The 144,179-nt window shown below is 40.7% G+C and overlaps 1 protein-coding gene and 1 long non-coding RNA gene across 7 annotated transcripts; one reads left to right on the forward strand and one right to left on the reverse strand.

Moving 5' to 3' along the window:
• The first annotated feature begins 21,463 nt into the window (after nt 1-21,463).
• Nucleotides 21,464-73,700, forward strand: LOC133418533 (uncharacterized). Of its 3 annotated transcripts, none has more exons than XR_009770460.1 (3): nt 21,464-21,565; nt 29,060-29,154; nt 73,574-73,700. It is a non-coding gene; the product is annotated as an uncharacterized LOC133418533 (long non-coding RNA). The 3 variants fall into 3 exon arrangements; XR_009770458.1 differs by lacking the exon at nt 21,464-21,565 and adding an exon at nt 22,088-22,224; XR_009770459.1 differs by lacking the exon at nt 21,464-21,565 and adding an exon at nt 28,808-28,879.
• Nucleotides 68,091-84,452, reverse strand: vegfab (vascular endothelial growth factor Ab). Of its 4 annotated transcripts, XM_061707265.1 has the most exons (8): nt 83,832-84,452; nt 81,827-81,869; nt 80,680-80,876; nt 79,756-79,832; nt 76,858-76,890; nt 73,527-73,601; nt 71,814-71,945; nt 68,091-70,148 (listed from the first exon to the last, which is right to left on the reverse strand). In XM_061707265.1, the coding sequence occupies exons 1-8, from the start codon at nt 83,883-83,885 to the stop codon at nt 70,127-70,129; spliced, it is 633 nt and encodes a 210-aa protein (XP_061563249.1). In that variant the 5' UTR covers nt 83,886-84,452; the 3' UTR covers nt 68,091-70,126. The 4 variants fall into 4 exon arrangements, with proteins under 4 accessions (XP_061563249.1, XP_061563251.1, XP_061563252.1 ...); XM_061707267.1 differs by lacking the exon at nt 73,527-73,601; XM_061707268.1 differs by lacking the exons at nt 71,814-71,945; nt 73,527-73,601.
• Nucleotides 84,453-144,179: the final 59,727 nt, after the last annotated feature.

Below are 144,179 nucleotides of genomic sequence, written 5' to 3' on the forward strand. Positions count from 1 at the left end.
TCACATCATGGTTCAGGTAAGTAGTGGGTTTATTGGCCGGTGCTGCATTCCAGGGCAAGTATTGTTGGTCAGATGGATTATTGGATGGTGGTGGTTGTTCTTGTCGAGGTGGTTGTTGCGTTTGTATGCAGGCTTGCTGCTGCAATGGTTCTATTTGAGTTGGAGTAGGTGTTTGGATAGATGGTTGTACATACTCTCTGGCTAGGGGGTTGAATGAGACTGAAGGTTCTTTTGGTCTGGCTCCTTTCCTATAGTATGAGTCCATTCCATCAGAGTGTGTCCGTGAAGGGGTTGGACTAGGAGATTGTAGAACTGCTATTTTGGCATTTGCAGCTGCCAGTTGTGCATCCATTTCCATTTTCTCCTTTTTCTTTCTTAACATTTCTCTTTCCCTCGATGGCATGCTTTTCTTGCAGTGCTGTAGCACGTATGGCTAGGGCAGCTCTCTCTGCCTCTGCCTGCCTGCGAGCTGATGAGGTGCTGGACCTGCTGGACCTGCTGGACCTGCTTGTTGCAGACCTGGTGTGACTTTGATGAGTGGATTTTGTGCTTTCAACATTTGAAATGCTGTCATTGGGACGGATTTCATCCTCATCACTTTGCTGCAGAGTTTCGCTGCTTTTGGTCCATTCATTCACCTCCTCAATGAATTCATTGACATTGATCATTTTGGCTTGGAACCATATATCATGTTTTCTCTGTTCTTCTGGAGGGATTAGTGGCAACAGAGCATTCTGTGCATCTCTAGCATCCTTGCACAGGTTAAGATATTTCCTGAATTCCTCTTGAACTTCTTGTTTGCATCCTCTTCCTCTTTGCATTAACTCTCCAATTGTTTTCTGCAAGTGGGATGCTTTGGTGAACTTAGATTTTCTATCCTTTTGCAGTGAGTCAATTTTCTCCATTAAGGCCTTGGGGGTTAATTTTATCTTTCGTTTTGTGACAACCTGTGATCCAGTCTGTGATTCATGTTCACTGTGAGCACTGCGACCTGCTGTGGTCACATCGGACTGTTTTTCAGCCTCTGAAGGTTCAACCATTATTTGCATTGCATCACCATTAGAGCGCATAACGTGCGCGTCAGCCACGGAGGGCTCTCCATACACGTTTGGCTCAGTTTGAACCAGAACACCATTATCTGACTCATTTGGACCCAGAACACCATTATCCGAGTACATCTTGCAATACAAAAAACCAACCAACAGTGTAAAAAGTAAAACAGTACCTTTGCTATTTCAGTAAAACCCACAGTTGTTCATCACAGTTAAACCCAGTTTATTAATTCCAAGTCCTTGAAACCATAAAACCACCAATGCATTGGATTTATACCAGAGCGCTCGTTTTTGAACCTCTTTTTTTTTTTTCTTTTTTTTTTTTTTTTCAAAGTACCCTTTGTGTGCACACAGTGTTTTACTATATGGCCATCTAACCAGCTGGTAGCGCGCTACATACCTTGATGTGTATGCATTTCTTCAGACCGGTCCACTTTGAGCTGGTAGAGGCTGCCAATGCCACGATCAAGCACCAGGATGCTGAGGTGATCCTCCAACTCCTGCGAACAGCGTGTAATCCCCCCGCTTGCCGCCGCGTAGAGGCGGTGATCCAGCCAGGCTCTGCTCCAGGCTCTGCTCCGAGCAGCGCGTAATCCAACCACGACGCCGCCGGGTAGAGGTGGTGATCCAGGCTCCGCTCCGAGCAGCGCGTAATCCAACCGCGATGCCGCTGGTAGAGGCGGTATCCAGGCCAGGCTCTGCTCCAGGCTCTGCTCCGCGCAGCGTGTAGACCCTCCGCGGTGCCGCCGGCAGCCCGGGTGGTGCGCTGCGCTGCGCTGTGGTCCTCCGAACGCCGCGTCTCAGCAGCGGCTGTGGCGTTGTCCTGCACACCGTGATCCACTTCCAATGCAGGTTTTAAACTTTCAACTATAGTCCGTTCCAAACGAAGACTAAAGTTTCTTTGACAATAGTCCGTTCCAAACGAAGAGTATAGTTTTTGACAATGTAGAGCCTGTACCAATAGGCTATACTCAGGGCAACAGGGTTGGTTTTGTTTGGACGCGTGCTTCAATTTATTCAAACGCTCAGACTTAGAATCCAGGTCGGATATGCCAATCCATTTATTTCGTAATCAGCAGTAGTCAAAGCAAAAGTAATTTCAATATTTAAACTAAACATAAACTTATGACAGAACGCCACTCTCTGTCTTACACGTCTTGCACGGTTGCACGGTCAAAAACTGTTTGTCTTCCCCCTGTCGCACCTGCGTGCAATCACCACCCAGGTGGCTTATAATGGTTACCAGGACAACCACCCACCTGGCTGAATGACAGGCTAATCATGACGTAACAAAAAGGGGGTATGACAACTCATATTCAGCTAAATAAATAAAACAATAAATCAAAGTATTTTGGCTCCAACAGAATGAATTGATTTGATTTCCAGAAACGTATTAAAAGGTCACATTCCCAAGATACTTATATCTTAAAGTCTGCATTAGGCTTATAATTAGGTTTGACATAATGACTGGTAAATCCATGGTGCTAGAACCTCATGTGAAGGTTCTGACCGTGTTGCTGCTGCTGTGGTTGTGTGTCAGAGGGGCTGATCTGTGGCATTTTTAGCGATTATGTTTTAACGGGGATGTTTAGGCCACAAGGGCCCATCTAGAATGCTTCGCCCCCCCCTAGGCTGGGACCCCTGCTCCGCCCCTGCTCTTTCCAGTACCAAAGACTGTCTCATCCATTTACCTCTGATGGCTATTTAGTTATTGCTATAATGTCACACATCAAAAAATTCTGTTTACTGGTTTACTGGCCCTCTTGCGTAACCAAGCAAACACTTTTCAGGACTAAGTGGATTGCTTATGATCAGGGTTGGAGTTGAAGATGCACCTGGTTCAATGCACCTACTGTCATCTAGATAAAGCAGGTAGCCCTGTAGTTATCAGCCTCTGGTATCAGCGTTAACGTTCTGTGCTTTTGTGTAATGTTTGTTTGAATGTGACCTAAATTGTTTCAGTTCACCTTGGGTCAAATGATGTTTGGTTGTTTTTGCACTTTTTGCTTTCACTTCTTTATTCTTTGTTGAAGTAAATAACCGACATTGACCTTTCTTAAGACAAATCGAATTTCACTTCTGCTTTTACTAGTGTATTTTTGATTTGTTTTATAATGTGATCAAAATACTTATTATTTAGTATGTTATTTTATTTTTTTAGCTTTCGTGTACTGACAGCCTTTTCTCTGTACATTCATTTCTTAAAAAAGTCACACACTGACCTGCTGCTGATCAGACTGATCTGCATCCATAGATCTGGACTATGGTTTTCATGTGTCTTTACAAATGGTAAGCTATAAAGTTGTTTTCTTAAGCATTTAAAATTGAGGGAAAAATCAGTTTTTCCCAAAATATAAACACATGGAGACTTCAACTGGTGCTCGAATATGAACTTTCAGTAACGTGACTGTGGATATTTTTTGTTTAAATTATATAATTTGTGCTTGGGAGATAACTGATTTTATATATACATATATAAAATCAGTATATATACTGTATATATATATATATATATATATATATATATATATATATATATATATATATATATATATATATATATATATATATATATATATGTGTATATGTATGTAAGATAAGAGATAAGATAAGATAAGATAATCCTTTAATAGTCCCACAGAGGGGAAATTTGTATATGTATATACTGGACAACAGAAGATTGGAAAAATGTTGCCTGGTCTGATGAGTCGACATTCGGACGGTAGGGTCAGAATTTGGCGTCAACAACAATAAAGCATGACCGTTGTATCAACGGTTCAGGCTGGTGGTGGTGGTGTCATGCTGTGGGGTATATATTCTTGGCACACTTTGGGCCCATGAGTATCAATTGAGTATCGTGTCAACGTCACAGCCTACCTAGGTTTTGTTGCTGACCATGTCCTTCCCTTTATGACCACAGTACCATCTTCTGATGGCTACTTCCAGCAGGATAACACGCCATGTCATAAAGCGCGAATCATCCCAGACTGGTTTCTTGAACATGACAATGAGTTCACTACTATGACAATGAGGATACACCGGACTCCCTGGTGGACCTGGGTGGATTCTCTTGCATACGGGTGGACAGAGAGGCTTCCTCAGGAAAGTCCAGAGGTGGGGGCATATGTGTTTACATACACGATAAATGGTGAAAACAATATACGATCAGGGACAAGTTGTGTGATCCTGATGTTGAACTTCTCTGTCTCTCTGTAAGGCCGTTTTATCTACCCAGAGAGTTCGGAAATATAATAATATGTGCTGCATACGTACCCCCAAGTGGAAATGCTTCTAGAGCTGCAAAACAAAGCTGACTGCATTCATACTCAGAGTCAGCGCACGACGGGCGCTCCTGTGTTATTGCTGGGTGATTTTAATCATTGTAAGCCTGAACTTGTCTTGCCAGGATTCTATCAATATGTGAATTGCAGCACTAGGAAGGATAACATCCTGGACAAATGTTTTGGTAACATAAACAGTGCTTACAAAGCAAAGGCCCTTCCCCCTCTTTCTAACTCCGACCACTCTACTGTCTTCCTGATGCCTACCTACAAAACCTTGCTTAAAGCTAACAAGCCTCAGGAAAAGACTGTGCTGTTGTGGTCTGAGGACAGCATCGAAACACTGAGCGGCTGTTTCCTCAGTACAGACCAGGGTCGCCACCCGTCCCTTAAAATACGGAATTGTTCCGTAATTGGGAATTAAAAGTTGCGTTCCGTATTAAACCAACACAGACACATATTATGCTCTTATTTATTGATTGTCATAATATACAGGTGAAGGTCTGAAAAATTGAATATATTGCAAAACTTCATTCGTAGTAAATTCAACTTAAGGTGAAACAAATATATTATTTCCCACTACATGCAAAGTGAGATATTTCAAGCCTTTATTTGTTATAATTTTGGTGATTATGGCTCACAGTTTATGAAAAACCCAAATAAAAAATCTCAAACAATTAGAATATATTATGAAATCAATAAACAATTAAATCATCAGAATTATAACAAATAAAGGCTTAACATATCTTGCTTTGCCTGTAATGAGACTATGTAATATACATGTATTAGTTTCACATTTTAAGTTGAATTATTGAATTAAACTAACTTTTTCACCATATTCTTCACCTGTAGCTTTATTCTACATCTTTGCTGATGTGGACATACAGTATCATAAGAGGCTATTTCAGTTGCTAGTATGGTTGGCTGTCTGGACAGTCATGCAAGTTCAATGCTATTAAAGCACTTTAAATCAAAGTGTTTCGTTTTTTCATATAAAATAAATACATTTCTATGCATTTTAGAAGTTTTGGGGATGTCCCTTTTTTTGGTGCCTGCGCTGCTGAAATCGGGGCGTCCCTTATTTCTATTTCTGAAAGGTGGCAACCCTAGTACAGACTGGAGCGTATTTCATGACCAGGAGCTAAATGAGGCTGCTGTCAGCCTGACTTACTACAGTCAGACATGCGGTTGAGAAAAAAGTCATCCTTCATTATCCCAATAATAAATCATATATTACAAAGGAGGTTAAAACTGTCATTAACAAGGAAAAACTGGCTTTTAAAAATGGAGTTGGGTTGGGTTGGCAGCAGCTCAAAGAGAACTTAATAGGATGCTGAAGAAGGCAAAAGAGAAACATCGGGCTGGTTTGGAGGAAAGTGTCAACTCCATGGACAGTAAGAGACTCTGGGACTTTATGAAAAATATTACAAATATGAACTCCAACAGGAAGCAGTTTTTCACTCTGAATGATGCTGAGAAGGCAAATGACCTAAATTACTTTTTTCTAAGATTCAATGTTGATTCAGACCAGCGTGTGAGCGAGGGATTTGACTTTGACAATATCATATGTGACTCATCAAACCGTCTTACTATTGACCCAGCACAGGTTCAACTAATATTCAGTAGAGTTAGTACAAAGAAATCTAGAGGCCCGGACGGTCTTCCAGCTGTCATTTAAAAAAAATGCTCAGCAGATCTGGCTGATGCTCTGTGTCCCCTTTTTCAGAGATCGATTGACTGTCACATTGTCCCAGACCCATGGAAGAAGTCTATGATAATCCCCATTCCTAAAGTCCCATGTCCAACTTCTAATAAGGACTTTAGACCAATTGCTCTCACTAGTATTGTGATAAAATGCTTTGAGAGAGTTATTGTAAACTTTCTGAAAGAACAGGTGGCACCGCACTTGGACCCCTGTCAGTACCCTTGTAGGGCAGGGCGCAGCACTGAAGATGCCATTGTAAGTCTTACACATCTTAAGAGTCCTGCAGTTATGCTCGGGTCCCTTTTGCTGACTTTAGTTCGGCATTCGACACTCTTAGTCCTCACCTGCTTACTCAGAAGTTGCTAAATCTACATGTCAACCCTTACATGATCAAATGGTTCCACTCACTTTTAACTAAGAGGCCAAAACAGGTTATGGTAAATGGCTCCTTTTCATGCACTAAGTTTAGTAGTATGGGGGTGCCCCAAGGGGGTGTGTGTTCCCCCCTCCTCTTCACAGCGTACACTAATGACTGCAGAAGCAGTCATTCTAAAAACAGGCTCATAAAATTCTCAGATGATACATTAATGTAGCAGGGCGAGTGCTACGGGGGCCCGACCGACAGGATAGAGGAGGACACGGAGCTTCAGTGCAGAACCCTTTTTATTATAATCACCACCAGAGACACCAACACACGTGCTCCTGCACCTTCTCCCACAGCATCAGCCTCAGTCTGACTCCTCAGTCCTCTTTATAAGGCTGGCAGGGTGATGAGGTTGACGGGCCACACCTGTGCCCCGTCAGCCTGAGTGGCTGCAGCTCCTCCACTCTGCCACACACCCCCAACGCCAAACTCGCACCGGGGTCCGTCCGGCCGAGCCTACTCCCCCCCCCGCGGAGCGGGAGAGGAAGCCCGTCACCGCCGTCTGCGCCCCGGGCCTTCCTGGTTCAGACGGCCGCCGAGCACCGTCGGGAGGTCGCCCTCGGCGACGGGCCGACCAGCAGGAACGGTCGGGCGGCCGTCCTCGGCGACGGGCCGACCGCCGATAACGCCGCTCTCGGTACCGGGCCCATGGTGGCCTCGGGTCAGACGGTGCATCCAGGACCACCCCCTCCTCCGTGACGCAGACCCGCGCGGGCTGCTGGTCCGCCTCCAGGACCGCCTCCTCCACGGCGCAGCCCTGGTCTGGAGCTGGCGTGTCCAGGACCGCCTCCTCCGTCACGCCGCCCTGCTGGTCAGCCTCCACCTCTGCAGCCGACTCCGCCATCGCATCCGACTCTGCCTCCGACTCTGCCTCCGACTCCATCCCAGGAGCCGTCGCCTGGCGGCCTGCAGCGACTGCCTCACGGCCGGTCGGCTGCAGCGCCGCCAGGGCAAACCTCAGGCGTGGAGCCGGGATGGGTCGCTCCGTCGGCCCCGCCGTCTCGGGAGCCGTCGCTTGGCGGCCCGCAGCTTCTGCCTCCCGGCCTCTCAGCTGCGGCGCCGCCAGCCCCTCCCGCGCTGCTGCGGTGAACCTCAAGCGGGGCGCAGGGGTGGGTCGATCCGCGGGCATCAGCGCCGCTAGCACAGCGAGCTGATGCTCGCCCTGGTCCCGGAGCAGGGCGGTCAGGTCCGCCATGGCCTGGGTGAGCGCGTCCAGGGCCCGCTCCGTGCCTCCCTTGTCCATCCCGTCGGGCCCCACGTCGGGTGCCAGTGTAGCAGGGCGAGTGCTACGGGGGCCCGACCGACAGGATAGAGGAGGACACGGAGCTTCAGTGCAGAACCCTTTTTATTATAATCACCACCAGAGACACCAACACACGTGCTCCTGCACCTTCTCCCACAGCATCAGCCTCAGTCTGACTCCTCAGTCCTCTTTATAAGGCTGGCAGGGTGATGAGGTTGACGGGCCACACCTGTGCCCCGTCAGCCTGAGTGGCTGCAGCTCCTCCACTCTGCCACAATTAATCCTGAGTCTGTTGTATGCCGATGACAGCCCTTCGGTGTATCTCCAGAGATCACATCTTTTGTGGACTGGTGTGAGAGTAACCACCTGATCTTAAATACTCTTAAGACTAAGGAAATGGTCTTTGACCCCAAAAAAGTCACTGACCACGTACCTGTAGCTATTGGGGGGTGTACCATCGAGCAGGTAAACTCTTATAAGTACTTGGGAGTCAAAATAGATAACTTGCTGAAATGGAACATACATGTTGATTACTTATGCAGCAAACTAGCACAGAGACTGCACTTTCTTTGCAGGCTGAAACTGTTTAGAGGAAGCTCCACAATCATGATGACATTCTATAATGCTGTACTTGGCAGTCTAATTAGGTACAGTATGGCAGCATGGTATGGCACACTTCCTGTTCAGCTCAAGAACAAAATCAACAGCTTAATCAAAGTGGCAATGAAGATAACTGGGCACAGTAGCTATCCACATCTTCAGACTATCTATGAGGAGAGGGTAGTAGTTCTGGCCAGTAGCATCCTTCCAGACCCCTCCCATATCTTACATTCTGAGTACGAGCTCCTGCCTTCCAGGTTCAGAGCCAGTAAATGGAAGCAATTGTTACAAGCTCTCTTTTCTCCCCACATCCCTGTCCTTATTAAATAAACTACCTGTCCTTCCTGTAGAGGGCAGTGTCCCCACCGGGACAGGTAGGGAACAGGAGCAGATTTGATCTGCTGTAACTAAGCTGCTGACTGATCCAGTAGTAGTCAGTCCTTGTTTTTATATCTTTACTACCATGCTGCTAATGAGGAAATAGTTTGTTTTTATTCTTTGTTCTTGCTTTTTTCATACTGTACCAATAAGGAAATGAGGTTCCGGGATAGATGCAATTTTTGCTTAGGGTATGTGCAAAGTCGTTCACTGCTGCTTGGTTTCTCACTAATTTTATTGTGGTATTGGGTCTGATATCTGTTGCTGTCTGTATGTGTTTATTGTATGTGTTTTTATACGCTATGCATGTATTTGATGCCTAAAACAAATTTCCCTAGTGGACATTAAAGTATAACTCAACTCAACTCAACTACTCAAATGGCCTCCACAATCACCAGATGTCAGTCCAATAGAGAACCTTTGGGATGTGGTGAAACGAGAGATTCGCATCATGGATGTGCAGCCAACAAATCTGCAGCAACTGCGTGATGCTATCATGTCAATATCTAGTCACAACTCTCTGAAGAATGCCACGAAGGATTAAAGCAGTTATGAAGGCAAAAGAGGGGTCCAACCCAGTACTACCAAGGTGTACCTAGTAAAGTGGCCGATGTATGTATGTATGTATGTATGTATGTATGTATGTATGTATGTATGTATGTATGTATGTATGTATGTATGTATGTATGTATGTATGTATGTATGTATGTATGTATGTATGTATGTATGTATGTATGTATGTATGTATGTATGTATGTATGTATGTATATTTGTATATATTTGTATATATATATATATATATATATGTATATATATATATATATATATATATATATATATATATATACATATATACATATTATGGCATGCCGTTCAGGAAATTAATATTTGAATATATTGAATGAACCTTGAATATATTGAATGAAACCCTGAATATATTGAATGAACCTTGAATATATTGAATGAAACCCCGAATATATTGAATGAACCTTGAATATATTGAATGAAACCCTGAATATATTGAATGAACCTTGAATATATTGAATGAACCTTGAATATATTGAATGAACCTTGAATATATTGAATGAAACCCCGAATATATTGAATGAAACTCCGAATATATTGAACGAACCTTGAATATATGGAATGAACGAACCTTGAATATATGGAATGAACGAACCTTGAATATATTGAATGAACTTTGAATATATATATACCTTGACTGACGTCATCATTAACGCCATCTTGAACATCATATTTGCTGCTGCTGCAAATATGAGCCAGTCAGCTCCAATCTAGCCACAGAAACCAGAGAAAAAAATATCAGTATCATGTTATAACATGAAACGTTTATTGTTAGAACAATAAACGTTTCACGTTTATGTACTATTCATCACGTGATAGTTTGTTGTTGTGGCTGGAGTCGGGCCGGGCTGAGTCTCATGTGTTCCGGTTGTGAACTGGCATCACCACGACCCAAAACATGGATAAGGTTACTCCACTGTTGAGCTTTCTACGAAATCGCGGTGTACCAGAAGAGTTCCTCTCACGCATGGAACAAGAACATGTAAGTGTATAAAACTTCTTGTGAAAACTTTATTTCACTGCTGTCAAGGCTCAGTCATGCAGCTAGTATAACCTAACTTAGTCAGCCAGCCAGGGTTACCGGGTAACACCGGTACTATGCACAGTTTTGCATCCCTGCCCCGAATTACCATGTGATTTCTATCAAACTTTGATTTTAAAGTGTCATTACTGAGTGTTAAGGGGTTGAGTTGCCGCGCGGTGACGCAATTCTAGCAGGGATGCAAAACTCAGCATAACACCGGTGCAGTTACAACAATTACCAGGAGAAAGAGATGCTGCTGCTTCAGGTCCTCTGTATTAACCGAACTGAACCTACATTCAACCAGAATGACCGAATTTATACAAGAAACCACATTTAACGTTACGTCAAAACAATCAACAGTTATTGGGCTACTTATAAACTGTGTATCCCATACATACAGCCCATCTGCCAAGTAATGTCAACTATTTAGCACTTTTAAAACAGTATTACAAGTGCTCTTCCTCTCCTCCTCCTCTCCTCCTCTCCCCATCACTCCTTCTCTTCCTCCCCTCCTCCTCCTCCTCCTCCTCTCCCCATCACTCCTTCTCTTCCTCCCCTCCTCCTCCTCCTCCTCCTCTCCCCATCACTCCTTCTCTTCCTCTCCTCCTCCTCCTCCTCTCCCCCTCACTCCTTCTCTTCTTCTCTTCCTCTCCTCCTCCTCCTCCTCCTGGAGTAAGAGCCTCATTATTGCGCCCTATGATCTATATATTGTTCTGCTTATTTTAAACTACTATTAAAGTCATGGAAATGGCATCAAATATTATGGAAAAGTTTAGCAAATTAATTGATACAACTGTGGGAACTGTGGTGGGAGGATGTTGTCTTGTCTTTGAGTTGTAATAATTCTGTCTGTTTTGACAGATTGATGCCACAGTCATTGACTGTATGGATGATGACTATCTGGCTGGAACATCCCAACATATGGAGATCAGATATCAGCAAGACGCTTCTGTATGGAAAATCAAGGTGCAAGTGCAAGAGAACCAAAATAACATTCACTGCTTGAAAAACTAAAGAAAAAGATGGGCATTGATGGGAAGAATGATAAGAAATCTGACCAGGAGGAGACTTCTTCTCCAAAGCAGAAAATACGTTATCGAAAAAACAACAGATCGGCTGAAAAGAAAGACCAGAAAAGTTGAGTTAGGGTGGATTCATGAAGGTAAACAAGTGAGGAAATGTAAAAGAGCCGGAACAAGGGCCATTGATGTACCCAAAGAATCAATAAAAGCTGACATGTTACAGTATGCTAAAGACCTTTTTTCCCCACACGGAAAAAAGAAATTTGGAAAATTTGAGACATTTAATCATGACATATTAAACTATCAGGAGGAAGCTGTATTTGATGAAAATATCACAGTTGGGGAACTGTGCACAGTATTAAGAATGGCGGAATGAATCAATATGGTTAAGTCCATGGTTTTAGACACGTCATTTTGTGATATTATATATGATATAAGATGCATGTTGCTACAATGCTTAAATGAAAATAAATGAATAGTTTCAGCTTTCAAAGTGAATGTTCACTGTCATTTTTGGTCTTTCATAAAATTTCATTTTTTCCTCTTATGTGTATTCATAGAAACCATATCAAATATTAAGACCTCTCTTGTTCTATATGAATGAAAATAATGACAAGAGCATGACAAATGTACTTGATCTATAACATGTTTTATTTATTCTTAAATGATTTTGACATTTTTCATATTTTGGCATTTGACAGAAATCTGTCAGTAAGTGAGTGTTAGTAGTTTCACTGATTATTTTCATCCAAATAAGATTTAAAACAAATCCACATTGGAAACATGAAGGTTGACAAAGGTTTTTGGTATCAACAGTGAAAAAATGTATGTTTATTATCATGAAAACAAAAATAAAGGGATACAAACAACACAACAGTCTCAGAGTTTGGGCAGGAAGAACCTCTTCTCATGATGAGTAGGACACAGCACTGGATGAACTCTACTGCCACGTGGGACTCAGGAGCCTGGCCCCTTTTTGATAGTTTTAAGTGAGCACATGTGCAGTGCAGGCAAAATATTTTGTTAAACCCATTTAGATATTCACTTTTTCTGCACAGATTAAGACGTGCAAACTGGTCTTATACATTTTCCATCTGCCAAACTGTTTATCAGCAAGTTGTTGCATATGACAGCAAATGTGTTGTCACGCAATTATTATTTTTTCCTACTTAATGCAAATATTTGTAAACAAACAAATGTCCATGGTTATTTAAGGTTGATAATTTCTTTGAATTTAACTGGAATTTATGTCTTTTTTTATTACCAGTGGTGTTTATTGCACTGTGATTGACGGTGCAGAAACAGATGTCTTTAAAAAATGAATATAGGATATATAGAATATAGGGCTGTGGGAACATAGACACACTCCCGCACAACCAGTACACTTCATTTCAGTCAGCAGGTCAGAATGCTTGTCTGTGATTTCCAGACAAATTTATAAGGCTTTAAGTATGTATGTTCTCAGGAAGGGTGTAAGAATTTCTCTGCCATTATAAGGCAACACAAGCTGAATATAGTTTCATCACAAGGATAAGGTCCTCTTTGTTGGCATTCTTGTTTACAAGCCCACTGCTTCCTGAGAGACCTCTTTCAGGTGATCTTGTCCTCCAAATAGACGAGGGATGGTGTACATAAGAATTGGACGTCCACTTGGAGCTACTGCATTTCTGCTGTTGCGGATAATGTGGGTATTCCACAAATGCGCACCTTGCTGCAGCTCTTCCTGTAGAAGAAAATACCAGTAAGAACAAAGATGAATGTAATGCTTCCTGTTATGAGTCAATATGATACATGCAGACATATGCTCTCTTATGGACACACACACACACACACACACACACACACACACACACACACACACACACACACACACACACACACACACACACACACACACACACACACACACAGCTACCTTTACAGATGTAGATGTAATACAGATTACTTGGCAGATGGGCTGTATGTATGGGATACACAGTTTATAAGTAGCCCAATAACTGTTGATTGTTTTGACGTAACGTTAAATGTGGTTTCTTGTATAAATTCGGTCATTCTGGTTGAATGTAGGTTCAGTTCGGTTAATACAGAGGACCTGAAGCAGCAGCATCTCTTTCTCCTGGTAATTGTTGTAACTGCACCGGTGTTATGCTGAGTTTTGCATCCCTGCTAGAATTGCGTCACCGCGCGGCAACTCAACCCCTTAACACTCAGTAATGACACTTTAAAATCAAAGTTTGATAGAAATCACATGGTAATTCGGGGCAGGGATGCAAAACTGTGCATAGTACCGGTGTTACCCGGTAACCCTGGCTGGCTGACTAAGTTAGGTTATACTAGCTGCATGACAGAGCCTTGACAGCAGTGAAATAAAGTTTTCACAAGAGGTTTTATACACTTACATGTTCTTGTTCCATGCGTGAGAGGAACTCTTCTGGTACACCGCGATTTCGTAGAAAGCTCAACAGTGGAGTAACCTTATCCATGTTTTGGGTCGTGGTGATGCCAGTTCACAACCGGAACACATGAGACTCAGCCCGGCCCGACTCCAGCCACAACACACTATCACGTGATGAATAGTACATAAACGTGAAACGTTTATTGTTCTAACAATAAACGTTTCATGTTATAACATGATACTGATATTTTTTTCTCTGGTTTCTGTGGCTAGATTGGAGCTGACTGGCTCATATTTGCAGCAGCAGCAAATATGATGTTCAAGATGGCGTTAATGATGACGTCAGTCAAGGTATATATATATTCAAAGTTCATTCAATATATTCAAGGTTCGTTCATTCCATATATTCAAGGTTCATTCATTCCATATATTCAAGGTTCATTCAATATATTCAGAGTTTCATTCAATATATTCAGGGTTTCATTCAATATATTCAAGGTTCATTCAATATATTCAGGGTTTCATTCAATATATTCAAGGTTCATTCAATATATTCGGGGTTTCATTCAATATATTCAAGGTTCATTCAATATATTCAGGGTTTCATTCAATATATTCAAGGTTCATTCAATATATTCAGGGTTTCATTCAATATATTCAAGGTTCATTCAATATATTCAAGGTTCATTCAATATATTCGGGGTTTCATTCAATATATTCAAGGTTCATTCAATATATTCAAATATTAATTTCCTGAACGGCATGCCATAACATATATACACACATATATATATATATATATATTCAGTATATATACACACACATATATACATAGCACATTGATTGGTGGCGGTGGCCCTCCGTGACGTCGGTTCTAGCCGTATATACAATATATCTCACGATAAGAAAGTGCTGTGAGGTGGAGGACAGATCATAGATACGTCACATTTGACTAACAATTCCCAGAAAAGTCATTAATAACAGTAAATATTTTGTATCTGCAGTTTCTCAATAGAGTTTTGTGGAAACACTTGACATGATTAGAGTAAAAAATTAATTTCAGAAGCAGCGAAGAGCTATTAGGTGTTTTCCTGTCCAAGCTCTTTCTTTTTCTTTTTAAATTACATAAACTGTTTGAACAAGGTGGTAGAATTCATATATGCCTTGCACCCAAAAAATTAAAGGCTTGAAGGCTCATTTTGATGGATAATTTAATGAATGTGTTGGGACACCTTTATTTCTAATGTGCGGAGGTTTGTGTCCTCAGACGATTATATATTTCTGTCCAACAGTTACAGTAAACAACTTGAATTGCTCCTTGTATCCTTATTACATATTTACCCCAGTAGAGGTCAGCACCAGTCTTTAGTCTGAACAGATGACAACATGGGCTTTCCAGTCCCAACCATTGCCAACAAATGCACCTGCTCAATAGCACAAGGACAATCAGCCCATTCAGTTTGGTCCTTCATGTATCTCTTATGATTTACTCTCCTCCGACACCCCCCTCTCCCATTTCTACACACATATTACAATGTATAACTCTTTTTCAAAAATGTAGTTTGCCCTTGATTTCTATCGTCATCTCAACTTTTCATTGCATTAATTCTGTCTCCTCATCTTCTCTCCTCCCACTTTTCACATTCTGCTCAATGCCGTGCGTATCACCTCTGACCTTGGCCTTCCAGCCCAGTGTTTGCCTACACGGCTAAGACACTGGAGTAGTCACGTGAGAGTACTGCATGCGCTGGCATGCATGCTAATGCAACTGTGTAACAACGAATTAACTTGGTTTTAGTGAGGTTGCACGCGCCTACATGTCCCTTCTAGGTCATGTCAGGCCAGAATGGCTCGTGGGAAACAAGATCCTTGCCTTCTTTTTATTCTCCATTCAGTCGACTCGGATATCCCCTGGCTGGCCGAATACAACACATCTCTGCTTGCCCAGGTCTCTGGCGTTTGGCAACATGATGTGGGAGAGAAATGAGGGAGTTATGACCGAGATAATGAGAGAACAGTGCAAGAAGGATTTTTTGCAAAAAGGGGAGGAGGGGTGCTCAAAAAGTCTGTTTGAGGGTGCAAATGAGCAGAGAGAGGGAAGGGAGGGGACTGGGATAACTGAGTGAAAGCGAGGCAGCGGGTAAGGGAGGGGTGGTGAGATGAGGAGAGCGTTCCTGCCGATGCTCACGTAGGCCCACAGCTGCAGAGAGGCACAGTTGCTACTCTCGTCTTTGTGCTGCACTAACACCCCTACCTCAGTTTTGTCGGCCACCCCCTCCCCGCCTCTTCCTCAGCCATCCTTTTCGGTTTTGTCACGCTGCTAGTCACACTCCCTGCCTCGCGCCTCTGAAGACCAACAAAGATAAAGGGGGACTGACAACTAGCGGCTGGACTGGGGTGAATAGGATGCAGACAGGACTTCCCATTTAGATCAGAATGTATGCACAGTTTCAAAAGAAGTCACATGCTCAAACCCTTGACATACAGCTGCAGCAAAAAATAAATCTGAGTGGCCCCAACCATTGACGTCTAACAAAATCGTTAACGCTTGTGCATTGTTACAAAAATGGCTGGTTTGTAGATCTAAATCTGATTTCTAGGCCATCTGTGGCGAATTTCTGGCATGCAGGGAGAGGCAGACACTGTCTCCGTGCACCTCAGCTCATCCTGGTGACATCATCATCCTGTGATGCACCAGTCTGCTTGGGTGGTTTCTGACTCTGCTCCATTATGGGATTCGTTGCTGGAAAAGTATTATATACTGTGACCTCATTCCTGTGTATTCATTATGCTATCAAGATCCGGTTTGACTCAGACCCTTTAATGCATACACATACAATACAACATCATGCTCATAAGAAATACACCAGAAATAGTTATAACTGGGACGCTTTGATGTTAAATATTGGCATATTACTGTTACTGTCCTTTACAAAAATGTAGATTCTCCATGTACATGTGGAAAAATGGGCACATGGAAAATCAACATAAGTATATTTTTCACTTATGTGCAGCTTCCTTGCTCATATGGAGCTAAGTATACCCCTGCTTCCACAGGAATAAAGAGATAAAGTTGCACTTAGTTGCTGCTAATCAAATGTATTTGATGAATCCATCATTAGCAAGACTGAACCCCTCTATGAAAGCAGAGGTTACTGCAGTTTGCTGGTCTTAATCTTCCGGGTTGTAACATAATGCTAAGAAGGAAAAATATCAGTAACGATCATAGAGAAGCAATTTTTGCTATCCGTCAATCCGTGGGAAGAGTTATGCCACCTTTTCCAAACTGTGAAGAGTTTGCCATTCTAGAGTGAGAAAGTGGAAAATGTTCAAGACAGCTGCCGTTTTTCCCAGGATTGGATGTCCCAGAAAGTTTACTGTAATGGCTGTGCAATGGCTACATCAGAAGGAATAATGATGGTAGAAATGTATAATTTGGGTTCATTTTGCAGCCACAGGTTCTGGGCACCGTACCAGAACATGAAGTCCTCTGTAAAACAGAATGTTCTGGAATCATATGTAAGGCCATCTAAAGCTTGGACAAAAATCAGGTCAAGCAACAGGATAAAGATCCCAAGCATTCTAGCAAATCTACAAAAGAATGTTTAGAAAACAAATAACATATAGTCATCTCTTATTTATGTTGACACGAACAACATATATTCATGATAACTGTGCCATATTTATCTAGAATGCTGTGTGATAAATAAATAATTAGGCTAAGTCATTATTCATTCAGCAAAATTAAGCTTAAAAGTGGTCTTAAAATGTGAGCACACCCTTACTGCTTCTGCAGGAATTAAGAGGGTAAGAAACAGCCAGGTGCTGCTAAAGCCTGCTGTTGAAATCGGGTCATGCATCGAGACAATGGTCCCAAACATGCAAATAAATCCACGACAAAAGAAAAGAATCAAGATGTTGCAATGACCCAGTCTGAACTCCAGACTTCAACTTGATTGAAATGTTATGGTGGGACCTTAAAAGAGCTGTGTATGCACAAATATCCACAAACCTCAATGAACTGTTACTACAACTGAAAAGAGGAGTTTTGCCAAATTCCACAACGTTGTGAGACACTGGTAAAGGTGGTTATAGAAGCTATTAAATCATTATTCAATTCAATTTAATTCAATTTTATTTATATAGCGTCTATTACAACAGAAGTTGTCTCTAGGCACTTTGCAGAGACCCAGAACATGTCTCTGGAAAGTGCCTAGAGACAACTTATTATGTGTCATACTTATCTGATTTTAAGACCTAGTAAGGACCAATATACCTTAAAAGGGAAGGAAGGTGTTCACTAAATAGCACTTAATCAATAATACAGATATAGCTGTAAGCAGGAGTTATTGAGGACCAAGCAGATTGCAAGCATTTGTTGACCTCAATGAGCATGTGAAAACATATGACATGCATAAATTTCTCCACTGTTGGCAAGCAGAACTTGGCCAGCTGGGAATATTAAACCAGATCTTTGTGCCCCAAAGACAATGACCTACTGACTGCACCTCTGGAGAGTTGAAGCTCTGGCACCACATGTGTAAAACAGTCTCAGAGTGTTCATAAAATATGAAATGAGACATATTATTTCCTTTTTTTAAAAGTTTGCAAATTTTATTGAGGTTTTAATGAAATTTCCGTAGCATGTTTCGGTCTGAATGTCACAGACACGAAAGCAACCTTTTCATCCACATCATTACAGCGCTACTGATGGCAATTGGTTTTCAGAGAGGTGGAGTCAGACACTGCCCTTTTATTCTTTATTAATTAATTATTCTAAAAGCCATTAACCATTTCAGAGTTAAAATAATCCCGGGTTTATTATAACATGGTAAGGTGTTTAACCCTTTGTTAGACAAAAATAATGTTAATCAAAATAGTTTTGAGATACGGTGTTACCTGCATTTGCAGCTAAATGGCAATGTAAATGCTACCACTAGAGGCAAAAGATTTGGCATCTAAATAAATTATTTTAAGGCTCTGACAAGAGTCAAAAATGTAATTCTACTTAAGTTATATGTGATATGTTCACAAAAAGTGTTTAAAAAGGGCTGATTGCGCAGGCAGCATCTGGTCACCTTCCTCTTATAAGTCTATACTAGTCACCACCAATGTTGTGTAATGCTGCGTAGCGACCCTATCCACACTATCATTTAAGTGGAATAACATTATTGAGTCTTATCAGAGGGTTAAAATAACAATTTATTTTGACGTAGGCTAATTACGTCAAATGCTTACACTAGTGGCCATTTTACTGCAAACTGATATTAAATTCTCCCTCAAAACTGCTTTGACTCACATCGGTTTGGCCCCCAGTTTACAATATTTACCATCTACTAACAGACGTAGGATTGTTTTAAATAAGTCAAGCCAAGTAAGGCAAGTTTATTTGTATAGCACAAATAAGGTATGTTTCTGCAAGATCAACAGAGCCCGTAACATTTTAAATACATTTTACAGCTGTTTCTTGTCAGATGCTGAAAAACAGGGAGACAAAAAAGTTCAAAGTACAAATATATTTACATCGGACATCACTGCTGACTCATCAGATCCCCATTCAAAGACTACCAACAGACATATGGCAGACAGCCAAAGAATGTGTATACCAAAGTATATTTTTATGTGTACTAATTTATTTTAAGGTTATTTTACTCTGTTGGTTGATGGGAATAGTTCTAGTAGGTACAACGCAGAGACATTGGGTCAATTATAGTGTAAAAATAAATTATCACTGCATTTGTTCAGCCATTGGTCTACGTTTTGGTCTCCTCATTGTAGGACGGCTCTGGAATAGGGGCGCTCCATCTTCCTAGTCGTGTGCAGGGGCGCTGCATCATGGGATTAATGCAGGTGAGACAAGGGTTTACCGTAAACTACGGTTATCTTCAGAGGGCAACAGTGTCAAAGACTAAATTCTGAACCCTGTCTCATTATACCTATTTATCTTATCAACACTTTAGTTGATGTAGAGAAAAATGTTCAGCTTTTTTGATCATTTTTCTTTTAGTAGATTTTTTTCTTAAGTTTGAAAAGTCGAATGTGTTTCAGTTTTTGTGCAATAAGCTCGTCCTCCCACAAAATGTTCAACCCAAATTTTGTTCTGACCAAAGTTTGTATAACCGAATTTAGTATTAATTCATGCAGCCAGCATCTACAAAACCCGTTCAGAGCTTAGTGTCACATGTTGGCATTAATCTCGGAATTTAGCCACTGCAACAGCATCATTCACCTTTGCTTATCACGTTATTCCTCATTTCATCATCCAGTACTGCACATTAGGAACATCATAATTCAATATGGTTTAAAAAAAAAAAAAAGTGGCCAAAGTGGATCTCTGCTCAGCACATTTCTAGTCTCAGCAAAGCACAAGCACTATTTCAAGGGTATTGACGTTACCACTTTAACAGCTGCTCCGTTGATGTACGTGAGCCCAGGCGCGCAGGCCGTCATGCTTTCTTCTCTTACACATTACCGTTTTACAGTGGAAGTTAGGTAATTTTTGCCACAAACGAGTCATTGATTTCCTGTCTGTGAGGAATCCTTCCAGATTTAATGAGACACTTTCATTTTAAGCAAACGTAGAAGGTATTACTTCACAGGAACGTCTCTCTTGCTGCCTCATTCCCGCGTCTCCCACTGTGGCTTTGACGTATTTTCCCTCCTTCTTTTACTTGCTCATGCGTCTGGAGATGACCAGACACCACCACCTCCGGCCACATCAGTCAAATTACACACTCCTCTCTCCTTCTGGACTGTATGACCCATGAAGAGCAGGACAGTGTGCAAGCTGCAGAGTCACTGTTTGATCTAGCCCCTACTTTAATCCAAAATAACTGAGGCATTTAATTGATACTGGTTTGCCCGGCAGAGGTTGTTCTGTCCTGTTCTGTATTAATAGCTGCTACGGCAGGGGATGTCCTGCTGGGTGTTAGCAGGAGGTGTTATTTCAGCTGAAGTGCATATATCTGCTAGTGTATTTGTAAAAGATATACAGCCAAGGAAGCTGAGTTGGGGGAAGAGGCACTGCCTATATGCATAATCGGTTAGTTGTGCCGTCAGTAAGGTTACGCAGTTGCTGATTCATCCATATCTCATTGGAATTTTCCCACTTCCAGATTTCCCTCCTGTTTCTATATCTCGATGTGCAACATGTCTATGGACATCATTTTTATGAATGAATGTCTGGATTTGACCACCAGTGGCTGCTGTTGACTCAGTAGAAAACAGTCGCGCCTGGTAACTGTTTCCATGACGCTGCTGTGTACGAGGCAGAGAGCACGTTGCGGAGGCGTTGAGTTCGCATGGCGACCGGCCAATATGTCAGCTGCCTTTCTACTGGCAGCCTGTGTGGGTCAAAGTCAGAGACACCGGCCAATGCTGCTCTCTCTTACACACTCACACACTTACACTGTGTCATGATCTCATTCTTTCCCTCTTTATTTTTCTCTTTTGTTTTGCTTTTTATTTTGCAAAAAGTCGCACGCTGACGTTTTCCTATTCTATCCTCTTTTATTCATTTCATCTCACTTCCTCTGCTGTATAGACAAATCATCCGTATCCCGGACCACACAGGGAACTCTGCATACATTCTCTCTCCTGCAGATATGGTTTAACATCTGCAAGAGCGAGTGTGTGTGTGGCCATTCCAATCCCTAACCATATTCCCTGTCTGAGGTTTCCTCCTCAGCTCCTGATGCCTTTCTAGGCAGCGGAACAAAACCCCATCTTTAGTTTCTCAGGCTGCAGCAGAGCACAGCCAACACAGCAGCAGGATTTGGCTCAAGCCTGCTGCTAGGAGAATGGTTGGAGGGAACTGGAAAGAGCAGGTGGAGCTCTCTGGCAAATGTGTTTCGAGGGTATGTGTGTGTGTGTGTGTTTGCATGCGGTGAGGGTTAGGTTATAATAGGCTTGTCAGATCTCCAGCAGATACTTGATAAGAATTTGCACAGCAGCAATTTGTTAGGTAACATGAAGCTTGTTGAGCTGCCTCTGATAAAGAGTCTATTTTGGGGGCAAAGCCCTATAAGAAAAACGGCATGATGATGTAGAACCTTTGCCAAGATTAGTTAGCAAAATGGAGACCTCTGAAGCGAGGCCAATAAAAATAGAGGCATGATCGGTCAACAATGCATGTCATAACCTTTCGTCTGGCCTGTGTGTATCCCTGTGTATGGTTTTCTGTCCTATTTATGTTTGCGTCTATCGGCATTTGGACTTTCTCTTTTTTCTCTAAGGGGATTCTTTGGCTCATTGGCCTTCATGATTGTCATTCCTTCTCATCCAGCGTGTCATGGGGTCTGTTACCAAGTCTGCCCCGGCCTGTTGCACTGCCCATGTGTCAGTTGTTTGTACTGTAGTACTGTGTGGCACTGTGATTATCTGTGCCTGCCAGTGTGAAGGTAGAACGTATTTGCAAGGACAGTTTGATTTAAGACAATTAAATGTTCAGAACTTGATAGCTGGACCTTTCAGCAGTGTAAAGGTTGATTTATGCTTCTGGGACACTATTACGCAGGTAGGAAATAAAATACACACTACGCCAAAGTTGTTGTTTGCCCTTTAATTACACAGCCAAGCACTAGGTGGCAGTGCTGATTCTTTTGTGCGGAGCTGTAGCTTGCAAGAGGATTTCGCTTTGGAGAAAGTGGAACCCCAATCTAAAATGGAAACATCTCGAGTGCTTAGGGTAACACGTCAGTCGTCAGGCAAGGTCCTCCATAGAGTGGAGGTCACATGTTTCTGGTCTAGCGTGGAGCTTCATCTCCCCACAGCCCGACATTTCTTGTAGCTTGTGCCGAGCATCCTTTTGTTCATGTCCTTCATGTACCTCAGACATGGCACCCAGACTGGATCTGATCTTGAGCTGATAAATGCAGACACAACATCTACTTTTACTGTAGTCCGTCTATCGGGTTTGAAAGGGAAGATGGGGTAGCTGGAAATACGTAACGAGAAATATAATTCAAGCATGTGGACCAATCACAGTTGTTGCCTTCTATGTCGAAGCAATGAAGAGTTATATGTCTGGTGAGGTGTAGGGTCCCCAGCTACATTATATCTACACAGTTCGACATAGAAGCATTAATCAAGCTAAAGACAATATACTGTACCACAGTGGGAATACGTTTTCAAATATCAATGTGTGACATGTTACATTGTCTCGCTATTTTTTTAACAATAATGAACTAACTCATCGTAAGCAAGTGTATTAAAAGCCGATGTTTTGTCAGTTTTCTGGTGGAGGGGATTTGGGTATGTGTTAACCCAATGCCACTAAAGAAAGAAACTAGTTGTAGTCTCATACAAGCAATTGTAACTTCCCATCAGCCTTAGATGGTTTGTTTCAATAACTTGGTGTTGATCAGTGAAAAGGATCATTCACAAATGGTAAACATTCAAGCCAGTTGCAAATTTTCCCAGGAGGGAATGGCCCAGAAAGTTCACCACAAGGTCAGAATGTCCAGAGATACAAAAAAAAAAAAAAAAAACAAAAAAAAAAGAAACAACCAAGCACCACACATCAGACTCTATATGCTCCAGTCAATATTTTAAAAGATAAAGTTCATGACAGTACAATTAGATAAAAATATTAAAACGACTCTGCGAGTATAGTTTGTTTGGAAATGAAAAACATTTCTCTCTTAGGAGAACATGGCAGCACAATTCTTGGAATAATGGAGTAATGGTTGACCAAGGGAATACTGCCCTTTGGTCTGATAAGACCAACGTGGAGATGTTTGGCCATGATGCCCAGCTCCACGTTTGGTAAAAAAAACAAACACCAAACGTAGCACATCAGCACCTCATACATAGTGGCAAATGGATAATGATTTGGGCTTTGTTGTACAGCCACAAGAGCCAGTTCTCCTTGAGTTGACCATAAACTATTGAGATAATGGCTGACAACTGGATAATGATCACAACCACATCAACAAATATAAAGTGTATCACAGTAGCTGAAAAATAACAATAACCCAACCAAAGTCCAGACCTCAACCCAAGTGAATGCTTTGGCAGGACCTTAAGAGAGCTATCCAGAGATGGATAAACACAAATCTAAACAAACTGAAGCATTGATCTATAAAATGTTAAAATGTTTTACACTTTAACATTAAAGACTGATGTTATACACCAAATAATTTCCTTGGTTATTGCTGCTTAAAGTATTTACAGGATAGAAGCTACTGAATAAGGGGCGTACTTAGTTTTCACCCACTGTAGAGGCATTTTTGTTTAGTTTTTGTCCAATGAATAACACAATGTAACATATCACGTCTTTCTGTTCTTCTGAAGTTACTTTCCTGTCATTTTAAGAGCTGTTGAATTTTCTTCAACCTTATAATTGAAAGAAGGCATACTTTTTATTTCACGTGACTGTACTGTTCGACCACATCAAGAGTTCAATGTTTAATAAGTCACCCAAAATATTTCCCATTAAAATGGCTTATTCACCATGACTTATTATTAACGAAACATCACAGGGATCATGGTGATCATCAACCCAGCCATGAGCTCACAAAGCCAGACTAACTGTTGCTCGATGTCCGGTGGAAACACTGATGTTCTGCGCAAGCTTTTAATGCCTTTATGCATTCCTCTGGTGATGGTCATGATGCCCTTAGTGCTAAAGAGCTTGTTCCTCTTTTAATTCTACATGCGCGAACATCTTAGTCTTCATTGCTCCCTCAAGGAGCAAGCGCTCCAAGCCACCCTCTGTACTGTGGATGAATGACTCTGTCCGTGCTCTCAGACGCTCGTGTAGGCGTGCTGAGAGAAGATGGAAGAAGGACAAGTTGCATGTTTCTTTGGGGATCCTGAAGGACTGTTTATTGGAGTATGAGAGAGCTATTAAAGCTGCTAAAACTAGTTACATTCGCAACCTTGTCTCCAACAATATCGATAAGCCCAAAGTTCTGTTTAGAGCTCTCAATTCTCTTGTAAACCCTCGCTGCCTTTGATACTGTCGATCATAGGACCTTGTTGTCACGCTCAAAGGTGCGGCTCTCATGCTGCTTCAGTCATACTTGACTGACAGGTCTTTTTCTGTCCACTTGGGTGATTTCTCCTCCAGTGTGGCCCCTCTTACTTGTGGGGTGCCCCAAGGCTCCATTTTGGGTCCATTATTGTTTTCTTTATACTGTATATGCTCCCTCTGGGTTCTGTTCTCCAAAAGCATGATGTTTCTTTTCATTGTTTTGCAGATGATGTCCAAATCTACCTTCCTTTAAAATTAAAGTGTAAGGACTCTCTGCAGCCTCTACTAGCTTGCTTTAAAGACATTAAGGCTTGGATGGAACAAAATTTCTTGAATTTAAATGAAAACAAAACAGAGGTTATTGTGTTTGGACATCCGGCTGTTTTAAAGGACTCTGTTGGTGCTCTGGGCCCCCTTGGTTCCAAAATGAATTCTTTTATTAAACGCCTTGGTGTCACTTTTGATAGTGATTTTTAGAGTTGTCCCGATCCGATCACGTGATCGGAAATCGGGGCCGATCACGTGATTGCAGACTCGATCCGGACTCGGACGTTATGAGCCGATCAGGAATCGGATATATATATATATCAGGGTTTCCGTTGTCCGGTAATTGCCGGACTTTGTCCGGTAAAATATGCCGAAGTCCGGTATTTTAATCTCTCCGGTCAAAATGTCCGGTGAAAATACTCACTGGCGCCGACATCCACGTGTGCGTTGATTTATGGTTCCGCGTCGCACCGACGCAGAGTGTACAGCGTAGGGTTCGCTGCGACGCGCACCCTACGCCCGACCCTACGGCGTAGGCTCTGCGTTGGTGTGACGCAGAACCATAATTCCGGCTTAAAAGTAAACAACATGCGCCCAAGTACCCGTGCATGACAGGCACACACACGGGGAGAAGAGACAATTTCTTTAATTTTTATTTTTTTTAAAAACTTTATCCTTATGAACGCAATTGTTATATACGGTAGTCCAACTTTCCTTATTTTAATCAGAACACTTTTTTTTTTCCTCTTCGGCGTGGAGTAGTGGGCTTGGAGCGGCAGCCATCGGTTAGTTTTTTCTTTTTAGATCCGAGGCTTTGCGTAGATGGTGGCTTCCGCAACTTTCAGGCGCTTTTTCTGCGCAAGCAAGCTTTATAGATGAGGCCCCAGGACTGAAGCATAATACATCCATGGACTGAAGCGGAGCTGCGGCGCCGACATTATGGTTCCGCGTCGCGGAAGGCTCTGCGTTGGTGTGACGCGGGACCATAAATCAACGCACACGTGGAGTAGTGGGCTCGGAGCGGCACACCGCATGCGCGCAGAGCACGCCTGTTTGTTTAGAAGCTGAAGCAGCCCTATGCTTAAAAAAAAAAAAAAAAAAAGAAAAAGAAAATAACATTTTTTTATACTGACTTAAGAATGTTCAAGCTGCCTACCTCCTATGTGCTCAGTTTACAGTACACATGTTAAAATATAATAAAAGGGTCATGCTGCATAATTTTCTTTTCTCTTCTTCATTTTTTATTGTTTTATAAAAGTATCGGATCGGGACTCTGTATCGGCAAGTCCTCAAAATCAAAGGACTCGGACTCGGACTCGGGGGCAAAAAAACCTGATCGGGACATCCCTAGTGATTTTAAATTCGATAGACAGATTGGGTCTGTAGTCAAAGGTGTTTTTTTTCAGCTAAGGCTCCTGGCCAAAGTAAAGCCCTACCTATCTCCTAAAGATTTGGAGAGGGTCATTCACGCCTTCATTACGTCATGGCTAGACTACTGCAACTCTCTGTACGTGTGCTTAGACCAGTTTGTGCGACGCCTGCAGGTGGTGCAAAATGCTGCTGCTCGAATGTTGACTGGAACTAGAAAGCGTGACCACTTTACCCCGGTTCTGGCCTCCCTGCACTGGCTTCCTGTTCACTACAGGGTTGATTTTAAGATTCTGCTGTTAGTTTTTAAATCACTAAATGGCTTGGCTCCCCAATACCTTATAGAACTTCTCCACTCTCACACACCAGCCAGAGTACTGAGGTCGTCAAGTCAGTTGCTTTTGGACGTCCCTAAATCCAGGCTTAAAACTAAAGGTGACCGAGCTTTTGCGGTGGCCGGCCCTAAGCTGTGGAATAGTTTGCCACTGAATATTAGATCTGCTCAGACCCTAGTGGTTTTTAAGTCTTCTTTGAAAACTTATTTATTTTCGTTGGCTTTTGGTGTACGATAAATAGTTGCCTACATTTTGTGAGAAGTTATTGTGCACTTTATATGTCTGTTCTTTGCCGCCTATTTTCTACTTTCTATCTTTTATTACTATTTTATTGATCATTCTAGCCTGTTAGTGATTTTATTGTTTCTACATTTTGTACTGTATTTTCTTGTGGTATTGTTTAATGTTATTGTATACTGTACAGCACTTTGGTCGACCTCGGTTGTTTTTTAAATGTGCTTTATAAATAAAATTGACATTGACATTGACATTGACAAGAAATGTTATTACTCATCGTCGATAACGTGCAATTATAAATTAGCCTTTGTAAAGTTCTGAAAACAGATTTTTGAACCCGACCCAGTTGCTGGTAGTTCCTCTTCCAGGGTACAAAATTTGTGGAGATTATTATTTATTTAAATGGCAATATGAGGAATTTACTGCAGTCTTTGTACTTTTCAAGGAGGAAGCATCAGTGTTGTGAAACACCCCTGAGAGTAGAAAGTATGTGAAGAAGAGATTACTGTTTTATGTATATGGGATGAATGGAGACCTTATCTGGACATATTTATTGCCGAGCCACATGATTCTTAATCAACCGGTGGAAACCTAAAACCTAAGCCTCTAACAAGAAGGAGTCATGCAACACCTGCTGCACCCACTGCACTCACTGAACTTAATCTTTTGTCCTTCATTCTATTTATTTTTACTTTGTTTTAATGGATGTGCCTTAATGTCTGCCAGCCACAGTTTCGCCAGTGTTGTCCCTGGGTGCAGAGGAATATATCATTACACAGCGGCAGGCATTCAATGACGCACGGCAGGTTCATATTCACATGCCTTTATTTTGAAATAATAACAGTTTACAGATATCTCAGTATTTAGCAGTATACACTTGCGATAAGTGTCAGGTACAGTAAGTTCTGTATTTGGACCATGACAGCCTACAGAGAGTGTTTTATTGCCTCTTTACACCACCATGGTTGATTTGAAATCCAATAATCAAGATATGATCAAAGTGTGGACTCTCAGGTTTCATTTGAGAGGTTTAGATATGGCATTGATTTTTAGAAGTTATAGTCACTTTTTAACAAAGTACTTCTATTTTCAGGGGCTTAAACGTATTTGGAGCAACACGTGCAGATATACATGCAACCATGCTTGCATGAAAATCCTTTTGCAGTCAAAGACTGACTGAAGTCTTGATCCCGTGGACATCACTGAGTTTCCTCCCTGAAGATACTTTTAGCTGCATCAACTTTCATGTTTATGTGTCTTTCTGTCTTCAGTAACTGAAAAACATGCACTATTTGGTTGAGATCAGGTCAATTACTTTATAATTGAAAAAAAAATAAATAATTTTCTTGTCTTCAAAAAGTGCCGTCCTGTCAGTTTGTTTCTTGTTAGTTTCTCTTTATCATCAGTTTCTACAAATTAGTCTGGGACAGGTTTCACGTTGCATATACTTCCCAACCTGGCGACCTCCAAGTTGGATGGATTTCAACTCTACCGCCCCTAGAGAGTAAGCCGATCATGCCCATATCATAACACTTCCTCCAAAATGTTTGACAGGTGATGCGATATGCTTTGGAGCATGACCTACGCTTGGTTTGTTTAAGGTGACATCTGTAAACTGCTACTAACATGGGATCTGCACATCATCCTGAGCTTTCATTGGGCCTTGTATACCCGAAAACAGGAAATTATATGTTTTTTTGCTGAGGATAATGCAGCGTTTTGAGGGTGGAGGGTGCCGGCACCACATTATATGTACGGTTGATTGTTGTGTTGCTATCGATTCATCAACAATTGAGTGAAGAACAACAAGTAGAAAGAAATAGAGAGCAAACATTACTACCACACTCACATGTGTGAATTCTCCAGATAAATACCTGCTTTATCACTCAGGATTTAATTACTCGGACTTTAAGCTGGGGAGCTGTCATGGAAAACTGACCTCAAAGACCAGACTCCATGGTTCATGTTCTGATATATACCGGCTCCAGGTATTAAACTGAATTGAATTGAATGCCTTTCATTGTCATTATACATTGTATAATCTTAATAAGTCTTTAAAAATGTATCCTAACTGTACATCTTGTATCTTGTATTTGTTCAGGATGTTGATGGCTTTTGGAAAGAAACCTTTTCTCAGTCTGTTTCTTCTTGCTTTTAACTTTCTGTAGTGCCTGCCAGACGGCAGCAACTCAAATGGATGAGAACGAGGATGTCAGCTGTCCTTGGTGATGTCGCGAGCTCTGCCGAGGCCCCGGTAATGTCGGTAGGTAATGTCGTATGAAGCATTTTTGTTTTAATTAATTTTCTGTAGGGAATTGGTTTCATCTTGAAAATAAATAAATTACAATGAAATTAAACATTTAGTTGGTACACACATTATTAAGCAATTTAAAATGCGCCAAATATTTAGCAAAGCCAAAAAACTAACAAAAAAAACAACCCATGTTTATATTTAAATAGGTACATTTTTATTTTAAAGATTAGATAACACACATTTTTAAATGTTATAACTATATATATTAAAAACAATATATGACAATATAGGTTATAATATAGTTAAAACAAACCTAGATTTATTATTAGATGGTAAACCTTTGTTTGGGACCAAAGTGTATAAATGGAACAGTTTTGAGTGAGAAGGAAATATGTTTATAGTTTATAGTTTTATTTGGATCCCCATTAGCTACAGCAAATGCAGCTATTCTTCCTGGAGTCCGAGTTTGTTGTTGTGTTTTCCACAAACTGTCTACTAATGTTAGCCCATAAAACAATCTACCTACATCTGAGTAAAAGGGATATTTTAATGCTCTGACGAGTCTCAAACATGTAATTTAACTTAAATAATACTGTGGCTAAGGACCCTACAGACAAACCAAGATAAGTTTAACTTTTGTATGTGTACAGAAAATAAAAAAAGGGATCTTTTACAGGAATCTTAATACATGTTTGCTACCATGTTGTCATATTTATGCACAATTCGAATAGCGAGTTGGATAAATTACTTTTAAAAGATACGAAAGGAGAAGAGTTAATGGCCTCTACTTCCATAGAACTGGATTGGTACTAATGTACAGCATTAATGATAAAATGGAGAAGACTTTTTCAAGCGGAGGCCATTAACTCTCTATGAAGGTCCTGCCACAGCACTTCAGTTGGGCTAAGGTTTGGACTTTGACTGGGCCATTCTGCAACCTTGGTTATTTTCTTTTTCAGCCATTCTGATATAGATTTGTTGGTGTGTTTTGGATCATTGGTTCAGCCATTTGCTTCTTGAATACTTCCGCTTGCTTGACAGTGATTATGAGGAGTTTCTGCCAAAATGCGTGTGATACTGTATTTGTTAAATATGAAACTGGGCGTTAAAGTCAAACAACTCTACTTTGGATGAGACAGAACTCTCATGATTTGTTCAGATGCCGTTTTTCAAACCAGAATCGTGCTTCAGAAGACAGAAGAGGCTTTCTTCTGGCTACCCTTCCAAATAAACTGTATTGGTACAGAACCTTAACATTTAACATGCTCAATGAGGCTTGTAGGGCCAGGGATGTAGCAGTTGGGTTTTCGTAGGATTAGTAGCACCTGGCTGCACCTGGCTGCAAAAGCTTACAAGATGTGCAGAGCAAGCAGCTGACCCGTGGGTCTAGCACCTTGGGAGGGGATCTGTCAGTCAGCACTGTTGACTCTTGCAGGTGGCTGCAGCAACAATCAGAGTCTCTGTTGATTCAGAGGGAGGATAGCATTGGAGAGAGCTTAAGATAGTTTCATATAGGGTGTTAGTTGCAAGTCCTGCACTGCTTGTGACAAACTTTGATATGGAATTGGGAAAGTGAGAAACAGGTGACAAGAACGGCCAGTCGGCAGAGAATGGATAAGGAGGGCAGCACGGTGGCTTAGTGGTTAGCACTGTTGCCTCACAGCAAGAAGGTCCCCGTTTCGACTCCCAGGCCCAGCAGGACCTTTCTGTGTGGAGTTTGCATGTTCTCCCCATGCTTGCGTGGGTTTCCTCCGGGTACTCCGGAGGAAGTCCAAAAACTCCAAAAACTCCACAGTCCAAAAACATGCGTAGTAGGTTAATTGGTGATTCTAAATTGCCCGTAGGTGTGGGTGTGAGTGTGTCTGGTTGTTTGTGGGGACTGCGGGTGGAAACTGCTTAATGTAGTGTTGTAGTAATATGCATTGTCCCGTCTAAAAAATAAACTTTGGAGCTAGAGGTTCTGAGGTATTCCTGATGAACTAAGTCTTAATATTTGTTAGGGTATATAATATTCAAAGGTCTGTCTGATTGGTAGCACGAGGGCATATTTAGTATTGGCCTAATGATTTCTTTCCCCCCTTTTACTCAATTTTTGTTAAATAAACAATGACGCTGTAAAGTTATATATTATACTAAGACCCACTAAAGGTGTCAGTATGCTTCTGCGTCACACACACGCAGAGCACACGGCGCAGCCGTGACGCCGTCACGAACCGTTCAGACTTCTCCGTCTCTCCATTTGGTCGCGGTGCAGTACCCCCCGCGACCACTAGTTAGCGATCTTTTTCTGAATGGTTTATCCAACTTTTTCCGGTCACAGTGAATCAAAGAGACAAGGACAACTATTGTGCAAAAAACCAAAACAAAAAAAATCACATATAAACGAAGAAAAGAGCCCTGGAAGTTACCGGAAATGCTTCGCTTTCAAACGAACCAATCACAGCCCTCTCCGTCTGCGTGTGGTCGGCGCCTCCTCGACGCGTAGTTACAATTTTCAGGAGGTGCACGTCAGTGACGGCGCATTTGACGGCGTGTCCTCTGCGTGTACAAAAACCACACGCCGTAGGCACGGCGTCGTTTTGACGCAGAACCATAACTCAGCCTTACGACCCACAAACATATGCACAGGAGAAAGAGGGGGTACAAAATGTTGCCCGGGACTGTGTTCTTATTCTTTAATGGACTTTGTAACATCAATACAATGTAAAAACGGCACCTCTGTAGATATTTTGGTGGGGTTCAGCTGAAGGAGCTAACTTTGATTGACATGCGGTGGGTGTGTTCCCATCGACTTACCGAGTAACATCGCTGCGCCCCGTACGAAGAAAAACGGGCTTCAAAACAAGTCTTCAGAAACCAACAGGTCACATGACCTAATGCTTTGTCCATTGTTATATACAGTCTAGGGTCTTGGGTTCTTGATTCGAGTTCGAGTTCCCTTGTTCCCATCTACCCTAATTGTTTGCACCTGTGTCTCATCAACCCTGTGAGTATATCTTGTCTTGTCTTTCCCTTCCTCCCTGCTGGTCCGTTCGTCCTTCTCTCCCGTCTGTTTGCCCATTTGAGTTGTTCTAGGTGATCTTTTGGTTTTCCTGTTTTCTGTTAGATGTTTTTTGTATTCATTTTTAAAATTTGTGCCTGAGCAGCCCTTTTTGTTTAATACAGGACTTTTTTTTTTGTGTAACTTCTGCCTCCTTGATATCTCTAGCATCCTCACCACAACCTCACCGCAAAAAACATAGCGTTCACAGACCTCTCAGTTTGGTGAATCAGAGACAAATTCAGATGGGGAGCTAGGCAAAACAATTCTGAGGGGACAATTTTCATTGTATAAAACAAATTTCATAGCAGTTTGAGGAAACACTGCTTTGTGGATTTTTAATGCCACTTCTGCACAGAGCGACACACGCTGTTTTCTAGGTTTGCATTCTCGTCTGTTCTTGTGTAGTTGTGAAACGTCATCAGCTTCATTTAGACAAGTACAGTCAAAATCTTCGTATGAGTTCTTTGACTTGCCAATTTTATCGAGGATGCATTCAGTGCTCCAGAATGCATTTTGCATCAAGAGCAGAAGTAATAGCTGAAGAGGGAAGAGAGAAAGGTATAACTTTGTTTTTGTGTAAAAGAATATGGTTTTAAGATGTTTTCACGTGAGAATACAATTCTTACAACTTCATATACTGTATGTGTTTAAGTTATCAAGACAGAAACTTTTGCTTCCATTAAACTGGTTAAACTAGTACATTAAACTGGTACAAAAGCTTAAAACCCATTTGAAACATATCATACGAAGTTACAATTATAAACACTTCAGTGAGAAGACACTGGTCCATTCTGATTTGTATCAATGTTCAAAGACTTTATTTAATACTCGATTGAATTGCATATATTTTTGAATACATGTTAGCCTGCTAGTTGAGCTAAGATGCCATGAAGTACACTGTTGTACTTTCTTCAGAGTAGTAGTACATGCAAAATATAAACTTCTACCTACGCAAGTTCAAACCTGGCATAATTGGAAATGAGAAACAACTAGTCGAACGTCACAAACGCCTCGTCTTCATACAGTTATTCGTTGATGTTCGTTGATGTACACCGCGGTCCCCTTCAGCATCTTGGCCTGGCGTAGCAGCTCTATTTTATGTTTCCTATTTGCAAAGCGTACGATTATAGCCGGTTTGGCTTTGCTGTCCTTCCTGGGGAGTGTATGGCAGGCCGCAATGCTATCCGAATTATGGCTTTTTTACTTTGTGTGGCAGCAGCTCAAATAAAAACTTTAATACATCCCCACCCACACCGGCTATCTATTTCAGCCTCGCTCCGTTTTTGATTCAGTCAGATGTCCACCCTGTGCCATTTAGATGGATGTTGACTTGAAGAGATCACGTACAGAACATTTAAAAAGATCACATGTGGGCCATTAGCCGGCTGTTAAGAGTGTGTAGCCCTGAAGAGCCACGCACCCCACCCACCAGTTTTCAAACCCATGTCATTTGGCTGAGTGTTGACTTGAAAAGATCACACAGGACACACAGGGCCGACCTTCAGCCCGGCGCCCCCGCCTGCTGCGTGTATCTCAGCAGGCATAATGCGTCTAAACATTAACTCTGGAGACTCAGCTCAGTTTAGTCTAATGGAGCTGACATGAATCTGTGTGCAGTGTGTACTTTTGCCTCTATTGGAGTATTCACCTGTTGTGCAAGACTTTATGAAGCAAAGTCATAGAAAGGATGCCAAATATTTGAGTTTTGGACGCCAGCAGATGAAAGTGAAGAGTTATCTCCAGATGTTATCAGTTAAAATCCTAAATAGTGGAGATAGTGCTGTAGAAAGATGATGCTGTCTTAACCTCTGTAAGAGTCAACAAGAGTCAACTCCTCTCAGCGCTACTGAGTTTTAAGGTGGATGCTCTCCTGGTGCAGGCGTCCACCTGTGCGACCCCTCCCGTGCTGTGGTCCCTACATCCTCACTGGGCTCTCGATGCCACCTACAGCTACAACTTTTTCAGCAGTCAGCGTGTCTCATAGCCTTAAAGCGGACGTGCTAGCAGCGATTCTTTCACTCCATTGTGAGCACAGTCGCAGCTTTGTGCATAGTGAATAAAGGAACTACTTGTCAAAGCGGTGACGCAGAAGTCCCCCTCTCTGTGTCACAGTGTCAGGGAAATTTTAGGTCAATTCACAGCGATGTGTGAAAGTTGTCACGTACGGCACTGTAAATGACTTACATCGGCGCTGTATCAACCAGGTACACAATCAAATTTGCTTTATCTTCAGCTGCTCATTCTTCTTCAACCGCTTCTTGCTTGAAGAAGCAAACGTATGCTGATAAATACTTGGCAAGATTGTAATATGTTATCTTTTCCCTTGCCCTGTGGTATGTTCAGTCATTTCCACACCTTCCCAGGTACCTCCTTTCAGATAAAACATTTTATTTTAAATTTCAACGATTATTAAACCGCCAAGGGGGATCTATATTGCTGCAGCCAGTTGTAAATAATGGATTACAATGAAATAACGGAAAAATTGAAATAACTCATAAAATAGAAAATTAAAATAAGGGAAGCAATAAGAAGACCTTAAATGTCGAATACGAAGATACATATTTCTCCTTTATACTTCTGTTGACGTCTATCGATTTATAACCCTGTCAATGGAGGGGGGGGGGGGGGGTCACCCCAGATGTCACATGGTGAAAGTTGAGGTCCATTGCAGAGCATACCTACTTCAGTCAACTTGGCCAGTGCATAAAAGCTACCTCCGAGGTCATATGAATTTGCCCCATGGCCACTGGAGGGCGGTAGGGTATCAACAGAGCAAATGTGGGGGCCATAACGTCAAGTAACTCAGGTAGGTTCCCCCCAGAACTCACAGACTCACATGTCCTCCGACTGTATGAGCCAAACCTTCATGAATGACTGGCATTTGGAGTGACATCAGTTATAGCTGTGACCTTGTCTCCAATGCCCTGGCTGCACTTTTGAATCCAAAAGCAAACCCTATCCTGTCTATTCAAGCACTGTGCTGTTTTAAGATCATCATTTCTCCTTGTTTTCTTTACGCTTAGCCAAAAAAACATTGGTGATTAGGCTCCTAATGCAAGGAGGTAGATTGAATGTTTCCTGGAAAGTCAGAGCTCTCCTGTAATTTGGCCCTTCTGGTCAGAGGGTACTTTAGGTCAAATACACGAAAACAAAAAGGGAAGAGTTGCAGAAGTCCGACATAAAAGGCTGTGATTTAGAGAACCAGAAGATAACTTGTGCAGAACGTTCTATTCACTCGAAGAGTCCATAAATCACCTGTGGTTTACCCTCGGACCATGTTGCAACACGTGGAAAACCTTTCCACGTCCAATGGCTAGAGCACCAGCAGTGGCAGGGGGAAAGCTTTTTTTGTCCTTTTCTGAATGGAAATCTCTGATAAGCCTTAATCTCTCACCTTGACATTTAATGCCACCCAACACGGCACTTTTAAGTCCTGAGCAGCAATTATTGTTTGTTTTAGAGTAGGAAAAAAAAGAAATCAAAAAAGTATCCTGATCTCCTACCATTCGGTGAATAAAATGGAAGTTCAGGACATGGGAAATGGAGTTTGAGAATGCAATAAAAGGAAATAAAAGCTTTTGAAGAAGTGTAACTTTGATGACTGTAATTTGCTGGGGCAAGAATGGAAATACTTTTTTGGGAGGAATTATTGTGGTTGTGTGTTGGAATACTAACGACAGGGTGCTGACAGGAAAAAGAGGGGAAATATATGATCAAATTTTGTTTTTATCTGACACTGAACACTTTGTTTGCATGCACATACACGCACTTACGTATATTTTCGTCTGCACATCTAGCTTCGAACCATTTACCCTCAGAGAATCCTTGTTTTCGACACCTATGGAAAATATGACCCCGTAAAGTCACAAGACTAGCTTTGCAATTAGACTGTGTCAAATATTTGACTTTGCTATTACAACCACCTGTCTCTGACGACTCCTAACACACTCAGATGCACACACACACAAAAACACACATCCTTGTTTTCCTGTCTCTTTGAGGACTAGACAAAGCCATTATGCATTCCCTGGTCTTAACTACAACCGAAGACCTAATGTTATCCCAGTTCTTACCCTAAAATTATTATTTTCTTTCCTTCAAACTGCCCTTTTTCTTTGAACTGCCACCCACCATACAAGTATAGTTGGCTCCTGTTTTGAGACCATACAAATATAGCAACATCCTCTAACCATTTCCACGAATGCCCTGTAGACATTACACGTTTGGTTTTGATTTATTTCAGTAAATTCATAAAAATACATCACCAGATTTCCTCAAAACTACAATAAGGAGATCAATTTTACAAACAACCTGGCTTTGTCAAAGATAAAAAGAAGTATTTGATCAAACAGTGAAACACCTATACATAAAAGATAACTATGAAGCAGTACTGGGATGCAAATAATAATCCACATCTCGCAGATGAAAAGAATTAATAAAATTATATGTCTAGCCTTTTTCCTCCAGACAGAAAGAGTTCTCTTTTTTTATTAAAGCAGCACAAAAGAAATTTGGAAATTTTCAGCTGAGCCAGTATTTATATGTGGGGCCCATTTGAGTTACAAAAAGGGCTGAAAAACTGGGGCCTCATATGGGATTGTCATCTGGCTCTATATTGGCTCCACGTGACCCGCCCACTTGGGTTTGCTCATGTGGTCGTTCTCAGGGGGACCCAGATAAGACACCTGTTTTGGTCCAGTGTCCATTCATCACCCATGCAGCTGAACATTTTGCTGAACCAATTCCCAGCAATTCCCAGGACACTTTTATGTTGCTTTAAAATCGGAGTAAAGCAAAAAAAAAAAAAATGCGTTCTGAATTTATCACATCAGGAAAAAAAATGTATTGTCTGGCATTAACAGTCACTGAGTCATAATAAAGAATGCGTAGTGGTTTTCATCTGAGTCAAGGTGAAACAAACATAGCAGATATTAAATAATTAGGTCACCTTCCAGCTCTAGACAAAGTTAACAACATTGTTAAAATTGTGCAAGTTACGCTCAGCTCAGGCATGTCCTGATGCGATGCAGCCTCGTTTTTGGCGTGACTTGAGGATTTCAGTGGAGCATGGAGAGAGTAAATCAGGGTGTGATAAAGGGTTGAGGCAGCGCATTCGGTTTTCCCAGCTATCTTTAAGAGTTTGTAAAACTACTAGGTGGAAAATGATTCAGATGTTGGTACTTGTCAACAGTTTTCCGTCACTGTGGCTCTGCACAAAATCAATCATGTGATTGTTTACTGTAACATGGGCTCCCTGCAGCTTTCTAAACACTGTATTGGCTTTTCAAGAATGTCTGACTCTTCAATCCACCTCACATACATCTGAGCCTCATTTATTCTTCTTTTCAATATTTCTCAGCAATTTAAGTGGGTTAATCCTAAGTGACTCTAAATATTAGGTACATCCTCATTTGAAGAACAACATATGACATATTTCACAATGCCACTATTTATGTAATGAAAAATAAGCCAAAATGCAGAAGCAGTGAGTGAAAAATTGCTTTGGCAGCAAAAATGTGAAGTCATTGTTTGTGGAATTAAGTTTCTTTCAATGTTGTGGAGGAATTCAGGCCCGGGCTTCTCATAGAGTATTGCTTCAGTTCATTAGAGTTGCTTCAGTTCATTTATGTTTACGGGTTTGTACAGAGCTCCTTAAAACCCTGCCAGAGCATTTCAATCAGCCTCAGGTCTGGACTTTTGACTGGACCATTGCGACAAGTTGATTCCTTTCTCTTGTTGTAGATTTGCTTGCACACCTAGGATCATTGTCTTGTTGCATAACTCAATTTCAGTACCTGGCTGTTGCAGCACCTGACTGCTACTTATATTCAGTCCCACAGCCGAAGCTCCACCTCCAACTTTGCTGTGGGTTTTTTTTTTTTTTCCGAGACATTTCAGAGGTGGAGTGTTTCTCAGTGCTGCATGATATATTACAAGTGTACGAAAACATTTTGAAATCTGAGAATTATATGGTCATTCGCTTATTTAAATACATGTTTCCCACCATGTCTTGTCTTTTCTGCTATTATACATATAAAAAGGACAAGTTGTGTTTAAATAAAATGTGCTTTTGGTTGAAATTTCTTTTGGGAACTGCAATTTTGTTTTTATCATCAGCTGCCGTGGTTTACCATCATTTTGATCTCGATGTTGGAGCCTGCTAGCTGTGTTTTACTTGGAAACCTGATCATATTCTCTTTCAACTGGAATGAAAATGGTTATTTTAACGTAAAAGCTTTAATTAAAGACTTAACCAGAACATATCCACAGCTGAGGAATCTGTTTCTTGAATGCCAAATTTTCTAAAATCCATCCATCCATCTTGCGGTAAACAGTAGCCTAAACATGGAAACCCAGACTTCTCTCTCCACGGCAACTTCGTGCAGCTCACCTGGGGATATCCTAAGGTGTTCTCAGGCTAGCCGAGAGACATAGCATGTATCCACAATTCAGATCCTCAGATTGCTTTTATTTGCCATTTGTGTAGAACACATAGGAAATTGTCACGTTGGTAACAGTGTGCGCACTCTGAATATTATTTTCATGTATAAATAAATAAATCACAGACACAACACCACAGTGAAGGAATAAACAAAAATAAAGTGCAGGCATATACAATAAATTGTAGTCCAGTTTTTGATTATTTTTGCCACTAAGGAGCGGGAGGGGGGAGGGAACCTGAGTCTTTAGCCCCTTTCACACAGCCAGTTCGAGGCGGGAACGTTGCGCCTTTAAGCCGCCTCGCTGTTCTGTGTGAAAGTCACGGAGGCGGAATGGGGGGGCCAAGTGGCCCCACCAATAAGCCGGCAGCGGAGGTAGTCACAGAGCCGAAACGGGGTCTGTGTGAATGACACAGCCGGCATGCCGGCATGCCACTAGACGCTGACGCTGTCGTCACGCCTCTGATTGCGGAACGCCGGCATGCTGTGTGAATTTACAGACGGGAGCGGCGTTATGCCGGCGTTGTATGGTTCTGTGTGAACCAACAAAGGCGGCGTATTGGCAGGACTTCTTTACACCAATATTGCGGAATCTCTGTGTGAAAGGGGCTATTGATGAGCCTGGCGGCTGAGGGGAAGAAGCTGAGTCTGTGTGCGGGCTTTCACAGCTTTGGGTCCTTCTGCCTAGCCTAGCCTCCTACCAGAGGGGAGGACGGTGAAGAGGCCATGGCCAGGGTGAGAGGGGTCGGCCATGATCTTCCTAGCCCTCCTCAATGCCCTGGTGTCGTACAGGGACTTCAGGGAGGGCAAGGGGCAGCCAATCACTCTCTCCGCAGAGCGTATCACACGCTGCAGCTTGTGGAGGTCCCTTGCAGCTGTAGCGGGGAACCAGGTGATGAGGGAGTGGGCGAGCATTGAGAAAGATTCGATGATGGCAGTGTAAAACTGGGCCATCATGGTCCTTGGCAGCCTGAATTTCCTCAGCTGTCGGAGGAAGAACAGTCTTTTCTGGGCTTTTTTCAGAAGGGCTGTGGAATTCAGTTCCCACTTCAAGTCCCTGGTTATGTTGATTCCCAGAAAGCGGAAAGAGTCCAAAGAGTCCACCTGTGTGTCTCCCAGCACGATGGGAAAGGGAGGGGCTGCGTTCCTCCGGAAGTCCACCACCATCTCCACTGTCTTGCGGGTGTTAAGCTCCAAGTTGTTTTGGCAGCACCAACTCAGCAACCGCTCGATCTCCCTCCTGTAGGCCGACTCGTCACACCTGGAGATGAGGCCCACCAGGGTGGTGTCGTCAGCGAACTTCAGGAGCTTGACCGAGGGGTGGAGGGAAACGCAGCTGTTGGTGTACAGGGAGAATAGGAGAGGGGACAGAACGCAGCCCTGCGGGGAGCCGGTACTGGTGGACCTGGGGCTGGAGATGCACTTCCCCAGGTTCACCCGCTGGGACCTGTTGGTGAGGAAGTCCGTGATCCACCTCCTAGTGGGGACTGGGACCTGCAGTCACCACCCACAGGTCGTGACTACAGGTGAGAGTAGGAATGTAGATCAACAGACCGATGCTGAGTCTGCATGACTGCGGACACCGGACCGATCTGGCTATCGATCTTTCGCTCCATTCTTCCCTCACTCCTCACTTGTGAACAAGATCCCAAGATACTTGAACTTTTCCACTTGCTGCAGTAACGGACCCTCAGCCCAGAGAGGGAACTCTATCCTTTTCAGACCGAGAACCATAGTTTTCAGATTTAGAGGTTCTGATTCTCATCCAATCTGCTTCACATTCGTTTGCAAACCTCTCCAGTGAGAGTTGCCGGTCTTGCCGTGATGAAGCCAACAGAACCACGTCATCTGCAAAAAGCAAAGACCTAATTCTGAGCACACCAAACTGGACCCCCTCCACTCCTCTGCTGAACCTAGAAATTCTGTTCATAAAAGTAATGAGCAGGATTGGTGACAAAGGGCAGCCCTGCCGAAGTCCAACCGTTTCAGGAAACAAATCCGACTAACTAGGGACTGAACTGCCCGTATAAGGGATTCCGGCACCCCTATACTCCCGGAGAACCCCCCCACAGGGGCACGAAGGGGCACCGTCAAATGCCTTCTCCAAGTCCACATAGCAATTTTCTAAAATTCAAGGATTAAATATACAAAATAATCTGTATCTTGTTTGATAAGGGTCTATAAAGAGTTTTATTAAACGGACACAAAACCTAAAGACACAAAATGTTGTCAAATCAAAACCTTAGCGCACAAGACATGCAGTGTACGCAAAACTGAAAAGTTGATGGGGAAAAAAATACTAAGTCAGTAACTCATGTTGTGTAACAATTAACCTACATAACATAATAACAATAAAAGTCTCGTAAGAGTTTCGTTACTTTTCCTTCTTCCCAGAAATCCTAGATATGTCATCCTTGGCGTTAGCTTTTTTTTTTTTGAAAATAAATCACTCTATACTGTGCCAAATACCATCTTTCAAGTGTTTCAAGTTTCTTAAATGGAATAATTTTGTCTTTCTGGATTAGTCATTTATTCATAAAGGGGAAGACGACCCCCTCCATTATGCCTGAGCCATTCTTCCCCTGGAGCAGTAATGCCAGCAATGAGGATGACCGCTGAAACTTTACAGCCCAAGCCAACTCCATTACCGAGAACCTGGTGGGTATTTTCGACAGCAGCTCTCACCACTGCAGAATGTAGATAAACACATGCCATTTAAGTTCCCTGTCACAATCTTTAAGTCAACAAACCTTCCCTGGTAACACTGCACTGCCGGTTTACAATGCTAAGTCACAATTATGTACCTCTAATTGCTGGGTTACCTCCATGTACGTATATGCGTCAGCGTGTGTGTGTGTGTGTGAGAGAGAGAGAGAGAGAGAGAGTTAGCATATCTGTGTTTCTGCCTGGCTGGGGCAGTGTGTGTGCAAGAGAGTTTTGGGATGCGGTTGGAGGGTTGAAGGAATCCCTGAAATGCATTACTGCATGGTTTTCCTAAAGCTTTAAGATGTATTTTAACCATCTGTGTCTAAAACAGCACATGCGCGGCTGCATGTTTTAAAAAAGAAATGGAGACACAGCGTTTGAGTGGGAGTCAAAAGTGAATACAAAGTGAGAAAACACGAGTTATAAAAGACATGAAGAAGATTTAAAGATTTTGCAGCGTCACTGCAGCCGCCTCGTTAAGAAACAGCCCACTTCATTGTCACTGGCACAGCTTAAGAGTTATATTTGGACTGTGTTGCTCTGCTGGGTCTTTCTTCTGCTGTCTTTCACCATCCCTTGCTTCACCGAGGGATGGGGAAAGATGTGAGAGTCTTGTGCGATTTTTTTTGTTTCAAAAGTCTCCACACATTCTCCATTGGGGGCATGTTAGGACTGCTGGCAGAGCAGCCCAGTACCATCATCATTTGCAGCCAGTGCTCCTGTAATCTGTATGTGGTTTTGCATTGTCTGTCGGAAAATGAATGCACTCGTCTCATCTCTAAGCTCTAAAATATCAATTTCATACTTTGCAATAATAACTAATAAACAGTCAAGTACATGTAAGACTTAACGTGCAATCTGAAGATACAATGGAGCAATGGTTTCATTACCCACATCACTCTCACTCTTTGTGTGTTGTAATCTGAGATTTTTTTGGGTTTCATTTTTTTGGCATTTTTTCAAGCTGCACGTACAGTATGAAGCTGCAGGCAACTTATCAGACTGTCACCCTGACATTTGGGGAAAAAAAACTGCAATCTAATTAGGTTAAAGGTTTTATTTGAGCTCAAACCACAATCACCCTAACAAATGATGAACCTAAATAGCAAGTAAATAAATAAAAAACACAAAAGGTTTTTAGTCTTAAAACTAACTGAAAACAAAGGTAAGTCTAAAAATAATACACCAGGAATCAATTATATATGTAAGAACTGGTCCAGGGTAAATGGGGTTAGGGAGCGTGGACTGATTGGCTTAGAGAGTGCTGGCAAAAAGATTACTACACCAGATTTTGATAACTAAACTGAGAATGAGTTTCAAAATGAGGTCGATTACAAATGACAGGAGGGACAGAATATACACCCAGGAACAATAACAGACTTGAGGGAACACATCTCCATCATTTAACTTATACAAAAGCTTTATTATCACAAATAATAATATCATACAGTGACTGAATATTAAACAAAGCAGCCCAACAAGAAACAAGTCTAGGGTAAAGGGTAATTCATTTCTATTTAATTCAATGCATTTTATTTGGATAGCACCGGCTCACACTTTATTCATGTCCAGGGACTTAGCGTAATCCTGCACAGGGTCACAGGGGTCTGCTGGAGCCTATCCCAGCTCATTAAAGGTGGAAGGCAGGGGTTCACCCTGGACAGGTTATTAGTCTGTCACATGGCCACATAAATAGACAAACAACAATATACACGCACGCTACGGAGCATGTAGAATCAACTGGGAGGAAACCGGAGTAGCCGAAGAAAACCCATGCAAGTTTTAGGAGCGCATGCAACCTCCACACAGAAAGTCTCCTGGTGGGTCGGGAGCCGACCCAGCACCTTTGTGCTGTGAGGCAACAGTGCTAGCCCCTAAGCCACTGTGCTGCCCAAAGTAAATTTAATTCAGTCCAATTAAGGACAGTCCCATTCAGTCCGGTTTTATTCCAATTCAATCCATTTCATTGTAAATTAGTAAATCCAATTCATTCCAATGTAATATAGATTCAGAATTCATATAATGCAATGGTGAAACGCTCTTTCACTAAAAAACCCAACCGATGGCACTGGATCTTTACTTCCCTGCAATTTCCTGTCCTGATCAAGCATAAAGAGATGGGGGAGAGGGAAAAAAATCAAATAAATGGGGCTGAAAAAGCCTCCAGCAGAGCCAGACTGAGAGAGAGGACGACCATCTGCCTTGACCTGTTGGGGGTCTGAGATCTCAGGAAAGCAAGACCAGCAAACTCAGATTAATATGGTGATATTTGCCTATGAGACACAAAAGAGGGCAATAATACTAGCAGCAATAATGAGATATACATACAACCGTGGGAGGTCTCTCACCAGTCTAAGCCCACAGAAACGTCATATTAAAGGTAGAGAATGTGTCTGCATCCTGGACACATAGTTGGAGCTGGTTTCACAATAGGGAGGCCTGGTAACTGAAGGATCTGCCTCACATTCTACTTTTAGAAACTCTAGGCACTACAATTAAGCCTGCAGCTTGAGCGCAAAGTACTTTTTCAGGATAATATAGAACTATGAGTTCTAATCCCAAGCTTTCTTACGCTAAGAAGGGCTACAAATAATCCCCCAAACATCATGATACCTGAGGGGACGTGAGTGAAAGTCTTGCATTTGATTTATGCCAACACTGGTTCCAACAACGCAATGTCGCTCTTTTTCTATGTTAAAAGACAAAAGATTCTGGACAGTTGAAGGATGTGGATGCAAGGCAACCGAAAAGAGCAAATAAAGCAAATAAAAAGATCACGCTTTTACACAAAATCGTAGAGACAGGACTGTCTGGAAACAAATTTCATCAAGTAAATGTTGAGATGTTTTACATCACAATTAATGATTTCACCATTAAAGATGAGGAAATGGCAAGCAGAAATCAGGAGAGAGAACATAGAGGGAAAGAATTATGACAGAGAGCAGGGGAAGGATTGATAAACTGGGTTACTGCTCAATACACGGCACAAAAGTCAGTGGCGACAGAAGAAAAGAACAATCAAGGAAGCAGCTGCAATGATGAGACCTTAGAGAAAGGAAGCGTGATTGATATAAAAAGTGGCTGTGAATCAGCATAAAAGTATTTTTAGGTTGTCATTGTGATAAAAATGGAGTAAAAAGGCAAGAAAAGCAGAACTGTTTTGGAATGACAAATGATTTTTCGTGTTGCTGCTCTTGTATCCGTATATCATGACATTCCTGTCAGGCTCAAATATATACTGTCACTCACATATATGAAACCATGACTAAATTTAAAAAGAAATTCTGAGTGCAAATGGAAACATGCATCTTTAATTGTGCTTATTACATAACAAAAATGCATACAACTCAAGCAAAGTGGGTACACGGAAACATTTAAATTATAGACATCCACAAAGCTGCAACCATGTATGTGGAGCATAGAGACGCTGCTGGTTTGAAGTCTGAGCCTCTGCCAAGAAACGTCTGGCTCTCTATGTGCCATTTTCTTCTGAAACCTGAGATGTAACATTGATGTTATCTGAGCTGTAGCCCTGGAACCGAGCAATTGGATGGTTCCCCCCCCAAAAAAATGCAGCGGCAACTACAAACGTTCAACACCGCAGATGAGTAAGTTGTAGTGTTAGTTGTAAGTTCCCGCAGGAGCTGCTCAAAAGTGCCGTGCTGTGCATCCAAGTTTCCTGTGCGATGCGATTTATAACCTTCAGGTCCGCGACCCGCGTCTCGGCCCACCGTGGCCCTCCAGAGAGCGCCTGGTTTGTAGTTGTGTGGTCGCTGTGTGTTAAGCTGGCAGTTGGGAACACATGCCATTCCTCAGAACGCTGCGGGACCAGAGGATCTGGTGACAGTGGCTCTTGGCTTACAGAAAGTCAATGCTAAATGAGGTACACTTACTGGGGGGGTGAAGAAGGAATGGGAGGTCTGAGAGGGACGGGAGAAGGACAGATAGTAGGGTTGTGGAAAGAGGGGAGTGTAATGTCGGGGGCGGTGATGAACTCAATGAGCTCAAATTTATCGCTCATTACCTCCTTCCTCCCACTGGTTATCTCCTTTCTAGCATCCCCAGGGAGTTCAGATTAACCCACTGGCCTTCATGTTGACCCCAATGAACATTTTTTATGTGGCATTTGTAGGGGCAAAATGAAATCCTGCTAAAATTTTACAGGCTGCAAATGAATTGGATGCATTAACAGCACCTGATGTGCATATTTAACCCTGCAGTCCCGGATGTATCATATTTGATACATTCATTTATGAGACACACAATCAAACTCTTTTTTTTGATAAAAAAGAGAAAAAAAATAACAAGCAAATAAAAAGAAATACATAAAATTAAACAATGTGTTCAGAATTTGTTAAAATAGAAGTAGGGGTGTTTTTGATTTCAATATACAGTACATTATAATAAACACTTAAAAATAGTGTTTTTTGAGTGTATTATTACATATACCAGATATTATAGGATAATAAGGATTAAGCTTTTTTGTGAATCAGATGGCATGAATAGTCTTTCCGATATTGTGTCTATCTTCTTGAGTTTAAATGAAGAGCACTTGACTTATAATATAGTGAACGCTCACTTTAATAAATCCTGCTCTCTTTCATTTGTCTGCAAGATATCTGAGGCCATGCTTCGTTCCTTTTAAACTTTTCCCTGAATTTGATAAATATTTAATTTAGTCTTGCACATGTATGCCTGCGTGTCCTCTTATCTGTCTGTCCTTGAGCTTGAGCCTGCCAGACAAACCGAGACAAGCCAGTAAACAGGCGGTATAGACACATGGAATTACAAAGCTGAGTGGAGATCATTCACCGAGCCAACCAGCCAAATCTAATAGGTTTTCCCTGCCAGGGGCTACTGTGACACTGGGACAAGGGTTTCAGGGCTAGCTGAGGAAGTTGAGCTTATCTTAGCATTTGCAGGCTTTACTGAGATCAACAAAAAGAGCGCGGGTCACATGAATAGGTGCTGACACAAGTTTGACGCAAACTTAGACTCAGCGAAAGGTGTGAGCCAGGCAGGAGGTGGTTCAATAGTCGGCTTACCTCACAGAGGAATCCTGAGCACTGCTTCAGAGTAAGAAGAGACATAAAATGAAGTTGGAAAGCATGCAAAAATTGGATGAAGAGGAGAGGTTGGAGCCCAGTGAAGAAGATATTCCAGGGGGAGAAAGGGTGCACTGACATTAGGCAATCCTTACTAAGATTCCTTAAGTTTGGCTTGTTTTGGATAGCGCAAGTGCTCAATTTAATGCTCAAGCAGAGCACGATTCCCGATCTCTGGAAGAGGTGTTTACAATACAAATGCCCATGTATGTGGAGGATTTTGTGTACCCAACATTTGCATGACATGGAGATGTGACCGTTTCTCGTGACAAGGATTTAGTAACTTAGCAGCATGATCCAGAAATTAAAAAAAGGGCAGAGCTGCGGGTGTAGGCGAGACAGCTGTATCTCAAAAGAATGACATTTTTTTCCACTGATTCTCTGTGCACAAGTAAAAAAACAGGTGATTAATGTAATGGCATGATGTTGTATTTATACAGGAAGAAATTGAGCTCAAGCATGATTGAAAGGGGAGTAAAGTGAATGTGAGCCAGCAGGAGAATCAGGAGGGATGCTTGATCATACCTCATATTGTGTTTTCCCCAATTCAATACAAAACACTTTTTAAATCCAGAAGAAAGGGTTGATCCAAAGTAGCTTTCAACATTGTATTATTAGAATAAGACATTGGTTCAAAAAACATTAAATAAAAGCCGATGACACAAAACATTTGTCACACCAGTGAATTTCTGTTCATCTATTGTGGATTTGCATCTTACTTCCCATTCCCATGCGGATGCTCTGGCTTTCCACCACTGTTCAAAAACATGCATGTTATGCTGATTGGTGATTCTGAATTGTCAATAGGAGTGAGTGTGGACGTGGATGGCTGTCATGTTTGTGTCTGTGTGGTCTTGTGATGGACTGTCCACCAATTCCAGGGTGTGCCCTGTCTCCTGGTTGATGACAGCTGGGATGGACCCCCCACGGGCCCTGAACAGGAGGTCGTGGGGGTCTAGGAAAAATGTGATAGATGGCTCAGGTGGGCTTTTATTCACCCCAGTGATAGATAAGTGACGCTCTGAAACCTTGCATGCAGGTGTATGTCAATCTTGACAAAATGAATATTAAAAAAAACATACTAAGCTGATATGTTGTGCGAAACTTAACTGATCAAGATTTAGTATTGATGAACTGACAATTTTCCTTCTGACAAATTTAGTTTTGGATTATCATTATTTTCAAAGTTGTGATTGGCTAGATCACGTTTAGGTAGATAAAGTAGGCCAGAGGTGTCAAGTAACGAAGTACAAATACTTTGTTACCTTACTTAAGTAGAAATTTTGGTTATCTATACTTCACTGGAGTAATTATTTTTCAGATGACTTTTTACTTTTACTCCTTACATTTTCACGCAATTATCTGTACTTTTTACTCCTTACATTTTAAAAACAGCCTCGTTACTCTATTTCATTTCGGCCTTTAAAAAAAAACTATCCAGTTAAATTGCTCCATCCGGATAGAGTGAATTTGGTTGTGGTTGTTTCAGATGTTCTTGTCCAGTTTTGTTCTTACATCCGTTCCCTCGAGATTCCTGCAACTAAACTTGGATGTACATTCCAATAAAGGTTAGGATAAATGATAACATGCCTCTGAAGTTTGACTTTTTGCACCATTACAATACTTATAGGCAACTAGTCATCATATCTTCTGCTCTCTGAAACACATGTTAATGCTCAATAGTACACATATATGCTTCTTTAATATGTTTGGATTATACTAAGATGCATTAATTTTCAATGGCTTTTTTCCCCCTTACATTACTTTTACTTTTATACTTTAAGTAGTTTTGAAACCAGTACTTTTATACTTTTACTTGAGTAAAAAACTTGAGTTGATACTTCAACTTCTACAGGAGTATTTTTAAACTCTAGTATCTATACTTCTACCTGAGTAATGAATGTGAATACTTTTGACACCTCTGAAGTAGGCCTTTTATCGACATCATTTTGGATGTGTTACTCCCAAAGCGTTATATCAAACACATCCTTGCACTTTTTTGTTTATCAATGATATCATACTGTACATAAGAAAATGTTAGCAAGCAAGTGTGTTTCATATTCACTCCTTTAGCATATCTAAATTTAATCTACTCATGTTACAAACACTCAACCTACTCAAATGTCAATCCTGATCTACGCTGCGTAGCAACTACACATGTAGTCTACGTATAGGTTGCTGCTGGGGTTTATGCTTGTTGTTGTTTTTGTTGCTCTGTAATTAAACCACAAAATGCAAGGTGTAGCAGCAGGCTCTTCTTTCATTTTGCTCAGTGCTGCATTCAAAGATTTTATTTTTCTTTGTAAGTAGCCTGCATGGTGCTGGCAGGATGCTGCTAATAACTGGAATGCTATATAAAAACATTTTTCCTTCTGTCATGTAATCTGTGCAGTAATCTATTATTGTAATAACATTTTCTACAGTAATGACCGTAAAAGATGGGCTTGTCATTAAAATAAATGTCAGAAGGAAGAAGGAAATGAGCACTTGTTTCCTGTTTTAAAGTAGGACATTTTCTTGATCAGCCTAATGAAAAACCCCCAAAACAAAACAAAAAGCCTACCATCCCCCAACTTGGAATTTTCTGATCTAGAACAATGCCACCCTTCTTCTGCCATTGTTCTACAGAGGAGTCTTCGTTATTATGGCTGCTATTCTTGAATATTTCTCGTCGGAGGACAATAGTTGCTTATTCGTGTCAAACATATATTTAGTGTCTGGAAAAATCAGGTCTTGGCAGGTCATGTTAAAAAAAAAAGAAGCAGGCTTGAAAGAAAACTTTTTGTATTGGTGCAGATAGGCACATATTCTTCCCTGAGCTATTATGTGACTTTTTGGATATGTGGTTGGACGTGTCAGTTAGAAAAGCAACAATTCTAACATGTGGTAGACTACGATGATCTATTTTAATGCAAGTATTTGTGTTTTCGCAGGCATGTAACCACGTACAATGGCTGGAACATAAAATAATACAAGGGTTTTGAATTGCCTTGTCAAAAGTCAAACCTCAACCCAACCAAAATGTTGTGGCTGGACCTTAAAAGAAATGTGAGTGCCCAAAAAATGTCAATCAACAGAAGCAATGTTTTAAAGAAGACTGGGTCAGAAATTCCTCCACAACAATGTAAGATATTGAGAAAAGGATACACGAAACGAGTACTTCAAGATACAGCTGAGTCAATAAACTATTGAATGAGGGGGATACTTAGTATTGCTCACAAGATATGTTTTTACACACACAAACACAAACTTGACTGCACTTATATGATGATATTTTGCAGACAAGGAGCTTTGTGTTTCTTGCAGGTAACAAAAAAAAAAGAAAAGCTGACAAGCTATTTCCCATTAATAAGGTACAAGTATTTTTATATTTAAGGTGAAAGCTATTTCATTAACAAAGTATGGTCTTTAAATGATCATATAATGAAAAATCAGACAAAATTTGTCTCCTCTTAATCTAATATCGAATTCTGTTACACCCTTTATATCATAGCCAATGACGGTTTTCTGAGCTGGGAACATTAATATACATTTACTACAGTCACTAGGCAAAGTAAGTTTATTTGTATAGCATATTTTAGCAACAAGGCAATTCAAGGTGCCTTACATAATGAAAACATGAAGAGTAAAGATAAGAAAAAAAAGAGTTACAGTTCAAAGGCATAATAAAGAAAAGTTAGACTTAAACGAGAGTTACAGTGTAGTACTGAAATTAACACTGTTTAAATTTAGAAGGTTTAAATAAAACGGTCAAAGCCAGCTCTAAACAAATTAGTTTTTAATCTTGATTGAAGGGAGATGAGGGTCTCAGCTTTCCTGCAGATTTCTGGACGTTTGTTCCAGATCTGTGGAGCATAAAAGCTGAATGCTGCTTTTCCATCTCTCTTTCTTATTCTGGTGACATAGAGCAGATCTAGTCTAATATTTGAGATATAGGGAGCCAGTGTAAGGACCTCAAAACAAGAGTGATGTGGTCTACTTTCTTAGTTCTAGTGAGAAGTTGGGCAACAGACTTCTTAGGCAGACCTGTGAAGACACTGTTGCAGTAATCAAGTCAACTGAAGATAAACGATAAACAAGTTTTTCAAGATCCTGTTTTTCAAGGACATTAGTCCTTTGATCCTGGAGATGTTCTTCAAGTGATAGAAGGTCAACTTTGTAATTGTTTTAGGCCCCGTTTACACGGAGCAAAAACGGAGGCGTTTTCATGCGTTTTGGCCGTTCGTTTACACGAAAACGCAGCTCAAAGCCCCCAAAAACGATCATTTCTGAAAACTCCGGCCAAAGTGGAGATTTTCAAAAACTCAGTTTTCACGTTTGCGTCTAAACAGAGGAAAACGGAGGAAAACAGAGGAAAACTGAGATTTAAGCTTCAGAACGTCACATTATGCACCAGAAACTCACCAGCGTCATGTGTGCGACCTGTGTTTACAATTAGTTTGGCCACCGTCAATATTTTCTTGTATTTTACCTGTTTTATATTCTATATAAAAGACTCTCGTTCCGTCTTGGAAGTAAAGCCTGAATTATGGTCCCGCGTTAAATCGACGCAGAGCCTACGGCGTAGGGTATGCGGCGATACGCGCCGTACGGTGTGCGTCGCCGCGTACCCTACGCCGTAGGCTCTGCGTTGGTGTAACGCGGAACCATAAATCAGCCTTAACTGGAAGTTACACGTGTCATTTGTTGATGTTTTTCCAGGATTCTTATTGGCTGGCATGACGTTAACAGCGTTTTAATGCGGGTCCGTGTAAACGAGGATATTTTTGAAAACGTAGAGGGGAAAATATCCGTTTTTGTAAATACCCGGCTACGTGTAAACGTGGCCTTAATGTGTTTCTGAAGGTTCAGGTCTGAGTCCATGACTATACCCAGATTCCAGGCCTTATCAGTGGTTTGTAGCTGAAATAACTGAAGCTGTGTGCTGACTCTTAAACGCTCTTCTTTTGGTCCAAAGACAACTACTTCAGTTTTGTTTTTGTTCAATTGAAGAAAATTATGTCACATGCACTCATTAATTTGTTCTATACATCTACTCAACACTTGTATGGTCTCATTGTCACCTGGTGACATTGTAATGTAAATTTGTATGTCATCTGCATAATTATGGTAACTTATCTGGTTGTTGGTTATTATCTCAGCACAAGCATATAGATGTTAAATAGGAGGGTTCCTAAGATGGAACCTTGAGGAACTCCACATGTAACTTTTGTTGATTCCGAAGTTACCTATTGACACAAAGTACTAAGTTCTTTAATGGCGCTTTTCCACTAGCACCTACTCAGCCCGACTCGCCTCGGGACGGCTCGTCTCATCTCGTCTCGTTTTGTCCCCGTTTGTTTTTCCACCCCCAGTTGAGAAGTGGGGGGGTTGGGGTGAAGCTGCTGTGACGTACTCGATTGCGTAACCCCTTTGTTCGTGTCGGCGCTGATCAGAAATCAGCTGGAGCTGCGAGCGGCTGAGAGTAAAACAGAGCGACTGTGGATCTGATCGTTCCTTATCGCCCGTCTACATCCCTTTTTTAATTCTCTCCTCAGCCACCAGGTTTATGAGCATCTGCAACTCAGAGTTGGATCACCAAACAGACGTTTGCGCTGTATAATAAAATCTCCGCAAGCCGCCAGTCGTTCTCGCGCTGACTCCCGCTTCCTGATTCAAACGTCTGACGGCCCCGCCCCCCGACCAATCAGTGGCGTGGAGGGTGGTGACGTCAGATATAGTGCCGGTGTGGGTACCAGATTGTATCGGCCTGAAATATTTTCCCCGGAAGTGTGCATTTTTTCCCCGCGATGGTATTTTTTTGCCATGTTAAGCTAGGAAGGTAGTTTTTCACCATGTCTTCACATTCAAAACGTCTTTTTTGGCAATTGCGGATTAATCAGTGAGCGCTTAGTTGACGTTACATTTTTTTAATTATATTTATATAATGTATTATGACCATTTTGCTTAGACATTTACAGATTCAACAATGAGAACATATAGAGACATACACTTCTGTAAAGTCAGAAGTAGCAGATCATAGTGGAGGTAAAAGGGAGAAGAAACATATACAAAGAATTATCAGAATTATCAGTGATCTTACTTTAACGTCATCACGTACGGTCAAAAGCCAATCACAAGACGGAACGTCATCACGTACGGGAGACAAGACGGAACGTCATCACGTACGGGGAGCCGGTAAAAAAAAGCAGGTGGGAAAAAAAGCACCGATACCGGCTCAGCCCGGTTAGAACCTCGGCAGAATGGTTACAGAAAAAGTATCTGCTTAGCACGGCTCCACCCGCCTCAGCCCGTAGTGGAAAAGCGCAAGACGGGGGCGTGGCGGGTAGAAGCGCGCTGAGTAGATACTAGTGGAAAAGGGCCATATGTAAAACTCAAACCAGTCAAGTACTATACCAGAAAGTTCAACCCAATTCTCCAGTCGCTAAAGTAATAAATCATGGTCAATGGTGTCAAATGGTGTGCTGAGGTTCAATAATACCAGCACTGTGGTTCTTGCACAGTCTGTATTTATGTGGATGTCATTGACAGAGTGGAGGTGGAAGAGTAGACTTGGTTAAAGGTTTCAGTTGAGTTGTCCTTTTTTATGACTTCTCATTGGCCACTTGAGTGGATGGAGAGGTTGCTTTCAAAGAAAACAAAAAAAGTGGTCAGACAGGGCCACATAAGTTGAAAAATGTTAAGACCCTTACTAATTATCAAGTCCAAAGTATGCCCCCATTTGTGAGTTTGCTGTTTCACATGTTGAGTCAAACCAAAACTTTTTAGCACATCACATAGTTCTTTAGCCCCTCTGTCCTGGGGGTTGTTAACATGTATGTTAAAGTCTCCCACAATGATTAAACAGTCACGGAAAAGTCTGCTTTAATTTTGGCTGGCAGAGAAATCAAACATATTTTCAATCACCAGTTTAATTCAAGTTATTTAAACTGCAGTAAACTGTGGCTGTCTACTCCCTAGGAAATTAGTTCACTGTATTTACCGTTCACCCTTGTAATTTGAGTTTATCTACCATAGAGGATCCCAAATGGAAAATTTTGAATGGAAACTGCCTCATACGCTGACTTCCTCACGGAAAGATACAGCCAGATCCTCTGTGTTTTCTCAATGACTCAGAAAAAGTCAGAAATGTCAGTGTACTTGTTCAGTAATGAGTAAAATGTGCAAAGGCTGTTGAGTAGTTAATGAGTGAAGCGGAGGTGTGGTCTTGGACACGACCTTCCAGTTAACCGTTGAAACAGATGCAGTCTGTTAATGTGATGCAACACTTCATTCTGTGATGAAGCCAAACAGATGGACATCTGATACAGGACCCTTGTGATACACGGTTTCCTCTTTGGGTCCTGTCTGTCATGCAGCTGTTCCTGGGATGTTCTTTACATGTTTGCTGTGAGACGTAGGGATGTACGTCGTGATGCGTTAGTGGGCCCTTCTGACGCAGCAGTGAGCTTGACAGGCGGTGACTCATACATTTCCTCTGGAGTTTTGGCGGCAGCAATTACTAAACATACTTTAAAACCCTTAAATATGGTAGAGTAACAAGATTGTACGTAATCAGCTTAGGGATCTGGGTATAAGCCAAAAGTGATGTAAAGGAAAGATACTGATCACTCTTAAATTATGCAAGTTAGATTAAAAAAGAGGGCGTCTTTCAATGAAATTCTTTTAAAAAAATGGTTCACTTGTAACTTTTTTCCCCTGTGCAGTTTCAAAACATGTCTTATCAGGTGTTATGCAAAAATATGACTTAAGAGCTGTGATGTGGTAGGCACTACAAAGAATGTGTAGTAAAACTGAGGTGGTAACACGTATGCGATAAATAGCCTGTAAATTTTTTTTAAAGCATTCTAACACATGTATATGCACCATGAGTTGACAGCAAATGGCCACCAACAAAGTTTATTACACACACACAGGCTTCAGATTACTGACTATTGGGTTCAGGCTAAACATAGACCGGATATATTTGAGCATTAATGAGAAAACAGTTTCTTCACTGACAATGTGATAACTTCCATTGGACATGTCAACACAAGGGAAGGACATGCCATCCTTTCTTTTTTTTTTTTCTTTTCTCACTATGTAACTTGTAAGACTGGAAGGTCTCAGCGAGGTGGAAATAATCACATGTTAATGATTTAAGTGGTCAGAAATAGGCCGATTTTACCCGGAACATGCTGGGAATGTCTTAAGCTCACCTTTACCCGGCCCCTCGAACTGCTAATCTCCCTGAAATATCTGCTGCTCCAGGATACAGCGTTTCTGAGCAACATATTACCAGCAATTAGGCACGGCTAATTAACAGCACGACTGGCCATCGTGCACAATGAAGCAGTGAGGCGTGGTTCAGTTTGCAGAGCTTTTAGATTTCAGACAATTGCGCTGTCTTCTTTGAAGAGGAGAAAACTTACCTGTTGTCCTAGTGTAGATTACCTCTCTGAAGCCAGAAACGGCCATCATTGGCCATGTAACACTTTGTGTTTGTAAATGGATACAGACACTAAATAAACAACGTTTTATTTTTCTGTAAACTGCTGGATCATTTCTATAAACTCAGTAACTGCTCTATTTTATTATAGACTGTATAAAAAGAACTGCTCAAGCCCTCTGTGATGTCATGCATATGTGTTTGAAGCTAGCTTTTTAGGCCTATAAAGAGGGATGTGTTGGCAGGAACTGACACCGGTGACCAACGGCAGTTAATCCAAAAATGAGAAAGTTGCCAGAGCGAACAAGCCTGGCAGTCAAATGGAACAAGCTACATATTTCAGTTTGGCTCCTCTCATATTAATGTTTGAGACTTACTAACATTACATTCATTCTGAATGAAGCTGTCCTTGTTTCAGATGAATAGGCTGCGGCCATCCGTTGTTAGCCTAGACACGACCAACAGAGGTGTCAAGTAACAAAGTACAAATACTTCATTACCTTACTCAAGTAGAAATTTTGGTTATCTATACTTCACTGGAGTAATTATTTTTCAGACGACTTTTTACTTTTACTCCTTACATTTTCACACAATTATCTGTACTTTTTACTCCTTACATTTAAAAAACAGCCTCGTTACTCTATTTCATTTCGGCCTTAAAAAAAAAAAAACTATCCAGTTAAATTGCTCCATCCGGATAGAGTGAATTTGGTTGTGGTTGTTTCAGATGTTCTTGTCCAGTTTTGTTTTTACATCTGTTGCCCTCAGATTCCTGCAACTAAACTTGGATGTACATTCCAATAAAGGTTAGGATAAATGATAACATGCCTCTGAAGTTTGACTTTTTGCACCATTACAATACTTATAGGCAACTAGTCATCATATCTTCTGCTCTCTGAAACACATGTTAATGCGCAATAGTACACATAGATGGTTCTCTAATATATTTGCATTATACTAAGATGCTTTCATTTTCAATGCTTTTGTCTTTATACTTTACTTTAAGTAGTTTTGAAACCAGTATTTTTATACTTTTACTTGAGTAAAAAACTTGAGTTGATATTTCAACTTCTACAGGAGTATTTTTAAACTCTAGTATCTATACTTCTACCTGAGTAATGAATGTGAATACTTTTGACACCTCTGACGACCAAGATCGGTGGCTCGGAGGAGCCAACAGCAGCAGCGGTTCCACCATGACCCAGTCCCTTCCAGGTTGGTCCTGGACGCTGCGGGCTGGAAGTGGGTCGGTCAGAGCAGGCAGCTGAAGTGGTGACCAGGTTGACCTGGGGCTTCGGGCCACGGGCCAGTTGGTCGACAGCAGATGCACAGGCCAGAGGGCTGATTCGGTTGTTGCCTTGGTTCTCGGTCAGAGGCTGCGGGCCCTTGAGTGGACAACCCCAAGAAGCACAACACAACAGTTAACAACACTGAAAGTCATGTTGTCTTTAAAATAAGAGTGGTTTATGCTCTTTTAGCTCTTCACTGACAGCTCAGATGGCAAACTGGCAAACTTTGCTTAGTTGTAAAACTTATTTCTAGAAAAAGCTTCTAAGTCCATATTAAAGCATGGATCAAGTCATGGGTATACCTCAAATATCAGACTTTTTCCCAGAAAAGTGACATATGCCTCTTGTCTGTTCCTGGAAGAAAATGTGTCCAGTCTATTTTTTGTTGCTGTGTAGTACCATTTCCAGACTCACTTTAGTTTACTTTTGCTGTTGACCTTTAGTTTCCGTTAGTATTTGGTTAGAATTTAAACAACTAAACTGCTTAGTTAGGTTCAAAAAAAGATTATAGTCTGGTTTCAAATACACCCTTTCACAAAGTTAAATACATGTTAGAAAGTCCCATATTCATCTTATTTTTTTTTTTTTAGTTTGCCTGCATGACACCTAAAGAATACGCCCCAGAGAAATCATAGCCATCTTACACTTTTACAGCCTTTATTGGAAAACTACTATGTTTTTTCCTCGTTTTAAGGCCATTATAGCAATTACATATTTTTATATAACACTAGGTTTATCATTTGACTGTTTAAATTTCATGAAAGTATTCAGTATATGACTGCTTTTATCTTTTTTATTGTGCAATTCATTTTTATGAAGTTATACTGCCTCCATAGTTGCTCCATATGCCCTCTGACAACTGGGTTCTGGGTTTTAAATCACAGCGAAATCCAGCGTGAGCACTGTGTGGCATAGTATTTTAGTTTATTATGGGAAATGTCAAGGAGCCTGTGTGTGCAGCCTGTTTATTGTGCTGGGCAGCTGATGCCAGTGAAATGTTCTGGTCAAAGTTTGTTGTGGTCAATGAGAGGAGGAAAATTGTCCAGTGTCTGCCCTGAGGGAACGCGATGACGAGTGAGTCACTGAGGAGAAAAAGGCATAAAAGGGGGTTAAGGTTGACAAAGATGAAGCATCAACTTTTACTGAACAACCTCAGCTCCCGTGACGTGGCAGGACAGAGCTGTCAAACACAGCAGAATATCTGGAGAATGTAACAGGTTTAAAAATAGCAGATGGATGCAGAGAAACAGGGGAGACGTCTAGTTTGTTTTGTTTTTTTTCTTTTTTTTCAGAGCACCTTGTAGGGAGGTTGACATGAGGGTCAAATGTTATGTGAAGGGAAGAGGTATAAGATTTACAATGTATGTGGGAGCGGGACTGAAATGTTTATATTATGCAGGAGTCTGCAGTAAAGAAGTGGGGGTTTATTTATAAAAGGCGGGTACATAGGCTTTCTTATTCAAAACATGGGGTATTAAACTGTCATTTATCGTAAAATGACCTACATATTTCATAAAACTGCAAAAATGCTTAAAAAGGTTTAAGCTGCCAATTCTCAATGCACAAAAGCGCAAAGTCAGGGATTTTGTAGGATCACAGTCAGGTATATGATTAACCAATTAAACCAAACAGCTGTTAATGACCATCAATTTCACATGTAGGTTGAAACACAGTTATTAAGTGAAACAGAAACAGCTGTGTGGGAGGGTTACTGTACAACTGGGTGAGGAAAACAGTCAAACTCTGCTGCCAAGGTCGGGTTGTGCAAAACAGTTTTGTGTCACAGGTCATACGCTGAAGTGAAACTGAGCACATTTTGCTGTTCAGTCAAATCCGGCCAGAAGTGGTCCTGGTGTGGAGAACTGAGGCCAGAAAGCTGCGTATTTGATGTAGAAGTAAGGCAGAGTGATTCACAAAAGCTCAACAGTGCAGAAAAATTAGCAGCAGTTACTTTTGACAATTGAGTCCAAATTTGAAATATTTAGCTTCTTTTGCAGAAGGGCTGAACAATAATGAGTGTCTGCAGGCAACAGTGAGCAGAGTGGATGGTCCTTTTTAAATTTCAAACTGCTTTTTAAGTGAATGGAGTTGGAGATTCTGTCGGGATTAACAGTGTCCTCAGTCCTGAGAAATACGGGCGGACCCTTATCTATCATGCAATGCCATCAGGGAGGCATCGGCTTGGCCCCGAAATGTATACTGTGCAGGCCAATGACCCCAAACATACATTAAGAACCATCCACTGCATGAAAAGGAACTAGGGGTCCAGTAAGTGAGGATATAGCCCCAACAGAGCCCTGATCTCCACTTCACTGAGCCCTTATGGGATTACATAACGAGACCAAAGTATGGCGTCAATTCAACGCCAAATGTAGTGGGAATCAAGATCAAAAATCTGAGAACCAAAACCCAGAATCTGAAATCAGAATCTCTAACCAAGAGTGCAATCATCTTTCCCGAATACGCTTTTCTTTTCTCGCCATCAGTTCTACAACCGTCTCCATTTTCAGCCTGGCCCAGTTGCGCTTTTGTGTGGTTGCAGTTGTAAAAATGAGTGTCAAATTAGCTCCCCATCAGTCCACGCCGGAGAGGCGGGACATAGCTGAGCTCTAGTAGCTCACTGGTTACTCACGTCAATGTCAGAGAACTAAAACCTTGTTTGTTGCAGCCGTGTAGATCCAGCAAGCAGAGGTAAGTTGTTAATCTGTGTCTCTTCTTTATCATATAAGAAGCCTGATTTACATCTCTACACAGCTCCGACACGCGTAGGCTACGCACAGCCCCTACGCTGTCACTGGCGTCGGTACTTCTGTATTATTGTTTGCGTCGCGTTGTAATTACATCACCAGCCGCTAGGCTGCAGTGTGTGTTCTCTTCTGCAGCACCATAGCTCACAGTGCCAAGTTTCCTTTCGTTTACTTCATGTATATAGCTCAGATACACTGACAACGGTGTAAGTTAAGTATATTTTATGTGGATCGGAGGTGATGAATGTTTTTTTAAAGGAGCATGAGGCAGGATTGAGGCAGGATTTATGAAAAAAATTCGTATACGTTTTACGTTTTCTAGTAATAATGTCAGATGAAGCGTTCCAAACCCAAAAGAATGAGCCCTCTAGTGTATCTCTCCGTTGCCTTGAACAGGCTGTGTGCTGCAAAATGTGCTGCAATTCCAGGCCGGAATTTCCCGCGCTGTCCTGCGGATGTGACGTCACATGACGCTGCATGCACGTTCTCCCCGTTCTCCCGTGCCGGCTTCACTGTTGGCTGCAGTACCCCCGATGGCCGTCGTGGCGAAGGGTGGTGCTAGAGAGTCTCATTTCTTAAAAGGAGCCTCATGCTCCTTTAACAATGGGTAATTTTTTCAGATATTGCATATCATTTTTACGGATCACTCTACCCGACCTTGAAAATGATGAAGAAGTAATCAAGGCACATTTCTGGTGCTTGGCGTCCACACGACATGTAGTCAGAAAACTTTGGAAGAGCGCCTTGGGTACGCAGCGCTCTGTGGAGGGAGATTTGCATCAACGAAAAGGGTCTGTGTCGTGACGCCATCAATTCGATGGAGAAGCATGAATTAAGATTTACCTCTGTGGATGTCGCCGTGAGGCCCTGAGTCCTTCAGCAGCCAAGGATCTACCAGACCTCGGCTATGTCCCGCCTACCCGCTGTACACTGACGTGGCACTGATTTGACACTCGAGACGGTTGTAGAACTGATGGTGAGAAAAGAAACGTGTGTCAGAGAAAGATGATTGCACTCCCAGTTAGAGATTCTGATTTCTCGGTTACAGGTTCTGGGTTTTGATTCTCAGATTTTGGATTTGATTCATTGAATTCTCACCATACAGAAGGGCCTGATATGGATTATATGCACCAAACATATGCGGTTCGTTCTCCAAGATATTTGGAGCAAAATTTGTGCAAGTACCAACAATAATCTAAGTAAACAGTGCTCCCACTAATTCCTTTGTTTTGCCAACTTGAATTTTCAAAAACAGACTAAAAAAAGAAACAATGAAATGTTACATTTTTGATTGTAATCCTACTTTATAGCATTTCTTCATCATACATGCCTAAGAATTTTGCACTGTCCTTTATATGTTCATCTATGTACAACTCCCTCCCCTCCAAAAAACTAGGAAAACCAATAAAACACAGTGTCATTATAGGTGAAGCTTGTGCAATAAAGAGTTAAGCGATAAGACATTTTGATTGACAGGGCACAGATGATCAGAGGATGGTTGTTGGCATTTATATTGTGGGATTCCGATAAATGTGCTTTAAAGGGCGTTTGTAATTTAACAACCAAACACTGAGGATTGTAGATAAGAAGTGAAACAATAAACTGCAGGCACGCACTTGCACCGGGATTCAGTCAAAACTGCCTTTTGTATTTTGAGATTACAACAGTCAAGTTTCACTGTGAGAACATTTTTTTATCCACCTTCCACAAAACCCCCTCATTTGCCAGCATCTCTTACCCTTTAATCACTGATTTTCTTTTTGGGTGAATGAAAGAGTAAATTAGTGTTGTGCTTAATCATAATCTCAAAATGTCATGCTTTTTAAAATTGGCTTCCATGCCTGTATTCTGGGTGATTTGTGGTTGATCAAGAGTTTCATAGGGCTGCCAAGTTTTAACACTGAGCCCTTGTGGATTCTCTAACAAGGCCCTGCCTGTCTAATTCAAAATCACAATGCAAATCCAGCTCCTTTCTGCCTGATCTGCAGTAATTCCCCCAGCTCACATCACTTCCTCGTTCGCAGATCTTGCGCATATGCTCCAAAAACATTTGAAAGACCAATGCCATCAAATAACTCAGATGAAACTGCTGTGAGTGGATGTCATCAGTTGGATGCTTTGAGTTTGGAAAAACCCTCTGCCCTACAGAGTTGCTCTTAAGCAAGACGGAGATTTTTTTATTGCTGTTCCTGATCCTACCCCCCATGAGAAGGGGCAAAGATTAAAAAAATAAAAGAAAAAGAAAACCATTTTCATAAGAAGTTTGATTAAATAAACTGAGTCTGATTTGGATTTGTTTGGAGGATTTTTTTTTGTTGTTGTTGTTGCTGGTATTGGGCAAGGGTTATTACATTTCTTGCCAGGTGTTACATTAGATCAGAATTCCATCCATCCATGTTATCCATCTTTTCTGAGAACAACCGTGTCCTAAGTCCTGGATGCAGTCACGACCAGGAACAGAATCTTTGACAAAGGGCAGCCCTGCCAGAGTCCAACACCCACCAGAAATGAATCAGACTTACATGATGATCTGAGGGCCAAGTTACTGATATAACTGAGATAACTGACTTAGACTTTCCCACTGTCCGAGAAATGTGTCAACAATCTGATAATTCAACCCTTTAGTTTAATGATTAAAGGGGACCTATTATGAAAAACACGTTTTCTCTTGCTTTAACATATATAAAGTGGTCTCCCCTCAGCCTGCCAACTCGGAGAAGGAGGAAAGCAACACATTCTGCAGTGTCTGTACAGCCGCGTCTGACAAACGTTCAGCTCAAAACGGCGCTCGCGGCCAGTTAGGACAGTCCAATAGAAAATTGTCGCTGACGCTTGCTCGCATCGCATGCAGTTAGGACACGGTGTAACGCCAACCGGCCGGAGCTTCCGCCATTTTTTCCTAGCGGTGTATCGCGTCATTCAGGCAGCCAATCAGCACAGTGTCTCATTATCATAGCCTCCCGCCCACTCAGAATCCCACATAGATAATGAGGTTAGAGACTGGGAAGATAAAGACATGGCTCAAAAGCTGAATTTCTAATTTATTTAGCAAAAACAATCAAATGCTTGTTTTTAAAACATTCAAGGCCTGTTTAAAATTAGGAATTAGATGCCATACTAGGTCCCCTTTAAGTTGATTAAGTTGACTATGATTAAATTCAGAGATAAGATGATATTTGAATCTAATTTCAGTTTTCCTTTGATGGGATGTTCAGCTAAGTGAACCGACAAGCTTTATATAAAAGAGACAAAGGGGAAAGAACTTGAAGAAATCAGGCAGATTGGAAGAGTGAAAACAATTGACCTCTGACAAATCAATAAACCATTCCCATGTAAATACGCTTATTAAAATGCAAGCACATGCACTCATGGATATTCCTGGTGGCTGGTAATGCTGTGGTAAGCCGAGCGAGCTGGACTACGCCCGTGTGAGGGTTGAAAGGGTGCAGTAAAATCAGGCTGACAAGACCACATCTGACCATTCTGACCAGTCAGACCAGTAAAATGATGCAAAATCTACAAAATATAAAGGTTTAAGCTTTACTCATGCTGTTATTGAGTGTCGAGACCCCCCTGAGAGTGTCTATTTTCCTTTGCAGTCATCATCCCCCTCCCAACCATATTTATCCTCCTTTTCTTGTCCCCCTTCACCTCAATTAGTCTCTTTTGCACTCTGTTCCACTGATCCCTCTTAAAACTGATTTTAGTCTTATTCCCTTTCCTCTCCCTCCCTTTTTCGTTCACTGCCTCATGACTCATAAGGGATATTTTTCAGCGTCAAAATCCGTCATAAAACGTGGGTAAATATAGATCAGAATTCTCAAAGACGATGTACGTGTGAGTGAGCACGCGTTACAGACACACCTCAGAGAGGGTTTTTGCTAAGTAGTGATTTCCCTCGGTCCGGATCAGCAGCGTGAGGTGACCTACCTGCCCGGGAGCACGTTTCTTGAGCTGGCAGGACTTTAATCCCACCTGTTTCTATTATTCTGCACTTCTCACCTGCTCTTTATTGCTGTGAATCCAGTTTCAGTTTCGACCTCAAGCCTTTATTACATTGCTCAGTTGGAGAGAGCATATTGCTTCAGTGGATTTGGACAGCGCACGAGAAATAATACCCTTGAAGTGTACGGTGTGACTTATGTCACATAATCACATCAGTTAGCATACAGACACAACACGACCAAGGCCATGAGAATAAGCAAAAACAGCAATGAATAAAATAACAAATTACCAAAAGCAGCGCCAGGAAGCTTAAAGAAAGTCCAGTGAGGGCTATCAAAAATCCAGCTGGAGGACAATTTGGAGTCTAGGTTCATATTTCCTGAAGCGATGTTTGCTAAGGTTATAGAGGACAGAAGGAATATGTGAGGATGGCGATAGAGTGAAGGATATTTAACATTCTTGCCTTACCTGGGAGGGTTGAACTGATGCACCAAAACTGCTGATTATGGGAAAAGATTCCAGTCTTGACTTTTCTCTCTTTTATAGTATATCACAGGTTCATTTATTATTTGCACTTTAACTGTTTCTGTTTATTCTGCAATTGGTTCTGCTGGAGATTTCTTCCTGTCAACAGGGAGTCTTTCCACTTCACTGCCACCCATGCGCCAACCATTTAACGGATTGAGACCCATGTGGAACTAAGGCCACGTTTACACAGAGCCGGGTATTTACAAAAACGGATATTTCCCCCTCTACGTTTTGAAAAATATCCTCGTTTACACGAAACCAGATAAATACGCTGTTAAGGTGCTATGAGCATCCAAACCTGCAGGGGGCAGTGTAACGAGAAGCGTAAAGTCATGCTAGCCAATCAGAATCCTGGAAAAAACCGCCAACAAATGACACGTGTGAAGCCTGAATAATATGGTTCCGGGTTAAATGGACGGCGTAGCCTACGTACGGTGTGCGTCGCCGCGTACCCTACGCCGTAGGCTCTGCGTTGGTGTAACGCGAAACCATAAATCAGCCTTGACTGCCAGTAACTTCCAAGATGGAACAAGAGTCTTTGGTTTGGAGTGACAGAGAAGTGGAGTTACTTTTAAGTGTGACTTTAGAATATAAAACAGGTAAAATACAAGAAAATATTGACGGTGGCCAAACTTATTGTAAACACAGGTCGCACAAATGATGCTGGTGACGCTTCTGTTGCATAATGTGACGTTCTGAAGCCTAAATCTCCGTTTCCCTCCGTTTACAAGCAAACGTGAAAACGGAGTTTTTGGAAATCTCCACTTTGGCCGGAGTTTTTAGAAATGATCGTTTTTGGTGACTTTGAGCTTCGTTTTCGTGTAAACGAACGGCCAAAGCGCATGAAAACGCCACCGTTTTTGCTACGTGTAAACGGGGCCTGAGATTCGTTGCAGTTTCTCCGCTGACCGCTAAGTGCTGGCTGCAAAAGCGAGTCAATTTCCATTGACTCCTATGTTAAAATGTCTAACTTCAGAGCGAAAATAAACATATTTACAGACTGGTTAAAAAAAACATTTTGGTCTCTATTGTTTGATTTCATACCAACTCTGAGGGGGCTAATGAAATTTTATTTCACTGTTGACTCAACATGTTAAACACTATGTCCAGCTGCAAACGTCTGGCGGCAGCTCTGCAGATATTTCGGCGGGGTTCAGCTAAAGGAGCTGGGCGTGTCCCCGTCGGCTTCTGAACCAACGGTTCCCGGTGCCCCGTACAAAGAAAAATCGGGTTTAAAACTGATCTTCATTAACCAATTGGTCTCCTGACCGAATGCTACGTCCATTGTTTTATATAGCTGTCACCTTGTACTGGCTTCAGATGGGGGATTTTACCAAAATAAAATGTTGGTGCAATCCCCCATCTGCATCTAATTGACTTAATTGGTGCATCTCATTGATGTAATCTTCTGGGTCCTTTAGCTTGGCTGTTTGTTTGTTTTTTGTGAATTGGGATTATATGGATATACAAGTGTACTGAACTGGATTATAAATGGATTACAATGAATTTGACTTAAGTGGAACATAACTGAACTGGATTAGACCGCATTTAATTGGACTGCATTAAACTTCTTTACATTTTGTATTTGGTTCCATGAGATTACTTTTGTTATGAGTTGGCTCTGCACGAATAAACTAAATTGAACTGACGCGAACTCAGGAAAACTGCTTTAGTGATTTGTTGAGTATTGGTTGCAGTCCCCGTTATTTGAGATTGGTGGGAACCTTTCATCTGGCTCCAATTTTAGTTTGTACCAGTATTTCTTGAATCAGACTTTAGTCTGAGGGTTGTTCTGAGCATGGTCCTTCATGGGTATTAACATCGGTTTATAAATGATCCACATATTTAATCCATTCCTTAGCCCCAACCGTTACAGGGTCCATAACTTTACTTTATTCTGTATATTTGGGTATCTGGAGTGATTACCAACTCAAAAACTTTAAAATAACACACCTAAGTCTGAAAATACACTCACTGGTGACTGGAGTGACTCTTATTTCCCTTTCTCGCACCTCATCTTCCAAACTCTGTGTACAGCAAACATTAGGATATTCATTCCCAACAAGAAAATTGTAAGAACAGCTTAGCTAAACAAAGAACTCATGCCTTTGGGGGGTATTATATGTTTTTGTCCTTTTGAATTACTTTCCTTTTACCTTCTTGGCATTATGACATGATCATGCTCTCTTTCAAAGTATTCCTGTTGCTGGTATTCCCCCAAGCTCAGGCATTGTTATGAGCTCACGCATGTAAACTGTGGCTGACTTAGTAGCAGTCTTTTTACGCTCCACGTTTTACACCTACTGCAGTTCAAGTGTGCTATAAAAGTAAGCTGCAAGCTGCCAAACACACATTCAGATTCCCTTTTAACTTGAAATAAATATAGCATACGTACATCAGTGAAGCAGCCAATGATTGTTAACAGATGGGACAATCCCCTCAGGAGTATTTGCTATATATCTATGTTGAGGCGTTTTCCATAGTGACCCATCCCTTTAAGAGACTAGTGGTAGATTCTCACGTCCCAAAGTCCCTCAAGAACAAATTGGACCAATTTCATACAAATAATCCCAACGTTCTGCTACTAAACTGACATTTTACAGGTGGACAAACCAGTTGAGGATTACATTTTTCTAGACCTCTTTGTGCCAGTAGATTTCTCATGAGATCTGGCAAGAGAGAGGAAGATTTTCCACAGTCGGATTTCTGTATAAATACCAATAAGGCCACATGGTGCAAATTCCAGTAGCACATCTACTGTATCATCTTGCCTTGTAGAAAATCCGAGGTATTGCACTTGACATTCAGGGTATATTTTCAGGGGAACTAACCGTTCCCAACTTTTATGCATAAACTAATGTTGAATTTGACATAGTTCTGCAAACTAGACAAGTTTTTGCTTCTTTTTGTCTCCTGCTAAATCGCAGATTAGACGGTTTATGACATTCTTTGGGTTTTTTACCCAGTGGACTGAGCCCCACAAATTATTTACAGGGATTATATGGTGTGCTTTATATAAGGTATGCACGTAAAGAGCATGAGTCAGGGAGAGCAGAGCTTTTGCATAGCCGTATTAGCACCACGCACAGGCTAATCCAGCAGGAAGCAGCAATCAATGGGCCTAAAAGGGGACAAGTTTCAAAACAATTACAACCAAAGATCCCAAACCTCCACTTAATCTACGTTCATATGGGTTAGATTTAGTGCTGGCGCCTGGAGATCAGCTCGTTCTCAAATTTCACCCCGCCAATCACTTGCTAAAACTTCTCTTTGTCCTCCAATTTTTGGATTAAAGGCAGCCAGGTGACATGGTAATCTGGTAAAGCAGAGCAGAAAAGGCGACAATTTTTGTGAAGTTTCAGTTATCAAATTTGTTTTAGAATATATGAACGGTGTCCAAATGCAAGTAGCATGCCCAAACACATCAAGCGAAAAGAAACTGTGGGAAAAGAAACGGTCTTGGTTGCAGGAAGTAGCAAGCCAAAATGCTGTAATGTGTTCCCGCTGCCTTAGTTCCAGGCATTCTTGAATTCTTACTGTAAAAGGTTCTTCCTGGAAAAACCCTGGCTAACTGTCAAACCAGAATTTCCCTGTCATTTGACAGATTCCCACAGGTAGACGTGGTTGTTGTTTGATTTTGGGTAAAGAGTGAGCTGCAAAACGATCCACCAGTTAAAGGCACTTTCAATGCACTTTAAAAACTGACAAAGTCGGGGGGATTGGAGAAGAAGAGGTGTACATCTGAAAATGAACCTACATGGACTCTTTATGCCAGAGATGTATTTGATGATTAATGCAGGAATATCCGAGGGCTAATATTCAAAATAACCAAGTTGGCTGCAGAATTGTATGACACAGCAAATCCACAGGTAAAAGCTTGTTGATACAATGGCAAGTAATTGCCCAGCATTCCTGCTCCACGGCACTTTTCACGTCTTTTGTCATTACTAGCCTGGTTTTCAATTTGCCTATGCTTTATTCCTCTGATTTGTTGTAAGTGTCCTGGGGCAATTTCTTCTCTATACTTTGGCATTGACTCCAGGAAATTAAATTCAAATCAAGAGGAACTAGAACAATTCTTTGTACTGAAAATGAAAGAGTTGGGATGTCATAACCATGAGCTTAATCCACATATAAGATAGACGGAACTCTGTTTTGTTGTGCAGTCAAAGGCAGATCCGGTCAAACCACACCCTCTTACACCAAGCAATCACTTGGGCCCTTCTCTCAGAGAAGTGATTCCTATATCTTTTTTTTTCTCTTCAAAATAATGGTTTAAGGGGCCCTGGATAGCTCAGTGGGTTGAGCAGGCACCATTAGTAGAGGCCTGTCGCTCCATACTGCAATGTCTCCCCTCCTCTCTCTAACTGTTTCCTGTCTACCTATTTTCTCAATAAAGGCCACTAGTGCCATAAAAACCTTTAAAAAATAATGTTTTGAATCCCATTTTTTGGCTATTGAAAATATCTGAAACTTTGCCCCAAAGAGTAGTTAAAAAAAACGTCTTCAGTTGAGCAACACCAGCAGTTGCATTCCTTTTTTCCCTTGACCAGTTATTGTCCTACTCTGACTTAATGATTTAATAATGTACAATGCCATATCTTCGCCTGATTTGAAAACGTATACGTTTTTGGAAAAATTCCACTGTTTTTCCTTCGAACTGCTCCTGTTGTTAGTCTGTTATTAAAGTGTTAACACATGAAATTACTGCACACTTTGTCAAAGTGCCAGTTTATTCTTTTGGCTGAATATCTGTCTGTCCGTCATAAAAAGGCGTGCAGGAATTTCTAATTTCTCTGTTATATCCTCTTTCATTTTACATTGCACAGAGATTCCACATTACTGCACAAAAAAAACAAAAAACAAACAAACGAAAAAACAAAAAGAAAACCATGGAACCGTTGCTTAATAAATCTCATGGAAACACAGCATTCACAACACAGCAACCTTTTCCTTATTTTATATAAAAACAATATGATTTGAAAATAAATATGCTTTACTGTTTTACATACACAAAGAAAAACATGTTAATAGCGGAGAAGAGACATAGATAACTATTAATAAAGGCTCTAAGACTGATGGCAGGCAGGATGGAGATTGTTATCCAGATTTGAAGCGGCGGTGGTGTCGTGGTAGTGTATGTTGAGCTGCTAGCAGTAGTTTATTTGTATTTGCATCTTGCACATTGGAAAAAAAACAAAACAAAACAAAACAAAACAACAGAAACACAGGCCTGCTACTTACTTAAATATTTAAATACAATTATCTAACACCTACATACAGAAATGCATATAGCAAATGCAGGTGAACACACACACACACACACACACACACACACACACACACACACACACACACACACACACACACACACACACACACACACACACACACACACACACAAACACACACACTCTCACACACACAGACACTCGCACACCCACACACACGCACGCACAAACACACACACACACACACACAAACACACACACATAGACACACACGCACACAACCAAAAGTTAAAACACTACACGGCACTCACACCCTTAGGTGATAGGGGCTGAAATGGAGGTGTCATCAGCACTTGAGTACAAATGATCCTTTTAGGGAATGTTAATTGTTTTTTTTTCTTTTTCGTTTCATAGAAAAGCACATAGAGCCTCCATGCTTAAAGTAGCCATCAGTGACCTTACACTTGAGGGAGAAAAGGCATCTACATGTACATTACACAGCATACATAAATAGACCAAATTAAATATGTGTAGAAGACTGAATACTGTAAAATACATTATAAATTATCTAGAATGGACTATGGCATAAAGGGATATTAAGTATGTACAGAAGATGTATAATCAATGGATTTTGTATCGAGTTCAACAGCAAAGACGACTACTTTGACAATCCCCTCTCCTCACAAAAGAAACAAAATAAAATAATTTAAAAAGCACTTGAAAGATTTCTCAGTACATTATATGAGGCACAGTTTTTCAAATGGAATAAAACTACAGTATAGGATATTTTCAGTGGTTTTCTTGCAAAACATTTAATGCTATACTGATGACCAGTATCCCTTTAAAAAGTATATGGCACCACCACTCCAGGGTCTTCTCTGACCTGCACCAGTGACACCGTGATAAGTCCACATCAGTCCTGCCATGTCCTCAGAGGGAACGAAACCGTATCAAGCAGAGACAGATCTCCATCAGCTGTCCCATTTGTCTTGCTCTTTTTCTCCAAGCGTAAGCTGACGTCGGCCGACAAAAGTCCATCCATCATTTTCGAAAGCAGAGCACACCCATGTCCTCCTTAGTCTCACCCACTGTTTTAGCAGTTAAATATATCTAGAGGTTTTGCATGTTATGACTGACACACAACCACAGTAGACTCATATCCAGTGAAATAATTGCATACAATGAATTGACAATAAGACTACACCTGCATCACAAGCCTGTTAGAAATGCAAAACCACATGGCGTCTACTTTGCTTTTAGTCAAATGATGGGTTTAGTTATTTGTTTCTGTAGCAGCATAACAATTCTGTACTCTTTTTTATCTTTTATCATGGTCTATATACACACAGATATACAGAGGGAGGAACCTTCAGTTCAGTCTTTCTCTTTGTTCTCTCTCAGTCCAAGGGGAATGCTTTCCACAGAAAAGAAGAGCTTACGGTTCAAAGGTCAAAGTGCTGTGCTGTGAAATATCTCTAGAATATTCCTTCATCTTGTACATCTGGTGCTGCCACTTCTCTCATCTTCTCGGCTTGTCACATCTGCAGAAGAGAAGACAACAAAAACAATCATGAGAAAAGAGGAAAAAGAGCAACAAATGGGGAAAAAAACAAACATTTTCTTAGTTCTTGTGTGTCCCATGTGAACGCTAATGAGGCAAACTTGTGATGGTGACGGGGAAAGCTGCTACAGTGGCTTTTGTCACCTGATGCAACTGTATATTGCACACCTGAATCACTGATTTGGCATTTGGAGCAGGCTTTGATTGTTTTTTTAAGAAGTGGACGTAGCTACCGTGATGTCACCCATTGGTTTGCAAACTGCAATTTCAAAGGCCATTGCCATTTCAATCGCGTTTGCCTATTTCAAACTCTGATTGGTTTAGCAAGCCATGGCAAGGGCAATTATCAAATTGCTTTTTGAAAACACCACCAGCAGTGTAGAATGTGAGACTTTAGCTAAAGACATCCTAAAGATGTTAGATAGAGGATTTTACTAAGAACCACGAACAATAAGAGGGTGGCTACCTTCACGAAATGAAAATCACACCATGGTGAAAAATGTAAACTAGTAAAAGATTCACTTAACTTATCAGGGAAATGTTCACCATGGTAACAAGTGCAAGTTTGGGTGAGGCAGTCCCAATAGGATTGTGACAGTGATTAAAAACAGTGAGCTGAAGGATGCAGACAAGCTTCATGGATTTGAGGTAAACCTTAGACTTAAAAATGCCATATATGTATGTATGTTTAACAATATGAAACCTTTTAGTATGCAACTGTAGTATGTACAGAAACTCCATGTTGTATATTCTAATTGCTGCTCCCATGTAAACTGTCCTGACTTTGTTGTACAATATGACAGGATTCCTCACAGATTTCATATATTATGGCAGTTTGAAGTGGAAGTGGTAGATATAATTGTTTTGGTCACTTTAAGACAGTTAGACATGTAAAGATGTTACAAGAGATAAGAGCAGAGGAGATGACATGCAACACAGCTGCACAACTCGAGTCTAAGCCCTTGTTTCCACTCGACGGAAACAAAAAACGTAACACCGACGCGTTCCAGCTCCCGTGATGATGTTGATCACGGCCACTGCCGGCAAGGCTCGTCCCACCCGGGGTTTCAGAAGCAGATCGGGTTCTGGGATGCTAAAAATACACGGGCGGTCTATTTTTGACATGTGATGAACAGAAAAGTCAGACCTGGAGACCCCATAGAGAATTTGGTTTTTCATAAGAATATCAGCCTATCGATGCAACTGGTAAAATAAAGCAAAAAAGAAATAAGAAAAGGAAAAATCAACCATTATGAGGACTTAAACTATGAATCTTGTGTTTGGAAACACAAGGAAATTTGTTTTAAACTAAGGTGAAGACCAGAGAGTTTGTTGAAATTAACTCCAGGAGCTTTGATAGCGGAAGTTTAGTAATAATCGATTAACAACAGTGGTAATATGCAGTTTCTTCCCTGGCTTAATGTGGTTTCGCTCATGCAATGTTCCCTGCATCACAGCCAGCACGTGACAAAACTGCGTCCAGTGGAAACAAGAGGCAACGAGCGGACTACAGCAGCTGCTACCAAGTTGCAACACACCTGGATTTTTTTAGTTAGTTGTGTTATAACAGAGGCCATCAAGGTTTTCTATCTTGTCCAATAGAAACCAGGAATGTCTTGAGTTTAGCTCTACCAGTAACGCTTACTTGCAGGTCCTCTCGTTGAGCTCTAGTTGGCGTTCTTTACAGTATTCGTCTGTGTGTTTGCAGGAGCACCGGCAGGTTGCAGGATCCTGCACAAACAAACGCTTTCTCTTCTCTGAACATGGCTCACAGACACTGGACAGACAGAGAGACAGATAGAGATGGGGAGGAAAGAGAGAGGCAGATTATAACAGTGTACTATTACCACCTAAGATAGGTCGCTCTTAGGTCAACCCTTCAGTTTGCTCCTCCAAGCCACTGCATGTGACACTTGGATAGTATGGCACAAAGGTTCCCAGAAAGCAGCCAAAAAAAAAAAAAAACTCAAAAAAATTCAAGCATCAACTTACTCCCCACCCCTCGTCCCTTCCACATTGATCGGCGCAGTCACAAAACAACTTGGGTTAGACATGCAGTGAGCAAAGCTTCAGGGCAATTCATGCAACACGAAAATGAAATAAAAAAGGGGCTTTGAGCTGCAGGTTAATGACAGCACACTCCTCACTCTCACGCTCACAAAAGGCTCAACTCTTGATAAAGAAGACTCAAGGGTCTGTTTGGTGCACCATTAAGAAAAATGTCATTTTATTGAAAGACAACTGAAGACTCAAAGAGACATAAGATTCAAAACAGACGCTAGAAAGAAGTCTAAATTACATTTCTGAACATGGATAAAGGCTCAGATATTTCACTGACATCTCAACATACAAATTACAAATGAACATACAGACAAGAATATGTTCACAGTTTGAGCAGTGGAAAAACATGAGGTCATCTTTATATTAGTTTTGAATAAAATAGTATTATTTCTTCTGGTTTCAGACACAAAAATAGGCAAACAAAGGAAACAAAAGCAGTACTTGCCAAACAAACACAAAAAAAAAACGAACAATAAATAAAGAAAGAAAAAGGGCAATAGATAGCCATCACTCGTATCTTCACATTACATAAAAAGTACCAGCATCGAGCACAGGACAGCAAAACCAGTTCTTAAAGATGAAAAGGAAGAAGTGAAGCTCGCAGACATGTACGAGACACAGCAAAGCGGCACAGACTCAACACTGAAGACAGGACCAAGATTACAACCCCGGTGATCCCAGCAGAGATAGCAGAACAGTATGAGCCGGTCTGCAAACCATGCTGGTGGATCTCTGATCTGTTTCAGCAGAGGGTTCGGGTTACAACTGACAGCTGATCCAAGATTTGTTTACTCCAGCTTCTTTAAACGTGCTAGCGATCCGACAAGATGTTAGATACAAATTGAACCTTAGTGTTTCTGCTGTTGCACCTCATCCCAATCATTGGTCCCGTCTCATCCAAAGACCGTGACATTCTGACAAATCTTGTGCTAAGATTAGTTGGCGACTTTTGAGAGGCTGAAATGGGTTATGGTTGATTTCTTTACAAAGTGGGATGTGGCATAGTCGGCAGTGATTCCCTGGTTATGGTCACATAAAAGTTTCCCCAAAAAGCTACATGAGCAACAATCCCTGGTATAAAAACAGGCCCGCTTAGACATCTTCTGAATATGTACAGCATGGCTGACGAGACAGAGTTAGGACAATAACACGGAAGCGACATGCTCATTGATGTGGTTGGCTTGTAAATTAAAATGGTGGAAATTAAAAGGGGCAAAACAGCTCCTCCCAAATTAGCTTAATTATGAGAAGCGCAACACTCAGGTGCAGGTAGGTGGAGAAGGCAGAGCTGACATACGCATCATGAATTGTTTTGTCACGGTTTTTCTTTCGCTTTCTCTTTAGGCCTTTACCCTTGCCTTTCCGGGATTTTCTGCAAGAGAAAAAGGACAACAACGCAGAGAAATGCCTGAGAGACTGACGAAAGAGGTGGACTTTTTCACTTAATGACAATAAAAGCCAATAATGGCCAACAGCTTTTTTTTTTTTTTATTTGACTTTTTACGATAACGATAAGGAATCAAAGACATTAGTCATTCAAAAGAGCTACATTTTACTATTTTCTTTCACTGAGTGACTTCTAAGAGATTATAAGTAGTCTTACGATGAGAAAAGCATCGGGAGTCATGTTCCAACGCTTTCTGTGAGAACTGAAGTGCATTGAAAAAGTGCAGCAGAAGACACTCTACAAATATTGGAAATGAACAAAAATGACCGATGATAATAGTAAAACAAGCAAGAGCCACACCCCAAATGATGCACATCATACATTTTTTTTTTCATGTGATAAATTTTGCATAATGTGAAAGAAAAAAGAAAAAGGAAAACGCGTCATTGTCCAAGTCGGGCTCTAAAGACTTCAAAAAGATTCTCTTACAAAACGGTACAATGACCCTGCAGAGAATGAAACCAATTAATAGTGTGAGGTTTGCTGTGGGCGGAAATTTCCCAGATGAGTTGAGGACAAAAGACTTGGACTTGACCAAAACTGCATCTTTCAACATATCTGGGTCAGCTCTTCAGAACTGATTCAACTTGTTTCAGGAAAGATTACAATGCGAGCGAACACAAGTGTGCTTATGAAGCGTACACAAGGGGCTCAATGCATAAATGATGTGCGCGCACAACAACCTTTCGTACCACTTTTCCTGCTCGTACGCTGCTATTTGTAAAAACGAGAATGTGGGGCGACAACGTGCGTACCACAGGCATGCTTCGTACCGCACGTCTCACAATAATTTAAGTCTGATATGTTGGGAAAAATTAAGTTCCCCAACATAAACCACATTGACCAACCGCCGCTTTTGTCTTTCCTTTTCTTTGCCATGTCCAACAACTTGTGGTTCAAACAGAATTATATGCGTACAATATATACATATATAAATATGACTGTAATTCAGGCTTGTGTGCATGCACCCAACTGTGCAAAGACTGATGTCTGTAATAGAGGACCACGTCCTCCCACTGTGACACAAAATGAATATGCCGGTTTCTGCGAAGGATACGTGCGTAGTCTTATGTATCTGGCGTCTGCCGTTAAAAACGAACATTCCATCTTTTGGGCTAGAACTGGCAAAATCTAGTGCATCTAGATTACATTTGGCTTGTCAGCTACTTACAGGCAGAAGATGTCAAACATAAAATTTGAACCCCATAATAAGCCAGTTTCTGGTCCAAACTATGAACATCAATTATCATATGAGTATCACATCGTAATGTTAGACCACGTCCCATAAACGCAGAACCAAACACACGTGAAGTCACTTTCTTATGAAGTCACTACACGTTTTAACTCATTGCGCTACAGCATCTTCATAAGAAAGGTACAAATGTAATTTCTTTTAAGGGTATCTTCTGTCCGCGGGATTTTCTAAGGAGACAAGGAATCCCACCCTAAGTTTGGTGCATAGGTGCACTCTTTGGTAACATTGTCAATTTAGTATGGATGTACTCCACGAGTTTGCGCCTCTCCTTCCACCTGTATTCCATGTTTTTAGCAAAGAAATACCACACATTTGGGTGAAGCAGATTTCAGCTGGATGAGAATATGTGCAGCTATGAATACGGAGCCGTGAGGGCGTCCCCTGCTGCTCGTGGCTCTGACTTTTACTGAAGCACAGCAGTGCTTTGCTGATGTTTAGCAGCTTTAATATTCAACAGGTCTAGCATCTCGGTTTAGTGTGTTAGCATGCTTTACAATTGCTAATTGGTGATATCGCGGCAGGTGGAAACATTATTAGCCTCCGATCAAAGCAAATTTGAGCTGATGGTTTATTATGCGAGGCCAGGCAATCAGGTTATTGCAATTTATTCTGTGATGCATTTCAGGCCAATGATCACCGTAAACATTTGAGATATTTCAAAAGTAACTATAAATGTTTACATTACTGTGATGTTAGACATCAAAGTCAGGATCAACCCCTCCAAGCACCACAAATGACAAATGTAATTCAACATGCAGAATTTTCTGTCTGGACCGGACTGACATGCAAACTAACAACAGACTGGGATTGTTGTCCCCAAACCCAATATGCTAAACTGACTGTTTAAGAAAAATAAGGAAGACCTAAATATTGCCAAGTCAGACTCAAATAGGAAGGATGAAACAAAAAAATAAAACACCAACGGATCTATAGAAGAGGATGCATGTGAATCGAGACTTCCTCTTTTAATTGTCATAGACATCAGGACCAGTTTCCGTAGGGATGTTGACAGTTAACCAATTTCACAACCTCAGCAGGATGAATCACCCTGTCAAACTCTGAGACCTCTTGAGGGGTTAGCAACCAGTGATAAACCTAACATGAATATATTAAATCTTCAGAAACAGAAGTTGAATGACCCCAAGACCATTACTTTGTAGAAGCACGCCACCAGAGCCAGACTCGTAAACAGTTGTTACAAGGTCAAAGAGAAGGTCTCCAAGCCGGGTCTTATCTATATGACAGACGACCTGACATAAAACCAAAATACGACCGACAACAACAACCATGCAATGGAAAACTATTAACAACTACTCGCAGAGAGAGGATTAAAGAGCTTTAATGACCTTTAGACCTGGGACTTGCATTGCATGGCACGGGAGAATCACTCAGACAAGGACCATGAACAGAAAGGTTTACCAGGTCTTCAAAAACACTTATCTTTTCCAGAGCAATTAGAGGCAGGACTTATAGAAGTTAAATAGGGTGTAAACAGGTAAAAAGAGAGGAGAGGAATGTAGAGCTGAAAGGGAAGAAAAAGGTGTACATGGAGGGCAGTGGCCTCATCAAGTGACACTCATTCACCCAATGATTTAGTTGGTATTTGTTCATCAACTGGGGGCAGCATGCTAATTCATGCTATATATACACATGAGATGATCACATGTAGCTTGTCCACTGAGGTTTTAACAAATTAGTTTTTTGTGTGCATCGTCTACATAAAAAGGAAGTTGTGAGACAGTGAGGGATTAAACAGGTGGATCAATCAAGAGTGTACAGAGCAGCACGATGTTGGACAGGCCGAGAGTTGCAGACGACTGAGATTGAGTTTATCTGCAAAGTGATATCAAATCTCAAATCCCCATTGTCCCCTCCCCCCTCCCTCATTACCCCAATCTCCATGCAGAAAAGAACTGTTGTACTCACTTTTCATTCTGTTCTCTCACTTCTTTCTTTAACCTGAAAGGCAGGAGCAAAACAATGCGACATTAGATCACAGCAGGCCAACGGTTCCCTGGTAAACAGATATGTATCAAGACCATCAGAGACCAGACGTTCCATGTCAGCATGGGTGGGCTCAAACTAATCTTCTCAAATCACAGTTATGTCACAGTCCTTACCAGAAACTACGATAGAATTGGCTCTCACTTTCGAATGCTTGGCTTATGGCAAGAAACAGAGCAGTTGGGAAACAGTGCAGTGTACACACAGAGGGGCGTGTTCATTGATGGATACACACACACACACACACACACACACACACACACACACACACACACACACACACACACACACACACACACACACACACACACACACACACACACACACACACACACACACACACACACACAAGCATGTCTACAATAGGAAGTTGTCCGATTTGTTTCGCTTCTCGACAGCTCTTGCCGATAAGACAGTGTGGAGCAATAAAACTGCTGGCACGATCCGCATGCATCAATTCGCCAATAGTCTTAGGAAATTATGTTTCCTTGGAGACTGTTGTGGACTCATGGAAAATTTTCTATTTGACTGGATGGCTCAACAACCATACATGGCAGTAAAGCATGAAACTGTACGAATGTAAAGATTATATAAAGGTAACCATTACGTATACTATCTGTGTACTGTACAGTATTTTATCCTTTGGCTCAGGCAATGATCCCTAGTTTTAAAGCAAGTGATCCGGATTTGTGCCAAAATTTAATGGATTCCACTTCTGCCCTTGCTTTACCTCTCCGCTATGTTTCATTAAATTCAGCTTAGTGGTTTCAAATGTGTTTTAATATAAATGCATTATATTATAGTTAATGGACTATAAATTTAACAGCAAAATGTTCAATGTTCCTCAGAAATTTTTCAAAAAATGAGAGAATTTTCAAAATTTACAACAAAATAAACCTTCTTGTCGGTTTAAAATGGCATGTCCTATGATTTTATAGTTTTCAGCCCAACCCAACTTGCGACTCAACAGGACACTGCAGAATAGTGATAGTGGATAATAGCAGGTTTTGATATTTGGCTAATTCGTCCAAACATGTTTGAATCAGAGAATATTCTCAAGAAGAGAAAGAGGAAGTTAAATGATCGCAGGTTGCATGCAAGTTTCGGAAGCGCAACATTTCAACATAAACATTGCACCACACAAGGTATTTTACATGGAACTAACGTTTTTTTTTTTTACCATGACGCAGGTGCAGATGAAGACTGAAGGTGAAATTCCTCAGAATGATTTTACTCATGATATTATCTTGTAACACATACATAATACCTGATTTTTTATCAAAGTCTGCAATTTCACAATATTTAACTTAGTCATTTTTATTCAATATATTAGCTTGGAAATTTTTGTGATTAGAAATATAATTCTTAAGTTGTTTGTCGATAAAGAACAACTTTCATTTTGATGGCGTCAGAGGTTCCTTTGCTGGATTCAAATTCTCATTCTGTAACGTGTTAAAAGATGCTGCACAGCACAACAGTGCTGTTAGATGTATTGTTGTTGTTTAAAAGATTTGCTTGCTATATAGGATTTACTAAACTTTATAATGAGGCCCAAAAAATTTAAGCAGAACTTTTTAAAAATGATCTAAATGTTTACAACAGAATCATGTCAGACATTTATCACAAACTAGTAAAATCTCACCGCAGAGAAACGTTCAAGTTTGAACAAATAAGTGACGTGACGTAAAAACCGAGCACTCAGACTCGGCCCATTAGTCAGTACTTTAACTGACCCTGCAGTGTTTGTTTGCTCTTTGGAGCTTCCTGTACCAATGGAGGATGATGCATGTCCTCTTTGAGCTACTGCGTCACAAATCTAACGTCACTAAATGATCTGAATTCGGAAGAAAACAAACAAACAAACAAACAAAAAAAACACTAAGAACTGGACCCTGATCGTGCTTTTTTTACTTTAGGACATCCTGAAATTCTACTCTTTCTGCTTTGCCAGAATTTAAAAATCCAATTCAAAACATAAAATGAAAATAACCAGCTGTAAATCTATGAATTTCGTCAATTACATTATGTACTGAAACAATTTGAGCTGAGCTTCAAAGTACCATCCTATTTCTTTTTCAGCTAAGGAACTGTAAGTGAGCTTGTACATTTACAAATTAAATAAGTGGGCTTAGGTTTAAATGGGTTAAACTAGAATTACAAGCACCAACTTAGCTAATACTCAACCCAAGCGCTTGAGTGACTCTAAATATTGATCTTCGATGTCACGTTGATTTAACTTTTTAACCTGAGTGGACACAGCACATCCTCATTCCAAAACGCTCTGCAGTTTCTCAATCTTTTTCAATATTTTTTCAAAACAACATACAAACTTGAGCCCTATTTACTTGACAGCGCTTATCTCTGAATATGGACAAATGTGCCCTACAGTATGTCACCTGACTGTAATTGGAAGCCGAAGCCATAAATAAATGTCACAAGACTTGTTGGCGATCAATAACTAAGGTTATCACACCTACGGAATGAAGTTCCCACAAGGCCCTCTACATGCCACAAAACCCGAGCCACAGAAAGGAATGAAGATAATTTGAAAACATGAAGCTTGTCTGCTGAGATATGTTCAAACTTGCTCAGGGCTTTTTCTTTTTTCCTTTCTTTTTTTTTTGAAATCATCCAGGTGAAAGAAGCCAAGATAAGATATGAATCTGGGTGATTTGCATCTGTTCAATGTGTCAGGGGGAAACTCAAAACAATAACTTTACATGATGTGTTTGGCACACTGTGCTGGCCTACACAATAGCACGGTGATTTGCTTTTCAGAGGTTTTGTGTGCGTACAAGAGTGTGTTTTGGGGTTTCTTACCTACACTCGCATGCGCTGTGTTCTGTAAAACTCATGAAAATGTCATTTTGTTGCCTTTGGGGTTTTATTCTTTTAATCTGTAAAACAAAAATGTAGAAAAGACATTTTTCACAAGTCAGAAATGAACAAAAGGACAAGAAACAAAGTCGCAATCTTCGTGACCTTCGAATGATGGACAAGTTTGGGAAGAATTCTAACTTGTTTAAAGTCAAAGTTTTAAAAGTACAATTTGAATCTCTGCTGGTTGCAAATGCAAACTCTGGACAAGGTCCTGTAGGAGTGTCTAAAGTTTTATACCCTGCTGCTCGGATGATCAGATGATTCGAGGATTTCAGCGAATCAGGTGTTTTATACCGTGTTCTTTGGATAAGTAGATGGTTCAAAGTTTTCCAGCCAGTCAGGAGTTGGTTCCTCCCAACTCCTGACTGGCTGAAAACTCCTGCTTTTCCTAATCCTGAGTGGGGAGAGGACGAAGGGATGGGGATGAAAACAAGTCGCCCTGTTTCGAGGGAAATTTATTGACCTGTTTCAGTTTTGGTGAAGCGAAACCACAGAAAAAGGGATTTGGAGAAATATGTGCAGAACTGAAGTGATTTTCATCCTCATTAGATGGGCTTGCTCTAATTAAGGATAGAGTTGTGCAAATTTGTACCCATGTACTACAGGAAATCCAGCACAGAGATTCATCAAGAGTGAAAATGAATTCTTCTGGTGGCCAAATGTTAGACCTGGGTTTTTTTTAAATGCAAGTGAAGGGACACTGGTAGCCTTGTAATGAAACATTTGGTCAATAATAAAGTTTTAATATTACCAATTAGAGAAAGAATACACCCTCGTTAAGATGTAAATCTGACTAAATGTGTCATTTTTCAGAAAAAAAACAACAAAACATCTAACATTACTGTTGTAAAAACCTTCACTGACCTCCATTGTAACGTTATAGGTCTCTGTTGGAGTGCACTCCATTATCTCGTCGTTGCAGCACCCAGCGCATCGCTTCAACACCACGCAGGATGGGATGAAGATGTGCTCCACCTCATCTGGGTACTCCTGGAGAATTTCCACCAGCAGCTCTCGCGGCTGACACAAACTCTTGTTGTACACCTCCCTCAGAGGGATCACTGAGAGACGGAGCGCAAAAAGGATTACGAAACGGCGGTGACAGTAAAAGCATACTTAAACAAAGATTTGAATCAAATATTGCCCTGGGCATAAGACTCAAAGAGAGGGAAAGGTAAACGCGCAATTTCTAATTCCTTTTGTTCCATTCAAAAGCACTTGGTTTGTATAAACAAACACAGACTGGCCTACTTTTAGAAGCACTTACATAATTTCTCATTGACATTAACAAGTTCTTTAGCTGTACGTGCATTGTGATACCGTCGGCCACACAAATCATTAATGTCAGCCCCTTTCTTATATTATTAACTTTGTCTACAGCTGGACAATAACAGCCCCATGGTCTGCTTTTTCACCTTTAGCTAACCCCTCCCTCTCCCCATGCTTCATCTCTGTCTTTGCGGGAGTTCTGCTCTTAGGAAAGACAAGCTTAAGACACCTCTGAAACATCACAGAGGCCACGAGTGTGCCTGAAACAACCCCGGGCTGACAGCCCCTCTGGGCAGCCAAACCAAACACACTGCGCCTGAGCAATATCATGAACTTCAGCTTATGATTGTCCAAATTAGATTGGGCAACGCTAGGATTGTGCAAAATGAAATTGTGAGCCAACATGGTGACATTCCATTCTATAAAAGAGTCTGGTGACCATAACCCCCCCCCCCCCCAACTTAACCTCAAGTAAAACAGCGGTTCCATTCAGGGTGAACACAACCAGAAGATGACATTTCGGGGTGAGGCTGCTCTTGTTTAAGATGAATAACTATGGGGGGGTGGGAGGGGGGGTAATGTATCGCCTGTTCACAGACAAGCTACCAAATCCACCACCAGGGGGTAGTAATTCTCCTTTTATATCTTAGTGAAATTCAAACCAGCCGTCTGTGTCTGGCTGCGTGCCAAGCACAAAGCCCAACGCAGACTGTATTCCCACGGTGCCCTGTGGGACACCTACCGTCATGTGGACCTCTCTCTGTTTCCTTCGGTATGTGGGCACTCTGCAAGGAGAGAGAAAAAGCATGCAGTTAGTTACAGTAGATTGTGCAAGAAATTGGAAAAAGAAAAAGAAGCCTGCCCATGCCCTTTTACTTATCCAGTTGTCAAAAAGACTTTGTTTACATTTTGACATTTCTGTTGACCATTGCCAACATACTAAAAAAAAACACACTTGTATCTTATCTAAACCTGCCCTGGGGTCCATGAAAGTCAAGAGCTCACTTTAAGCAATCAAGAAATAATATGGTTCTGACGCATGGGTCGTGAAGTCCTTGTCTTTTTTAAAAAAAAAAAAAAAGGTCAAGCAATAATTTATCACTACTGGAGCACAATTAATTGCATCTAAGGCTTAATCATTACATGGCCTATACCACATACGGCGCGCGAGGGTTTATATGGCCAAGACTTGCAAGCAAAGGTGCAATGTGCCTAACAAGCTGACTTAAGGTATGTCTCGTCAGGTATACGTGGCAAGATCGGACTAAAGTTGGGGACCGCCGTGGTGTTTTTTTTTTTTTGCCAGTTTCCGAATCTGCAATATGTGTGTCTCCACCGCCCCACATTGCACACACACCCGCACCCACCCCCGCCCTCTGGGGATTAATAACCGTTGCCATTAAAACCATTAAGAATGTCAGCCTGCTCGTCACAGGGGGGCTGCTGTCACCACACTAGTGGGGCCACGGGGATTTGTTGGCAACTTTCCATTTGTTCGGTAGGCACAAGGTTCTCTCGTATCCATACCCCCCCTCCCCATTTACACACACACACCCTTTTTACTTCTCCATGATTGTCAAAGAAGCGCGCGCAACTCGCGCAATACCACGCCAATATTGCATGAGACGGTCTGCACTGCAGCCGGCGTGTGTGGAAGATGATGTAGGGAAAAAAAAGAGGAGAAAAAAAAAAAGATTCTGACTCTTAATGAAAAGTTAAAACAGAAAACGATTGGGCTGTGTGCAGGCTCCACCCCCTTTCGATGGCGTGAGAGGGTCCGACCTTGTGGGCTGAGAGACCCCCAGCCCCCCCAAAAAAGACCACTATATACTGTATTATCAATGGGAGGCTGTCAAACTCACGCTATTTAACACAGTGATGATACGTGACTGATAAATGAGGGGGTTGAGGCGTCATCCTCGCACAGTTACGCGTGACTTAACTGTCACTTAATGTGTTGATTATTTAGATAAGAAGATATGTTAGTGATGATAAGGGAAAAAAAAAATATTGAAAAAAGCCACAGCCATATGACATCGGCGGAAGTAATGGTTGTCTTTGGGATGTGTTGGAAATTATATTTCAAAGTCCAACCATTTCGCAGGGAAATATACGCAGCCTCCTCCAGAGATGATGTTGTATTTTTTTTTTCTTCCACAATGAAACCTTTGCTCCACGCCATACATGTCTCGATTAATGATTTATATAGGAGATGATTCAGACGCGCTCCCCGACTCACACTGAGAAAAAAAAAAAAAAAACTAAAAAAGAGCCCATCCCGATGAATCAAAGATCTCCGTGTGATCTGGGAATGATCGGCGGATTTGTGGTTGAGAACTAAAAAGCCACGAGTAGTGGGGAGCCGGGAGTGAACCTGCTCACATGTCCTGGATCAGAATGGAGCCGCTGCGCCTTTAAAGCGTAATAATATCAGCACGGAGCAGGCCTGCAATAAGCCAGCGTCAAAACTTCCCAGCATAATAATTAAAAAAAAAAAGAATCATCACTTATGCCGCATTAGTAGAACAAAAAACGCACCAGCGCCAAGTAAGAGTGCTCGTCTCTTACAGTGTCAGCTTTGCGTAATGGCTGTTTAAATCTCCCCAATGCCAATAAACATTTGCGCTTGTTTAAACACGAGCGGTGACCTACCAGGACGAAAGACAAGGACAAACTACACATTAATGACCACTGACTGCGTCTTTTTTCCATTTTTGGTCCCCATTTGCTCCCAGGAACACACTCACCTTGACAGCTGACAGCGTCAAAAATAATAGTGTCAAACTGTCAATAAAGTTCATCGTGTTGGAAATCCAGTCCAAAAGGTGAAGCGACGTTTTCAAAAAAACTCAACCGGCCGATGTTGCCGATTTGTTTCTCAATCATAAAGTTTACAACAACAAACACCAACAGGGACAAGTGGACCGGCTAAAACTTCTGTGAATAAACGGCCGGGGGGTGTAAAGGCAAATCCATGCTGGTCCCAATAACGTCGGAGCGTACAAATCCTTTTTTTTTTTTTCTTTTTTCTTTGCGCGTTTAATTCTCAGCTGTTACCAATGATTTTCAAGATATCCAGAAACACGAGAATCCAAGACGCACAACGTCTCACATCGTTCAACGGTAGAACCTCCTTTCTTTGAAAAGGGGTAGCAATCCACATTACAAGAATAATCCCATGCTTGTTGAGCCAGCCGCCTCCAAGTGTCTGTCCATTTCAAACTTGTAGTCTGCTCCTATGTGTAACTTGAACCCGCGGACTAGTAGGACGTACAGAGCGAGAGAGAGAGAGAGAGAGAGAGAAAGAGGGGGGAGAGAAGGAGAGAGGGAGAGAGAGAAGCTGCAATCGCTCAAAAGTTTGTCGATCCCTCTGACACGCCGTTAAAAGGCGAGCAAGTAGGCAGATTGCTGCTGGAGACGTGATTGGGTAATCCAAGACGTGATTGGATGTAGGTGGGTCTTGACACTCCTCTGAAGTGATTATCCCAAGTTTGACTCAATAAATATCGATTCCCGCTTGTATTTTTTTTTTACTTTCTGTTTCTGTCATAGCCTTATAATAATATGCCAGATATTATTATTATTATAATAATATTAATAATAATAAGACAGCAATAAAGTAATTGTGCCGACGTGATTGCAATGTTTTCCAAGCTTTCAATTAGATAAATGATGAAGATGTAGTTCAGGATGCAGCATTCTTTATTATCACGTTTATACTTCCCCGATTGAGCCACTAAAGATCAGTCTCTCGCGGGGACAATTCATGGGAAAACAATGGTGTCAGAGGGAGTAGTTCAATTTCCTCTCAAAAGCATCTTAATATAATTTATATATATATATATATATATATATATATATATATATATATATATATATATATATATATATATATATATATATATATATACATATATATATTTATATAGCCTATATATATATATATATATATATATATATATATATATATATATATATATATATATATATATATATATATATATATATATATATAGTATATTTATAGTATCTAAAGGTCTGACGCTCAGGTTGGGTAACGTGCGCCACACCTTCTCATTTCCTCCTCCAGCCGACGAGGGGCAAATATTTTCCAGTCTTGTGGCTTTTACCGCGTGGTGCGCCGGCGCTATTCCATACAGCCGGTCCAAAAGAGGACTCCTAAAGGCTTCCGCGTTACACCGACGCAGCGCCTACGCCGTAGGGGACGCGGCGACGCGCACCGTACGGTGCGCGTCGCCGCGTGCCCTACGCCGTAGCCTACGGCGTAGGCCCTGCGTCGGTTTGTGAGCGGAGGGGAGCGGGTGTGTGGCAGGACACGTAGCCTTGGCTACGGCGTGCGTGCGTGCGCCGTGCAGCGTCTCAGCTCCTCACACCGGTGCAGGCTGCGTCGTGACTTCCTGCCCGTCCCGGCGGCAGCGCGGCAGAATGGATGTTTCTGTGCGGCGTCCCGTTACGCAGGACGGTCCATGCTCTTTGTCCTCCGGAGGAACAGCTGAGACATCACTGAGGGGAAGAGAGAGAGGGGGGAAGGAAGAGAAAGGACACTCAGAGAGGGAAAGGGGACCGTCGGGGGATGCGGAGGAAGCGGCGAGAGGAGCAGCTTTCCCTCATTCGTGGTGTTGGATGTGGCTCTTTCAGTGATAACCAGGGGCGAAAATCCCGTTTCATAGTTGGGGGGGACAATAAACAGTAAAATTTTAGAGTTTAAATCCAGTGGGGGACAAGGAATAAAAGTTTTAGCCTTCCTATAATACAGCATTTTGACATTTTCATCTCTATCTCGCAAACAGGCAGAAGACCTTTCTTAGAGCAATACAAAACAATGGTATTAGGTGGAAGGTGGCAATAATATGGCACATCTGACATAATACACTGCAAAAACCCAAAATCTTAACAAGAATATTTTTTCTTATTTCTAGTTAAAATGTCTCATTTTTAGTTAAAAAAAATCTCATTACACTTAAAACAAGACTCATCACTGGAAAAAAACAACAATTTTCACCTGTTTCAAGTAGATTTTCACTTAAAATAAGTACAAAAATCTGCCAATGGAACAAGATTTTTTTATCAAGATAAATCTTGTTCCACTGGCAGATTTTTCTACTTATTTCAAGTGAAAATTTACTTGAAACAGGTGAAAATTGTTGTTTTTTTCCAGCGATGAGTCTTGTTTTAAGTGTAATGAGATTTTACTGTTTATTATTATTTTCGATTTTGGTTTCGGCCACAAATTTTCATTTTGGTGCATCACTACTAAATACTACTGCATTGTTCCAAAATTATTAATTCTGTCTCAAATTATTCTAGGGGGGGACAGCTTTACTAATGGGGGGGACTTGTCCCCCCTGTCCCCCCCGGGATTTTCGCCCCTGGTGATAACGACAGATGGAGAAACACACCAGCATCGTCTGACCATCTCTGTGTGGTCAGTGCCAGAGATGGATAAAATATGCATGTCACTTAAGTAAAGCAGTTAATATAAGACTCAAAGATACTTATTAATACACACAAAAACCCTCATATACCTACCCAACCCATTCAATACTGAAATTAAAAGTCTTAAAAATAAAAAAAGTATTCCTCCAGGATGAAACCACATATTACTTCAACATAGCTGCTGATCAAGGAGCTGGAATATAGTGAAAGTAGCGTGCTTCTCTTTAATATACTTAACAATCATATTAAGCTATAAATTGATGCACTGTGAATGTGTAATCTGAAAATGAACTGGTGCAATTTCATGAAAAAGGTAAATGAGATATAATACTGTGCAAAAGTGAAGGGGTGCCCATGCAAGACATCTAAGGGGTACCAATGTCGTTACGGCTTTATATTTCTAGGGGACAGTCTTAAACAACAGTTATATGTCTGCTTACTTCTGAAAGAGTACTGACCTTTTCTCGTAGAGTCATTTTGTTCTGAACATTGTGTGTACAGATTATTTACAGGCTGACCAATATGGATTTTTCTATGGCAGGGGTTGATTGATAGGGGAAAAAAACCCAATAACTGGTGAATCTCTAATACATTTTTATCACGGCATTTTTTTTGTTTGTATCCTGGATGAACAAAAAAATGAGTAGGGATTGTTATTTAACTCGTAGAGCAACAAGATGAAGGGTATCAGACCTTCTTTTTTTTGCACAATGCTGTATAATATAGCATGGATGAGAAATACTTCAGTATGAATGAATGTAAGCTTTATTCCGAATATGAGAAAACATAAAAACAACACAAGTCAAAAGTCAAAATAGTCAAAACAACTACAAAAATAAAACAATGTTACCATGTATGAAAAGGAGTAGAAAGAAGCATGTGCTTATTTAATCCTACCCCTTCTCCCTTCTCACTAATTAACAATCCTCAGTTGATTTCAATATCCCGTCTGAACACATATTCACAAACTACTGCATATTGTGTACCAACACCTCATGAATATACATAATTACATATGTACATATTTACATTACATATGTATATATTTACAAACGCAGAAAATAAATAATTAAGTAAATAAGTGACTAAATGATCTGTGGAAACACCTGGTGCATATTGGTACTTTAAGGTGAGCCTTTAATGGATAAAACTTTATATTGATGTATTTCATTTTTTTTAATGTTCGTTGAATGAGAGCCTCAGTTGAGTTTCACATTTTGACAAAAAGTCTCACTTTAAATATGTGGAATAAATGAAAAACAAGTGTTTGTAAGACTTAGAGGCACTCACTCAAGAACGTCATCATTAATTAAAGTTTTAAAAACAGATCATGAATTTAAATGCTGCTTGAGCCTCTATATGTGTTATATTGTGTAAGAAATCTCATGCCCTAGTTTAATCTCTTTATTAGTTATCTCCATATAGTAGTGATGCCCTCTCCTGGACCATTAGTCTACTGCAGGAGTGGCAGTGTTTTGTCTTTTTCCTGCACAGTGACAAATCGATAGACACTACGGAAGTAGAAAGAGCAGATAAGCTTCGACATGAGGTGGCAATTATCTGTTCGCCGTGCACGGCTTGCCCCTTGTCGCTCATGCCTTACTGTGCATCCAGTGCTATGAGGGGGTGAGAGAAGGAGGCTAACAAGGAGACGTTAACAGTGCACTGAACTGAACGATGATGAGGCAGGAAAGCAGAGAGGCAGACAGACGAGGAGGAGAAGGCCTGCTGTAACTGGAGCAGTTCGGAGAGGAGTTCCTCAGCCTGCTCCGCAGGTAAATTGAAGAATAACACTTGAGTTCATTAGCAGTATCACTGAGCTCCTGTTTCTGCTGACTCAGAATGTGTGTGTTTGCCCAAGTATGTTTGAGTGTCTGTGTGCTCAAATGGGCAAGGTTAGAGCGCGGGGCAAGGTTAAGACACGTGTGTGCCTTTCTGTTTGTGCTGACTCCAGACACATGCACCTTAATGAAGGCTCTTTCCTGAGCGTACAATAAGCAGCCTCCCCTGCATCGATCTGCACATTGACACAGCTTTGTAAACACTATTATGTTGGGAAGGAAACCAGGGTGATTCCTGTCTGCGCCGTGTGTGTGTGTGTGTGTGTGTGTGTGTGTGTGTGTGTGTGTGTGTGTGTGTGTGCGTGAGCGTGGTCTAATCCTCTAGCAAACACTCTCTGAGCAGCCACTTTGTCAGGAATAAGACAAAGGCGTAATCGATGCAGCTGTTTACAGTGTAGCCACAGTGTTTAATTTTGCCAGCGTTTGGCTATTTTCCATCATGAGCAATCATGCCACAGGGGAGCGCGGTCTGATTTCATGCGACTGCACGAGTAGTTTTCCACACAAGCGCCGGGCTCAGTCACAAGGCTTGGTGCTGAGAGGCTGGAGGTGTGCAACTTGTTCCCCGAGGCATCATCCTATAAAAAACATAAACAAAACAAACAAAAAAAAAAAACGATATAAAACTGTGGCAGCTCTGTCTTAAACCATTACTCCTGGCAACCTGTGAAATGAATAAAAACCATGCCAACAATAACCATGTATTCACTCTAAAACTTTCAGTGCAGTTCACAATGTTGGCAGTTTTACCTCCAGGCTCCCAAAACAACTTAAACAAACTATACGTGGAAAATTAACCTAAATCTCTAGTATTTTCTTCTGTTTTTTTCAGTTTGTACTCTTATATAGATTCACAGGGATCCATTTTTTAAGGCTCATGTTCCTAAATCTACTAATGAATTTTTTTTCCCTCTAAAACAAGAACAAGGTGATTGAGTGTATACGAAAGAAAGTCACATTGTTCCATCAATGTATAATGTAACAGAGGCGTTCAGTTACCGAAAGCGCGATGGCTGACCGCCATAGTCTTTTATCACCTGGCGCCAAATTACGCATTCTTTTACTCACTTCCCTCTCCTCCTTCCTTTCTTGTTCACTCCCTTTGGTCCTTAGTGACGTTGACTCTTTTCTCCTTGGCCTAAGTTCCCCACAAGCTGCCGGTAAGTTTGTGGAACGGAGGGATTTGGACAAGCACAATACTTCTGTATGGGTTATCATGGTTAACCTCTTAACTGATCTCACGAGTCATCCAGGAATTAGCCATCATCTTTTCCTGTCTAACAATGTGTTAAAGGGGACCTATTATGAAAAACACGTTTTTTCTTGCTTTAACATATATAAAGTGGTCTCCCCTCAGCCTGCAAACTCAGAGAAGGAGGAAAGCAACCAAATTCTGCAGTGTCTGTACAGCCGCCCGGATGAGCCGTCCAGTGTGATGTGGCTTCTACGAGCCGTTCAGATTTACATAGGTTGGCCTCTGATGCGTGAAACCACGCCCACAATTAACTCTGCCGGCCGGAGCTTCCTCCATTTTTCCGTAGCGGTGTATTGCGTCATTCAGGCAGCCAATCAGCACAGTGCCTCATTATCATAGCCCCGCCCACTCAGAATCCCACATAGATAATGAGGTTAGAGAATGGGAAGATAAAGACATGGCTTAGAGGCTGAATTTCTAATTTATTTAGCAAAAACAATCAAAAGTTTGTTTTTAAGACATTCAAGGCCTGTTTAAAATAGGTATTAGATGCCTCCCCTTTAAATGACATCTGCCATTTGAAACCGTGTGACTTGAGCTCTGTGCACATCTAAAAGGTATATGTGGTTGCTTATCTGTATACAAATGTTTGCATCTTACAGATTTGAGTTTAAAAAAAAGAAAGAAAAAGGGGAAGTTTCTGTAGGATGTGAACATATCTGACCCAAACTGTCTCACAGCTGTTTGTTCAATTGCCACAAAAGTTTAAATATTGAATTCAGGGGAATGAGACTATTCAATTCACCATTTGTCATTTTTCCAATTTGCTGCCACCAGCAAAACCAATGATTTATCTGTTGTTCTGGTTTGTGGTGTAATAAGTCAACTGGAAAAGGCAGATGCAATTAAAACTGACAGTGGGCACTTCAGTCGCTTATCTTGGCTCGGTGCGACATACTCTGGTTGGTAAACCAAATCCTTGCATGTGTTTTGGGGTGAATTAAGGAGTCCAGTTAAGCTGCCAAACTGGTAGCTTGACATGAAGCCTGTGGATGTAAACTCACGGCTAGACTGCTTAGTTCAGTTGCCATTGGAATAAATTAATGGGGGAAAAAAAGAAACTCAACATGGTTGTTCCAGTGGGACATGGACAGCAGCGCTGGCCTCAGCTTCACCACTGTTGTTGGCATTTGTAGTTTAGCCCGGCTTCAGCATGTGAAGACTCCTACAAGTTGCTACGCATGGCAACAGGATTCACCAGGTATCTAGTGCCCCAAATCTAGTGACAAAGTTTGTCTGCTGTGATCAAAAACCTGATGGGATTTATTTTAAACACTGCATGTAGTTTTTTCGTCACTGCTTTTTTTGGGAACGTGCGCTGACAATAATCTGAGAACTGTGTTACCCGACAACCATCCCCGTCTCCATGATGGGATTGATTTCATCCTCTGCACTGAGTTTGTAGCCTTTTGACATTGCATATTTCACACAGCACTTTGTATCTACATCCCAAGGAGGAACAGCGGCGTGACATCAGCAACATGAGTTGTTAAGCCATTAGCCATTTAAGCCATTTACCTCTGTGTGTTTCATGCAGCACACTGGGACAGCATAAAGTTGCAACAGGGCTGTGCAAGGGCACCATGATGGAACTCAAATTGTTTGGTTACAATCAGAGACCCATACGTGGCATGGTTAGGTTTAGGTATTTACAACTACGGGGTTAGGTTTAGAAAAACATCATAACTTCCTCTCACAATGTTTACTTCATCTTAAAAATGTCCACTTATTTTTTTCTGGCAAAATACAGAAAAATTGTAAGCACAAATAACAGATAACTTCTCCCCCCCCACTGCTCTACAACAATTGGTCAAAGTGTAAAAAACAGTTGTTTCCACTTGTTTCTGTGTTATGTCTTGCCATGAGATTGTCTTTAAATAGCTTCGGTGTCTGATTCTCAGATGTGATGCAACTGTTACATTTGTTTGCCTCTAAACACTCCTTCTGGCATGTAACACAAGGTTGAAGCTCTGTGTCACTCTCCTCACACTTCCTACCCACCTCTTTACTCCGCACTACCAAATAAAAACAAAAAATGACAAAAGCAATGCTGAAAAGAAAATAATCTTGCCAAATGTCATTCCATTTCCTTACAGAAAACATCTGACGGCTACTTGGACTGCAGCACAGATGAATCCGCTCAGCACTGATAATGATTGCATAAATCACGAGCCAATAAGTGTCATGACTGTTAACCTTGCCCAGCTGTGAGGAGCGTGCCGCTCAGAGGCAGTGCATGTCCACCCTTCCTCCTCCTCCATCCTGCAGTCTTATTAGGATGTGTTGATAAGCAGAAGCTTTGAGATCAAGTGAAAGTTAAAGTTCAAGTGTTTCAACAAGCGAGAAAACGACTTCCCCTTTCCTTCTCCTGCATATTGCCCGCTCATTCTTTGTCTGTCTCTCTTCCCTTCACTTTATCTTCGTTGGCCAGTTCCAGTTAAAAAAAAAAAAAAGTTGGGTTTTGTGTTCTCTGCAGTCAAGCAGTTCAAAGAGTTCACAAGCTGATGTGGTCAGTGAAGAAGAAAAATGAAGGGAAAGAGCGAGAGCGAGGCGAATATAGTGTCCTTTAACCCGACCAAAGGCTAGTCCTGTCAACATTGATCATATTCAAAACTGCTGGGACCAGCGCTGAAGGAACACATACTGAGTAAATCAGACAGCTGAATCAGACTAATTTATTTCTGTCCAAAGACTATTTTCTCATCATCAAACTGAAGCTCGCAAACTATGATGATTATCGCTTACTGCGCTCCAGTCTGCAGAACGTAAAAAAGAAAAAAAATGAAATAAGAATCACTGAACGACTCTGTTCCCTTGCCATTAAAAAGACAAAGTCTTCAGCCAGCCATACTTTCACTTTGTAGGTTTGGCCAGGCATTGTGGGACAGGAAGGTGCGCATCACAGCAAGAGGGTTGTGGCTCTGAAAGGGTCTTGAGAGGGGCCTTCTTTTCAGTTCGGCTCTTTCTTCCAAATGATTAGTTCTTTTGAAATAAATGTTTATGAAGAACTCCAATTAGCAGGGATCTTACCCCTTATCTGCATGTTGCAGAAGTGCAGAAGTGTAACGATGTTTGTATGCTACATCAGCCGTTACGTCTTTAGTTAGTATTATACGTGAGAACTTTTCGTTAAAAATTAGCTTAAGAAGGGTAAATTCATACATAAATGTTGTCAAACCAAATCCATGCACTGAAACAGCCCGACAGAAGTGAAGAGATTTGTAGAAACATGTTATATTATATGTTAATTATCAGCACATCTCTGCAAACCATCCCTTTTGGGGGTATAACTAGTTTTTTAATCTTAAAAGAAAACCATTGTCAACTGGAAGCGGGAAGCAAGCTGTCCTAATCTCACTGTTTAGCATATCCCCGAAATACATCCATGACTTTGTCTCAGTCTGTCTAAATAAAATCCAGAAGAATGCAATTCCTCATTGAAAAAACAAACTAAATCTTATCCTTTCTCTAATGTTCAGCTTTTCAGTGAATGGTATTTGCAGTAGGTGCATTTGCAGCTTTTATCTGTTGTAGGAACATCTTCCAGGTGTGTTTGGGAACTCTCAGTTAAAGTCGTTTTCCCTCCACGCACGCTATCTTATCTGTGTGTACCTTTCATTGTGAGCCTGTCACAAGTATCCCATCCAGCCCGCTGATGGCCACACAAGCATTCTCATAAGCACAAATACAAACAGACACCCACGTACTCATCAGAAAGCCCAATTCCTCACGAACACTGACCTGTGACCTCAGGTTCTGACCTCAGGTTAATTAGTGCCTTCTGAAGCTCAGGTAAATGCAAAGTGATTTAACAGCGATAAATACCTGGATCACTTAAAAGCCACCGTTCACTAATGCAGGTAAATACTTTCCACTAAAGAAGTAGTCGCTCTTAACACTAGTATTATACAGAGCAAACAATATGGATGACAAGGGGCAAAGGTGACAAAAAGGGGTCTTGATGGAGATTGTAAGCCCTGCTAAAGGTACACACACTTAGGTATGGGCGTGACTGCTGGTCTAATAGTTTATTTTCTTGTTTTTAACTTCATTTTCTTATCTAATAATATACAATAATAATAATAATATATATATATAATAGACTGGCTCGTTACATGGTATTCATACTGGTGATGGCTCTAAGAAACCTCTTCCCAGAATCCAAATGATGAAATCCCTCGACACCCATTTCATGCATTGGATTGTAAATACTTTTGAGAACCAGAGTATCAACCATAATAAGTTTTATGAATAAATGTTTATCCTTTCTTAAAATCCTTTTCTTAAAATCATATGCTTAATAGGTCTCACTTTTCTTTTTCTTTTCTTTGAAGGAAGTGCAAACCTCTAAGAAAAATATCACTATGCACTTCAGCTCAAAATTATTCTTACTCTTGGCCAATGGTGATTCATGATGAACCTTTATTTGAAAATAGGTTTCCTCAAGCTGGAAATGATATTAACAAGTGAGCGGTGTACTAAAATACCATGCTGATTCATGCGCTGACTCATTAGCAAATGGAAAAGCCTCCATAAACGCAGTCTGTTGAAGAAATTTACCTTGGGCACCATTGGGTTTTCCGATATGAAACAGATCTGAAAATATTGGTCAAAAAAGAAGGAATATTATTAACAATTTCGAGTGGCCTTGTCAGAGATTAGACCTGAATCCCATAATAATATTCTGTAATATTGAGGACAACCTTAATCTTGAACAAATCTCCAAAAGTCCACACTTAAAAGGAATGTTTCATTCTTGTTATTTTCAATCATCTCTGGCAGAAACAGAATTTCACGGGTTAATTAAATAAGTAAGAGCAGACTGTCAATGAGAACTGGTGAAGGACTCGTTCACTGTCACACATGCGTACGCAACAAATAAAATGAACATGCTGCAAGATAAAAAGGTTTTGCCAATTTATGGTACTAACTGTTATATGCAGACAAAAAAAAGGCGGAACAGCAATTCTTGACACCTACATCTGCTTTGAAATCTTGATGCAATATGGCGAACTTGTCTAATGTTGCCATGTGAAATCTTCCCACAATGCATGACCCATGACACAAAACTGTCTTCCCCAACCTCATTTTAGTCGCAGTTTTCCTGTTCCTCAGCAGTGAACCTCCTACACGGCTGTCATGTCACTGCTTCAACCTGTTCATGAAAGTGATGGTCACCTATCTGATATAACCTGCAAAACAAACATTTTATAATTATCTGATGAACCCAAATAGGCTACAACTGTAAATCCAGTCTGTCTTTCCTCTCATCATAAAACAGCTCGTCTCAATTTAAATTTGAAGCTTTGATATTGATCTGGCGCTGAAAACCACATGAAATTTGCCGCTAGATGTGTGGATAATGAATCACTGAACAAGTATTTACATCGTTGTCTTCCAGAGGGCCTTACCAGTGTAACACAGTCCACGATTGCATCATAGCCCTGTTGATTCATAAACTGGCTCTATAAACTTTGCTGTGTTGTGGTGCCCCGCCTAACGCACTTTGAAACACTGTCGCCGGTGACTCACGTGTGAAACTAATGTGTGATATGCAGCTGTGGATTTTGCTGAAACATGTTTACATTGCATTCAATAGCAGAGGTGGAATTCCATTGAATCAAAAGCATGGAAATTAACCAGCAAAAGCTCGAGGCGGGTTGAAGGCACCACCTTTCCACTCCCCCCGCGAGTGAAAGGTATTCACTACATTCCTGAGCACAAGAGTCTGAGATTAAAATACACAGAGATTCACATCGTCACATGCAAACATGAATGTCCACAATCATCACAAAAAGTTAAAAACAGAGAAAAAAGAGAAAGGCTTTAGTCAATACAAGATTAAAAAAAAACACTTTCATGTATATTGTGTACTCTTGTGTACTCTATACACCACTTTCTTTCACATAATGTTGCATTAGGCTGCAATAATATCCCACTTATCCCTCCCAGCAAGAAGTTCAGCCCTTAATCTTTATCACAGCTTGAGCACTTCCTGCTGTTAGGACTTTGAAGACCATGTTGTAAGACGCATACAATTAATCCTTAACATGTCATCACATAGTAGAACTATTCTCCCCAACTAACGTAAGGAGTCATCCTGTGTGAATTTGCTGGTGTCATAAAACAACATTTGCGCTGATTAAAGAGGGAAAATACTAAGTGAAACTCACTGTTGCACGTCATGGGAGAATTCACACACGCATGGACACGCACACACACACGCATGGACAGGCACACACACACACACACACACACACACAAACACACGTACATGTGGGGGTATTATAGGGAATTAATTTTTTTGTAAAAGGCCTAAGCAGGGCAAGATTTCTAGTCCTCCTTAAAAGCAGTGCGTAAGCATTTCCACTCCAGAAGCTAATCCTACTTTTCTTCCTGCTTTCACACTGGCATTTACAGCAAAAGGAAAATGGGATCAAGAAGATACATTCTCCACGGCATGTTTGTTTGCTTAAGAGGTTGTTCAAATTTGTTTTAGTGGGAGTCTCCCAAAAAGCAAAAATAAGGACTCAATAGAAGTTGTGATATGTAAGAAGGTTTTTCCTTCTGCATCTTTTTAACTGAAAAAGTAAAAAAAAAAAAAAACCTTTACTAATAGAGGACCTTAGTTGGCAAGTAAAGGTTGTAACTCATGCTTGAGGGGTTGTTGAGATGATTTAATTTCTGTACTTATCTCTGAATGAAAACTCTCACTTTCTGCTGCAGAAGCCTCCCCCGTGCACGGAGGATATGCCTCATGCTCTGATCGCTGTGGGAATAACCCGCTCTGGTAGATGGGTCAGTAAGAGTCAACAGTGATGACGCTGGAGACTGCATCATTTTACGCCCAAAACATGCTTGGTTGTGGTTTGCGTAATGTTGTTTTTTTTTACTGTGAATTCATTTTAGTCATAAAAATATGGAAAATGAATCCCTTGACACATTTAAGTAATAGTGTGTTATGCAATCTATTAAAAATGTATTTCACTGATTTCACTCTATTAATTTCCCCAGAGTTGAGGGACTAATAAAGTAATTTCTGGAAACAACGTAAAACACAAGGCTACATGACACACAGTCTTAGGATTTACACAGAAAAAAGAAAGGAAAGCCAAGAAGAAGAAGAAGAAGAAAACAATAAAGAAACCCTTCAGAGGTCAAAACTAATAATGGTAGTACAGCAGATTCATATGTTCACATTTGTTGAACTTTGTCCCGTTGTTAAAGGGGGGATGCTAATACATTTACAGTTGTAATCATACCCTTATTCAAAAGACAAGCAGTTGTACTACAAGTAAAATCCTTCAATATAAGATCACAAATGAATAGAGATCTTAAGAAAGCAGTATAACTCCCAATTTGAAACTCTAAATGGTTTGAAAGTGTCACGTAGATATGACAGCTGGGCAGACTCACAACTGCCCAGGCCCAGCTGTCATTTTCATTTTGCACGGTTGATTCATAAATAATATTTTGAAAGAACAGTCTCATCCGAAGCTTCCAGCATTTAAAAAAACAACAACAAAGTAGTTTCCTGCCTACATTAACTGCATGCAGATTGCACCTCTAAACTCCAGATCAACCCAGCTCGTGCATCTATCCCCATATAAGGTTCACCACCTTAGACAGCCAGTTCTAGAAGAAACATCCTCTCATTTTCTCTGTCGCTGCACTACATGACAGTAATGTGTGTGATTGGTTTAGGGAGGTGATCAATACCAGCAGAGTGAGTGCAGAGCACGGGGAAGGGGAGGAGAAACAGGCTGCTCACTGATCTACACAGAAAATAGAGGGTGAATAATGAATAAGTCAAAATAACCTAATATTGGACCTTTAATGTACATACAAATGAAATATTGTGTTAAACAAAAACGGCCAATAATGTTTCACTTTGGATTTGGGGTTGCTATAAGATGAACTTTGCAACTATTGACTAATTGCATTTAACATCAAGTTTAACTCATGCATGTAAGTGGCTTTATCAGATTCAGACAACTTTATTAATCCCTTTGGGAGGTTCCCTCTGGGAAATTGACATTGACATATCAATAATTGTGGAAGCTGTGTCTCATGGGTAATGTATTTTTTTGACACTCACATACATTTACATACACAGTTTAGTTGAGTGACAGCTATAACTGGATATTTCGTTGTCTCGTTATACAAACATGAGAGGGGAATTGAATTACCAACAGGTGATGATATGTCTGCTTTCAGATTGTCAGTATTGGTCTTTTCCAGTTATGACATCACACATCAAAAGAACAGATTAAACTTTGGTTTAGCTGGTTGCTGCAAGTTGGAACATGGGTGAACGGTAGACTAAACAGACTACAGCACATTTCATATGTCCTCTTTCACGTTCTTCTTCTTCTGTGTATGATCTTCTACCGGTAGTTCCTTGTCAAAGCCCAGGATATGAACTGTGGGCAATACTCAGACTGTGTAGGCCAGTTTTGTCCAGTTGAACGTTTGCAAGGTGAGATTAACCTGACTCCCAAATGCACTACTTTATCTGAGTATGTTTGTCCACCTACAAGAAGTTTGACTTACTTTGATTTTGAAACTATGTCGGACTAATGTAATAATTTGTTGTTTTTTTCCAAGTGTCATGAGGCTTCTGGGTAATGTAGTACTTGGAGGTTATGGTCTGACAAATACAAAAAATCCTTAAGAAACCACATTTTAGACCAGGTAGTATCAAAAGAACAACATGATCAATCACTGCCTTCCCATCCTTGAATCTATGTGTTTTTTTTTTTTTAAATGATCACCCAGAATATCTGGGTAAAAGAGGAGCACTGACATCTCAGATCTCCGTTGTTGCAGACACAGTTCTTACTCTATGAACTCTATGAATTCTGTAGTTGGTCTGAAACTCCTGTGTTGTTGGGACAAGATTTAAAACAGATAACACCATCTGCATGTCCTTGTATGCCTACATTTTAAACGAAAGGCAACTTGTTGCAAAAGATGGGACCTGTTGATGCAAGACTTTGATGCAAGACTCGGAAAAGTTCAACTGCAATTAAGGTGTATTTGATAAACACGAAAGGAGTGTTTCCCCTCCTCAAAGGCAGTTTGAAAAAAAGACCAAGACTTGCAGGATGTACAGCTGAGTGTCCAGTATGCTGAGTAAAACTGCATGTTATGCAAGTCTCATTAAACTTGGACGCACAAGCCTTTTTATCGGATTTCCTCCCACCTCCAGTAAGGACACAGGCTACACGGAAAAACATCAACTGAACTCTCACATGTAAAGACAGCAGGCACAGCAGGGCATGCCAGTGATTTGGTCAGGTTAGGTAATTAGTCCAAACATCCTGGATGAAAATCCTTAACTCGATTACCCCCACTCTCCACCCCCTGCAAAAAAAAAGAAAACAAATGTCCCATCAGTAGCAAACACAGGCTCCTTTGCTACAGCACCAATAATTAAAGTATTATTATTTTGTTGCAATAACCAGTATTGATTTCTGTCAAGAATGGAGCAGTCCTTTGTAATGATTGAGACCTGAATACATGAAAACAGAGGAAGTGAACAGTGAAGTCTTCCTTTAGTTGTATGTGTTACGCCTGCGTCAAGTTATTTGGAATAAAGGGGAAGAGAACACTTGCAGGAAATCATGGCCTTCATCAGTTGAGGATTACCAGAAGAAAAGTGTCTCTGGGGCTGGTAAGGATGCCGAGCGTTGCTCAAGGCCACTTCAGTGGAACAGCTTGCTGAGAGAGGAAAGTAAAGAAACGCGACCACCACATACTCACTTCTTCTGATGCCGCCCCCGAGGGCAAGTCTCAGAGCTGGAAACACCGTCATGTCTTTGTTTTTACAAAAAGATTCAAGTGGTAAAAGTGAAAACAATAATTTTCTAAGCGCGCTTGTCTCTTTCAATGTGCACTGCTCCAGAACCAGGAAAGTACTCATGGTATTTTTCTGCAGAAGTAAATCACTGCGGCTGCAGTTATTCAGTTATTCTTGAATCATATCCTTGTGGTTTTCTGAATAAGTTGGAAGAAAAATATTCTCAAGAAATTCTACTCAGTCATTTGTGCTATTCCTACTAGTGCCAGCACTCCATTATGAGTAAGTAAAAAAAAACTAAAAAAATTGGCACTAGTGAGTAAACAATTTTGCTGGGAGTACGGATCAATACGTGATTATCCGTGTTCTTTCTTATCTAACAACAGGCCTGCTTTGTTTCCCTGGCAAATCTTCAAAATGATGTCAAAAATCTACGCAAGTTCACCACAAAGCTTGTTTGATCTCAAAACAAGGTCAAATCACGCTAAACATGTGGCAGATGTTCTTTTTAAGAGAACAACACGGCAGCATACAGTTTGCACAGAACATGCGTAATTGAAAGCAGAGGAACTTTGCAGCGTGCGTGTGTGTTTGCGTGTGTATATCCTCTTTCAGGTGGCCAAATTGCCTCGTCTTTGTTAGCGCTGCTTGTTTCGTTGTGACTGAATGCACAGACTGGTAGTGAAACCCAACACTCACTTGGGGAGAAAAGCCTTTTTTTTCCAAAAACTCTGGCTTGATTTCTTTACGAGATGCAGTGTCACACTAGGTGGGCCCGCACGCTGGGGAGTCTGCAAAACCTGACACCGAACACGCCAAAATGAGCCCATGCCACTTAAATTTACTCAGAGAAATTAAGACGCAGTGTTTTCTCAGAGCAGGATGCCCTGGGCTTTAATACAGCAGATGTAAATCAAAGGAGGAGAAAAGAGGCAAAGAGGGAAAGTGGAGAGGATGGGACAAAGATGACCTCTGTTCATGAAGGAGGGTTATTTATGTGAACAAGGTGAGAGATCAGGCTGAGGTTATGAGAGGCTGATTTCTGGTGTTGACAAGAAACTTTGACATTTTTCATAAAAGTGGAGTTTGTTAATGACTAAGTGATGTATGTCAGAAAGCTGTGGATTCCCCGGAGTATTTACTTAGCTGTTCTGATCATGTGCTGACTTTACCACTGATGTGGGAAATGGATTTTCAGAGTTTCATAGCTTTTCCAGTGAACTTCTGGGACTGTATTGAATGATAATTGTATTTATTCATCATATTTTTTTTCTTTCTTCTTTCTCAACAGAACTTAAGTTCTGCTCTCTTTTGAACAGAGAAGATATAAAACTCGTCAACCTTTTCACGCTACCGCTTTGGGCAGGTTTTGTCATCATTGTAATCGAATAAATGGAGACTCTTTTTGCTTTAAGTGGCAGGAAATTTTAACACACTTTCTGCTTCAATATCTAACGTGATGTTAGCAGCCTGTTCTGAAAATTTCAGATGTTAACTTCTATAAATTAGAAAGCTGGAATTTCATTACGAACACGACTCATCAGACGGTTTGGTTTCTATCAAAAGTCTTCATAGAAACCGATCGGAAAAAGGATAACAGCTTTGACATAAAATCAGCTTTTTACAGTTTTTTAAACATAGATAATTCATGAGGGAACCAAAATGTCAGTGCTGTATGTATTACTATATGTATCACGATTATGGAACTGCTCACTTGGAGATGTTTGAATAATTGGTATTGCGTTATTTTTGAAGGAATTAATCATGGGTCAAATATAATAATTGAAATTGATCCAAAAAAACAGTGTGGCCAGTGGAAGAAAGCTCTGTGCTGTCAGCTCGGTATGTCATTCAGCCTTTAATGTGAATATTTCCCACCAAAACGTTACAGGGAGAATTTCAAAGCCTGGAAATATACAGTAGGATATTGCCTCATTCGGGTCAGGAGGCAGTTTCCCAGAAGTGTTGTTATTTCCAAACTGTACACCACGGATGAGTTAAACTTTACATTATCCTTATTTGTAATCCCCGTGTCATGTTTCTTCCTGATCCACTTTCTCATCTTACACCTCATTTAGCGGCCTCCGTGTTACCGCTGCTCTTTCACGCTAACTCACCGTCAGTATAACAAAGATTACAATGAAAGGCCTCATCTACACACCTATCTTTGCTTCTCTTTATATCCTTTTAAATTGCTGATTGCCCTCAGTCTCATCTGGCTGCCAGACATAAAGCAATACATGAACCCATGTTCTCTATCACCCTTCATCCGCCTGCTCCCCGAGGCAGCGGCTGTAAATCTGAGCACGCCGCTAACTGTCTTATCTGATGTGTGAACTGGTTGCCTCTGGTTTGCTCAGGGGGAGTTTTAATGAGGACGTAGACACCCGCATTGGCTTTGTGTGGCCTGCTTGCAGACTTAACGATATAATACTGCTTTCTATAAACCTTGGGAAGCCATACGATTACCTCCCTGCAGGAACAGTGGCGTTGATGAAACTGACTTCAGCCATTGTGAGGGAGAAAAACAGCACATAAACCTGCTTTCATTACTCAACTGGATCAAGAGAGAGGTGATTTCCTGTATGTGAGGTCCCTGCGAACTGAATTGTGGTGTAATGAGAGATGAATTCAGTGGTTTTGCTCCATCAACTGTTGTAAACAAACACCTCTTCCGACCACAGACGATTTAAGGCCAGTAGGGAGCAGCTCCTTTTCATAAAAAAAAAAAAAAAACAACAACCTGGCTTTCAGATGCATGAAAGCAAAGAGAAAGCCCAGGGCAGAGACGGTGGGCAGAGTCTTAGTCTGAGGGCCAGTGTGTCATGAATTAGTTGAATGCCATGGAGTCAATGAATCTTCCATGGATAGTGAGAAAGGCATGGCCGACAACTGCGCAAAACATCTCAGGGCAGCAGCGTGTCCATGCAGGGCATAGCTCAACTTTATGCAAAGGAAAGTAACCAATGGCAGGCAATATGCAAACAAGTTCACCACTCTCTACATAACTGCATTCGATAGGAAGTTTCTTTTTGGGTCTGTTGCTCTTGTGCTTCGCATTGGCAGATGCTCCACACTGAAAACCATTGAGAAGACACTGGTGGTGTCTGGTTCAATTTTGCTCTTTTTATTTGTGTATTAGAAAGCAAAGTTGAAATTAAACCACAGATCTGTCTGTAATGTGAAGTTTTAAAACACGTACCTTCAAAATGTTGGAAGGTCTTTGTCAAAGTGTATCACCCAGCTGATGCGCACTCTTGACTTTGCTTCTAAATTTTAAAAAAGTATTCACAAAACCCCCTCTTTAAAGAGAAAATCATACTTTGTGCCGAGTAAAGATAAAGCCACAAGAATGCATCACTTTAACATTTCTGTACATGCTAAAAGACAACTAAATACATCCTCTTATTCTTTATTGAACTGAATCTGCATTTTGTTTCTTCATCTAACCCTTCGTCTTTTCCGGGCATAAGACATTGAAAATGAACAACTATCAGTATTTCCTTACAACCCTTTCGTATCTGACCATTTTTCTAATAACCTTTGAATATAGATTAATTCATTTAATGCAGTATCTGAGAGGAAAGGGCAGTAGATATCTATTAAAAAGAAAATTCTCTAACTGAATTGTAGAATTAATACGTTCATAATTTTCTAAAATGAAGTGCACCAGTATAATGGAATCCAACTGTATAAACTTTACTCCATCTAATGACACAATGGTGTCTTCTGAAACAGCAAATAATTTAATCAGAGAAATCTGTTTGTTTTCTTAGATATCTGCTGTATTTCTGAATTCAATTCCTGCGTTGCCATTATGCATTATACTATCTTCAAACACCTCTGGGTAAAAATGATTTGAACTTCATTCATCACACTTTGAATCACGCTAAACTTCTGTGGTGGGCTGATTAATAGCAGTTTCAACAACTGGGAAAACGAAGGGACACGTGAGCTTGTCACAGAGGCTGAAATCGGTGTTTGATAAAGTGTGTGTTTGCGTCAACCTTCCTGGTTCTAACACTTTCAGTCTATACTGGGGAGTAAAACAAGCTCCTGCAAGTTCCCACACACATGGACTTCATATGATAATTGGCCGTGGAAATCTTATTTATTACCCTAATAAATTCATTCATACATCTGGGAAACTGTACAATAAAACACCCTTGAAAATCTGTGTTTTATTAAAAATTATATTCCTAGGCACTAAATAATGATGATAAACTACAATGAATTCATAGACAAAACACTGTATATCATTGCTGGGTATAATAAAATATATGTCTACATATGTGTATTGTACACACCCGAGGCCTGTTTCTCCGGTTTCTACCTGACCTGTTATGTGAGAGAGAGCACAGTAGACAACAATCGCCACTGATCCTTTTCAGGCTCAAATTCCTGTGTTACTTTTCCGAGTGAAGCTGGAATTCACCCCGCCGTGGTAGTTGCTGATACCTCATGTCGAAGGCCGTACCGCAGCTTCTTTGAAGATGGCCCACATTCTACACATGGCTGAGGACACAGCAGGAGAAAGGACTAGTTTCTGACCCTGCACCACTGTGACCTGAGGATGACCTCTGCTGAATTAAGGAAGGGATCCCCTTTAGTGATCACTGTCAACCGAAACACTGACCACCAGCATGCCAGTGAATGCTCGCCGATCATAACAATGTTCATGCACAATTTCAGTGACTGATGTTGATTTCAGACGATTTCTGTGGTGAAAAACAAGTAAAGTGTATTTTTGCTCTATTTAGATCCAGTTCTCTTTAGATTGTACTCCTCTCTTTCCAATAATTACGTCTTCCTGTTTTGGAAAAAAGAAAACACATTTGGACCCGGTAAACACAGCAAGCGGAACTAGAGGTGACCTTGGTCACAGACCTCAAACCCTCCAACAAAGCTTTAGTTTGGGAAGTACCCATACACAACCAAACTTACTGGCAGCCTGATCAGCTTGATGGATGCCTGTTTTTTTCTCCTGCGGTAGTTTCGCACACAAGGATGTTAACTCTACCACCTCCTGCACACATGGCGCACTTAGAAAAACACACGGTTTTGGACCACAATGGTAAACATTTAAGGTAAGCCACAGAAGTTTCTCCTCTTGACCTCTTTAAGTGTAACCACACAAGTGTGTGTGAAATGCCAGGCTGGGTTTTCAAGCCTTGGTTTCCTTTAAAATCGTATGTAAACCATAACCTCCACAGGGAGCATGTGCTCATACCAAAACAATAAACCTTCTACCGCTGCGTGATAGCAACTTTTATGCAAAGTACAAATGAGCGAACCAAAGGCAGCACATGCTAAGGCGGCTCTGGAAAGTTACCAGTGTTTCTATCCAGAAAGATTATTTGCTTTCTTCTTGAAGACAAAACTGGAACTTCTCCATTAGGTGACCTTTGGTGACTTTAAAGGCGCCACCAAATAAAATGTATTATTATTATTTATTATTAGCTGCCTTTGAACAAAAATGGAAACATCAGTTTAAACAATGTTCAATGTGCAATAGTCAGGGGATCTCATGGTGGATAGGCTACTACTTTAACTGTCACCAATGTGCACTTCTTATGGAGGTCAATGTCTCATCTGTTGTGGTGTTCACAACTCACAATGTAAAAGATTTCTGAGGGCTCTGGGTTTACTAGTTTGCTTCTTAGGATTGAGGACTGAAGTGCATGCTTAAATAGTAAGCAATTTTGTAATTAGTATGGAGCTAAAACAGTCTCAATATTCACAAATGGCAGCACGGTGGCTTAGTGGTTAGCACTGTTGCCTCACAGCAAGAAGGTTCCCGGTTTGACTCCCAGGCCCAGCAGGGTCTTTCTGTGTGGAGTTTGCATGTTCTCCCCGTGCTTGCGTGGGTTTCCTCCGGTACTCCGGTTTCCTCCCACAGTCCAAAAACATGCATGCTAGGTTAATTGATCATTCTAAATTGCCCGTAGGTGTGAGTGTGTCTGGTTGTTTGTGGGGACTGCGGGTGGAAACTAGCATTTCTGCTAAACCTGGTGTATTTACACTGCTTAATGTAGTGTTCATGAATATGCATTGTCCCGTCTAAATAAACTTTGAAATGCACAGGACAATTCACAAATGCACAGGACGTTTCACAGGTCCGTAGGACAAGATTCAAAAATGTATTTCTGATTCACACACAAATATAATCTGATTTACAAATGGCTTGTGGTCTGTGGACTTCTCTGCATTTGTCTGTGGATTTTTAAGATTCCCCTGACTTGCCTCAACCCACAAATGTATTTTTTTAAATACAGGATGATCTGCAACCAATCAGATATCTTCCTTGTTTCAGCCAATCATAAGAACGCACCCCACGTGGTTGGACAATTTACTCATAAGCCAATTACATTAAGCTATTCAAACTGCACTATATGCATGTGAATTTCCATCAGTTCAAAATGGCTTTCAGCCACGACAGCGGAACGGTAAGTGAAACATCTAATTTAACATGTTTGACTACTGAATCCCCTTGCTTGTTATGAGAAGGGTTTAGTTATTACCACATATTATTGTAGTGGAGGCTGTCCATGCCGAAGCACTGTCAGGTGGTGCAGGGACTCATGGGATGCCGTGTTTCTTTGGAGGTTTCCTACACTAACATTTGTAAATTGTCCTGTGCATTTGTGAATATTGAGACTGTTGTAGCTCCATAAATTACAGGCAAACAAGTTCAGTTTAAAGCAATTACTTGGTGGTTTGGAAGCATGATGGGGCTTTCATAAATAAGCCAATCCACAATGCTAAAAATACCATCACCTGCTTGCAGCAACATAGACTGCATAAAGCGAGCTGGAAAAAACATTTGACGTCACCCATTAGTTTTGTGAAGAATACCTTTGAATCTTTTTTTTTGTCTCTCATCACAGGGCCATTTTGGCAGGGACTGATGCTTCCCAACCAAAAATGTGCAAATGGTTGGAACCAGTGGCGGCTGGTGATTAAAAACTTTTGAGGGGGCGCACTGGCGAATGGGGATTACAAAACAACTATAAACTCTACTTTTAGAGTTCTCTTCTAATTTTTAGGTCTGGTTGTTCCAGTCCAAGCTCCTTAATCAGCTTCTTTTCCTCCGGCGAACGCCTCGTGAAATTATTATTTTGTAATGATATGAAACAACTGAATTTAGTTTTTCTGCTGCCATTGTCTCCTGTCTTGTTGTGACTCCGTTTGTATGCGAGTGACAGATGCAGTCGCGCGTCTACATTGTCAGGGGTGTGACTTTGATTGACAGCTCATGAATCAATCAGACTGGATGAAGAATGAAAGAAAACACGCTGATTGGCCACGGGCGCAGAGAGCTGCGCCCGGAGGAGAATCTTCGAGTAACCAATTAGAGACCAGCATGAAGTAGCATGGAAGAAAAGTTTAAGAACATACAATACACACTCATTTGGCCGGCGCCCCTCGCCATTGAAACCTATGTATTTGGGTCTGCACAAAAAACAACCCAGTATGGGATGGGAAGGCGTGAAAAATCAAAAGTCAGACACATTTTATGAGTGCAAAGATGTCATAATTACATTTTATTACGTAATTTATGTGTACTGTGTCTATATTTTTTCCTGTAATTTTAATGGGGGCGGCACCCTAACGCCCCCTATTGACAAGCAGCCACTGGTTGGAACTATTCTTTAATTGAGCACCACAGGGACCCTCAACAAGCTGGTGATTGGCTAACTGATGAAGTGTTTGGCTTCACGAGGCTTCATCTATGTCCTGGAAAGATAACTAGAATTACTTTTCATTCTCTTTCATTCATTCTCTCAAATTTCTCCACCCGTTCTCATTTTCTGCTATTGTTACTAAAACACCATTTAAAACAGGTAGCTACTGCTAGAGGGGAACCAATGACTGGGGAACTGTACCTTTGATGATTCAACATTTGGCAAACTGACTGTGGCTGTTGGGTCCTTGGGGCTTTTCAAAGGTTGGTCCTGACAGAAGTGTGGGAAAAATTAATCAGTCTGAAAGGTTGAAGTTTCAAAGTTTATTTAGACGGGACAATGCATATTTATGAACACTACATTAAGCAGTGTAAATACACCAGGTTTTAGCAGAATTGCTAGTTTCCACCCGCAGTCCCCACAAACCAGACACACTCACACCTACGGGCAATTTAGAATGATCAATTTACCTAGCATGCATGTTTTTGGACTGTGGGAGGAAACCCATGCAAGCACGGGGAGAACATGCAAACTCCACACAGAAAGACCCTGCTGGGCCTGGGAGTCGAACTGGGAACCTTCTTGCTGTGAGGCAACAGTGCTAACCACTAAGCCACCGTGCTGCCCGAACCGTGCTGAAAGCCAGCCTGCAGGGTGAATCAGCGAGACACGCTGCTCCAGCCGCTAGCAGGGTGGATGACCACCGAGCAAAAGGCTGCTAACCAGTTAACCCAAGGTGGGAGCCTTTGTCCATAGGGAAATGTAACTTAGCTAAGCTTTATCCTCGAACCCTTCCAGACCAACTCGCTCTCTGTTATGGCAGTTTTATAATACTATTAACAGCATACTAGAATGACTATGTAAATCTTTATTGACAACTCAGAAGTCAAGTAAAGGCAGCTCTCACTGCTATATAAATATAGGCAGCCAGCAATAAAAGGCCAACACCCTAGTTATGAATACAGTATACATCACTACTTTTACTTGATGTGGTAAAAAAAAAAAAAAAAAAAAGCTCAGAAAGCTATGGATACCAAAACAGTTTTTTTGAAACAGACTGATTCATCTTTATTTCTTCTACAAAGCTGGAAATTTTGAAAAGGGGTACAGTGGTACTTTTTTGGAGCACTTTAAGTCAAATGGTCATGCAAGGAACTGCAATTAGTCTCACTTTTGCTTCGACCTCAACTCTGAAAACTAGATGTTGCCCAGCGGGCAGCGCATAAAGACTGTCCTTGAACACACTTTAATCTTTGCTCCTTCGCCAAAAAGATCAGAGATGTTTAATGACAGTGTGATGGGATGATGAGAGTTGTTGTCCTATGCAGCTGATAAAAATCTAGCTGATTGATTTGGCAATAATGTCCATGAAAGAGATTAGGTATTAATAGTTTATTTGTGTCACATTTTATAATGTATGTATACTTTTATGTTAATTCATTACAATGAAGTAGAAAGGTTAGCAAGTGATAATTACTTTCCATTTTTGATTGTTTTGGTAACTTGGCAACTCTGGCTAACATCAAATACAAGCATGAGTTATCTTTGCATTTATTCCTGTCTTTTTTTCTGTGGTTAAAAGAGTCATAATAAAATGGCTACAGCTTGTTAAGTCTGTTTTAACATAAACATAGCTGCTAGCTTGATGGCATGAGCCACTTGCAGGTCCGTTTTGAAATATGTCAGTCAATGATATTACTTTCTGATACTTTAACTTTTGTTATATCTAAATTAGCATGTAAATGGTGCTTTTCCTTTTGGAAATGCCTGTGCTGTCCTCAATAAAAGACAACTGAATACTTTCCCATTGCCTGTAGTTGTGTGTTTATCCTCAGTGTGCTGAGAGCCATGCATGTACTCCGAGAACTTGTGGTACATGGTATTATTTCCTCCCAGGGGACAACCCGGTAAGTTACTATAACAGGAAGGGAGGGCATTTCGTTGTATCCTAGAAGCTGTGGTGGACTACAATTTCTGATAACCAGGAATTTGTGAGAAAAAAAACCTTCATTATATTTGACTAGACCATGAGAATCAGAAATAAACAGTAGGACTGAGAGGTCTTTATTTTTAGTCACTGGCTGGTGCTGTCAGTTTCCGAGCCTCTAATGGAGATGTGCAATTGCTAAGCATACCTTGATAAAAAAAAGAAAGTGAATTGTGATCACTTTCATAACTCTGAGTGCAGCAGATGAAATTGCAGTAAAATATGCATGACCTGCTGGGTGTCATATTTGAATCATTGCCACTGAAACTGGAGCCGACTGATAGCTGTTAGTACTGCAAAGTCCTTTGAGATACCAGCTAAGCCTTTTCCCAGAGAGTTGAATTCAAACACTTTACCCTTTGTTTTGGGTTTTTAATATCTAGTTTGAGGAGGCAACATTTCTAAGCTATCTGAGAGGTGATATTTAGTTTACACTTGAAAACAAGATTTAAAAAAAAAAAATGCCCTACCTCTCCAGTCAGCGGGTGTAGAAAAAGGAGATATATTTTGATGGGTGCATGTGACAAAATAAGTGACAGGAATAGGAATCCAGTTTAAAAACAAACACGTTTTCCAGAAAAGCATTAGATTTGATTTGATTTATTTTATTTTTGTACATGTAAAGAAAAAAGAAACAACACTTCATGAGAAGTTTAAGAAAACAAAACAACAAAACAAAGAATTTCATCCTTTAAAACTTGCTATCTTGATTTACATGCCAAAAAAGGAGTAGAAAAAGTGTAAACTTATTTAGTCATACCCCCATTCACTAATCATTTAACCTGTATTTATAAATATTCACACACTGTACTCACACTGCTACAGATTTATTATGGTAGGGTTTTTTTTTTTTTATAAAACACTGTTCTTTTAGTTAAATCTTTCACTTGTCTATCTGAAGAATGTGGACAAGTGGAGAAGGAAGAACAGGAAAAAAAGCAGTCTGACTAAAACCTAAGAGGGTTTCTGCATGTGTGTCTGTGTGTGTGGTTTTGCTTGCGTGCACCTCTAAAACAGACCTGCCGGGGCCAGGTCGGGATCTGTGGAAGAGTTGTTGACACACAAGCTTGCACTTTTTGTCACCTGGAGGAAGACAGCATGTTAAAACTTGCATGCGATGTCAACATACAACGGGCTTGACAAGCATGCAAGCCTTTGTGCTTGCGTGCGTGCGTGTGGGATTTGGGCTTGAACAAGGTGCAGTGGGCCTCATGAGACAGATTTCTTGATTAGTTTCCTTTCAGATGCCTTAACTCCCTTCTTCCACGAGCTTAACAGGGAATACTGAGATTTAGATTTTTACCTGTTTTGTTTCTCGTTTCCCCATCCGGCAGTCTGTTTGAAATAAGACTTTTCAGAATGAAAAATATAACACTTAAGACAAGAGGACTTTCAAGTTTATAAGAAGCACGCTGATTTACGAGCAGTTTACTTATTCTTCTCCAAAGATAATCTCTGGACTTACTGGTGGTCTGCTGGTGAATTTGTGGAACTTGCACGGCTGGGACATTTTGCAATTCCGTTGGAAAAGTTATTTTGTTCTGCACTCACGCAAATGGCTGCAAAAAGCTTCTTCTGAAGGGAGGAAATCTCTAACTATGTTGACTTTGAGAACATGCCAGATTCAATAATGTAAAGCGAGGGGCACCCAAACGAAAGCACAAAGCCTCAGAGAGCACACTGATGATTCTCCCTCCGACTCCCGTCTCTGTCTCCCACCTTGCTCTGTTTGTAGAAAGACAATATTGACCTTTAGTCATAAAGCAGGGTCTTAGATCTAATGTAATTTACTGTGGACAGTAAAAATCCAGAGATGTAAGGGAGGAGGTTCCATATGAACAAGCAGATGCACATGGGGGTTATACGAGGGTATGTTATATAATGTTTCATAACAAAAATAAAAGTTACAACACGGAAAAAAGATTTGAGCAAAGGGAAGAGAAAAGACGGATGAAATAGGGTAGAGGAGGACAATAAAACAACACGGAGAGGCCTGAAGAAGGTGTTAAAGGCTAGTAGGTAAGGGGGTTTAGCCGGTGATGAACAAAAGAAAGGCAGAAAATGCTTGAGAGCGGTGGAGGAGGGCAGTGAAGGGGAAGAAAGAGGCAAGACAGGAGGGGTGAGAGGAGGCTCAGGGTGGCAGTGCAGGCTACTGAAGCTCCACAGGAGTTTGGGAACCAGTGAACCATGTTCTACCCTCCCACCCCTCCTCCTCTCATGCCCCTCTCCATCAATGTGAGGAAAGCCTCCTGTTGTGCTGGCAATATGTTTCCCATGAGCTTTAACATGTGGCCCATTAACCCTTCTCTGTAACATCCCACACTGTTATCATTCTGTGTTCTGCGAAATCTGTATGGAAAACAAAATAATATTTTGGGGAATGCAGAATAACAGTTTAGTGACGGAGAAGCTGACGGAGATCAAATTGTAAGGAAAGGATAATGGCTGTTGAGAGGATTATGATCATCAGTTTGAGGTTGATGATGATGACAGTTTTTAGGACAGTAGAAACCACAGTGTCATAGCTGCTCCACAGGGAGACGTATTTGTTTATTGCCGTCAGATTTGGTAGAAATGAGGACTGCAGCTGTCTGCTCTCCTTCCATGAATCATAGCAGAATTTCATTTATTAGGTACTTCAGTACTGAATCACGATAAAAATCAAGGGTTCGTATTATCAGCTCATCAGCCACAGTGTCATGTTTTAAAGATTCACAAATAAGTACATTTATTTTATGTCTTTTTTTCTTTTTTCTATTTTTTTAGCATTGAGGGAAATCCTCTGAGCTAAAAGAAAAAAAGACTTTGGATGCTTTTTAGCTGGGAAGGTCCCTTAAGTTACTGGGCGGTGCTCTATTCCTTGTTTACAAAAAAAACCTTGAATGATATAAAGTGCAACAACAAGATGATTGATGGATGAATGGATGGATGGAAAATTAAACGAGGAGACTGGCCAACCAAGCGCACAGCCATTATAGTAGATTTTGGGCTCATTAATTTATTTCTCTTAATTCTTGGACAGAAATCCAACATGAAAGTTAAAGTTTTACTTGGAGTTTTACTGAGTTCTACAGTTAAAACAACCCCAGGTCATTAACTACATGGTAATGAGTGTCAACTTTTGTTGAAATCAGTTTAAAAAAAAAAAAAAAAAGATTTCTAATGATTATTGGGAACTAGTGGGGGGTGACAAGCAGCAACGATCCCAGTTCAGACTTCGATCCGTAGCAGCTTCAGTGAGCACCTTTGTATATGTGAGGCGCCTGCTCAACCAGCTGAGCAACACGGCACCCTTACTGAAGCAGTTTTTTTTTTTTTTTTTTTTTTTTTTAGTGTGGATTTTCATCTTTACTATGTCTGACAAACATCACATTTAAACAAGAATTACACACATTTTAAGTGAACAACCTCAATTTTCAGGGGCTTGTGAAAAGTTGTTCTTTGGGGTTGAGATCGGTCGTGTAACCCGACCTTTGGTATTTTGGGTAAAATGACGGTAATTCTGACACAGTAAATACCATATTTTTAATTAGTTAATTCATTCATTTTTAAATTGAAAGCTGAAAGTCTACACTTCGACAAGATCTTGATTGTTTTATTTTGAGCCCGTTGTAGTGGTGTATTAAGATAAGATCATAAAACTGAAGCAGTGTTGAATTAGAATTGAATATAAGCTTAGAAGACAACAGCTGTTGATATTAACACAGGGGCAACCAATCAATATAAGAATAAATGCTATTTCAACCCTCTGACTAAACTCAACCAACACCAAGCTAATTATAACTTTGTGAGTGTACAGAAAATGTATAAGCTATAGTACTGTTTGTACCTACCTCACACTGGCTTCAGGTAAGGCCAATCAACTACCAAACGTCGGTATGCTGCTGTCAGTAGACACAAAGTTAGGACAGTTCAAGGCTACTTCTTCAGCAGAAATGTTTCCAATATCTAAGTAATGATCCAGTTTATGCAAGCATAAAATTACTTCTTTAGGGTTAAGGTAAACTTGACTGAAGTTAAAATGTGCAATTTGTTTGACCTTGACCACTTGTCTACATGCAACTATCAAAGGATAAGACTTCGATTAACCTCAGCTGCACACCGTGTTTGTCAAAAAGGTTTTCATGCTCAGATTTATCCTCTTACTTTTTTGTTGTGTTAACTCAACCACCATTTATTAACCTTTTAGTAAGACAGGCAGTCATACCAGTTTTATGAGGTGGACTGTGACAAATCTGTCAGAAAGATTACCAAACCACCTGAGCCTGAGAAAAGAAAGGGGGGAAAAAGGTCTTGAAATGAAAGTGTCAGATAGTGAGGCCACTGAGGAATTCACTCCTCTTTTATATGTTTATGTGTGAATGTGTGTGTTCAGGCATAGCTGGTGATTAGATTCAATGGAAAGGCCCTTATATCAGACACACTCACGCAAGCGGACAGACAGCTCTGAGCTAATCCTGCAGAATATCAAAGAAAGCCCAGACTCCTGAGAAATGAAGGGAGTGACCATGACAGACATGACACATAGCAGAAGAGAGGTCAGGAAATAGGCGGAGAGTTCAAAGATAGAGAAAAAGAATAGGGGGATCCAGGAGGGAGTTCAAGTGAAAAATTAAGAGAATAAAAACCCCTTTGTAATGTGCTATTTACCCAGTGACTAACCACTAGTTCACCCGTGGCTTTACAGATGCTCATAGAGCCTTTTATAGTCATAAAAATGATTTTATTGAGAATGGCCTCACCATATTCCAAATAGCTACTGGAAAATAAAAAGATATTCTCAGCAGTGCCAAATTAGCAAATGGAATGACTTTATTTCTGGTTTGAAACCGCATTTACTGTTTCAGTTTGACCTGTCTTACACAAACGGAGCACTTAACAGTAAGGAGGCCACTGTGGAGTGTGTTTTGTCTGAGCTGGCTCCCTTATCAGCCTCCTCTTGTCCTGTTGCCCGTGGCGACACATCCCACCTGGAGTAACGCCAGCACCCCATTAAGGGGATCAAAGCTCCATCAAGTGGATGACACTCTCGTTTTCTCCATCTTTGTACTGTAAAGTCCCTCAGTCTGATTCACATTTTGTTTACATCTACCCGCTTTTAATGTGATATTTCATACTTTTATTTTTTATCTGTTCTGTGAGTGCTTTAATAATGGGAAACAGACTTGAACAGTCAAAACGGGAAGAGTCAATGCTAGGATTTGTGCAAGACAGAACAACAGTGGCAAAGAGGCCTCCCACACTGTTAACTTAACGCTCCCAAAGGTTTTAAAAATATCAACCAAACATATTTTCTGCTTGTTTCCTCTTTAGTGTGTAGAGGATAATTGCTTGTACTGTAGCTACTGTCAGCTGAGTAGGCAGTACAAAAATAAAGCCACGCTTCAGGCTTCATATTTAGCCTTATTTGTTTACAATAAAACTCCCACTTTCTGTTTATTTAACTGTTAAAAATGAAATGTAAACCAATAAAGCAGTGACAAAGTCATTTATGCAAGCAAACAGAAAGTTAGGATTATTCCCGCTATGCCTTCTCGCTACCGTAGAAGTTTGAGGTTGTCTCCTCTTCTGTTCTCTGTCAAGGGTGGAAAGCTGAGGCCAGGGAAGTGAGAAGCCTTTCCAAAATTATCAGCATAGCTGCGAGTGGAACTGTGGCACAGGGGTGAAATGAATTGAAAGAGACGTGCAATTTTAACTCATGCTTTCACAGCCAACACGGGAAGTGAGCCTTGTATAAACGCCATCACCTTTGCTTCCCAGTTTCCTTTCAAATAGCAAATTTACATAAGTGAACATTAAATAAATCTGGAAAAATTATTGTAGGAGAGCTCAGGCTGATGTTTCCTGAAAGGGAAGTAACTAGTTTTGTGGTAGTTTGTTGCAGACCGTGCACAATGTCTAAACGCCTCTGACACATTTGTCAAACAAAACTGCACTGACGAGCGGCCTCCTGCTGTAGCTCACTGAACTCTTAACACGGGGCAAGTGCCACAGAAGAAACAGAGAAATAGCCGTAAATGAATGAATTAATTAATTCATAATATCTGCTGGGGCTCCATGATTATATTGGTTTCAGACATTTCCTATAAGGAGGATTAAAACTTTGAAAAAGTATTTTCAAGAGATTTCAAGAGGCATTAACAGTTCCTGTGGATGCTTAGGTCATTCAGTATTTGCAGCAACATGTTTCATATTGTATAAGTACGACGGAGTATTAGGGCCAAACAAAAAAACAAAAAAAGGAAATTACGAGAATAAAGTCATAATGTAATGAGAATAAAGTCGTAAAATTACGAGAATAAAGTCATAATATTACGAGAATAAAGTCGTAATATATTATAAATATATAAATATAACTTCACAAGATGCTCAATATTCCTCATTTTAACACAGGGAGAAGAAGCTCTTCCTGTTAGAGTTCTCATAAATTATATTCTCATAATATTACGACTTTATTCTCGCAACATTACGACTTTATTCTCGTAATGTTACGACTTTATTCTCGTAATTTTACGACTTTATTCTCATAATATTACGACTTTATTCTATTACAACTTTATTCTCGCAACATTACGACTTTATTCTCGTAATTTTACGACTTTATTCTCATTATATTATGACTTTATTCTCGTAATTTCCAATTTTTTTTTGTCTTAGTTTGGCCCTAATACTCCGTCGTAGTATAAGTCTGTGTTGAAGACTGCAGTTTTCTCTGCAGTTATTCGTTGGAGCCGTAGCATCATAGCCAGTGAGCATGCTAACACGAACAGGACTCAAAGTAAACATCAAAAAATACAAATAAAAACAGAAAACTGATCAGGAAGGCAGACTTTGCATGGTAAGTGGGTCTGGAGCTCCTAGAGGTGTGGGTACAAAGAAAAATGTTGTATAACAAGTCAAACATTATGGACAACACTGTACATTCTCTTAGCAACCCACTGTGTTTCACAGTGTGTGACTTCTTCAAGTCACTTGCAAACCAGGTGATAATTTTTGCTGACAGTCACAATCTCATACAATGACACGATTGTGACTGTAATGCTTACAGATTGAGTAGCATCCCGTCTAGGGTTACTCCACTTATCCCCCAAAGACAGCTGGATTCCTGGAGATTCCCATGAAATCTGAATAAGAGGATGATGAATGGATGGATGATTATAGATAATAGATGGATGGGTGGATGGATGACCCTGGCTTCCTGTCACAGTGCAAAACATGCATGATGGACGGACTGGTGATTTTAAATTGCAGGAATGATTGTTAACAGCTAATTTACTTTGTCTCTATATAGCCCTGTGATTAACATAGTTGGAACTGCCACAGTTGGAAGAACGGACGGTGACAACGTTGGTAACCTGCATGTTAAGGTCAGAAGCTTTTTTTTGGTGACAAAGTCATCAATAATAAAAGATATAGTGAAGGGAAATGTATAAGTTTCAAACTTGATCATAACAAATGGTTGGCAACCATCCACTATGGTTTAGCTTCAACACTGACGGTTTGAGCGGCTGGACATGTCATACAGTAAATATTCATCACATTAAAATCAAAAGATATACAGATGGTAAAATTATTATTGCAAATACATGCTTACCTTTTTGTGTAGCCTAATACTAGGCAAACAGATTCTAATTAACGTGATCTATGTTTGGTTTAACTGTAATGTTTATATAAGATTTGGCATTTAGTAGATGCTATTGCTGTGGTGGTTCGTATGTGATTGCAAAATGAATAATTAAAAAAATAACTTTTATTAATGCACATATAACGTCAAAAGATTATCAAAAGGTCAAATCAAACACATCTGCAAACATTTTCGCTCAAGTTTTGGTGGTTCACTCCAACATGTTCAAATGTACACAATAGGACAGTTTTAGGATAACAGTTGGGAAACATGTCTGGGTTTTGTCCTCTTTTTTCTTGTGATGGGTGGGATTAGCTCCCATAGACCGCTGTGACCTTCAGTAGAACAGAAGTGGATCAGAAATAATAGAATAATTGAACTGAACACTGGTTCTCTTCCGCTTCCACAAGATATAACTAAGTTCAAATTTAGCATTGCTTCAACAGGATTTGAACCACATTGGAGTACTATAACCTGAAATGAAGCACCTAATGTGATGACAAAGAGGGTTTATAATGTCATAGAGTTCCTAGTTACTAGGGCTGTTCGATTAATCGATTTTAAATCGAAATCGCGATTATGTAATTAGAACGATGTTAAAACGTGAAAATCGTAAAATCGATTTTTCACTTTTTTTTTTTTTTTTTTTTTTACCTTGTCTGCACACATATTAATTATTGATACCATATTAATGATTGATGGAAATACCTCTCAATACCTGCGACAAGTGCCCCATCGGAGAGGGTCTTTAGTGTAGGAGGGGGCGTTGGAAAATGCCACCGGGTAGACCGGCTCGTGTTCCTTGCAAAAAACTTGCAAATGTGAATAGCAAATGTAATGACTGACATTACACACCTCTACCTCCTTCATGGGTTGCATTATTATTTAGCATGCAAAGACCCAGTTTAGTTTAATTAGAAAAGGTCTTGTTTTATTTAATTGGAAATATAACTTACTGTATGTTTGCAAGTGCTGATTTGCTGATTTTTTTTCCAGAGATAAAACTTTATATTTTATTATATTTTTTAAAACTTTTTTCAACTTATTTTACAGAGTTTTGCACTTTATTCATTCATTTTTGGTTTAATAAGAGCAAAGTTTGCACTTAAAGCCCAATGGGGCAAATGTTCAATAAAAAAACAGCATATTTGAAATCATTTCTTTGCCTTTTGTCAATTCACAAAATAATCGTAATCGTAATCGAAAATCGGATTTTGAGAGAAAAAAAATCGAGATTTTATTTTTGGGCAAAATCGAACAGCCCTACTAGTTACCAATGAAATGTGTGGAGGATGTGAGCCTACAATAAATATTTACATTTGCATATTTAATTCAGTCTAAATAAAAATAAAATTAATGATTTTTTTTTTCTATCAGGGCCCATCCATCCATTATCTGTACTCATCCTCATCCAGAGTCTAGGGAGCTGCTGGAACTCATCCAAGCTCTCCGCGGGCTAACGGCAGGAATACACCCTGGACAGGTCACCAGTCCCCTGCAAGCCTGCATATAGACACACAACCACACACACTCCAGGGCAATTTTTAGAATCACCAATTAGCCTGACTCACATGTCTTTGGACTGTGGGAGAAAGCCCGGAGTACCCGGAGAGCAGACCTACTGCCACAGGGAGAACACGGAATCTCCACACGGAAAAGGCTCAAGATTCAAACCAGGAATCCTTTTTGAGGCAACGGCAACACCCACCACGCCACCATGCTGCCGTGGGCAATAAAAAAAAGTATATTTTTTCTTCTTCTTTACAACTTTACTTCGATGCATTGAGATATAAGTTCAGTTGTGTTCTGCTACAGCATTTAAATCAGGACCTGACTTTGTTTGTTTCTGTTGTTAATTTGCTTGTTGACTGGGATCATTGTTCTTTTGCCTGACTCACTTTCTGGGGGATGACCTCATATTTGACCCATGAGCACTTTAGAGAACCAAGAAGTTCATGGTGTACTCACTGAACAGCCCATGCCCGATTGCTCCAAAAAACATGGCCACATTATTAAACTTCCATCTCTGTGCTTGAAATTTACTGAACAATTACAACCTGCAGTTGACTGTGTAACTCAAACTAAAATATAACTATGAAACTTTTTTGCACAAAGCCAAAGCCATAAATCAGCTGTGTTGAGTTCCTTGGGCATGCACACATTTCAGATGGACGAGGAAACAATGGATTTCTGCTCTCTGAATATGATTCTGTAAATTGCCACGTACTTTGATGTAGCAAACACAACTTGAACAAAATCCTGTGTATGTTACATCACAGTGAGAGGCAGAGGATGCCTTATGTCAGGAACATTAAAGCCCCGTTTATGCGTAGAAAAAACGGTGGTGTTTTCATGCGTTTTGGCCGTTCGTTTACACGAAAACAAAGCTTAAAGTCACCAAAAATGATAATTTCTGAAAACTCCGGCAAAAAACTCCGTCTTCACGTTTGCTTGTAAACAGAGGGAAATGGACATTTAGGCTTCAGAACGTCACATTATGCGACAGAAACGTCACCAGCGTCATGTGTGCAACCTGTGTTTACAATTTGATTGGCCACTGTAGTTAATCGTGTCATTTGTTGATGTTTTTTTCCAGGATTCCGATTGGCTAGCATGACTTTATGCTTCTCGTTACACTGCTGCCTGTAGGTTTGGCATGCTCATAGCACCCTTAACAGCGTATTTAAGCGGGTTTGTGTAAATGAAGAGATTTTGAAAACGATCTGATGTAAATGATGGTATCTTTCAAAACGTAGAGGGGGAAATATCTATTTTTGTAAATACCCGGCTATGTGTAAACGTGGCCTAAAATGCAACACAGTCACATGTAGGGCCTGAAAAGCTTGCTATAACCGAATGTGTTAAAGAGGTTATTACAATGTGTAGCCTGTATACAGCCAGCTTAGTGCAGTCTGTCTGACTGAGCTGTTTATATCATTACTTTCACACAGAAATGTGGTTGAGAAACAATAAAGAGTTATTTGAAAATTACTTTTTCATTTAATCATCAAAACGAAATACTGGTTGAAGCGAATCTGCAACTGATTTATAGTCGCTTTATGACAATAACAATAGTGAAGTGACGACTTATACACGTCATGTAGATAAAATATAAATAAAATGTGTTTATAGAGTACACATAATTTTTATTTCAATAATAAACAAAGTTTCAAAGTCAACATCTTTTAGCTGCCAAGTTGCGTAGGTAATCTGCATGTGCAGTTGCATCAACCTCAGGGTCTCAATTAAAAAACAGGTGTATTGTAGTTCATGTGGGAGAGAAGAATTTGCAGATGTATCCTTGTGGCGGCGATGATATCAACAAACTCACGGAAGAACACAACGCCGCTAACAGGGAGAAAGTTGCACCACTTTGTTACTGTACCTAAGTAAAAATGGTCTGATTCTGACTGGCTCACGTTTGTGTGCCAAAGTGTCACTCCACTGTTATTTGTGAGGTTGCGTTCCTCCCACTGAAGGGAAATAGTGGCTTCAAGCGGTCTCACAAAAAATACTGGTTCATTTGCGTGGAAAAGCGATCCGTCCTGAAATGTAATTATGTGTGACACTTTGACCAGATCACAACAATGTAGGTTTGGTCCACTAATGTAGTCCGCACACCAATTCATTTCTGAGCTGCATGCTGGCAGTCTATAGTACACCGACCCTGATAGAACATGCCAGATTGCATTACGGAGACTACCTAAGGCATGATTATCTTCCAAAGAAATCAAGATTTACTGCAGAAATTTCTTCCAAGTTCCAGACTTGATGTGGGCATGTTCCTGCCGGTAAAAATGAGAAGATGCTTGCAGGTTTGATGTCAGAGCTGAAATGATTTTGAATTCTTGGAAACTTCTCAGCAGATAATGACCATGCACTTATGAAAAGTGGGTGTAGCGACGCAATGATGTCACTCAATGATTGGAAGACAACTTTTTAGTTTTTTATTGTTTTTGGACGCTTCAGTGAATGAAGCTTTCCAAGAACCATCGAACCATGTAATTACCATATATATCTCTGCTCATAAAGGAACAACCTGGAGTTAAAACAAACCTAGTTATATGATGATAAATAGTCTAAACCTATGTCAACTGTAATTTTCCTGCACATATATATCCCCTTCTCACTCAAAACTCTTTTTTCTCACTTTGTTTTGGTCCCTAACAACAGTTTACACTCCTTATCTTCTAATAATAGCCGTGGATACCTAACCATATATTTAAAATTTATTACAGCTACAAAAAAGAAGAGAAATCCAAAAGTTCATTCTTAATTACCATGCAGGGGAAAAACAACTTGAGAAACTTCCTTTTCTATCACCCTGTTCACTCAGCATTGGGAACGAGTTGGGACTAGATCTCTTTTAGGCTGCTTTGAATCAATTTCTGGCTCATCTGGTTGACTTTATTGTTGATAGTTAGTACCCCATTATCTAAGAGGTTGTTAGCAAGAGAAAAGCAGGCAGTGCATCATAATCTATCAATGATCTGTCATTAATTTTTTTCAAAGTTTGTCGTCCAAATCAATTCACATTTAGAATTTGATGAGAGCAACTTAAACCATGTCTTCTGTGATGTTACGTGTCTCAAGTTTACTTTAATGGCCTTTGGAAACCTTCTTGACCACAAAGTAGAGGGTGTTTTCTCTTAGCCTGTCTTGGCCTGGCTTATTATCTGAGGAGTGTAACGTGTGAAACTCAGGTCAGCAGGAATCACAGCAGACAGTTCAAAGATGCAGCCCTGCTCCAATATTCTGCAGGAGGCAATACAGATAATAGTTTATAAACAGAAGTGGAGGAGTCAGGGGGGAGATCCTGAACAGCCAGTGAACCTAAACAAAGCCAAATGCTGCATGCATAAACACACACACATAGAACTGAATGAATGTGACTGTTTATCGAGGAATCTGCCTCTTTGCTCTTCCTCTCAGAACTGCATGTGAACTTCCTGCTTTGCTTCACATTACCATCAAGCTTTTCAGGCAGCTGCATTACAAAGAGACAGAAATCAAACATGGGAAGATTTTCGGTTAGACATATTTGATCAGTTTCCATGGTAAATTTAACAAACAGGAACCCTGTGCAGGGAAGTGCTTCACTGGCTGCTTGTCAGGAAACACCAGCAAGAGCCATTTTCAAATCACAGTAAGTCTTCTCAAGTACCCGTGTGGCATCTGCACATAAGCCACCTCTGCTTCTTGGACAGAAGTCAACCACATGGAGACAGGAGAAGATTTCGTGTGTCTCTCTGGTATTTGAGGAGGCAGTTATTTATTTAGACTAATGTGTTAAAAGTAGTGTCCCACTGTATACTGAATAACCTGGAAAGGAATACCAGGAGGGTTATGGGCTTTTATTTTGCCCATAACTATATATTGTTCATATGAAATTAGTAATTGAGATATTTCCATGCCATGGTCCATTTTTAAACGGCTGGGAAAAGGTCTGTGGGTCAAAATGGAGTATACAAAGTTCTGTTTATATGCACTTCAGAAAAACAAGACTGGGATGACCACAAGGTTTGAGAGAGAGGCCATGTAACCTCGACATCCCCGGTTTGAATTCAGCAGTGAACGTTTGTTCCATGCCATCCCCCAACTGTCTCCTCTTGTTTCCTGTCAGGTCTCAATTGTCTGTCTGGAAAACATCCCCTAAAAGTAAGAAAATAGGACCATAGAGTATGCAGACACTCCTCTGGCTGGGTGCAGTGATCCATTAATCTAAACGCTGACTGAAGCATGCTAACATGCTGATTTAGCACTTTCCTTGCGTACCCAATAAGCATAAACCACAACTGAGACTGTACTTTTTGTTTTGATTCGGAATTGGTCTTTATTGTTTTCAGCATTTTACAGTGTATTTATTATAAAATACGAAGCATTTATAAATTATTTAAAAAAGTTACCTAAAAGTCTCTTCAGAGTTCACGTCAGTGGATCTTAAAATCCTGAGATAAATCTTGTATATTTTTGAAAAATGCTTCAATTGCAGAACATTTATTGAACACACTGTATGTTGCGATGTAATACATTTCATTAAACAACGTTTTAATGATGTTTTAGTTGTTTTAAAAGACAAAAAGCAACAGAATTTTCATCTTTTTTTGGTTACCTATCTGATCCCGATTGGCTGTTAGACTGCAGGTAAGACTGTAAATATTCATAAATATGCTACTTCACACAACCCCACTACAGAATATCTCTTTTGGTGCTGTGGAGACCATAATGAAGAACAATAGTTGTAGGCCCATTTTCCGATCCGCTGCAACACAGACCTCTACGGGAGATCCATCTTGCCTGCAGTAAACCTACATTGATTTTCTGAAGACACTTGAATCATTAAAACATGACAACTGCAACACTTAGTTTCAACCATCTGAGTAGATCAGAAAAAAAAATAATGGTATGTTAAAGGTAAAGGCTATAAGGTCATCTTCAAGGCTAGGCAAGTTTATTTCTATTGCACAATTCACAGTGCTTTACAAAGACATTAAAACATAAATGAAAAAGCATGATTTAAAGTTTAAACAAAAACAAATAAGTGCGAAGTACCTGTGTGTTAGGGTCAACAGGACTGTAACCAACTTCCCTGGATGTGGCCTTAATAGGAAAACAAATTGATCAGACGAATAATACAGATGGTAACCAAAGAGCCCAGAAAACTTTCATAGGGATTCAACTCCAAGATCAAGGTACATCAGTGTCAGATTGGAGCATCAGTCAATGATTGAGCCAAAGAGGACGACTGAGGAGGCCTCCGCATGTTTAAAGAAAATTATAAAAATGCAAGACTGGAATTTGTCAAAATGCATATTGTCAAGCCACAAAGCTCCTGGGATAATGTCCTTTGAACAGATGAAAGGAAACTGGAGCTTTTTGCCAAGTCAAGTCAGCTCTATGTTCACAGACTTATAAATTAATCCTTCAAAGAAAGGAAGACTAGCTACTGTGAAACATGGAGGAGGCTTGGTTATGTTCTGGAGCTGCTTTGCTGCATCTGGTACAGGGTGTCTTGGATCTGTGCAGGGTAAAATGAAATCTCAAGACCATCAAGGCATTCTGGAGCCAAATATGCTACCCAGTATCAGAAAGCTTGGTCTCAGTCACAAGTCATGGGTCCTCCAACAAGATAATGACCCACAACAAAGCTGAAAATACCATGAGCCCTGTTCCACATCCTACTGAAGATCTTTTGAAAGAGCTGAATCATGCAGTCTGGAGAAGACACCCTTCAAACCCGAGACAGCTGGAACAGTTTGTTCTCTGGCGTGTGGCAGGAGTGAGTCAAAATACATCTCTCAGAAATCTCATTGAACATAACACAAATAGCATGACTGACAGTGTTTCAATGTTTGCATCAAAAGAATGTGCAACAAAATGCGAGGTTGACGGTCCCATCATTTTGGTCTATGCCAGTTTCATTAGCTGTTTTTTTAATGATTCTGTTGTTCAAAGGCAATGTCTGATCTTCATTACCCAATTGTCAGTAAGTTATTATCTCTTATTACCAATTAAGATATCAGTGAACAAATGTTCTAGCGAGCTGTCGAACTGGCTTATAGAAATCCCAGTATTAATTTCAAGCACTCAGAAAGAGGTGTAACAGCATTAGTCCCTAAATGCTTTTGCTTTCAGTCGCAAAAAACTTTTTTCCCCCAGCACACTATACAACTGGCACTGCATTTATATACATCCCCACAAATATTAATAATTGTTATGTTTACTAGTATTTACTGGCTCATTTAACTTCAGTTATTGTTATACAGAGATTAGGGCCCGAGCACTTGCAGTGCGAAGGCCCTCTATTGTATCTGTAGGAATTTCTTTTTTCCTCGTTTTTTTTTTCTCGTTATTTTAATTTTTCCGACGAAATGAGGGCCTTTTTGCCCCCCTAAACGTGCCCCAAAAGTCACCAAATTTTGCATGCAAGCCAGGCCTGGCGAAAAATTTTATATTTAATGGTTTGCATTAATGGGCGTGGCCTAATGGCTCAACAGTGGCCCCTAGAAAACATTGTGCCTCAAGCCCCACAATACGGTTTAACGTACATGCACAACGTTAAACCGTACACACCTGTATCATGTCGCAACTTAAAGAAAAGTCTCTTGGCGCCATGGCCGAAACCGAACAGGAAGTCGGCCATTTTGAATTAATCGTGTAATTTTGGCGCAAATTATGCCATTTCTTCAGCCACTTTTTGCCCGAACCATAACGTGCACCCAGGTGTGTTATACATCAAAATGTGTGTCTCGATCATGCGACGATGCGCATTTCTTTTCTCAGTCAAAAGCGTTACGAGCGTTGGCGCCACCTTCATCTGATTGGTCCATATTTGATAGTCCCTACTTTCTGCCATAACTTTTGAATGGTTTTACATAAAGACTCGTGGGTGGTGTCATCGGACTCGGTTTTGAATCCTTGAACATAATTGCATAATTGGTGCAAATTAGCCGTGCCCCTTCTTCTGATTGGTCGATATGTGATAGTTCCTATTTTCTGCAATAACTTTTGAATGGTTTCACATAAAGAGTCATGGGTGGTGTCATCGTACTTCGTTTTGAGTCCTTGACCTTTATTGGTGGAAATTGCATTCGTGAGGGCCCGTTAATCGCTGCTTGCAGCTTTAGTTATATATTGTATTTAAAAACAAATTATAATATGCTGTGATAGACGGGTGGCCAGTCTGGGGGGTACTCCACCTCTCACTTGGTGACAGTTTGAACAGTCTGCAGCAGCCCCTGTAGGAGTGAAGCGGGCATGGAAAATGAATAGAAAAGCTAACGAAGTGGAATAGGATAAGCAAGTGATGAGTCACAGATCATGGCAAAGCCAGTTAAATGATCATTGGCTTTACTTTGCCAACTCAATACAAAATAGGATGCAGTCTAAACTCTTGGCTATGTTATAAATGTTTCCAACTCCTGCTTCTGCCTGTGGTTGCTGATGGCCCTTGTTACTACAGCAACCAGATTTGTGATGCCTGGACTCACAAATTCAATCTGATCACTTTCAAATAACAGTGCAGACACTCTGTACTAAAGATATGATCTGAGAAACAATTTGATTTGCCTGCAGCCTGAACAAAGTCGAACTCCTCTCTCTCTCTAGGACAGTTTATATGCTGCTTGATCTATGAAATAAACCCCACCACCGTTAAAAGAAAAAGAAAAAAAATAATTTAAACTGAATCTGAACATTTTTCAGTTTAAAAAATATCTCTGGGATTTCTGACTGGAAGGTATTGCAGGCTATTAAAAAAATATAAAACAAATGAATTACAATGAGTTTAAGAGGCAGAATGTTCGGGATTACACAAAAACACTTGGAAATGAGCATTTTAATAGACACTTTTCATACCAACATCAACCCTTCTGCCACTTGAGAACAACATGGGGCAAGTTGTGAACACAAGATTTAGACATCATCATCAGCTTGTAAGTTGATATATTGGCACACAGCTTTCTATTCATACCTGCAGGAGACTTAGAGTAACATTCATTTGAAGTCATGTACAGTATGTGTTCACCATATGAATGTAAGCCCTATATCCACTCTACTTTTAGCTCTCTTTTGACATAACCAAGCTCCATGAGGACGTGCCTGGCTCTTTGCCAGATAAATGCTCCACTCTGTCCATCAGCTGGTGGCTAACTTTATCTGACATTTGGTGCTCCACCAAAACAGTAAATCTGTGATTCATCAAAGACGATGAGAAGCTGAGGTTCTCTGACAGTGATAACAAACCATAGTTTGGGACTTGACTGTCAGAATGACTGATCATCGTTTCCCTAACTATAAACATCTAATTGATTTTCAATTTAAATCTATGAACTCTACTAAGATTAACAGATCATTTTCATTATTTTGACACATGGGAAACATTTCAGTGGGTGACAAAGTTGCTAGCTCACAACCGGGAGTATTTCACCTTATGAACAATTGTAATTAATTATAGTCAAGTCAAGACAACTTTATTTATATAGTACATTTAAAACCAAAGTGCTTCCCAAAACGAAAGTAAATACAATATGATATACATAATAGAATAGTATTAAATGGTGATTACATTTAAGGTAACATCACTCTTAAATTAGATTGTTAAAATGATAAAATGAATCAAAGCTAATGAAGCTGTTGGGATAAAACACTCAGTCGTTGCCAAAACTGAAGGAGAAAAAAGATTTAAAAAGTCCTAATGTGGGAGCAGATCTACTTTGCAGTTGAAACCTATTTGACAATAGCTTTATTGACCCTCGTTTTGAGTCTTGATCTGGGTCCCCAAACGCAAATGATCAGGGGCCTCATCTATAAAGCTTGCTTGCGCAGAAAAAGCGGCTGAAAGTTGCGGAAGCCACCATCTACGCAAAGCCTCGGATCTAAAAAGAAAAAACTAACCGAAGAATCTGCGTATCTTTACGGCAACCCTGACCCTCCCGTAAGAATTTACTTAAGACACGGGGAACTGGCGAGGCAGGCTGTGAGGTGGTGAAATGAAGCCAGATTCATGTCATCACATATCACAACATATATCAGACTTATGATAAAATAGTGCTGATAACGGAGCAGGCGGCGGGGGCGGGGAGGGGGGTGTGACTGCCGCTCCGAGCCTACTACTCCACGCCGAAGAGGAAAAAAGAAAGTGTTCTGATTAAAATAAGGAAAGTTGGGCTATAGCCTATAACAATTGCGTTCATAAGGATAAAGTATTTAAAAAAATTAAAATTAAAGAAATAGTCCCTTCTCCCCGTGTGTGTCTGCCTGTCATGCACGGGTACGTGCGCTCATGCTGTTTACTTTTAAGCCGGAATTATGGTTCTGCGTCACACCAACGCAGAGCCTACGCCGTAGGGTCCGGCGTAGGTGTGCGTCGCCGCGTACCCTACGCCGTAGGCTCTGCGTTGGTGTGACGCGGAACCATAAAACAGCCTAGAGCAGCTCTGAGGGGAGACGGGAGGGAGGAGGGGGAGCGGGGCTGCCGGGCCGCCGTCCCGAGTGTCTTGATGATTTGCTGAGCCTACCGTTAGTTTTTAAACTGTAAAAAGTGGAGGGGACAAATACATCATTTTGAAAAGTGGGGGGGACATGCCCCCCCTGCCCCCAGTGGAAATTGCGTCGTGCGATCGTGGCACTAACGGGCAGCAACGACGTCTGACATCTAGATCTCAGATCTCAGTGAAATTCAGTGGCACGGTGGCTGGACACGTCTCATCATACGTCTCATTCATTCTGAAAAGTGGGGGGGACATGTCCCCCCTGCCCCCAGTGGAAATTGCGTCGTGCGATCGTGGCACTAACGGGCAGCAACGACGTGCTGCCACTCACTCGCTTTATTTTATACTATTTATATACTTTTTCTACTTTTACTGTGACCACTAAATAATCTCGTTTCACTGTCCTCTCTCCACATCATCCACAACATCTAGATCTCAGATCTCAGCGAAATTCAGTGGCACGGTGGCTCGACACGTTCATTCATTCTGACGGATTCATCCCTAACAGGCTGCAGGAAGCCACTGCGCATGCTCAGTAGGCTCATCCATATGGATTTATGGGCGTGTTGAGGGCGGGATATGGGGCGGATTCAGCTACGCAGCTTTCCAGGTGGACTGTGATTCTTAAAGGGAACATTGCGTGGAAGTCTGCGTGCACGCGGTTTTATAAATCCGGATTTTTTTTTGCGCCCGCCATTTTCGGCTTCTGTGCGTACGTGCACTTTTAGTATGAATTCTACGCACTCCATTTTAAATGAGGCCCCAGGTACTTTGGCTAGAGCACGAACATCAGTAGCATGCTCAAATATGGAGATGCCATCCTGTTCATAGCGTTTAAAGTCAATGATAACATTTGAAAATCAATCTTATACCGAACAGGAAGTCAGTGAAGAGAACTCAACACTGTGATGTGGTCCTTCTTCCCCTTACCATTTAAAAGTCAAGCAACCACATTTTGCACCAGCTGCAGGTTTTGTGTGGTCCATACCCACATAAAGTGCATTGCAATGGTCAAGGTGGGTTGTTATAAAAGCATGTATCACTTTCCCAAGTTCATGAAGCGGGAGGTAGACCTTGACTTTAGAAATTAACAGATGAAATTTAAAATGATTATCGACATGTATGCCAACAGTCTTAAAACAGAAACGCTCATGAAGAGAGACAGGACCAAGATCAGCCCAGAGAGACCCACTATAATCACTTCTGTTTTACCTTCATTCAAAGTAAAGAAAAATGGAATGACAACCAGGATCTATTGTCATTTAGACAGTAGAGCAGAGGGTGCAGTGATACTTTACTTTTAAAATTTAAGGGCATGCACAGTTGCACATCATCAACATAACAATGAAAGTATATGTTATATTTCTTGTGAAAAAAGGGTATGGCCTAAAACAGAACCCTGTGGAACACCATATATAAAACTAGCTAATGAGAAGAAGAAAAATCCCACAGGTGGGGATAAAAACTCCTGCCTGACAAATAAGACTGAAACCATTTTAAATCAGTTCCTTTGATCCCCACATTGTTCTCCAAATGCAACAGTAGAATCCTGTGGTCTACCATAGTTTGGTGCCGGGCTGTTTTCTTTAAATATGACATTCAAATGATTTGCCTTGTCTTTTTACACATTAAAAAGCAATCCAAAACTCATTAGTTAGTTTCAGCTCGTACTAGATTTGTTATAACTATGGTTCTGTGTTGTTGTCTACCCAGCCATACTCAATCACTTTGTGAAAATTCTCTCTCATGAAATGGATCTGGTATCCTTCCCATTCACAGCTAAATGAAAGCACCAACTCTTGTGCAACAGGTCGGGAAGGTTCAACGTGAGGGCCCACACAGAGGCGTTCAAGAGCCACAATTCAAAACAACCAAAATAGCAGCCGCTGCATGCTTTGTTTCCCTGATTGGTTGTATACATATCCAATGGTGTCCAGAGGCAGTTTCTTCTGTTTCTGTTGGTACTGCTGACTGGTAATCAAAGTAAAATCCATAAGATGTCAGCAACTGCGTTACCATAGCCCCCATCTCATGCAACAGCAATGATGACAGCAAAATAAGCTTAAATCTGTCATTTTGTGAATCTACCTGTGACCAGAGCTACCCAAAACAGACCTTTGCACTGCAGTCTTTTCTTCTCTGTACAATAGTGTAAAATGAGAGGCCTTGTTTTACACTCGCTCTTGACATCACAGTCCCTCACAATCAGCAAATGAGCAATCTGGGCCTGCCATTGAGCTAGGGGGAGTAGGAAGAATCAAAGAGGAGGACAGGAATGTTAGATGGAGTGGAGCAGTTCAGTAGTCGTGCTTACTTTACGCAGTAGGTTAATTACCACACTGACAGACTGATTACTGAGAGTGACAGAGGAGGGGGATCTGGCAGCAGCTGTACTCCTTAACCTCCTAACTCTTTCAGTTTCTGTTTGCTTCTGTGATTGTGCGAGAAAGTGAGACTGCAAAAGGGAATTGGTGTGAGTATAACATTGTTTTAAGAATAATTAATCATTTAAAAATATGAACTTGATTTCAATCCTCATTGGATGTGTACTGCAATGTGTCCAACTGTGAAGTGTGCTCCTTTTCCCCTCTGTGTGTGTGTGTGTGTATGTGTGTGTGTGTGTGTTGGACACCTGGAGTTTGAATAAAGTGTTTAGTGTTTATCCATATACATTTCAGTTCCAGGGTCACTGCAAAGGTCTGTCATGTCACTGCAGTTGGAAAGCAAACACATCAACAGACGCACAATCACTTCCTTGTCGGTGGGGTCTGGCTATGGTCACATGATCGTGATAATTATAATTACTGTGTGTTGCTGCAGATACAGCGCACAAACAAGTTAAATGATGATATCTCTTCGAATGAAACAATCTGCCTGAGTTCATGTACCCAAGCTGAGACACTAGTTTCAAACACAGCTGGGTTTTTTTTTTTTTTTTTTTCTTATTTAGATTTAAAATTTACTGGTGCACAAAGCACACAAACACATTTTCTGTCTAACTACTGGAGGAGACTTTTGTAAGCAGTGGCAAGACAAAGACATGGCCTCATGTTTGTAATTAACTTGTTTTCTGCATTAATTTGCCATAAAACATGATGTTTCTTTTCTTTAAAGTTATATTTTCTAATGTCTTTCTCGTAAATCCCCATTAAAGTTTCTCAGTGTTGGTGGAAAAAAGAAGAAAACCCTTGCAGTTGATATGTGGTCAAACCTTTTTTGACAGCAATACTTCAAGCAAGTAATTTGGGGCACTCTGGGTCAGATCTTCACAAGGTCTGGAGGAATTTTTGACTCTTCCTCTTTACAAAACGGATTCAGCTCAGACACATTTGTAGGACGTCTGGCGTTAACGGCTCTCTTGAGGTCATCTCACAGCGTCTCATTGGGTTTAGGTCTGGGTTCTGACTGGGCCCCTTGAAAAGGCAGATTTTCTTTTACTGAAGCTGTTCTGTGTGACTTTATTTCAATGCTTAGGGTTATTGTCTTGCTACATCATCCCACTGCTACTAAGCTTCAGCTGGCAGATAGCCACGCCAACTACATCTTGTAGGATGTCCTGGTAAACTTGGGAATTTATTTCCCCCTTGATGATGTTTAGCGGTCCAGGCTCTGGGGCAGCAAGTCAAGATCAAACCTTGATGCTTTTTCCACCATACTTCACTGCTGGGATGATCTTTTGACATTGTTAAGCTCAATCCTTTTGCACCAAACACTCTGACTTTTGTTTCGTTTAGTCCCAGTAGCATTCCATATTGCCAAGGCACTCTTTGGCAAACCTCAGGAGCAACATTTTTTGGAAGGCAGTGGCTTCCTCCATAGTACACAGTCATGATCACGCTGATCAATGGCTTTTGTATACGGTGTACTCATGAACAGAGATGTTTGTCAGTTCCAGTAATGACTGTGTTGTGCCTCTGGAGTCATTACAGTTTGATTCTTAATTTTAGGACTTCTAAGGATAGATTGACACCTAAACACTTTGAGATAACTTTGCATCTCTTCCCTGCATTTGTCACGTCTTGGGGTAAAGGTGTGGACCCAAACGCAGGGAGAGCGGGAGGCAGGAGTCGGGAAAAAGTAGGATTTATTTTACAAAAAAGGCAAAAACAAGGCGTTGCTGGGCAGGATCAAGACAAACTAAAAAGGGATCAAAAAACTTGAGGAGCAAACCGTGGCAGGAAACATGGGGAACAAACAGTACGGTCCGACAGGGAACAAGGGAATGACAAGACCAGATATACACAGGGGATAACGAGACATGACGAGACACAGGGGTAGACACAATCAGGGCAGATGGGACACAGGCGGGGCAAAACAGAAACTGAAAGCTGGGGGGAATGTCCAACCTTGACAGCATTTTGCAGATCAACTACTATTGATTATTACCTTCAGAGATTTCCTTTTGCTGATGCATGGTTGACATCAACAGATGCTTCGTAGCGACAGCCAACTTAAAATCAATTAATCATAGCAAATCAATCAAACAAGTGACTTTAATTAGCTTTGCTGAAGCAATTAGTCTTTTTTTTCTTACTTTCCCCCCTGTTCTGTAAATGTTTGGTGGGTCTTTTCAATAAAGAAATGAAAAAGTATGACTTTTGATCAATTTAAGAACACTGTTTTTGTTTATTATAGTGAATTAGATGAAGATCAGTTCAATCAATCCCAAGGTATTCACATCCTGTTTGTGCCATGACATATAAGTGTATACAAATGTGAGTGTATGCATCTGCAGTGAAATTAAATCTAACTTTCACATCTGCAGCATGCTTACATTTGAAGCCACCACCATGCACAACCTGAATGACCTCCTCCTCTAACACTGCACATTTTTGGGATGGCAGGGCGAGGGATGAGCCAAAGATGAAGAAGGAAGTGAAAGAAAAAGGCTGTTTAAGTAGCTTAAGTGTTTTTTGTCTTCATCTGTTGGGGATCAAAGCTTGCTCCTGCTATAAGAGCAGTCTCGCTCGCTCTCAAGGAGGATTAGCATGAAACAAATGAAACTCTGACTCCCACATAAATGAGGAGGAGGAGGAGGAGGAGGAGGAGGAGGAGGAGGAGGAGGAGGAGGAGGAGGAGGGGTAGGGCTCCCATGCCAGCACAGGTGGGCAACGTATGAGGATAAATGGTACCTAAATTGGAAAATAACCTGTAGAGTATTTTTGGAAAGCGATGTACTGTAGGAGAGATTATGACACACACACAGAAACCTTTCTTAGATACTGTGACAGGCGAGTATGTTTGGGGAAGCCCTTATTCATCCCATTTCAGGCAGCGGGGATGCAATGAAGGACCTGAGTTGAATGAGAACCCCATGAGCCCTATAAGTGTGTATGTGCATCACTATTCGATTCAGTTACCAATTCAGCTGGTTGTTTTGGACGGAAGTTCATTTTAGATGATCAACACCTAAGCTGCCTTCTGCCTTGTGATGTATGTAGAGAAAAACATTGGGCGACAGTGGCAGCCAGTGTCTTCATGCCGGTGCTAGGTCATTCAATATCAAACTAAAATAGAACCCTGCAGCTGTCTGCTCCACCTGGTCAGCACCCTCACCACACAGGTGACCCTGCCACTGACACCACGACGCAAACTGTAACTAAGGACTGTCTCCGTACAGTATTTCCCAGTGTGATCCAGTAAAGCATGAGGCCGAAGAGTGACTGATGGATGCCTCAAGTACTTTTCATTAATAGTGCTGTTCAAGCACCGTGACATTTTCATGCCCTGAGCCACACAACATATCTGCCAAAACCCGCTGGGTCACACAGTCCTAACCTTGTCAGAGCATGACAGACACACCATTGGACTGATATGACAACAAACGCTGTAGATGTGTGGTCAGAAGATGTGTCACGGGGCTGAGGCTGTGGGGGTGATGGGATGACTCCACAGGTGCCTGGCAGATTACATGTCAGTACATTTATGGTACTAGGAAGTGGCTAAAACTGATGATGTATGATAAACCGTGGCAACAGGGGCTGCTGCAAAAGTGGCATGCACGGCAGACGTTACGCAGCAGGACTCTGCTGAACTGGGTCATTTGACTTTAGCAGCAACAATCCCCAGATGGGTAACGTTTGCAAGACTAGGATAGAGCCAAATATAACATGTAAAGTATACTGTACATACTTCAAAGTATACTTTCACTCTTTCCAAGAAACCAAGAAGACCGAATTCAATTCCATTATTCTTTAGTTGTACTGTTCATAAAAATACTGTGCTCATGTAAATGTGTGATAAGATTGCTCAATATTATGTTTCGTTTTACTACTTTCATTTAATTTTAAAGAAAAATGGAGGTTTTATATATGAACAGGCTCAAATCGAATGTCCAACATTCGATCTGCGCTGTATCGATACATGAAGATAGTTGGTATAGTTTTAGACTGGATTTACAAACAATGCTTTTTTGTCATGGTTTTTAATCAAAATTAAGTTGAAGATGAAAATATGTTGACTAGAATGTGACAAGACCTGTGCCAGTGGCACCAGTTCAAGCTCATAAACCTCTTAATAAACTTAGCACAAAAAGTAAAGAAAGTAAGTGTGTTTGGTAGATTATTTATTTGTTGTAAAAATGCTTCTTTGCAAAGAATGTTATGTGGGTTGTGGCCATGAAAGATTTGCCAAATCTTTTCTGCTAATGCCAAACAAGTTATTTTGCTGTTGACTCTTGCACTGGTGCTGGCAAAACATGTACAGGAACCTGAACATGTGGAGGAACATTATGTTCAGCGATGAATCCAGATTCTGTCTACGGCAGTTTGATTTTAGGGTCAAAGTGGGAAGAACATGCGGAGAACATTATGCTGGTTGTTGCACCGATAGAGCAACATCTTTTGGTGGAGGTAGTGTGATGGTGTGGGGTGGCATCTCCCTCACTGGAAAAACGAGGCTCGTCATCATTGGAGACTGGGGCGTGCTGTTCGTGCCAGAGTGACCAAGACTGGCTGAAGAAGAGGATCCATCCCATAGCAGTGTGTGACCAGGCTGGTGACCAGCATGAGGAGGATGTTGTTGTGGCTGTGTAAGGTTCTTCCACACGCTACTGAGGACCCTGTTTGTTAAATGGATATATTGTCAATATGTATTGTTTCTTCAAACTTCAATCATCCAATCCACCAAACACCAAAAAAAGAGGCAAAGGCAAAAAAAAAGTTGTTTGGCATTTGCATAAAAGATTTGCAACATTTTTCATGGGTACAACTCACATACTCAGCTCTGCTGCTCATCCCACATATGCATATTCCGTACAAATGTGGCACCATTTAAAAGGAAATAAACAGACATTCCAACAGTATAAGATTTATTGGCAAGAAGCATTGTTTCAACAAAGAAATAATCTACCAAACACAAATTTCCTTACTTTTTGTGCTAAATTAGATGAAATGGTAGCGTCGAACAGCGTCAGGGATAGCTATGTGCTGTGCTATGTATGAAGGGGAGAATCGTAATTTTTGCATTTTAGCATCCAAAACATCCACAACACCCAGAAATCCTGAGTTTATACTGACACTACAGGCTGTTAGGGGAACTGCAGTCACCTTCCTGTTGGTTGCACTCAAAAAGATTCAAACAACTGAAATAAGTTTTTAATAAATGCCTGCCAGTTTTTTGCACTGTGCTAGCTAACTTTTCAAACGCTCATGGATTTTCACAATCAGGTCAGAGATGATCAGAATCTGAATGTTTTTATTATCCCTTGCAGGAAATTGTTATGTTGCAGTGCTGCAATTTATACATGTCAAATCAAATCAAAATATGAATTCAGAATTCATTAAAAAGAAAAATATAGTAATTATTCAAAGTAAAATAAACAAAGTAGCATAGTTGTCCGATATTTCACATGGGGTGAAAAGAGGTTATAGAGACTTAGTGACTCAAATCCAGCCTGCAGCAATGTTAAAGCCACATGAATTGCATTGGGTACTATAGGATTCTGATGTCAGAATAGTCCTGCAGTGTACTTTCACTCAATAAATAAGCATCTTGATTATCTACCAAAAGACCAGCAAAGAGATTTGGTAATCCAGTACCGACCCAGCATTTAAATGAAATGTGAACAGACTGTATGTCTGGCAAAATGAGACTTTGCTTACATTATGTTACTCCTTCCTTGAATACCATTCCTATGCTGAACCTTATTTTCCCACAATTTCTTCGTGCTGGAGTCTGTGTTTTGCTGGAAGCTGAGATGAGAGGCACCAGAACAAAATAAGAAAATATGAGTAAACATCACATCCTTTGGATTTTCCCAGAAAATGTATCCTGACATAATTTGAATTAGCCATAGTCTTTTAGAGGCAGAAGAAAAGGTTTTATTACATGTTGACGTCAACGATGAGGTATCAATTCAGTCATCAGAACAAACATATATCATTTTACATTTCTAGAATATAAGCCATGGATGTATTTAAGCTTGAGTGTTTTAAAAGGCTGTACTTTAACACTAACCACCAAAGTGACTTTGTTACCTAACCCAGTTACACATTACAATGATTTTCAAACACCATTGATAAGAGATCCCAAAGACACTCAAGTGATCAAATGTGACTTCAGAAGTAAATAGAAATCGCACCCTGTTGTGGTGTGTCTTACATGTAAAGCAACTCATGTTTTGCCGTAAACCTGCAAACTTTTGCAGGGGTTCCGTTTCGTTACGTTGGGTCTGTTCACTGCCATGTTTGTGAGGTGTAAAAATACACAACATCCAGTTGGTGATGCTGCCTGGCCTGTTCTCTGTCATTGCAAGTATTTTGCTGGAGGAAAGAACTGCAAATATCACAATATAAATGTACATTACTACTATTATTATTCATTAAGTAAATGTGATTCCAGATAGGGAAATGTCTGGGAGGATCAAAATCATATTGATACCACTTACTAAAGGATGTTTTTGGCTGACTTTTCCAAAGTTGTTTAATGTGTTGTCTAAATCCAATCTAAGTGTAATATTTTGTCGCGTTTTTTTTTTTTTTTTAAGTGGAGAGAGATGGGACAGAAGCAGATATCATTTTCCCATCAACATTTCTTTAAATTACATTTTGAAGTTGTGTGTTAGAGGAGGTTAGAAAATATCTTTACACTCAGGTATGAATGAGTTCTGTTAGAATAAACATTAATTGACTAAATATATGAACAATCAAATGATGATCATGATGATAAAAATGTACCTAAGACACATTTCATGTGAATCAACTCTTCAACAGTCTGCTGCAGGTTCAGTCAACAGGTGGATGGAAACATATTAGCACAAAGAAGGGGGGCAAAAATTAGATGAATATAAAAAAAAGAAAACTATAGCTCCGATACAAGATTGAAACTGTGTATTCTGAGGTCGGGCTAAGTGAAAAACACTCGTAGAAACTTGCATTTACTAGGTGAAGATTGGATAGTTTCAAATGTAGACTTGTTTGCTGATTGATAAAGTGCGGTCTCGTAGAATAAGTTCACAAAACATTAAATAGCAATATGAGAAATGGCCGTTCTACTTTTTTCTGGTGAAAGGGATGGATTATCACATGTAGGTTAAATTGCAGCTGAGCTACTCATTCGTATATATACTACCTTAATGATATTTTGCGAAAGGAAAGTGAAAGTATTTGTTTAAACAAACATGAGAATGAAGGCAGTAAATGACCGTCGTGCACACACGCATCGGCACACTAGAACAGTGTTGCTTGGAGCTAACCAGGCTTGTAGTTGCCTGCACCAGGTCAGCACCCATTTCTTTCAGAGGTGACAAGCAGAGGGGCTGACATGTTCAGAGCTGTTTCACTGTTTTCTTTTTATACACAAACAACGTCCCACTGTCATCACTCCATCCTTCAAATACCAAAGGGCCTCCCTCAAGAGTGTGGCTTTAGCGTCGGACTCATGTCCGGCCCCATGATTTCTCTTCTGGAAAGCACGTATTCCCCATGGAGGGAACTTTTACTGAGTGCAAACTCAGAGATTTTCTTCACTCTAGGTTAATTTATGTCTTGGCCAACTAAATATACCTAAAAGAATATTCTTGGAAAGAAATGCATGTAATCTGGGAATCTTACAGCCATTAGTACATTCTCATATGGAAAGTTTTCTTATTTCATGGCTGCTTTCAGAAGTTCACTGCCCACTTTTCCCCGTTGCCTTGTAACATTGGGATTGCATTACAGTCTGACTGACACAACAATATACCCTTGTTGATTGTATTTTACAACTGGTAGTCAATCTCTCACCCTGTAAACCTGCCGGCCTGTGTCACTGTGTTAGTGGCAGTTTTCTCGCAGGTTATCACTCTCACAGCTGTGTTTTTTTTTCTTGTTCCTCTGGCTGTAATTTAAGTTAGTCTGTGATGATAATGGATTTAACAGGTTCTTTTTTAACAGCACCCCAACCAGATGTGCTCGGCAGCCTCAGGATAGACGTGTTAATTTCGTCTGAGGTGGCCCTTCCTTTTCAGTCAGGTAAGGATCTACTGGAGGCCCTCTATATGCCTCCTAATTACCCTTACCTTTCTGTTCATACACCTTACCTGACAGTTCTTATGTTACCTCTGTATGGCCTCACACCTCATCTGTCCAGAGTAATCAAACTTGAACTTTGAGCTTAAAAGTAAACAGATGTGTTGATAAGTAAATTTTTTTAAATTAAATTTGACTGCTTGACCCTTTGGAAAAAAAAGCATTTCTTCAAACTAAAAGCAGTCAGTCCAAGGATAAAGCATTAAGTTTAAAGGCTTGTTGGATTGTTGAACGAAATAAAGTGTAATATGTCATTAAAACCAGAATGTGGTGATTTGCAAATTCCATAAACCCATATTTTAGTGTCACAACTGAATATGGAAAACATATCAAATGTTAAAGTGAGACATTTACCCATGCCATGAAAAATATATGCAACATTTAAATTCAATTTTTTATTTTTTTTTAAACAGTTGGGACATGAAGATAAGACTAATTAGACAAATTTGAAACTGGTCAATGGGTTTGATAAAAGCATCTTAGAAATTCAGTTTCTCAGAACTACAGGTGGTCTGAGGTTCACAAATCTGCAAAAAAACAGGGGCACATGCTCCTCAGTCTCCATTACAGTGATGGACTAGATGGGATCCACTTACTTTGCGAGCTACCCCTCCGTGCCACTTAGTGGCAGTAGTGTAAACTTTCACTGTTTGCCAGCCCAAGTAAGTAAAAGAAGAAAAAGATGGAAAAGAAGACTGGAATGATAAGATAAACACTGAATAAGCTAATATGGTTGCTCTGGTTCTCTTTGCTGTTGTCATGCACTGCAATGTTGGTGATGAATGACAACTTACATTTAAAGGGAACAATGAGATGACCAAATTATGTCATTTTCTGCCTACAGCACCCATTCTATCCAGCAGTTTTGTGGAGGCAAGGCAATGCAAGGATATACTTCGGTTATGTCGAAGTTGCCAAAAATTCTTGTGGGTCTATTTCTGGAAATGAAAATCAATGCCACATTTGATGGTTCTTTAAAAAAGAGCATAGTTTGCCATATTATCCACAAATTAAGGTTAAAGCTCTATAGTGTAAAGTTTAAGCCATACGTAAACATGATTCTGAAACATTGGGCCATGGCCCATTTCAAATGGACAAAAGCAAATAAACTTTCCTGTGGGCATATAAGTCAAAATATGAAAGTCTTTTTGGAAACCACTGAGGCTGCATCCTCTGGACTAAAGAGGAGTGTGACAACCTGACTTGTTATCAGTGCTTGGTTCAAAAGCATGCATATGATTTCATGGGGCGGCATTGGTGCCTATGGTATTGGCTTGTGAAAAAGAACCATCAGTGCTTCAAGTTATTCAATACTTTTAGAACAGCATACAATATGCTCCCATCTAGAAGTGTGTTCTGAAGGCCTTAAATCTGACAATGTTAAATGTTAAAATAGGCTACAAACTGTCTAGCATCTAGGTGCTGAACTGGCGTGCTTGCATTTTGCTAGTCTCTCACGAAGCCGGGACTGAAGAAAATTACAGTTCTTCAACTGACTACTGGTGGCTGGTTCCAAAATTGAGTCAGTCTGTATTGATTCCCAAGTTTAAATATCCAAATTTACAACAAAAACTGAACACATTTACAGCCTTATTTCCCCCCCCAAAAAAGGTTTGGCCTCTAGAGCTTGATTTCATAACCATGACTATGCATGGGTTATGTACCTCATCAAGTATTTTGATTTACAGCTGGCAATGGACAATCACTAGCTGTCATCACTTCAGCTACTTTGCATTTAGCATTGCCTTGACTTGTTTAAACCTAATAGAGCATAGGCTTTCATATTTTTTTTTTTAGATAATAGGGCTCTTAGTGCTGTTAAGTACCCTAGGAAACTGCTTTGACCAGTTTAGGGCTGGAAGTGAAGCTTAGTCTGAAGCAGCTATCTCCACCTACAGTATGTTTGTTATCTAAGGCTAACCAGACAACACCAGCTGCACTGCCTCTAGCACATTTTCGTATTCCTGTTGCAATAGCTGGGTCCCAGGGCAACCTTGGTCCTTTGCCATAAATTATTTCAGGACCCTTCAAAGTTGGTCAGCTGGACCACTACCCAGCAACATCTTCAGCGAGTGCTGCTGCTGAAACAAGGACTAGAAGAACTTTGCTGGGACCCCACAGTTACTCAGCATGTAATCCTCATTCTGAATGTCGACTCACTTAACATATGAAATGAGAATATTTGGACAGATTTGTTCAGAATTAAGGTAATATTAGCTAGCAACAGAGGTTTAGCTTAAGCTAAGTCAGCCAAGCTAAACTAAGATGGGTGTGTTCCAGCACACGTCCGGGCCTGCATCTTCCACCCATTTACACATTTTTTAGATTAACCAGGGTGGGGTGGCATCAATTCGTATTAACAATATCACTGTGCAGAAACCACTCCTCAGGAAACATATGGGTGGGTATTTTTCTGTTAGTTTTTTTATACAGTGTAGGGCCCAAAGCTTTTACCAATTAAAAAAAAAAAACGTGCATCATAAAACATCTGTTTGTTTCTACATTTCCCAACACTTCACTGGATCCAAAAAAACTGACAATACACTCACTGGCCACTTCAGTAGGTACACTTGGTATACCTAATAATGTGGTGAGTGCATACACTAACTTACATTAAGTTTATTAGGGTTAATTGTAAAGGTTACTAGACAAATTAAGGTGTTTTCATTGCAAGAGTCCTTAGTAATATAATCAAAAGCTACACTGGAGCCTCAAATAACTTTTATTTATTTATTTTTTTTTTATCTGATATGATATTTTAAAGCGTGTTGAGGAATCCTGTATTATCACATGTAGAATCATAATAGAGTTCTAACACACTTTATGAGGCATCACAACCTGAATTACCAGAAAGCTGCAATTTCTACACTCCTAACCCTTCCCAGATGTGTAAGTCAGTAGAGGGAAGAGGGTGTGGATGAAGTAGGTGCAGCAATGATCTAGGAAAGTAGCCCTGACAAATAAAGTGGAGTAGTGGGAGAAGGGGAATATGGTAGAGTAAGGAAGGGAGAGGGGCTGTCACTGTCTCCAGGGGGTGAGGCAGGGGGCCAGGAGGTAAAGAAATGGGGGTGTCTGCAGTCTGGGTGGTGCAAGCCCAAGGGAATGACAAAATTATTAGGATGAACATCTGACAGGAAATAAATACAGCGTGGGCAGAATCGCCTTGAGGCAGCTAGCCAGACATTGTTGAAAATGACAATGAACTGTGTTGTATGTGGGTTAAGAAAACTTTTCAAAGAGTGGCTCACCGGAGGATTGGTGACCTTTCCTGCTCAGACTGGGAGTTAGTAACTTCTCTTCCAGAAGGCACATACAAATGCTCCTGAATGTCTTTCTTTATAAACTATAAAAAAGGAAGCAATTCTTAGTGTAAAATAAGTTAATTAACTGAACTTCTTGGTATTAAGTGTGTTGAGTTTTATTCTTGTACTGGTCCTTTAGTCTGACTGGGGTCACATTCCATCTTGTTGTGTCTGGAGTTGTTGATCAACAAATGGAGTGGAACCAACTGGATACTTCTGAGGCTTTGCTGGCTGTATATCATCCATCCTCCGTGTCACTTCAAGGATATTTGAGAGCACAAGAATGAAAGGCATGGAGAGCCAAAAAACAAAAAGAATGGGCTGACGACTTTGAAGTCTCCTACTCTTAAACAGTATTTCATTGTGAGGTATTCTTGGTCAAAATATATTTCGGATACCCACCTACTACAGACAAACGCCAACACAATACTGGTGTGAAAGTTACAGCGTAAGAGGAGGGCTCGCTTAATTGGCTGGAGACATGACTTATGTGACATTGTATTCACTGTTTTTGTAGACAGTGTCTACTCACAGATAATACTAATAAACCAAGAAAAAGCAGTAAATAAGCTTCAGAGCAGGGAACTGAAACATTATCTAGTTCACAATTTGTCTGCACTTATAACTGGAAATCTCTTTGAAGCTTTAGATGAACTAGATATGTTGCCTTGATGTGGTTATGACATTCCTGTATGACTCTTCCATAATGAGAGTAAATGAGTCTGCTTAATGCTTCTTGGCCAGTATCAGAGTATCACTCATGCTACTTGCAATGCTTCCCGACTATTAAAGCACAAACAGCATAATTATGGGAAAGGTCAAAGAAATTGATATCAAGGAGATTTTTTTTCTTTTACTATTGCACGCTGTGAGTCAGTACCGGGAAAGTGCAGCTTGGTTGTTTATCTGATATAAGTGATGACATATTTAATGAACTACAAATGCACTGCAATCCTTCTTGTCTTGTTGTACTTGCCACTTACCTATAAAGTGTCACTTCAGTTGGTGTTAGGTCTAGAGAGAGCTAAACCCCAAGCACTGAACTAGTGTTTTGATTAAGATATTTGACTGTTTATCCAAATGTTTCCTAACATCTAAATCTCTGCTCAGAATTAACTCTCCTTTTTTATGTATTTCAAAGAGGACTGCTATTTTGCTCACTGGCTAGAATCTATTCCTTGCCAAAGTTATCAGGGATGCTGAGAATTGGTACTGTTAATGGTAGACCTTGTAGTAATTTATATTTATGTAAAATCTGACCTAAAAGTGAAGTTGAAAGGATTGGAGCCGAATTGAGCCCATCAATATCAGATGGTTTATATTTTCAAAGAAACTGGCTTCTCAACAAGTAAACCCCAATTTTAGATTGCATGAAAAACCAAGACCTATAGCTATAGACTCTAAAGGCCTCAATTAGTATATTAAGTGTTCAAATTCCATCCATCCATCCATCCATCCATCCATCCATCCATCCATCCATCCATCCATCCATCCATCCATCCATCCATCCATCCATCCATCCATCCATCCATCCATCCATCCATCCATCCATCCATCCATCCATCCATCCATCCATCCATCCATCCATCCATCCATCCATCCATCCATTCATTAATTCTCCAGCATCTTTCATCAGGCACCTGTCAGTGTGGAGGAGCAGCCACTCTCCTCCAATGTCCTTCCAAATAGTAAAGCTTCTCATCGTATCTCTAAGGGAGAGAACCATCTTTTCAATTCAATTCAATTTTATTTATATAGCGTCTATTACAACAGAAGTTGTCTCTAGCCGCTTTCCAGAGACCAAGAACACGACCCCTGAGCAATTATTACATAAACATAACATAAACAATGGCAGGTAAAAAAATCCCCTAGTGGGAGAAAAACCTTAAGCCAAAATCTTGCAATCTTGCAGAGGAAACTCATTATAGCCACTTGTATTCACCATCTGGTTCTTTTGGTCGCTAGCCAGTTTGTGACCACAGGTGGGGGGTAGGAACGTATATTGACTGATTAACAGAGCCTTGTCTTTTGGTCCATTTCTTTCTTCACTACTTCAGACCTGTATTAGCATTAGCATTACTGCAGATGCTTCACCTGTTAATCTCCTGTGCCATTCTTTGGTCAATCGTAAACAAGACCCCACGGTACTTTATCCCCTCCGCTTGAGGAAACACCTGACTGTACAGTTAGAAAAACATGTATAAAAATGGATTGTTTGGAGTGGTCTACAGAAAAAAGCCTTTGTTCGCTAAAAAGAATATGGAAAGACAGCTTAGATTTGCAAAGCTAAAACTGAACAAACAACAAGATCTCTAGAACAAAGTCCTCACACAATGCTTTATTTTCGGAAAACAAAGAGAGCCCTCCTCATATGTAAAAATTTGAATTAAGAAAACGGTAGAATCACCAGATTCGTAAAGATTCATCCTCTCCACTCTAAGGGCCTGATTTACTAAAGGTTTGCGTGTGTAAAAACTTTGTGCAAACTTGACATCACCCGCAAACCAATGTGCAAGCTGATCTACTAACAGCGTGCAAAGAGGACTGCGCCTCTCAAATGAGCAAAATAGCACACGCTGTTCATTTAGTACTTTTGCCCTGATGAATAATCAATATGGGGCGTACCCACCAGAAAGCGCTAAA

The sequence above is a fragment of the Cololabis saira genome, chromosome 18 (assembly GCF_033807715.1).
Source record: "Cololabis saira isolate AMF1-May2022 chromosome 18, fColSai1.1, whole genome shotgun sequence".
Taxonomy (NCBI): domain Eukaryota; kingdom Metazoa; phylum Chordata; class Actinopteri; order Beloniformes; family Belonidae; genus Cololabis; species Cololabis saira.

Excerpts from the sequence above, each read along its gene's own strand:
- vegfab (XM_061707265.1), bottom strand. The coding sequence starts at position 83,885 with ATGAACTTTATTGACAGTTTGACACTATTATTTTTGACGCTGTCAGCT. Across the intron at positions 81,870-83,831 it reads TGACGCTGTCAGCTGTCAAG|AGTGCCCACATACCGAAGGA; the intron begins GTGAGTGTGTTC and ends CTCTCCTTGCAG. Across the intron at positions 73,602-76,857 it reads GTGAGAGAACAGAATGAAAA|AAAATCCCGGAAAGGCAAGG; the intron begins GTGAGTACAACA and ends TTTCTCTTGCAG.